The 144,179-nt window shown below is 43.5% G+C and overlaps 2 protein-coding genes and 1 non-coding gene across 16 annotated transcripts in view; 1 reads left to right on the forward strand and 2 right to left on the reverse strand.

Moving 5' to 3' along the window:
* The first annotated feature begins 4,261 nt into the window (after positions 1-4,261).
* LOC133513829 (calmin-like) lies at positions 4,262-111,450 on the forward strand. Of its 11 annotated transcripts, none has more exons than XM_061844959.1 (12): positions 4,262-4,676; positions 36,551-36,612; positions 45,956-46,051; positions 46,147-46,230; positions 47,890-47,982; positions 52,958-53,148; positions 53,227-53,420; positions 71,930-72,012; positions 72,128-72,755; positions 73,932-74,149; positions 80,743-80,909; positions 108,114-111,450. In XM_061844959.1, the coding sequence occupies exons 1-12, from the start codon at positions 4,592-4,594 to the stop codon at positions 108,235-108,237; spliced, it is 2,025 nt and encodes a 674-aa protein (XP_061700943.1). In that variant the 5' UTR covers positions 4,262-4,591; the 3' UTR covers positions 108,238-111,450. The 11 variants fall into 11 exon arrangements, with proteins under 11 accessions (XP_061700943.1, XP_061700936.1, XP_061700934.1 ...); XM_061844953.1 differs by adding an exon at positions 21,146-21,257 and having other exon boundaries at positions 4,648-4,676; positions 72,128-74,149; XM_061844952.1 differs by lacking the exon at positions 108,114-111,450 and adding an exon at positions 98,164-98,550 and having other exon boundaries at positions 72,128-74,149.
* A 15,566-nt stretch (positions 111,451-127,016) lies between these two features.
* On the reverse strand, positions 127,017-127,089 carry trnas-gga (transfer RNA serine (anticodon GGA)). The gene has a single exon. It is a non-coding gene; the product is annotated as a tRNA-Ser (tRNA).
* Positions 127,090-132,766: 5,677 nt separating this feature from the next.
* LOC133512865 (uncharacterized) overlaps positions 132,767-144,179 on the reverse strand; it is a 22,638-nt gene continuing 11,225 nt past the window's right edge. The window contains exons 2-6 of one of the 4 annotated variants that reach the window (XR_009798318.1): positions 141,377-141,647; positions 138,388-138,539; positions 135,629-135,771; positions 134,144-135,271; positions 132,767-133,493 (exon numbers count right to left, since the gene is read on the reverse strand). Coding sequence is in view for 2 of the 4 variants with exons in the window: in XM_061842872.1 (XP_061698856.1) it covers positions 136,931-137,593; positions 138,388-138,465 (741 nt within the window). In the remaining 2 variants the exon portion in view is untranslated. Of the gene's footprint in view, positions 133,494-133,607; positions 135,272-135,628; positions 135,772-136,289; positions 137,594-138,387; positions 138,540-141,376; positions 141,648-142,463; positions 142,839-144,179 lie in introns of those variants that run through there. The other 3 variants (XR_009798319.1, XM_061842872.1, XM_061842871.1) reach the window with 3 other exon arrangements.

Consider the following 144,179-nt stretch of genomic DNA (forward strand, 5'->3'; position numbering starts at 1 on the left):
TTCTAACAGTTCTTCTCATTAGGTCGGGGGGAAGAAGCTTCAGCAGGGATACCCGGACTTCGCTTTTCCCGGCCACTTCTTCCAGCTCTTCCGGAGGGATCCCGGGGCATTCCCAGGCCAGCCGAGAGACATAGTCTCTCCAGCATGTCCTGGGTTGTCCCCGGGCTCTTTCCGGTGGGACATGCCCGGAACACCTCACCAGGGAGGCGTCTGGGAGTATTCCAGATTAGATGCCCCAGCCACCTCATCTGGCTCATCTCAACGCGGAGGAGCAGCGGCTCAACGCTGAGGCCCTCCCAGATGACCGAGCTTCTCACCCTATCTCTCAGGGAGAGCCCAGACACCCTGCGGAGGAAACTCATTTTGGCCACTTGTATCAGGGATCTTGTTCTTTCAGTCACGACAACAGCTCGTGCCCATCGGTGAGGGAAGGAACGTAGATCATGGTAAATTGAGAGATTCACCTTTCGACTGAGCTACCTCTTCACCACAACAGACCGATACAAAATCCGCATCGCTGCAGGCGCTGGACTTACCTGTCTGTCGATCTCCCGCTGTATTCTTCCCCAACTCGTGAACAAGACTCCAAGATACATGAACTCCTCCACTTGGGGTAGGATCTCATTCCCGACCCGGAGAGGGCATGCCACCCTTTTCCGACAGAGGACTCAGATTTGGAGGTGCTGATTCTCATCCCAGCCACTTCACCCTCGACTGCGACCCGTTCCAGTGAGAGTTGGAGATCATGGCTTGATGAAAAAAGGCCAGCCTTGGCGGAGTCCAGCTTTCACCGGAAACGAATCCGAATTATTGCCGGGAATGTGGACCAAAGTCTGACACTGGTTGTACAGGAACTGAATAACCTGTATCAGGGGGTTCAGTACCCCATACTCCCGAAGAACCCCACACAAGACTCCCCAAGGGACACGGTCGAACACCTTCTCCAAGTCCACAAAACACATGTAGACTGGTTGGGCAAACTCCTATGCACCCTCAAGGATCCTGCCGAGGGTGTATAGCTGTTCCACAACCAGGACAAAAACCACATTGCTCCACCTAAATCCAAGATTCGGTTTACCAACGGACCCTCCTCCCCAGCAGCCCTGAATAGACCTTACCAGGGAGGCTGAGATAATAAAGGAAAATAAATATTTTGGCATGATTATCTCGGCAAAACTCACCGAGGTAACCAATCTATGTCATGCACCATTTCTGGAAAAAAAAATATTTGCTTATTCAAGACACTGGAATAACTTGCCTATGTTAGTAACAATAAGAATTTAAATCTTCCTTTAAATCAATTAAATATTTACAATTATTTCTTTTAAGACCACAGTTAAATGGTTTAGCACTTTTAATTCAGCTGTAATATATTTATCTTAAAAAAATAAGTAAAATGGAATGTCTATCCATTCCTCAGAAAAGCAAAAAGGAGGGAGGCCTAAATGCTCGCAACTTTAAATTCTATTACAGTGAATACTCGGAAAATACTACCGTAAATAACATAACGCGCGCGGCCTGACCAGCAGACCCCACCCATGTTATTCTGTGTCAAACATCCTCTGTACACAGACATGTCCCCAGTAGTGACTGTTTTTTCTTCCTATTGAGCACTATTAACCCCCAATCATGGCTCCTAAGATTGCAGGTCGAAGTAGTAAGGGTGCTGGTGCTGAAGAAGGGAAAGTTGTGAGTAAAACTGTCGACTTTAAGAAAGAATTGATCGCCAAATACGAATCTGGTGTGCGTGTTTCTGAGCTATTGAAAGAGTATGCCGTGGTGAAATCGATGATAAGCACCATTCTGAAACACAAGGCCGCCCTTAAAGTAGGTGATGTTGCTAAAGGAGCAACCGTGTTGAGCAGCTAGAGGCCACAGATCTTGGAGGAAGTTGAAAAGTTGCTTGTAATTTTCATAAAATGGGGATTGTTTCAAATATTTCGTTAACTTGAGTTACAAGTTAATGTTTTTGTATGGTATTTTTTGTAAAAATAAAAAACAGGTTCTATCTCGTCCCTCCTTCTGTTTGCATGTTCTCTCCATGCCTGCATGGGTTTTCTCCGGGCACTCCAGTTTCCTCCCACATCCCAAAAACATGCAACATTAATTGGACACTCTAAATTGACCCGAAGTGTGATTGTGAGTGCAACTGTTGTCAGTTTCCATGTTCCCTGCGATTGGCTGGCAACCAGTTCAGGGTGTACCCTGCCTCCTGCCTGTTGACAGCTGGGATAGGCTCCAGCACTTCCATGACCCTTGTGAGGATAAGCAGCGAAGAAAATGGAAGGAATGGATGGAAATATGTAGAACATGAATTACAAATCATTGGATTCGGTTTTTATTTGTTTTAAACAACATCCCAACTTCATTGGAATTGTGTTTCTATTCTATTCTATTCTATTCTATTCTTTCACTTTTAGGGTTTGTGAAGGTGAGGAAGACAAGGCAAAATGTGGAGGACCCATGTGCAGCGAATCAGGGAGGCAAGGAAGGAGTGCAGGAGGTTAAAAAAAATTGATTCAAGGTAAACATTGCACATGGAAAAAACATGCAAACTCACTAAAGTAACAAGGAAACAACAGAACCTAAAACTCGAAACAAAACAAACAGGAGTGATGGCCAAATGATACAGAGGCTTTAGAGCTTGTGTCACCTTTCCTGAAGCGGAGTGATTTGAAACTCTGTATTGGAGATTGGTTCAAAACCCCAGTATCACATGATGTTTGAAGCTTCAGATGTCATCACTGTTTTGGTCCGTGCTTCCATCCTTCAAAATGTTTCAAAGCTTTTCATTGGTTCATTGGGTTTCAAAGCATTCTGAGCTAATGACAGATTTTACAGATTGAAGTGGTTTGGCGCCATACTTGCTGCATAACGTGTCATTGAGGAGGTACAGTTTTTGAAGGCATGAGTATTTTGGCAAGTCAACCATTCAAGTCGACAAATGACAAACCATTATCTTTCAAGGTTTTACTTCAAACACCACACACATGCATACAGAGAGAGAGAAAGAAAAAGAACATTTCTGAATTCACACGCAATGATAATTTGTAAAATATGAAGGATCTCTAATTCTAAATTTAATAAAGCTCAAAGCTTTAAAAAAACAAAAACACACCCTGAAACATTTGATGTATTTTGCATTTATTCTTTGGTTAATCTAGAAAGTGTGTTTTTTTAGTATCAAGGAGAGCATCTGCATATTTCATTGTAATGAAAATGTAATCAGTATTTGGTACAAGAGAACAAAACACTTGAATTATCATACTTTTCTGAACTTTTATTACCATCATCGGAAATGGTTCGAGTGCTTCACTTGTGTTCTGAGCGGTTCCATGGCTTCAGTTGTTCACTAGATGTAACCATCACCAAAAAACACCATACAATCAGTGATGTTAGGAGGGTGGAACATGACGGTGTGAGGCTGGTTTTCAGCAAATGCTACTGGAAAATATCACATTCCTAAAGGAAAAATGAATGGGGAAATCTACCAAGACATTGACAAAAATCAGCTGTTATCGAGGATGATGAAAATGAAACTAAGGAGGACATTTCATTGGGAAAATAATCCAAAACATATTTCAGAGGAAACTCTCAATTGGTTTCAAAGAAAAAAAATAAAACTGCTTGAATGGCCCAATCACCTGACTTGAATCCTATTGAAAATCTATGGAAAGAACTGAAACTCCAGATAAAGCAAGCCCATGGAATTGTCATTGTTTGAAGACTGCTTTGTGGAGGAATGGGCCAAAATCACAACAGCAATTCATGGGATTTATTGCAAATAAAGACTTTTGTATAAAGCATCAAATAAATGGCAGTTTGCTCAACTGCATCTTTGGAAATATATTTTATGAAAAAAATGGTGATGTGTTAAATATACTTTTTTCAGCCACTGTATGTGCATGTCTGTGTGTGTGTGTGTGTGTGTGTGGTGTGTGTGTGTGTGCGTGTGTGTGTGTGTAGAACGGAACATTTTTTTGTACTTACAGGTCATTTCCCAATTTTAGGTTTTCACTTTATTATTTGTGAAGAAGACATTTCTGGTTATTACCGTTTTTAGGTGACACATCCAACAGTCCGGTTGATGCAGTAATTTGCAATTAACATGTTATCAAAATGCAATAAAATTGTTTCGATGGCTTTGAAAATAAATAATAATAAAATAATTTTAATAATTTCCATTGTGAAGGCTTCAGCTTGCTTATTTTGCGTTTTGAGGGGGGCGGTCTCGGTTGGGAGGCGGGATCAGGTTTGAGCGAAATCCCGCCCTTCTCGGAAGTACCAACCAAGTGCTTTGGACTTCCTCTTCATACGCTCTCGTACCCACGGGTTGTATTCTTCTCCTCACAGACCTGAAACGAGTTCACTGTAAAGAAGCAGAAGGAAAGAAAAACACATTTTTCCATCTTTGGCACCATGTCTATTGACTGAGTTTCGCCATTTCAGTCTTTCGTTGACTGAATGCCTCTCTGTCGGATCACTGGACAATAGACAGTCTGTCTGCCCGCTGCAGAAAACAACTTCGCCTTCAGTGGGGCAACCTCCCGGTGTGTTCTTTTCTGGGTTTCAGAACTTTCCAGTGATCCTGATGGCTGCATACGAGTGGGACGACTGGTTCGAACGGGAGGAGTTCATTGGACAAATAAGCGACATGCGAGTGCAGAACCTCCAAGGTAGGCGCATCCCGCGGTTGCCAATAAAGCAGTTAGATAACCCGATCATTCGAAGCTGTAAACCTATGCTTTTTCCGTCTCCATATCCACAGTTGGCCAAATAAAACAAACTATTTAAACAAACGTTCCATATTTCGTCGTTTTAAATGTTCCAATACATTTGTTTTGTTCACTCCCTGACATGAAAACCTAGAAAGGTATTTGTATAAAGTATAAGCGGAACCGTTGACTACTGGGAAAAGCGTCTACCTCACAATTCTGTGGCATGGATTCAAATTCCCACCCTGTCTGTGTGGAGTTTGCATGCTCTTCCTGTACCTACGTGGGTTTTCTCCGTGCACTCCTCTTTCCCCCAAAACATGCATGGTAGATTAATTGGAAACTCAAAATTGTGGGTGTGAATGTAAGCGTGAATTGTTGTTTATGTTGTTGCGTCCAACCAGCTCAGTGTACCTCTCCTCCTGCCCAAAGATAGCTGGGCTAGGCTGCAGCAGTTCCGCGACCATTATAAGCATCTGAGATAAACGATGGATGTGTATGGGGAGGGACCTATCAGCTGTCTTCTCTGACCTCGATGACACACAAGATGGCATAATTGGAAACCTATCCATATGTAAGATTTGTGTTCAACTGAACAAGCCCCATATGTCACACTGAGTAGTATACATTTGTAATTAAATTAAACAAGATTACAGAAATGAATCATGCATACAATGTTCTGTCTTGAGTTCTTGAACAAAGATGAAACTGTGAAATAAAAGGTGGAGTTCAGAACCTTTATCTGATACTCATCTTTGATCTGAATGCAACTCTTTGGGAGGCACAAGCCAGTGCACACTGTAGACTGGTCCCAAACCCGGATAAACACAGAGGGGTGCGTCAAGAAGAGAATCTGCCTTAAAACGTTGCCAAACAGATATGACAATTCTCTCAAAGAATTCCATAGTGATCAGTTGTGGCCTGGTCCACTGGCGACATTAACCAACAGTGCGCCAGTGGAGATTCAGCTGTGGTGAGTCAAAATAGAAGGAGAAGTGGAGAGTGGGTTCTTTGCCAGAAAGAGAAGAGGAAAGCAGAGAGACTATAACTGAATGTGGAAACTTAGCTCCAAAGTTGGGTTACAAGATGGTAATGAGAAACTTCACTTCCGTTTCCAGGGGAGCAGATGGAAAAGAGAAAAGGAGTCAGGTTGATTTTAAAGGAAGTTACTTAAGAATGTCTTGGAGGTGAAAAGAGTATAAAATAGGGTAATGAGGCTGAAACATGAAATGGAGGGATTTATGTATAATGTGATGAATGGACCCGCACACAGGAAGTTTATGGGGCAATGTAGCTTGTTCTGCTTACACATGTAAAAAAAAAAACAATTATTCCTCTCTGCCTTGTGAGTGCCATCATATTGTTGCTCACATAAACACTAAAACGTGCTAGGATACATGCTAACAGTGTTGCCAGTGTGTTCAAGTGTACTTCATTAGACAAGTCATACAACAATTGTGCACATAAGGGATACTGTCCATTTTGGAGAAAATTAAGATTTTTAACAGCATTTTATCACTTCAAAAATATGGTACATATCATATCAAGGTATGTTAATCCTGCATCCATTATTTGCCGATTTTCGTGATTCGCGGGTGTGTAGGGAATGGAACCCCCGCATATAACGGGGGAACACTGTATATATAAACTATCCAGAACCTGTGTTGGCCTTGTTGAACTACGTCTGCTTTAATGAGTGGGCGACTGATTTATTGTGCAATATTCACATTTTTTTTCTTTTTATTCACAGACTTTTCCAGCTGCTTAAACAGGTATTGTCTTATGCCAGTCCTTGTCCTCGAAAGTGTTCATAGATTGTCTTTAGCCATCTGATGAGTGGCTGGGAGAGTTGTTATCCACACCATGAATCATGGAATGGCAGCTCTTGGTTTAAAACAATGGCCCAGAGGCTCTTGCGTAACAGGAAGAGTCAGAGAGTGGGAGTGCATTTCCCCTGCTTTATTGTGCAGTAGTCTCTTGGCTGAATGTTCCCACATCCAACACAACTCACTGTTTCTGTCCTACTCATGTACAGTATTGCACACCTACACACACACACACACACACACATACTTGCTCATTCGCACTCCCTGTTCCCCTCTTTCTTATTTCTTTTTGCCTCATTGTAGTTTGAGTCTTACCACAGACATCCACCCATCCATTTTCTGAGCCACTTATCTTCATGCGGGTCACCGGAGTGCTAGAGCCTTTCCCAGCTGTCATCAGGCAGGAGGCAGGGGACAGGCTAACCCTGAACTGGTTACCTGTTTTTTGGGCTGTGGAAGGAAACTGGAGTGCCTGGAGAAAACCCACGCAGGCACGGGGAGAACATGCGCATTCCACACAGGCGGGGACGGGATTTAAACCCTGGCCCTCAGAATTGTGAGGCCAACTCTCTACAGCTGCGTCACCGTTCCCCACTAAAGAGAAAAATGTTAATAGCACCTCTTGAGCTAGTTGTTATCTAGTCTGTTTCGTCTTAAGAAAGGCATCATCCCCAGTTGGTGGTGCAGCACTCTAAGGAAAACTATTTCTGAATCTCTCTTTGTCTGTATGGATATATGGTATACATTGCTGTGGGAGGTGGATTTCACCTTGAGGGACAACTTAAAATATAGCAAGTACATACAAATGAGTACATAATGCAGCCCTATGGGGGCACAATCCAGTACAATCTGTAGGCCGGTCCCAAGCCCGGATAAATGCAGAGGGTTGCGTCAGGAAGTTCATCCAGCGTAAAACTGTCCCAAACAAATATGAGCGTTCATCTAAAGAATACCATACCGGATCGGTCCGGGCCTGGGTTAACAACGCCCGCCCCCGGCACAGTTAACCTGCAGGGCGTCGGTGGAAATTCAGCTACTGTGGGTCGAAGACAAAGAAGAGGAGGAAAGCGGATTCATTGGCAGAAGAAGAAGAGGAGGAATGCATAAAACCTACAGCTGTATGAAGGGACTTTGAATGTTGGGACAATGATAGGAAAAGCTCAGTAGTTGCTTGACATGATGATTCAGGGAAAGTCTGATATATTGTGCATCCAAGAGAGCAGGTGGAAAGGTAGTAACGCCAAAAATTTAGGAGCCATGTTTGAATTATTTTACCATGGAGTATATGGGAAGAGAAAGGAGTGGAGGTTATATTAAAGGAAGAGCTGGCTAAGAATGTCTTGGAGGTGAAAAGAGTATTAGATCGAGTGATGAGGCTGAAATTTGAAATTGATGGTGTTATGTATCATGTGATTTGCGGCTATGGCCCACAGGTAGGATGTAACCTATGGTGGAAATTGAAATTCTGGAAGGAACTAGATGAAATAGTTCTGAGTATCCCAGACAGAGAGAATTGTGATTGGTGTAGACTGTAATGGACATGTTGGTGAAGGAAATAGGGGGGATGAAGAAGTGATTGCTAAGTACGGCATCCAGTAAAGGAACTCTGAGTGACAGATGATGGTGGACTTTGCAAAAAGGATGCAAATGGCAGGAGTGAACACTTTTTTTTTTCCAGAAGAGGCAGGAACATAGAGTGACCTACAAGAGCCGAGGTGGAAACATGGAGGTGGATTACCTTTTGTGCAGACGATGTAATCTGAAGGAGGTTACTGATTGTAAGGTAGCGGTAGCGTAAAGTGTAGCTCAACAGCATAGAATGCTGTAAAGAAAGATTAAGAAAACAAAGGTAGAACAGAGAACCTTGTGGTGGAAGCTGAGAAAGGAAGAATGTTGCGTGGCCTTTCGGAAAGAGGTGAGACAGGCTCTCGATTGACAGGAGGAGCTCCCGGAAGACTTGACAACCAATGCCAAGGTGATCAGAGAGACAGGCAGAAGAGTACTTTGTGTGTCTTCTGGTAGGAAAGGGCAGAAGGAGAATTGGTGGTGAAACCCCAAAATACAGGAAGTCATCCAAGGAAAGAGATGAGGGAAAAAGTGGGACAGTGAGGAGTGACGAAAGGAATACGTTGAGATGCGATGTAGGGCAATGGTAAAGGTGACGAAGGCTAAACAAAAGGCATTTGATGACATATATACAAGGTTGGACACGAAAGAAGGAGAAAAGGATCTTTACGGGTTTGCTAAATGGGAAGTACTGTATGAGCAGCAGGTAAGTGTGATTCAGGATAGAAATGGAAATGTGTTGACTGGTTCCAGTAGTGCGCAAAATCGATGGAAAGAGTACTTTGAGAAGTTGATGAATGAAAAAAATGAGAAGGGGAGACGTAGTAGCAAGTGTGGAGGACCAGGAAGTGGCAATGATTAGTCATGGAGGAGTTAGAAAGGCACTAAAGAGGATGAAAAATGGAAAGGCGGTCGGTCCTAATGACAATCCTGTGGAGGTATAGAACCAATTTGGAGAACTGGATGTGGAGTTTTTGACTAACTTATTCAAGAGAATACTGGCATGCAAGAAGATGCCTGAAGAATGGAGGAGAAATGGGCTAATTCTCATTTTTAAGAACAAAGGCCATGTGCAGAGCTGTTTGAACTGTAGAGGAATAAAGTTCATGAGCCAAATAATGAAGTTATGGCAAAGAGTAGTGGAGACTAGACACAGGACAGAAGTAAGTATCTGCGAGCAACAGTATGGTTTCATGCCCAGAAAAAGTACCACAGATGCATTATTTGCCATGAGGATAATGGTGGAAAAGTACAGAGAAGGTCAGCAGGAGTAACATTGTGTCTTTGTGGATCTAGAGAAACCCTATGACAGAATACCAAGAGAGGAACTGTGGTACTGCATGCGTAAGTCTGGTGTAGCGGAGAAATATGTCAGAATAGTACAGGCCATTTGCTGTGAGGATGATGGTGGAAAAGTACAGAGAAGGTCAGCAGGAGTAACGTGTCTTTGTGGATCTAGAGAAACCCTATGACAGAATACCAAGAGAGGAACTGTGGTACTGCATGCGTAAGTCTGGTGTGGCGGAGAAATATGTCAGAATAGTACAGGACATGTATGAGGGCAGCATAACAGTGGTGTGGTGTGCTGTAGGTGTGACAGAAGGATAGGCTGACAGATGAGGTTAGATTGGAATCCCATTGGACCATGATGTTCGCAGATGACATTGTGAAAGCAGGGATCAAGTGGAGGAACAATGACAAAGATGGAGGATCTTTTTCATTATTCCTTGCATTGTTTCTCAGACGAATAAAGACTAGTCAAAGTAAAACAGAATATATGTGCGTAAATGAGACGTAGAGGGGGAAGCGTGAGGCTCCAGGGATAAGAAATTGCGAGGGCGGACAACTTCATATACTTGGGGTCAACAATTCAGAGCAATAGTGAGTGTGATAAGAAAGTGAAGAAACTGGTCCAAGTAGGTTGGAACAGCTGGCGGAAGGTGTCTGGTGTCTTATTTCACATAAGAGTTTCTGCTCGGATGGAGGGCAAAGTGTATAAAACAGTGGTTAGGCTGGCCATGATGTACGGATTAGAGACGGTGGCACGAAAGAGACAACAGGAAGCAGAACTTGAGGTGGCAGAAATGAAGATGGTGATGTTCTCGCAAGGAGTGACCAGGTTGCCTAAGATTAAAATTGAGCTCTTTAGAATGACAGCCAAAGTTGGATGTTTTGGAGACAAGGTAAGAGAGAGCAGACATTTTGAGATTTTAAGTGTGATATTTTTTCATTTTTTAATATGGGTTTCAAACTTTCATAACCTTTTTATCTTTCTTGTATGTTCAGAAGACCTTTTAGTGGGAAGCATGCTTAACTCAGAAAGAGGTCACCCATGATAATGAACTGATCAACAAAGAGTAATGAGAGAAAGCTGCTGCTCCTCTGTATTGAGAAGACCAAGATGAAGTGGCCCGGGCGTCTGTTTAGAATGTTCAAGGGACGAGGCCCTGGGAAAGATGTATAATGTTCTCTGAGGACAACCGCACATTGCAACGAGGCACAAGAGTAAGTGTGTGCTTTGTGGTGTGGTCCTAAACGTTTTCAAACATTCTATTGATTATATCACTCTTGTGGCCAGCCCTTTACAGTGAAGAAAATAAGTATTTGAACACCCTGGTATATTGCAAGTTCTCTAATGCAGCCCTATGGGGGCACAAACCAGTGCAATCTGTAGGCCGGTCCCAAGCCCGGATAAATGCAGAGGGTTGCGTCAGGAAGGGCATCCGGCGTAAAAACTGTGCCAAACAAATATGAGCGTTCATCTAAAGAATCCCATACCGGATCGGTCGTGGCCCGGGTTAACAACGCCCGCCCCCGGCACTGCTAACCTGCAGGGCGTCGGTGGAAATTCAGCTACTGTGGGTCGAAGACAAAGAAGAGGAGGAAACCGGATCCAGCGTCAGAAGAAAAAGAGGAATGCACAGAGCCTACAACTGAGTGTAGGGACTTTGAATGTTGGGACTATGACAGGAAAAGCTCAGGAGTTGGTTGACATGATGATTAGGAGAAAGGTTGATATTCTGTGCATCCAAGAGAGCAGGTGGAAAGGTAGTAAGGCTAGAAGTTTGGGAGCAGGGTTTAAATTATTCTACAACGGAGTAGATGGGAAGAGAAATGGAGTAGGGGTTATTTTAAAGGAAGAGCTGGCTAAGAATGTCTTGGAGGTGAAAAGAGTATCAGATCGAGTGATGAGACTAAAATTTGAAATTGAGGGTGTTATGTATAATGTGGTTAGCGGCTATGCACCACAGGTAGGATGTGACCTAGAGTTGAAAGAGAAATTCTGGAAGGAACTAGATGAAGTAGTTCTGAGCATCCCAGACAGCGAGAGAGTTGTGATTGGTGCAGATTGTAATGGACATATTGGTAAAGGAAACAGGGGCGATGAAGAAGTGATGGGTAAGTACGGCATCAAGGAAAGGAACTTTGAAGGGCAGATGGTGGTGGACTTTGCAAAAAGGATGGAGATGGCTGTAGTGAACACTTATTTCCAAAAGAGGGAGGAACATATAGTGACCTACAAGAGCGGCGGTAGAACCACGCAGGTAGATTATATTTTGTGCAGACGATGTAATCTGAAGGAGGTTACTGACTGTAAAGTCGTGGTAGGGGAGAGTGTAGCTCGACAGCATAGGATGGTAGTATGCAGGATGATTCTGGTGGTGGGTAGGAAGATTAAGAAGACCAAGGTAGAACAGAGAACCATGTGGTGGAAGCTGAGAAAGGAAGAATGTTGTGCGGCCTTCCGGAAAGAGGTGAGACAGGCTCTCGATGGACAACCGAAGCTCCCGGAAGACTGGACGACGACAGCCAAGGTGATCAGAGAGACAGGCAGGAGAGTACTTGGTGTGTCATCTGGTAGGAAAGGGGAGAAGGAGACTTGGTGGTGGAACCCCATAATACAGGGAGTCATACAAGGAAAGAGATTAGCGAAGAAGAAATGAGATACTGAGAGGACTGAGGAGAGGTGAAAGGAGTACATCGAGATGCGACATTGGGCAAAGGTAGAGGTGGCAAAGGCTAAACAAGAGGCATATGAAGACATGTACACCAGGTTGGACACGAAAGAAGGAGAAAAGGATCTCTACAGGTTGGCAAGACAGAGGGATAGAGATGGGAAGGATGTGCAGAAAGTTAGGGTGATTAAGGATAGAGATGGAAATGTGTTGACTGGTGCCGGTAGTGTGCTAAATAGATGGAAAGAATACTTTGAGAAGTTGATGAATGAAGAAAATGAGAGAGAAGGAAGAGTTGAAGAGGCAAGAGTGGAGGACCAGGAAGTGGAAATGATTACTAAGGGGGAAGTCAGAAAGGCATTACAAAGGATGAAAAATGGGAAGGCAGTTGGTCCTGATGACATACCGGTAGAGGTATGGAAGCAATTTGGAGAGATGGCTGTGGAGTTTTTGACCAACTTATTCAACAGAATACTAGCGGGCGAAAAGATGCCTGAAGAATGGAGGAAAAGTGTTCTAGTTCCCATTTTTAAGAACAAAGGGGATGTTCAGAGCTGTGGGAACTATAGAGGAATAATGTTGATGAGCCACACAACGAAGTTATGGGAAAGAGTAGTGGAGGCTAGACTCAGCAACAGTATGGTTTCATGCCTAGAAAGAGTACCACAGATGCATTATTTGCCTTGAGGATGCTCGTTGAAAAGTACAGAGAAGGTCAGAAGGAGCTACATTGTGTCTTTGTGGATCTAGAGAAAGCCTATGACAGAGTACCAAGAGAGGAACTGTGGTACTGCATGCGTAAGTCTGGTGTGGCAGAGAAGTATGTTAAAATAGTACAGGACATGTATGATGGCAGCAGAACAATGGTGAGGTGTGCCTTAGGTGTGACAGAGGAATTAAGGTGGAGGTGGGACTGCATCAGGGATCAGCTCTGAGCCCCTTTCTGTTTGCAGTGGTAATGGATAGGCTGACAGATGAGGTTAGACTGGAATCCCCTTGGACCATGATGTTCGTAGATGATATTGTCATATGCAGTGAAAGCAGGGAGCATGCAGAGGAACAATTGGAAAGATGGAGACATGCACTGGAAAGGAGAGGAATGAAGATTAGCCGAAGTAAAACAGAATATATGTGCGTGAATGAGAAAAGTAGAGGGGGAAGAGTGAGGCTACAGGGAGAAGAGATAGCGAGGGTGGATGACTTCAAATACTTGGGGTCAACAATACAGAGCAATGGAGAGTGTGGTCAGGAAGTGAAGAAACGGGTCCAAGCAGGTTGGAACAGCTGGCGAAAGGTGTCTGGTGTGTTATGTGACAGAAGAGTGTCTGCTAGGATGAAGGGCAAAGTTTACAAAACAGTGGTGAGGCCGGCCATGATGTACGGATGAGAGACAGTGGCACTGAAGAAACAACAGGAATCTGAACTGGAGGTGGCAGAAATGAAGATGTTGAGGTTCTCGCTCGGAGTGACCAGGTTGGATAGGATTAGAAATGAGCTCATTAGAGGGACAGCCAAAGCTGGATGTTTTGGAGACAAGATTCGAGAGAGCAGACTTCGATGGTTTGGACATGTTCAGAGGCGAGAGAGTGAGTATATTGGTAGAAGGATGCTGAGGATGGAGCTCCCAGGCAAAAGAGCGAGAGGAAGACCAAAGAGAAGGTTTATGGATGTGGTGAGGGAAGACATGAGGGCAGTTGGGGTTAGAGAGGAAGATGCAGGAGATAGGCTAAGATGGCAAAAGATGACACGCTGTGGCGACCCCTAACGGGACAAGCCGAAAGGAAAAGAAGAAGGTATATTGCAAGTTCTCTCACTTAGAAATCATGAAGGGGTCTGAAATTTTCATCGTAGGTGCATCTCCACTGTGAGAGAGATAATCTAAAAAGAAAAATCCAGAAATCACAATGTATGATTTTTTTTTTTTTTTTTTTTACTATTTGTGTGATAAAGCTGTGCAAATAAGTATTTGAACACCTGAGAAAACCAATGTTGTTTGGTACAGTAGCCTTTGTTTGCAATTACAGAGGTCAAACGTTTCCTGTAGTTATTCACCAGTTTTGCACACACTGCAGGAGGGATTTTGGTCCACTCTTCAACACAGATCTTCTCTAGGTCAGACATGTTTCTGGGCTGTCACTGAGAAACACGGCGTTTCAGCTCCCTCCAAAGATTTTGTATTGGGTTTAGGTCACGAGACTGGCAAGGTCAGGCCAGAACCTTTATATACTTCTTACAGAGCCACTCCTTGGTTTTCCTGGCTGTGTGCTTCGAGTCATAGTCATGTTGAAAGACCCAGCAATGACCAATCTTCAAAGCTCTGACTCAGGGAAAGAGGATTTTCACCAAAATCTCACTACACATGGTCGCGGTCATCCTCTCCTTAATACAGTGCACTCGTCCTGTCCCATGTGCAGAAAAACACCCCCAAAGCATGATGCTACCACCCCCATGCTTCACAGTAGGGTTGGTGTTCTTGCGATGGAACTCATCATTCGTCTTCCTCCAAACATGGTGAGAGGAAATCTGACGAAAAAGTTCCATTTTTGTCTCATCTGCCCACATAGCTCTCTCCCATGACTCCTCTGTACCATCCAAATGGTCTTTAGTAAACTTAAGACGGGCCTTAACATGTGCTGGTTTAAGCTGGGGAACCTTCCGTGCCATGCATGACGTCCTCGTGTATTACCAACAGTCACCTTGGGAACGGTGGTCGCAGCTCTTTTCAGGTCATTGACTAAGTGCTGTTGTGTAGTCCTGGGCTGATTCCTCACCTTTCTCAGGATCATTGAGATCCCACGAGGTGATATCTTGAATGGGGCTCCACTCCAATTGATATTGAACGTCATTTTGAGCTTTTTCCATTTTGTAATGATTGGAACAACAGTGGACCTTTTTTCACCAAGGTACTTGGCAATTTCTCAGTAGCGCTTTCCATTCGTGTGGAGTTGTACAATTTTGTCTCTGCAGTCTTTGGACAGCTCTTTGGTCTGGGCCGTGTTCCAAGTGAGTCTTACTGATTGTATGGGGTGGACAGTTGTCTTTATGCAGCTAACGACCGCACACAAGTACATCTGATTCAGGATAATACATGGAGTGGAGGTGGACTTTTAAAGGTGGAATAACAGGTCTTTGAGGGTCAGAATTCTAGCTGATAGACAGGTGTTCAAATACTGATTTGCAGGTGTATCACACACATAAATCGTTAAAAAAATCATACATTGCGATTTCTGCATTTTTCTTTTTAGATTATCTCTCTCACAGTGGACATGCACCTATGATGAAAATTTCAGACCCCTCCATGATGTCGAAATGTGTGAGAACTTGCAATATAGCTGGGTGTTCAAACTTATTTTTTTCACTGTTTGTGTGTGTATCCAGCTGTCAACGGGCACGAGGCATGGTACACCCTGAACTGGTTGCCAGCAAATCGCAGGCCACATAGAGACTGCACTCACAGTCACACCTAGGGGCAATTTAGAGTGTCCAATTAATGTTGCATGATTTTGGAATGTAGGAGTAAACCGGCGTGCCCGGAGGAAACCCGTGCATGCATGGGGAGAAGATGCAAACTCCACACAGGGAGTGCGAGGTTTGAAGCCGGGTCCTCAGAACTGTGAGGCCAATGCTTTCCGGCTTTGCCGCCGTGTACTTACAAACGTCTCTCATCACACCTCCTCGTATAAAACGCGTCCTCGAAAAAATATTGTGTCAGGTCACAAAGGAAAATTCAGGATACATAAGGAAAAAATAGGCACTAGCTTTGCAGCTCCCAGATTCCACCGGATTAACATCCTGTATCTGTGTTTGTTTGGCATGATAGAGCTTCTCTCCAACTGGCTATCGCTGTAGCGTCTTCTTGTATTGGTGAACAACAGATGTGCAGATGGTGTAGAGTTGTAGTAATTGGCCCAGCAGAATCCATCCATTATCTACTGCTTTTCCGGGTCGGGTCGCGGGGGAAGTAGCTTCAGCAGGGATACCCAGACTTTTCTTTCCCCATCCATTTCTTCCAGCTCTTCCAGAGGGATCCCGACGCGTTCCCAAGCCAGCCAAGAGACATCGTCTCTCCACCGTGTCTGGGGTCGTCCTCGGGGTCTCTTTTCAGTGGGACATGCCCAGAACACATCACCAGGGAGGTGTCCAGGACGCATCCGAATCAGATGCCCCAGCCACCTCATCTGGCTCCTCTGAATGCGGAGAAGTAGCAGCTCGACACTGAGCCCCTCCCGCATGACCGAGCTTCCCACCCTATCTCTCAGGGAGAGCCGGGACACTCTGTGGAGGAAACTCATTTTGGCCGCTTGTATCCGAGATCTTGTTCTTTCGGTCACAACCCACAGCTCATGCCCATAGGTGAGGGTAGGAACGTAGATCGACTGGTAAATTGAGAGCTTCACTTTTCGACTTAGCTCCTTCTTCTCCACAACGGACCGATACAAAGTCTGCATCACCGCAGACGCTGTACCGATCGATCTGCCGATCTCCCGCTCCATTCTTTCCTCACTCGTGAACAAGACCCCGAGGTACTTGAACTCCTCCATTTGGGGAAGGATCTCATCCCCGACATGGAGAGGGCATGCCACCCTTTTCCAACTGAGGACCATTGACTCGGATTTGGACGTCCTGATTCTCATAATAAACAGCACAGCTTTGATACATTTCCCACCTAAAACAAAAATGACAACACAAGTGTCTAGTTAAACAATAACAATAAAATAACATTTTTATTGCAGTACATAAAGTCACAAAGCAAACATATGGTCTTCTCGTGTAGTACCAAATGCCCGTGTTGCGTTGTGACAAATTTTTTTTCACTTGCATTTCACCTGTGTAGCGCCCCCTTATGACAAAAGGAACTTTTGCTTGCGAGGAGAACGCGGGATGTGTCTCTCACCATCTCCAGCCAGTTTTCGAAGCCTCATTTTGATTTCCTGAGAGCGGTCCGAAATATAACAAACACGAGATAAATGAAGCAACCGTGAGTCGATAAACAAACAACCGTAAGCAAACAAAGGCAACAGGAGTCAATAGAAGCATACTAAGCACTACAAAAGAGCATTCAAAGCAAAACAGTAGAGCAAATATGAGAACTTTATGTACAATTAATCCATTTAATCCAACACCAAATACAAGGACATAACGCTGTTAACACAATTCCTAAACTCGACAGCTCATACCATATTTTTGCACGCTTTGAAAGGTTTCAAATCAACCTTTGCCTCGTCCTCGAGTGATTGAATGACTCATTGCAACTTCAGGTTGATGTTTACCTAATCTTTCTTTGTGGCGTGCCGCTGATTCATTCACACCATCATGGCGCCACAAAAGCGTAACTTCTGTCTTTGAATCATATCTGAAAGTTTTACTTTTTTGCCAATCCATCAGCTCCTTCCATTCCTCTTCCTCCTCATTGTGACTAGGCTAATTTTTAAATTTTTTTTGCAATCCACTGTCCGCAAAACAAATCCAGCTGCATTTTCAAGCAATCCTATATTTTTGCATATTTCTCTTCATCTTTGGTGTTTCGGCAGCAGCTTTAAAATCAAGCACAAGCGCTTCGGATGCATTTTGGACTAGAGAGGATATGCACAAAGAGTCAACATCCGTGCAAAATACCGAATAAGAAGGGAGGGAGAAAGGGGAATGCTGGGTGGAGCTTCGATGATGCAGCCACTCAGCTCCAAAAGGTGAATCTGGCTTTTTTTTAAAAAAATTTTTGGAGCTTCTTAAAGTGATATAGTACGTACTGTGAGACGACCAGTTTTTTTTTTCTTTGGGGGTGTGATGAAATATACAATGCACAGAATCCGCGATAGGTGATCCTCGAAGTCAAGAGGGATTACTATATGCCACACCCTGATAGCCAGGCTCTGGAAAAAAAATTGCCTAATCGAAACCGGTCCACGGTGCGCAAAAAAAGGTTGGCGACCACTGCCCTACAATACTTGGAGGTAATTTAAGATTCTTAAACTTGGTCTTGAATAGTGTGATGGTTTAGTACAAGCCACGCCATCTGCACATTTGCTTCTTGTTGTAGAACATCAATGGCCTTTGCAACTGGGCTCAAGCTCTTTGCGTATTCTGTGAGAAATGCAATCTTGGGAGGACTGAACGTGAGAAACATACACAAACACAAAACCATTAGTCATTAAGCAGTCAAACATAATTACATGATGAAATAACCACATCACCAAAAACGATCCAAGACAGGTAGTTAAGCAAAGCAATTTTTTTTTTTGTATAGTGCATTTCATACACAAGGTAAGTCAACGTGCTTTGCATGACTAAAAGTATCTGAAAACAAAGAGAAAACATTTCAAATGGGATAAAAATAATAAAAATGACTATATATATATATTACAATAAAGAATTAAAACCACGTACATTACAAGTAATTTCATTAAAAAGTGGAAATACTAGCATGAGAAAAAAGAAGTTTTCATCCTGGATTTCAAAACATTCACACTTGTGGCTGACCTCACCTGTTGGCAACTTGTTCCATTTGAGTGTAGCATGATAGCTAAATGCTGATTCACCATGTTTGCTTTGGACTCTGCACTCCACTATTTGACCAGTCAGTCGATCTCAGAGCTCTACTGGGTTTGTATTCTGTAAGAATTTTTTTATATGTATTCAGGACCTAAACCATTTTGTGATTTATAAACCAGTAGCAGAACTTTAAAATCCAATTTAAAGCTGACTGGAAGCCAGTGTAAGGACTTTAGGATTAGAGTTATATGCTCCCACCGCTTTGTTTTGTTCAGAACGCGAGCTGCAATATTTTGAATGAGCTGAAGATGTTTAATACTCTTTTTGAGGAGTCCAGTCAGAGGACCGTTACAGTAGTCAAGTCTACTTGAGATAAAAGCATGATGAGCTTTTCCTTGTCTGCTTGACACATACAAACCTTCACTCTAGATATGTTCTTCAGATTGTAAAAGGCAGTTTTTGTGATTGATTGGTATGACTGTTGAAAGTCAGGTTGGAATCAATCAGAACACCAAGGTTTCAGACTTGCTTTTTAAAGACAGAGAGTCCAGGTGTTTACTAAGAGCAATTCCCTTCTTTTTTGCCAAAAACAATTGTCTCCAGTTTATTTACCATAATTTCCCGACTATAATGCGTCCTGAAGCATAATGCGCAACCCCAAAATTGACCTAAAAAAATCAGGAAAACCCTTCTACCAATTTACAATGCCCATCACCAATTTGCTGCTACCCTTATGCTCAAAAAATTGGGAATTATCTGTATTTATATTTTGCTAAGGTTGTACTCATATTGTTTTTCTAAAAACTGTCTGTACAACAATCATTAATAATAATCATTGTGCAGGTGCTGATGTAGCCACAATATAATCTCGGGACAGGCCACAGGACACGGTTGTCCTGGTCCCTATAATCAGAACAGAATCCCTCAACCATGGTGGCATAAAATTTTATTAATACTGTTGATAACTCATATTACAGTCTTAAATATTTAACCCAATTTGACTTGAAAAATTTTTGCATTAAATATTTGTGAGTAAAACATTTGTGCGTACTGCAGTTTATCCTCTACATGACACATCCTTGGCCAAGACTTCAAAAGCAACATCTGGTTCATCTCCAATCTGAAACATATGCACCATAGCTACCTTTGGTGACTGGTGCCTCCTGAATTCAGGAACAGTGATCCTATTTTACTCCCATAGCATGTCATCCTCTGTGCCATCCATGGCTTTTGTAGGGAAACATTTTTTGAATCCCAAGAGTTTTAGTTCTGGAGCGCAGCCTTTTGCCCACCTGACACCATAGCTTTCCTATGGCGTCAGGTGGCTTTCAAAACAACGTGAGCTCGAACTACATAGAAACAAGGGTAATGGGCATATTTAAAAAAAACAAAAAAAACGACCATTTCAATTGCGTGCACGTTCCTGTTTTTTTTTTTTTTTTTTTTTTTTTTTTTTTTTTTAATGTGCCCATGACGCTCGTATTACGTAGTTTGATCCAGTGTTTTTATACCCACCTGAAGCCATTGAGGGGAGCTATTGTTGTTTCGGACTACGGGGCCACTTGCGGGTTGGTGGCGTCATCGGCACGAGTGATGACATTTCATTTTAAAGCAGCTGTACATCTAGCCGTTGTAGTCGACATTTTTTGTCTTGGTTTAAGTTAAAACAAACTCACGGGCACTTGTTTCTGATCTTTGGTGCAGTGGCAACAAACATGCTATGCTAACGAGTGTATACCATAAGTTCTTGTGTATAATGTGCCCCCCCAACGTTGACCTAAAATAAATAGCCAGGAAAATCCTTCTACTGATGTACAATGCGCACCACCAATTTCCTGGTATCCATCTGATCAAAATATTTGGAATTATCTGTATTTCTGTTTTGTTAGGATTTTACTTTTATTGTGTATATTTGTACTGTTTTTCAAAAAAGTCTCTACAACAACAATCCCTCAAGCAACTAAAATAAGTGCTCAATAATGGCATAACATTTTATTAATAGTGTTGATAACTTGTATTCCATCCATCCATTTTCTTCACCGCTGATCCTCACGAGGGTCGCAGGCCGTGCTGGAGCATATCCCAGCTGTCAACGGGCAGGAGGTGGGGTACACCCTGAACTGGTTGCCATCTAATCGCAGGGCACATAGAGACAAACAACCGCACCCACAATCAGACCTAGGGGCAATTTAGAGTGTCCAATTAATGTTGCATGTGTTTGGAATGTGGGAGGAAACCGGTGTGCCAGGAGGAAACCCATGCAGGCACGGGGAGAGCATGCAAACTCCACACAGGTGGGTCTGGGATTGAACCCAGGACCTCAGAACTGTGAGGCTAATGCTTTACCAGCTGACCCACCGTACCGCTGATAACATGTATTATAGTCTAAAAATAAATGAGAAATTTAACACTGTTTAACTTGAACATTGTGGAGAAACGTTTTTTTGTTTTCAATATTTGTGTATGAAACGTTTGTTTACAGTGCACTTTATTCGCTACATCACACATCCTTGGCCAAACCTTCAAAAGAAGCATCTGATTCATGCCCAATCTGAAAAAGATCCATATTGGCTACCTTTACCTTACCTTACAGATCTGTGGAACTGATCATTGATGACTTGGTCCAGCTCCGGTGACTCCTCCATTGCATCATGAACAGTGATCCCATCTTCCTTACACAGCATATCATTCTCTGTGAGCATTTGGTAGGAAACAGTTTTTGATTCCTAAGAGTCTTAGTTCCTTTTATTCCTCATTATTATATTATATATATTTTATGTCCTCACACACCTGGGAAGTCATCACATATTATTTTCCTCTTGCCCTCCATTTGGCTACAGTCTGTAACAGTTGTTCTGTGGCATCAGGTCACTATCAAAGCAAGAGCTCAAACTACATCTAAACCAGTGGTTCTTAACCTTATTGGAGCTTCCAAACCCCACCAGTTTCAATTGCACATTCACCGATCAATACTTTAGTGTAAAATAAAATTAGATTTTTTTTTTCAAATTCAAGGCATATACTTTTTCTACTGGTGCTCAAAATGAACCGTACATGAACTCACACAACAAATTACATAACTGCAAATCAGTGTGATCTCTGGTGTTGCCTTTGAGAGACCACTTCACATATGCATGACTTCACCTTGGCAAGTGCTACTCATTTTCACAGCAAACTCTTTTCCTTTTCTGTGTTTTTACATTCAGCATTCTTGAAAAAGATAGCTCGCAAAGATATGTTGTAACGAATGGTATTTTAAAAAAAAAACAAAAAAAACCAGGGCTTTCTTGGCAATAACTGGATACTTTTCCATTTGTTGACCCTAAAACGTTGAGAGCGTTGTTGTTCTCAAGAGTTGCTGTTGAACCTGGCTGAATTTCAATGATTTTGTCGAGGTATTCATCATTGACTTCTCCTGTCTCAACATCAAACATGAACGGCTGTCTCACCCATGCTGGATATGAGTTTTGTACAGGGAAGTATCTGCGAGAGACTTGACTTTGTAAGATCATCCAAGTGCGTGGCAATTGCTTGTTTCAGTTCCATGGGTACAGAAATGTCACAGATTCCAGTCACATCTTCAATCTTACGTACACAATTGTCAAGAAGGGGAAAGTTTGCAAAGTTTTTGTTCTCTGTTCATCGTTTCCATAAATGTAGATTTTTATTTATTTATTTATTTATTTATTTTAAAAGCCTTCAAGTTGTCTTTGAAAAGCTGTTGGGTTTTCTTCTGCTTCCATGATATTGACTCCACCCCCCTGCATCTGCTGATTAGGTACTTAAGAGCTGCAAATATATCAACCATGTACGCTAAAATGAGAATGAACCAAGATTTTTTTTAAGCAATTTGCATGACAATGTTGGTGCTTTTCCCCCCCAAAAAATGCTAATTCTACACACTAGGCAAAACCACGATTTAGCACCTGTCCCTGGGATTACCACTGAACTGAATGGTACATTAGTGCTTCCAACCTAATTGCCATTTCTTTACACAGCTCACTTAAGATTCTGTGCCTCAGAGCACTATTTTGCACATAGTTCACACATTCCACTACAGTTTTTAATACTTCTATCATTTTGAGGGGGCAAGGTTTTTGTTGCCAATGCATGTCTGTGTAGAATACAATGAGTAACAATGATGTGTGGTGCATCGGCTTTTACTAGCGCACCAAAACCCGAGTTTCTTCCCAGCATGACTTGAGCTCTGTCCATACAACCTGCAGAAACTACAGTATATCCCACGAAAGATTTGTTCTCTCTGAAGAAGTCATCCACAAGCTTCTTCATATCAGCTGCCTTAGTTGTTGTTGTAAGAGGCTTACAAAATAAAATGTCTTCTTTTTATCATGTCGTCTTTCATTTACCGCACAAAAAAGCAAGATGGGGTACATTAATAACGTCTGTGGTCTTGTTGAGTTGAAGGCTTAATATTCAAATCAGAAATCAATCAAATCAAATCAGATCTGGTTTTACAAGTGTTTCACCACTTACTTCATATCATGTTGTGAGGATCGGTTTGTTAATTGGTACAAATCTAAAAGCAGGTAGAGTGGCCTTATCATCGAATCTGGCTCTCTTCACCTTGAATCCAGCAAGCATTGTGTTCATATATGCCCATCTAGATGCAGCTTTTCAAAGTATTCCTTTAGTTTTTCCAGTGCGAGGCTAGAGTTGCTGAACTTGGCATTGCAAATCATGCAGACAGGACCATGACCACGGTCGGGAAATGCAGGGGAGGCTCCTTGGCGGCGGGAGCAATAATGGTACGAAGCACCTGTTTGCTGCTCAGAAGCTTCATTTCATTTAATTTCTAATGCAAATTATTTTATTTAGACGAAAATGTTCAACTGTTCCATAAAATGCATATTCTGGTTGATGTTTTTACCAAAAAAATATAAGTGTTTATGAATTAAAGTCCGCAAACTTTGTTTCTCTTATCTGCAAAACAACTCATTTAGTGGGCGATGTCATAATCTGGGATGGGCTGTTTTGGAACGACAATAAGATGAGTCTTTTGTATTCACGCTGAAGAAAAACCCATTCGTTTCGAGAATTTCTCAGTGATTGTAAGCTGAAACCAATCCGTAAAAATGGTGAAGACGTGTGTGGTTCAGTTCTGTGGCGATTCGAATGATACTGGTCATAGTTTACATTATTTTCCCAAAGACCCAAGCCTCAGAAGACAGTGGGTCAGGTTTGTGCAAAGAAAGAGAGCTAGTTTATCCAAACCTGGTCAACAGTCTACCATATGCAGTGAGCATTTTACCCTAGACTCTTTTACTGGCGGACTCATGCCTGAGATGGGTTTTAAATATAAAAAAACTGCTAAAACCCGGAGCGATGCCTACGATACAGCCAGTTCAGACACCAGAACAGATCACTGTTGCTCAGGGGACAAAATGCGAACTTGGATCGGGCGCTGAACCTGGACACGCTTCGACAAGCTCAACCGCGCAGAGTAGGTATGTATTTTTTTTCCCCTGAAAACGTTGAACACCGTTACATGGTTTACAAGCACAAAGTTTTGGTGCAATAATAAGGATTTTACACGCAAAGTAGTTGTCGGTAACCAAGCCTAAATACACTGCATTTTCAAAACAAGACCGAAAACTTCGTATATACATTCAGGATGTCGAACCCTTTACTGTTTATCAGTTTATGACTAAACCAAACAAGGAGCTCACAAACACTTACCAGTCAATATTTCCAACACGAGGAATATCCTCCACGATGGGTCTGACTGCTTGTGTCGGCTTCTTCATCAACAGCTACTTCATCTGAATTTGAACGTGTGTGCTGTCTAACTGGCTCAAATTGATTGACATTTAACGCTTTCAAAAAGCTTGTATTCCTCCACGTCTTCGTGGGGCCCTTCAGAATAATGTTCATCATTCGAATTATCGGAAAATTCATTGGCGTTCTTACACTGTATTCCTATGAGATCCATGTTGTCACAACGTTCTACGTCATGCCCCTGATTGGCATTTTCCACGACGTTTCCTACCTTTTTCAGTGCATACAGCAATGTGGAATCATTTGTTGCAGATAATCAAAAAATAAAAACGTTCCTTCATAACGTTTTAAGATTCGTATTCAGGATAAAAACTGTATAATATGAGCAAAAAGGTGCATTGGGGTCTTAACATAGACTTTTAACAACATACTAAATTTCATGCTTTGGATGTCAGTGGCACTTTAAAAACTCCACGAAAAACGGACACAGTAAAACTGTCCCAGCAAAAAAGGAGACAGATCCTCCATTCTGCTTGACCAAATAGGTGAACGGGACAAAAAAAAAAAAACATAAATATGAAAATTTATTTGGTATCCTCATACATACACTCGCCTGTTCTGCATGATTCCTCTCCTCTCCCTGTACTTTCCTACATTTACATTCCATTTTTTTCAAAAATTTGGGTCCTTTGAAGATTTTTAAGTTTTTTTAAAATTTATTTATTTTTTTTAAGCATTTGACTTGTATTCAACAAATGCAACCCAATGGGAAAAGAATACCATACCGGATTGGTCGTGACCTGGGTTAACAATGGTTGCCCCTGGCACAGTGAAAGGTCTAATCCAGAGGAAATGTATTTTATTTGTCTATCATACAAATGTAGCTAACATTTCATTAAATATTTAAAAAATTCTCAACACAATAGAAATGAAATAAATTAGCGTCAAAGTCAGTCAAGATTTTGTTAGAAATGTCACTTAGATTCGGCAAATTCCATAACTCCCTGTAATGTGACGTCACGTCAAGGCAATATTTAGCCAGAGAATGAAAAAGCTAGCAAAGATGGTGAGGAAGTGTGTTGTATATGGCTGTTCTGCGTCAAATGCTGACTGAGTCAGCGTAAATGAATGGCCGAAAGATGAACAGAGACAGGTTATAGACCAGGTTTGTGAAGACAAAGCGGGCTTATAGGACTTACAAATCAAAGTGGACAGTAAAATGTTCCAAGCATTTCATGGAAGACTGCTTTGAAAACCCGGTACAGTGTTCACTTGGCTTCGGTAGCAAGTAAGTACATACATGTTTAATATTGACAAGTATCGACCTCATTTTAAATGTAAGTACAATACCGATACAGATATATGTCAGAGAATATCCGAACCCACCTGATGTTTAGGAGGTGATGAAATTTGGACACTGTACAAAGTTAGTGTACTTTTGACACTAAGGTCTTCCTGAAATCCAACTACGGCACTGTGTGCTTTCAAGTGTTCGGTGCATTATTTAAAATAAGAGTTAAATACATCAAAATAATGTGAAGAATGCCCTATAAACGTGATCTTTCAACAGAGAACAATTCCAAAGGATTCGATTTTTGTTTTACGCCGACTTAATCGCTAGTACAACAACAACAAATGACTCACTGTTGTGTGCAAGCAGCATCAGATGTTTAATCATGTTTGAATTAGATTTTGTCAACAAGGTGTACGTTGATTTCTTGATTTCTGTGTTTTGGGTATGAAGTTCCAAGTCAACTTCGTCAGGTCTCGCCGAATCCTGTCCTTGTGTTGCATTCGTCAACACAGGTTCGAACATATATGGTTGGATTAGACCTGCATGGGAGGGTTTTCGAACATGGGAAGAATAAGAAAATTCCTCCTCTTCAGTTCCTACCTCTTCCACAGCGCATTCCATTAAAACTTCATCACTGCTGTCTATCTCCTCGAGATCCCACCTGCAGCGTGTATGATTGTCTGTGTAGGAAGCCATTGTGTTTACTGGGGTTGTCTTGGCGTGATGTCTCACGGCAGCAGCAACAGAGCCTCGGTTTGAAACAGACATCGGACGCATTTGGATTCCAAAGAAAATGTGCAAGTTGGCGTAAATTTATTTCATTTCTTTTGTGTTGAGAATTTTTAAAATACATTTTAATTAAAAATTTGTTACATTTGTGTGATGTATAAATAAAATATAGGTCTTCTGGATTAGACCTTTTAACCTGCAGGGCGTCAGTGGAAATTCAGCTACTGTGGGTCAAAGACAAAGAAGAAGAGGAAAGCAGATTCGTTGGCAGAAGAAGAAGAGGAATGGACAGAGCCCACAACTGAGTGTTGGGACTTTGAATGTTGGGACTATGACAGAAAAAGCTCAGGAGTTGGTTGACATGATGATTAGGAGAAATGTTGATATATTGTATAGAGCAGGTGGAAAGGTAGTAAGGCTAGAGGTTTAGGGGCAGGGTTTAAATTATTTTGCCATGGAGTAGATGGTAACAGAAATGGAGTGGGGGATATTTTAAAGGAAGAGCTGGCGAAGAATGTCTTGGAGGTGAAAAGAGTATCAGATCAAATGATCAGCCTGAAATTTGAAATTGAGTGTATTATGTATAATGTAATTAGCGGCTATGCTCCACAGCTAGGGTGTGACCTAGAGTTGAAAGAGAAATTCTGGAAGGAAGTAGATGAAGTCGTTCTGAGCATCCCAGACAGAAAGAGAGTTGTGATTGGTGCGAATTGTAATGGACATGTTGGTGAAGGAAACGGGCAGTAATGGGTAAGTATGGCATACAGGGAAAGGAATTTTGAGGGACAGATAGTGGTGGATTTTGAAAAAGGATGGAAATGGCAATAGTGAACACTTTTTCCAGAAGAGCCAGGAACATAGAGTGACCACAACAGCGGAGATAGAAGCACGCAGATGTATTATATTTTGTGCAGATGATGTAATCTAAAGAAGGTTACTGACTGTAAGGTAGCGGAGAGTATATCTCAACAGCATAGAGTGGTGGTGTAGGGGACTACTCTGGTGGTGGTTAGGGAGATAAAGGTAGAGCAGAGAACCATGTGGTGGAAGCTGAAAAAGGAAGAATTTTGTGTGGCCTTTCGGAGGTGGACAGGAGGAGCTCCCAGAAGTCTGGACTACTATAGCCAAGGTGATCAGAGAGACAAGCAGAAGAGTATTTGGTGTTTCTCCTGGTAGGCAAGGGGAGGAGGAGACTTAGTGGCGGAACCCCAAAATACAGGAAGTCATACAAGGAAAGAGGTTAGTGAAAAAGAAGTGGGACACTGAGAGGATGGAAGAAGTTGATGAATGAAGAAAAAGAGAAGGAAGAGTAGATGAGGCCAAGTGTGAAGGACCAGGAAGTGGCCATCATTAAGAAGGGGGAAGTTAGAAAGCCACTTAAAGAGGATGAAAATGGAAAGGCAGTTGGTCTTGATGACATACCTTTGGAGGTATGGAAGCAATGGACCTTTCCGACTGCCGATCTTAAGCCCCGCACCCTTAGCTACAATCACCATGGCCCACAAGCTTTTTTGCTCACATCCAAAATGGCAACTGAACATAACAGGTTTGAAGTCGATTCTCTATCACGTATTCCAACTAATATTGGTGTACTTTTTTTGCCAAATGCATCAGACTTGTCCAAGGGAGTTCGACAGAGAGTTCTCAATTATTTCACACAAGGATATGTACACAGAATTAAGATTTTGGACTGAGCAGGACGTAATGTCAGAGTTACAGTGAAATGTTGGAAATCGATACAAAAAAGTTTGATGCCTCACAAATTTCATATTGAAATCCAACAGGATAAAATAGTGGAATCGTACTGCACATGTAAAGCAGCGTGAGTACTTTTTACTTGGAAAGATCATGAGTAATATCATTGTAGTCTTTATAAGTGAGTTAGGTTCGATTTTCTAAAAGTACATTTAAACAGTGGTGATTAACTCAGTCAGTACCATAGACACCAGATGAAAAAGTTTGACTTGCATCGTAATGGGTGGATCCGTGCAGGGTGCCTAAGCCACGCTTACTCAGATACTATTGTTAGGCACCCCAAGCTACCGATCAAAATTGTGAACGCAGCGCGGACAAAGCATGTTATGAGCGATTCATTAGAGCGAATTCCCGATAGTATTTCTGTTTCCTTTGTGCCCATGGTATCAGAAATATCGGCAAAGAGTGTACAGAAAGGCCTGAATTAATTTCAACAGGGATATATTCATAATGTCAAGGTTTCCCCACTGGGAACAGCAGTTAAAATTTCTGCAATGTGCTGGCCGGTTGGTATGTGTTGCTGTGCTCCCATATTATTGATTTGATTAAATCTCTACAAGGGCTCAAACTCCATAACTCTTCTCACGTGCCGTGTCAGCAAAGCTGCACGTCTCTGCCACAGCAGTGGAATAAACCAAGAGGGTCCAAAATCAAACCCGTGCGGATAAGTGTAGTAGTTGTCGCTCAACCAACAGAAAGCAGGAAAAGAAAAACAATTCTGTCAGACGGACATGAACTACATGTTAAAATAATGAAATAAATAAAGAATAATGTTAAAAATAATGGGATGGTCTTTGTCAATTTGTAGTGCAAGCCCCTTGTCACATTCCAGGAGATGGTCATCATCATTGTACTTTATAGCTGTTACACCAACTAATTGAGTAACTTACCTTGGAACAGACGGCTTTGTGCTGATTTATCTTCGATATGTTCAGCTGGTCGTGAGGTCAACCACAAGCCTTAATCCACCGTTTGCATTTATATAAATTACACTTCAAGGTGGGACAGCGCACCAGATAGTCTCCCAGTAATCTCTCTGGATAGCGCTCATCTTCATTACACTTTCCCCAGCCACATCGAAGCACCATAGTTCTGAATTGGATATAAGCAGGACTATACACTCGTAATTCAGATGTTTAAAGTAAGCACACGCTCTTAGTTTGGGAGTACAAGATCCTGGCTGTGGATAGCATGGGTGGAGTTCAGAAAATGACGCTCACTGATTGGTCAAAAGGGAGCCGTCAATCATTCTCACGGATCCATTGATCGAACCCAGTCTTAAGTCTGATGTGATAGAAATGGGCAAATTGACATTTCTCTTGCATGACATTGCACATTACGTATCACTAATCCAAATTTTGGCATAAAACACACTTCATTCAGTAAGTCACTGATACACTAACAAAATAAAAGTTGTTCTGTCATGTATAGCACTGATAATAATTAAATCAAACTCAGAAGATACTTCTCCCTCACCTACCTTCAAACATACAGCCTTGTGTTTGTTGATATTGTTCACATTTAGTTGTACATGCGGTCTTCCGCAAGCCTTGTTCCATCGTCATCAACTGGGTTTAGGCTTTGGAAAATGAATCAACCAGGCCCCTTGTAACCGAGCAGGATATCTTTCACCAGAATTGCACATTCCCCAAGTTCACCTGAGGACAATTTTCTTCGTAACATTAACCTTTCCAAGTGTACGCTACAGACAACCAGTATTGCTTCTGGGACAACATGGCAGCAGGGTCACGTCAAGCCAGGGATTAAGACAATGCGGCTATCTGATTAGCTTTTATTGTATGAGTGATTGACACGGAAAGGCCCATTTGGAGAAGTGGCTATGTAGTTTTTGACCAATTTTTTCAACAGAATACGAGCGGGCGAGAAGATGCCTGAAGAATGGAGGAAATGTGTGCTAGTTCCCATTTTTAAGAAAAAAAAAGGCAATGTGCATAGCTGTGGAAATTATAGAGGAATAAAGTTTATGAGCCACACAATGAAGTTATGGGAAAGAGTAGTGGAGGCTAGACTCAGGACATAAGTATCTGTGAGCAACAGTATGGTTTCATGCCTAGAAAAAGTACCACAGACACATTGTAGGCCTTGAAGATGCTAGTGGAAAAGTACAGAGACGGTCAGGATGATCTACATTGTGTCTTTGTGGATCTAGAGAAAGCCTGTAACAGAATACCAAGAGAGGAACTGTGGTACTGCATGCGTAAATCCGGTGTTTCAGAGAAATGTGTCAGAATAGTACAGGACATGTATGAGGGCAGCAGGAAAGTGGTGAGGTGTGCCGTATGTGTGACAGAAGAATTTAAGGTGGAGGTGGGACTGCATCAGGAATCAGCCCTTAGCCCCTTACTCTTTGCTGCGCTAATGGATAGGCTGACTGATTAGGCTGGACTGGAATCCCCTTGGACCAAGATGTTCGCAGATGACATTGTGATCAGCAGTGAAAGCAGGGATCAAGTGGAGGAACAATGAGAAAGATGGAGAATCTTGCTCATTGTTCCTTGCATTGTTTCTCATGCACTGGAAAGGAGAGGAAGGAAGATTAGCCGAAGTAAAACAGAATATATGTACGTGAATGAGAAAGGTGGAGGGGGAAGAGTGAGGCTCCAGGAAAAAGAGATAGCAAGGGTGGACGACTTCAAATACTTGGGGTCAACAATCCAGAGCAACGGTAATGAAGAGTCTGGTAAGGAAGTGAAGAAATATCAAGCAGGTTGGAACAGCTGGCGGAAGGTGTCTGATGTGTTATATGACAGAAGAGTCTCTGCTAGGATGAAGGGAAGAGTTTATAAAACAGTGGTGAGGCTGGCCATGATGTTTGGATTAGAGATGGTGGCACTGAAGAGACAACAGGGAGCGGACCCAGAGGTGTCAGAAATGAGGATGTTGAGGTTCTTGCTTGGAGTGAGGAGATTGGATGGGATTAGAAATTAGCTCATTGGAGGGACAGCCAAGTTTCGAGAGAGCAGACTTCAATGGTTTGGTTATGTCCAGAGGGGAGAGAGTGAGTATGTTGGTAGAAGGGTGCTGAGGATGGAGCTGCCAGGCAATAGAGCGAGCGGAAGACCAAAGAGAAGGTTGATGGATGTTGTGAGGTAAACCACGAGGGCAATTGATGTTAGAGAGGAAGATGCAGGAGATAGGCTTAGATAGAAAAAAATGACACACTGCAGCGACACCCCCCCCCCCCCAATGGGACAAGCTGAAAGGAAAAGAAGACTTGTATTCAACATGAAAGAATCAAATACAACAGTTTTTCTCTCTTTATTCAGATTGATTTTAAGAGTAGCATCTTGAAATAACACACTGCCAGGTTGAGAGACAGGCTTTCCCAGATATTCATGGTTACATGCATGTCTGATGTCGAGTTACATTTCAGCGCCGCCTCCCTTAGCTACAGTTGCCATGCCCCATAATCTTCCAAAATGGAGACTGAACATAAATAGGTTTGAACTTTGTCCTCTATTGCATATTCCTTATAATAATGAGGTATGTTTTTTGCCAAATGTATCAGACCTGTCCAAGAGAGTTCTACAAAGAGGTCTCAACTATTTCACGAAAGTGTCACGTCCCATCGGAAACGAGAGTAGGACCCGAATGCAGGAAGTCGGAAGACGCAAGGTAGTTCAAGAAGAGACACGTTTATTATATGCCGAGGTCGGGGATCGAGCAGGCAGTCCGGTGCAGCAGCGGTAGTTGGGACGTCGGGCGAAGAGAGCAGATGAGCGGACAGGCAGGAGTTGGTACACAGGGAAACAATCAAAGCAGGCAGAAGTAACGAAGGAGTCAGGCTTACAAGGTTGGTCGGAGAACGGACGAAGGTCGGTACACACAGGTTCAATCAGGGATACCGGAGCACACGAACGGGACATGAAGATCAGACGAACTGGCGCCGGCCAGTTGTCATCGCGGTCATATAAATCCACAGCATAATCAGACTCCATGAGGCGCCGGTGTGCACCTTCCAATCAGCGCACCTGCGCGCACAGCTCGTGCTGGAGCGGGAGGATCATGACAGAAAGGATATGTACACAGAATTAAGATTTTGGATGGCGCAGGACGCAATGTCAGAGTTACAGCGAAACGTTGGCTATTGATGCAAAAAAAGTTTGACGCCTCACAAACTTCATATTGAAATCTAACAGGATAAAATAGTTAAATCGTATGGCGCATGTAAAGAAGGGTGAGTACTTTCTACTTGGAAAGATCACGAGTAATATCATTGTAGCCTTCATAAGTGAATGCGTGTATTAATTTGACTTGGCTCGTCATGGAACCCAGTGCTATGTCTTAAAAGTCCGATGTGACACAAATGGTCAAATTGACATTTCTCTTGCGTGACATCGCACATTTACGTATGACTAATCCAAATTTTGGCATTAAACATTACACACGTCATTCAGCAAGTCAGTGATACACTAACAAAGTAAAAGTTGTTCTCCTGTCATGTATAAAGCACTGATAATAATTCAATTAAACTCAGCGAAGATACTTCTCCCTCACTTACCTTTTAACATACAGCTTTGTGTTTGTTGATATTTTTTACACTTGAGTTGTATGTGACGTCTTCCGCAAGCTTTAATCCATCAGAGACACTTCGCCATCTGCTTTTTAGGCTTTGGAAAATTAATCAACCGGGCCCCTTGTAACCTAGCAGATTATCTTTCGTCAGAATTGCATGTTCCCCAAGCGCATCTGAGGACCATTTTCGTGCTAATATTAACTTATCAAAATGCACGCTACTGACAGTGTTGTTTGTGGGACATGGCTGCGGGAGGTTGCAGGACAAGCCAGGGGTTAAGACAATGCGGCTATCTGATTGGGTGCTATTGTACAAGTGATTGACATGTCAAAGGTCCATTGAAAAATATTTTGTAAAAAAATAAATAAATAAAATTACCTGCATACCCTAGTGCTGTGAAATGTAGAAAATCGGAACCACAACATTTTTTTCTTCAGGCCTAATTACTTGAGGCATGCACACAGAAACAACGAGAACGTTTGAGAAAGAAGGACAGAAGAATGATGAAAGTTGTGCAAAAAAATGAAAAAGAGGGAAAGAGAAGACCAAAAAGGTACAAAAACGCATACAGTTGAAAAAATATAGAAAAGTGGAAAAAAGAAAGCATGAGAAAAAGTAATCGGCCCCCCTCGGGATCCCTCCGGAAGAGTTGGATGAAGTGGCTGGGGAAAAGGAAGTCTTGGTATCCCTGTTCAAGCTACTGCCCATGCAATCCGACCCGGAAATGCCGTAAAAAATGGATGGGTTGAAATAAAATAGTAAAAAGCAGGAAGTTCAGACATTTATTTTGAAATTGTTGGAAAATTGGGAAATGTGACTTGTTCACAGATCAGATCGAAGGAGTGGAACACGTAGAAGTTGGAATAGTGAGAATCTGTTAAGAAAAAAAGGAAATTATAAAGGAATGTGTAAAAGGCAGCGGATTGTATTTCAATGGAGGGAGATGGAGCTTCTGCAATTGGCTGGCAACCAGTTAAGGGTGCACCCTTCCTCCTGCTTGTTGACAGCTGAGATAGGCTCCAGCACTCCCGCCACCCTTGTGAGGATAAGTGGCTCAGAAAATGGATGGATGGATGGATAAACATGGAACTTTTTATGTTTAGGTTACTTTACAACCACATGAGGGCACCAGAGACTGAAATAATTGTCAGGCCTGAGTGAGGCACTGAATTGAAATAAAAAAAGATATGGCTAAAAAGCAGATTTGGCATCTTCAAAAGGGCGTAGAGCATTTTCTGTTGATTATAGTGAAAAGGTTGATTACAAAATTGGATGAGCCCCTACCTGGCCAGTTTGATAACTCTACTTGTAACGAAACAAAAGTACTGCACCGAGTAGTACAGTTGTAACGATGTAATAAAGGGATGTAAAAGTCGCAGCGCACTGTGTGTTGGGGTTAGGGTACGTGTGTTCCGAGTTTTTTGTATGTCCGGGAGTGATACAGTTAGCGAGTTTGGTAGCTCTCAGTGAAACGTGCAACAAATGAGAGACTGATACTCTCATGTCAGTTTTTTTTGTGTTGTCAGAGAAAATTTAAGGAAAAGTTTGAAGGTCCACCCCCATCTTATAGTTTGTCGTATCAAAAAGATTTTCAGTACTTTTAAGGTCACATCTAGAGATGGCATGTTTGAAGTGAATCCAACCAAAGCTGTAGAAGCACCATGTAAAAATGTATACTCCCCCAAAAAGCAAAAATTTGCCACTCTTTTCATTCAAAAGGTCATAGCTCACTTCCTGTAGGATCTAAGTCGGGCACAATGTCTTTCTCTTGTGTCTTGATGTCCTCTATCAGCATGTACAGTTTCAGTGGTTATCACAACCTGGTGTTGAACACTCTAAAGACTGTAGAGATGATTGTGGACTTCAAGAGGCATCCTTCACCACAGCTGCTCCTGACGCTGTCTAACTGTCTTGTGTCAACTACTGAGACCTTCAAGTTCTTGGGAATTAAAGTCTCAGTGGACTTGAAGTGGGGGACGAACTTCAACTTCATCCTCAAAAAAGCCCCACAATGGATATACTTCTTGCAGCTTCTGAGGTAGCACGGCCTGTCACAAGAGCTGCTGAAACAGTTCTCCACAGCAGTTATCCAGTCAGTACTGTGTACCGACATCACAGTCTGGTTTGGGGCCGCCACAATAAAGGACAAACTCAACTGTAACGGACAATCATAACCGCTGAACGGATTGTCGGCACCACGCTACCCACTATCAAGGACTTATACGCAACGTGAACTTGGTCCAGGTTGGGCAGGATCCTTTCAGACCCTCCACATCCCGGCCACCAGCTCCTTCCATCGGGAAAGCACTACAGATCAATTAAAGTCAAAAGTAGCAGGGATTTGAACAGTTTTTCCCCCTGGCAAGTAAGTCAATAATTTCTTGATCAGTAAACCTGTTTGTGACATGTTAGGACACTCACTCACATCCTGCTGGTCCAATCAGTATTGGTTAAAAAAAAAAATATATATATATATATATATGTATGTACTGTACATACTTTTTTTATATATTTTTTTTGTAGACCATACGATTTGTCACCTTAAACTGCTCCCTTTGCACAATTGGCATTGTTTAACACACTTATCTATATAGATTTTACATCTTGTACGTCTTATAAGAAATAGTTCCTATAAAAAGAAATGTATCTTGTTCTCTGTTCTTGTTGCTATGCTGTTTCTTTTCTTTGTTCTGAATGTCGTAACCAGGGAAGCACTGACTGCCAGAGAAATATTCCTTTTGTGTTTTTACACACTTGGCCATAAAGCTAATTCTGATTGTCAAGATATCCTCCGTTGTGCCTTTTTGATCAGTTTTGTGTTGAGTGCACCAAATGTCAACGTTGAAGGGTGCCCTCATCATCAGGTCGAGATATCCAAAATCCTTGAGCAAATTTTAATGTCCCCTGTTTCGAGATGAGACACAGCAAGTTTGAAACGAATCCAACCAAAGCTGTAGGAGTTCGCAAAAGTATGAAAAAATGGAAATTTAGCACATTTTCCTTCAAAAGGTTATAGGTCACTTTTTGTCAGAGCTACAATATCACATGCGCTGACTTTTTATTCATTTTCTTTATTTTTATTTGAGAGGCCCTGTAGCTCAGTGGTTAGATCACTGGTTTGATAAACCAGGGGTTGTGGGTTCGTATCCCACTGGGGCCTCCACTCCCTGAGAAGGGTTGCATCAGGAAGGGCATCCGGCGTAAAAATTGTGCCGAACATATATGTGCGTTCATCTGAGATGACACGCTGTGGCGACCCCGAAAGGGACAAGCCGAAAGAAACCTACTTATTTTTTTTTTATTTGAGGCTAGGTGCACTCAATATGCATCCAAAATGTCAGACCTGTAGCGCACAGGATTGTTAATTTCCTCTTTGCCTGTTCTCAATGGTCCTGTGGAGTCATTTTTGGGGAAAATGGACACAAAAACTTGAAAATGTGAAGTTTTTTCACCGGGCCCTACATGTGTGCCAAATTTAGTGAGTTTTTGTGCATGTTTTAAGGGCCTCAAAAATGGCTTTATTTTAATTTATTCCTGAAATATCAGATTGTGTCGACTCATGGGTCAGAAACTTTTCAAAATGAATTTTAACTTGGGTGTATGTATGTATATATATATATATATATATATATATATATATATATATATATATATATTATATATATATATATCTATGTTCACATAGATATGTATATATATATATATATATGTATATATATATCTATGTTCACATAGATATGTATATATATATATGTGTGCAGTTTTCCACATCAATGTAAATGTAAGAGGAATGACTACAGTAGTGTAAGGAAAATTGTGTGCGATTCATGCTTGTCCTTTTTGCCGTTTGCTTGGTAATAATTTGGCTCTTTCTCTTTTTGAGTCCTTTAGTCCTTGTGAATCAGTCTGGTGTTCACTGAATTGTGTATGTTTATCTTTTTTTGCAGTTCAGAGAGAAGTGGTTCAGAAGCGGACCTTTACTCGATGGATGAATCTACACTTAAAAAAGGTTTGTTCATGTGTTGGCAACAATATAAATAAAAATTCCTGGGAAAAAAACATTTATATAAATATATCCCACATTTTTCAAAGTTAATGGGAACCAGAACCCACCACGAAATGTGAAAACCGGGAAGTAGGACTTCACCCAGCCCCCCACACACCACAGGAATTTTCACATTTGTGTATCTGGGTACTAAAATGATTAAGATATGTAAACAGTCATGATACGTTACATATTTGAGACTAAGATTATGACAGTTCACGTATTTACTTACATCTTTAATTGTAAAACTATTGTTAAACTTTCCTGCAACAGCCCCCCCCAACGTGGTTGGGAAATGCAGGGGAGACGGCTTGGTGGCGGGAACAATAATGGTATGAAGCACCGGTTTGCTGCTCAGAAAGCTTTATTAATTACATCCTTTAAAGTGTATGGTATGTCCAATTTCTAACGCAAATTACCTTATTTAGAGGAAACTGTTCAACAATAATAAAATATTTGTGCTTATGAATTAAAGTCTGCAAACTTTTACCTAGTTTCCCTTACCTGCAAAGCAACTCATTTCGTATGGCTGACCTCTGGCGTCACTACAGGTAAACATCCTGTTGCAGGACTAGCATTAGCCTGGAGCCTTTCGTATTTACGCCGAAGAAAAACCCATTTGATTCGAGAATTCCTCAGTGTAGGAATAATTGCGATCATAATTATCATACATTTGCTTCCAATAAAGAAATGCTTTGTTCTGCCCTAGATAACGTGGCAGCCTCCTAGGAGGAGATAGCAAGAACAAAAACATCTAATCATCAGAACTGTTAGAACTGCTGCCTGTTAAAGAAATGATGACCACACATGTATGCATCAATCTTCTACACATGCACACGCACATGAACAAACATGTACACCTTGTTTCAAACTGTTTTGCTTGTCGTCTCCTTTTTGTAACATCCATGTAAATAAGGCGCGTCTTAAAACTAAATAAATAGAGGTGCTGAGGAGAGGATAATCAGAGAGTGCAGAGGTGAATTGTACGAGACAGTTCCTCTCCTCTCTCCTCCCGAGACTTGAACTGGTGTCTTTGCTTCCTTTGTTGTCCTGTTTAATGAATGTCTGATTGGTGAATCTGACACTCAGTGATTACCAGCTAAAACCAATCTGTAAAAATTGGGTGTGTGGATCGGTTTTGTAGTAATTTAAATTATTCTGGTCACAGTTTGCATTATTTTCCCAAAGACCCAAACCTCAGAAGACAGTGGGGTAAGCTTTGTGCAAACGAAGATGCCTGTTTTTTCCAAACCCGGTCAGCACTCTGTCATTTGCAGTGAACATTTCACCCTAGACTCTTTTTCTTGTGTACTCTTGTCTGAGATGGGTTTCAAATGTAAAAAAAATATTAAAACCTGGATCAGTGCCGACCATTCAGCCAGTTCCAACACCTGAACAGATCGCTGTTGCTAAAGGCACAAAACGCAAACTTGGATTGGCTGCTGAACCTGGACATGCTTCGACAAGCTCAGGCCCCCACAGAAAGTAGCAAAACTGCGAAGAGCTTTTTTTAAAAAGACAAGTTGCAGAGGTATGTTTTGTTTTTTTTCCTAAAAACTTTGAACACTGTTTACATGGTTGAATGATAGAAGTACATGTCGTTGTTGGTGAAAAATATTTTACTACCGCAAATAGATCATTCGCAACTAGAAAAATATTGTGTACAAATGGCGGCACAGTGGAGCAGTGTTGCCCTGACAGTGCTGAAGACCAGTGTTCAATCCCAGCCCTCCCTGTGTGGAGTTTCCATGTTCTCCCCGTGCCTGCATGGGTTTTCTCCGGGCACTCCGGTTTCCTCCCACTTCCCAACAATATGCAACATTAATTGGAGACTCTAAGTTGCCCCTAGATGTGATTGTGAGTGAACTCCACCAACTAGCCTTTCAGGATACCTGTCGTCACTATTATAAAGTCCGTGACTACACCTCTTAACCATATCTATTGCTAAAGAACCCAAATACGCGATAAAACGCCAACAGAAGCTAATCTGGACCATCCAGCCAGCGTTGTCTGAGATTTGAGTCCGAGATTATGCAGATCTCTGGCCTCTGATTGGTCAGTGACGCGGATTGCGCAACATCCACGGAGGGGTCAATTCCCCAACACCATTTCAGAAGCTCTCTATAAGCAGTATGTTGCATTAACCTGAAAATAAGAAAATATACTTAATGACAAATTACCAGAATGGGACTTTGGTTGAACAAGCACTGATTGGAAAAATTCTGCTTTCAGTTGGAAAAATAATCTATCCATCCATTTTCTTAGCTGCTTATCCGCACGAGGGTCGCGGGAGTGCTGGAGCCTATACCAGCTATCATTGGGCAGGAGGCGGTGTACACCTTGAAGTGGTTTCCAGGCAATCGCAGGGCACATAGAGACAGACAACAATCGCGCTCACAATTACACATAAGAGCAATTTAGAGTGTCAGGTTTAAAAAGCTTGACTCTCTATTAAAAGAAGGCGAACAGACAAGGCTTCAAGTTTTACTTGCTGCAAGGGGAGCGACAGGACTTTTCCCTGCTTCCAACCAACTCCAACTTGTGTCCCCTTGTAGGTTCTTTTTATTCAGTGAATCACATGATGAGTGTGAGTGTGTGTGACTCTTTGATTGTTTACATCTGTTAGATTGATTACATCAAGTTAGATTGATTACATCTGTTTCCAAGACAGTGAATTCAAAGGTACAAGCTTGGTGGTGATGTGTAACTAACTACAGTATGAACAAAATAAGAACATATGGATGATTATTTTAACATTTCCCTCCTGTTTATCATTTCGGAAATACGAGTGGGGACATCAGAAGGCTGTTGCATTTTCAGAAAGCTCATCATTTATACTCGAGTGGACAAAGGGGCATCAGAGGCTTGCTTTTGGCTGTAGCTGTATATAATCACGGTCTACTTGTTGTAGAAGGGCATAGTTCACAAAAACATTTGACCTTGCTCGAACCATCATAGATTTCAAACGTGCGATTATATACATTGTGAAAAGGCACAACAAACCTAGAACAGGAGTTACGGATACTAGGAACTTCATCATAACATACCAAGGTCCAGAGGTGAACGAGGACGAATACTAATAATAATAAATAAACAGTGGGTGAACATCGTTGCTCATTTCTGAACCCATCAAGTGCGGGTACAGAGCAGCCCAAGCAAGTCAGGTGTAGGTGTTCTTGGTACTGGAGTCGGGAAACATGTAGGAGAAAGGGAACGGTTGATGTCGAAGTAAGGACACAGCCTCCACTGACAGTGGAAGCCGTGACTAGAGATGTAACTCTCGCTGGTGATTGGGACAATCATGTAGTCTTTGGCGCCCCATGGCATATAAGGGCAAACACAGAAGAGATTCTTCAGCTCTGCTGGTGACACTGCAGACTCCTTGACCGTTTAAAGTCAGGCCATTGTCCTGCACTCCATCGCTTTTATTTTTCCAAACAACAGTCTTTACATCTTCATCACCATGCAAGTCAGGTTGCACACCCTCTCCAGGTCTTGGCAGATGTGCGTGAATAGGTGCAGTCATCTCAGCAACATCTCGTGTTCACGTCTGGCCAGGGTGTCCTCCTCGTCCTTCTTAGGCATGAGCAGCAGTTGGTTGAAGTTAGCTTTGAGCTTCAGCTTCTAGTACTGGTACATGAAGTCAACTGTCTTGGGTGTCATCTTGAGGTGACAGCACACTTCCTCGGCATCCACAAACTGAAGACCTCCTCCATCTCTTGCAATTTCATCTTGCGGACATTGTCACACTTTTCCTGTGGGTCACATTTACAAACAAGACACAAGGACGACTGCAACAACAAGGGGGACGACGAGGGGAAAGGGATGAGGCCGAGAGCGGCCATGTCCTCTTTATTGTCCCCTCCAACCTTTCCTCTCAATTTGCCCTTCTTGCTCCCGACGCTTTCCTCATTTTCAACTTCAGTGGCGGAGTCCCGCTCCACAGAGTCACTGCCTTTAAGGCCCCACTGTGCTTGGGCCAGTAGTACTTGACCTTGACTTTGTCGTTCTGAGTGATGATGGTCTCTCCAGGTCCAGAGTGGAGGCTGTTGCTGGGAATGGGCGACACGTTGGTGACGTGCTCCATCTTCTCCAGGTTCCCATTGCTCATCTTAGGGATCCACAAGGCACAACCGACATGGACACACTTTGTTCCACTGCGGGCAGGCTTCATAGCATCGCCCGTTTTCAGGCACAACTGGCACTTTGGCAGGATACCTGGTGGATGCAGATATTGCACTTGTTGCAAAACACCATCTCGTTGTCGTCCTCTCCGTTGGGGAACTGGCACGTCACACACCACCTTCTCGTTGTACTCGATACCAAGGCCCTACTGTGTCTCAGTAGTGTGTGTCATGTTGTTATGACAACGGTGCTCAGCACTCCATGGCGAATTCATACAGTGGCAGAAGGGAAAACCTTGCAAACTCCCCGTTGAATACCTGCAGCCAGGTGACGTCTTCCTCATTGAGGTTGTAGTGACACATGCCCTTCGCCAAAGTCCTGATGTCCACATAACTGACGACCAGGGTGGCAGATGTGCGGATCAGCTTCTTGGGCCTGATGAACATGACATCCTTGCTTTTGTCAGTTAGCACCCGGGCCAAGGGCTCCGCGATGGACTGCGGGCTAATGGCACGTGGAAACCTTTTGTTTCGCTTCTGCTTCTATGGAACGGCCAGGACGTAGTAATCCTCTGCGTTGAGCTGGTACGAGTCATGCACCTTCATGGTGGTGATCAGGTCCGTCCTGAAGACCTCAGATGGTTTCTCTCTGCATCCTCTCCTGGCCTGGCACGAATCCTGGGGCCAGCAGATGGAATTTCTGGCATTGTCGGACTCGTCGCTGCTTCAGACTTCTTTTCATAGCGGGGCATCTGAGTAGTTCCAGCTTCACCACACTTGTTGATCTGTCATTGGTTGTCCACGGAGAGACACCATATTCACATAAGGGTACCAGGCGTTGGCGTCCATTGGAGAGGCGGGATTGTCCTTGCTCCATGATGATTCATGTCCATAGATCCAGTGACAAACACGTACAGTCCCAGACTGGCCAGTGTAGAGGAGCCATGGTCCGATCAGCACGAAAGCCAGCAGTCCCAATAGTGCCTCTCCTTTACCTAACATGCTCAACCGCGGATCATCTGAATTCTTCACCGGTTTGAGACCAGGGCAACGTATTGCTACCCCACCCTTTGTAGCTGGACTTCCACCGCTACTTGTCGTTGAATGAAAAGGGAGCCACAGGCTTCCAGTGGGACATTCTGCTATCTTTATCACCGTGGGAGTGGACCATCCCAGCGAGGTGAGGACCAACACTTCCTCTTGATGACTTTTCTCAGGACCCAATCACCAATGGACACCAACACCACCTGTAAAGAAGGCAGAGTAGGAGACAGATCATTTGCTTCTTTTACAGTTTTATTTAGCAGCATCTCTTTCACCCAATCACTTAAAGTATTTTCTTCTGACTGTTGCACTGGCCGCTCTACCATGGGCAGTCTAATCTAATCTAATGTAATCTAATCTAATCTACTAGATACTATTTCAAATGGGAACAGTCCTTTATCTGTTGGTTATTTTCTTATACAGTTTTACTAAATGTAGTTTTCCTTAATCAAGACTTCACTGTCCCATTGCTTCGTTCCATTAATTCTGCACAATGATTTTTTTTTAAGTTATTTCTAGATTTGCAGATACTTGGCTGATTTTTTTTTTTTTTCATTAACAAAATGTGGCACATTGTTGCCATACAATTTTTCTGGGATGCCATGAGAAGGAATCATATATTTACACAAGAACTTTGCCACAGAAATAGCATCAGCACTTGTACATGGAAAAATCTCACCCCATTTAGATAAGGGCCAGATCAATACTAAACATCATTTGTAATGCTGTTTAACTAAAAAAAAACAATGTGTAAAAACTGGAAAGGCTAACTACCTTGGGAAAACTGCCCTCTCTTAGGTCTGCAGGTCCCTTGAGTATTGTGCCTGTAGCAATTAAGACATGATCTACAAAATTTTTTAGAGTAAGAATTGAATCCAAAGGTCCGAAAATGTCTGTATAATATCTACCATTACCATCCCTCCTGTTGAGACATGGCAAGGCCCGTGACTCAAAATTGTCAGTTTCATACTCAAGGGACCTGCAGACCTAAGAGAGGGCAGTTTCCTCAAGGCAGTCAGCCTTTCCAGTTTTTACACATTAATTTTTTTTTTTAGTTAAACAGCATTACAAATGTTGTTTAGTATTGATCTGGCCCTTATCTAAATGGGGTGAGATTTTTCCATGTACAAGTGCTGATCCTATTTCTGTGGCAAACTTCTTGTGTAAATATATTATTCCTTCTCATGGCATCCCAGAAAAATTGTATGCCAACAATGTGCCACATTTTGTTATTGAAAAAAAAAAATCAGTCAAGTATCTGCAAATCTAGAAATAACTTAAAAAAAAAAAATCATTGTGCAGAATTAGTGGAACGAAGCAATGGGACAGTGAAGTCTTGATTAAGGGAAACTACATTTAGTAAAACTGTATATGAAAATAACCCCAACAGATAAAGGACTTTTCCCATTTGAAATAGTATCTAGTAGATTAGATTAGATTAGATTAGATTAGATTAGATTAGATTAGACTGCCCGTGGTAGAGCGGCCAGTGCAACAGTCAGAAGAAAATACTTTAAGTGATTGGGTGAAAGAGATGCTGCTAAATAAAACTGTAAAAGAAGCAAATGATCTGTTGTTTGCATAGGTATGCAGCAGCATTTACATGCACACCTGTGGATATCCTCGTCTTTTTCTTTCGGCTTGTCCCGTTAGGGGTCGCCACACTGTGTAATTTTTTCCATTTAAGCCTATCTCGTGCATCCTCCTCTCTAACTTCCACTGTCCTCATGTCCTCCCTCACAATATCCATCAACCTTTTCTTTGGATCCTCTCGCTCTTTTGCCTGGTAGCTCCACCCTCAGCATCCTTCTACCAATATACTTACTCTCTCGCCTCTGGACATGTCCAAACCATCGAAGTCTGCTCTCTCTCACCTTGTCTCCAAACATCCAACTTTATAATAAATAAAAATCTGTTCATATTCACAAACTTCTACAGCTCAAACACCCATATCAGTCCAGCAAACAGAACCGTCCATCCCTTTTACATTTGTGTTTTAAGCATTTTGTGCCCAATCAAAACAAAAGACACTGGTTTACAGCTTTCAGGATAAAGTTTGGCGGTTTTGCTCATGACATCCTGGGAGATTTGTGACTGCATTGGGGTTTGGACGGGTACTGTCTAGTTATGGCGTCAGTTTAGCACATGAAATGATAATTAGGGTGAAGCAAGTTATGACCAGCTATTGCTCTCAAATTAACTTGACAACATTTTAAACAGATTTCGTCCATTAAAATCCTTATTTGTGAAAATACACCAAGTTAGACTATGGACTCCTTTTTCATCATCTGTGTGTTTTGGTGCAATAATAAATGAGCCTTTTAGACACAAATTAGTGGCGCATATCGTACTACAGATAGTTTCTCATTCAAGCACAGGCAGATCCATCGCACTGTTCAATGAACGGCCGGGTCGTCGCATATCTACAGTGCCTTGTGAAAGTATTCGTCCTCCTTGAACTTTTCAATCTCCACATCTCAGGCTTCAAACATAGAGATGTAACATTTTTTTTTTTTTTTGCCAAGAATCAAGAAGTGGGACACAATTGTGAAGTGGAACAAAATGTATTGGATATTTTATACTTTTTTAACAAATAAAAAACTGAAAAGTTGGGTGTGCAATATTATTCGGCCCCTTTACTTTCAGTGCAGCAAACTCATTCCAGAAGTTCAGTGAGGATCTCTGAATGATCCAATATTGAGGCGTGGCCAGAGGAACTGTAAAATACGTGTGAGTCGATATTAATAATTTATCGTGTCCAACCTCAAAGATTATTAAAATCAAATTACTTTCTAAATGATATAATGTTTATGTAGAATATACATGGTCATGGATAAAGCGGAAGAAAATGGATTGAGGGATGCTTACTTATTTATTTTCCAAAATAAATGTTTTGGCTTCAAACAGGTTTTGATCTTTGGTTTTATTCTAGAATACAGTAGTGTGCTATTTTTATTGCATGACGATTTCAACATTGAACAATAGAAATGTGAGAAATTGTTAATTTCTGTCTGAGAAAAATTTATTGAATGTGTGGTTAGGGGTTAGGCTAAAACCGTTAAAACATTTAAGAAACGAAAAAAAAAATAGCGTAAACGAAAAAAGCATACAGTGTACTGAAAATGAATAACAAAACAACAACCTGTGAATGAAAAAAAAACCATGCCTTGTAAGTGAAAAAAAGCATCCTGTAAATGAAAATAAACTATCAAGGGCCAAACAGGGGAGAGGACCCAAATGCAAGACTCATGACAAATTTTTGTGCGATCAGAGGATTTTAATGGCAGGCAAAAGGTCGGTACACAGGCGATCAGTCCAAAAGACAACCATATCCAAAACGTGAGGCAAAAGGCAAGGTCCTTTCGGTAAGTCAAAAACGTGGAACAAGGAGTGCGGGTACGTAACATCGAGGAACAACAAACTAGCAATGAATGACATGGTTGGAAAACTCCCATACATCCTTGAGGATCCTGCGCAGGGTGTAGAGCTGGTCCACTGTTCCATGGCCAGGACGAAAACTACATTGCTCCTCCTGAATGTCAGATTCGACTTCTTGACGGACCCTCCTCTCCAGCACCCCTGAATAGACTGAATAGCTGAGGAGTGTGGTCCCCCTATAGTTGGAACACAGCCTCCAGTCCCCCCCAGAGGCACAACAAAGGGTGTGAATACTCATGGCTATGTGATATTTCAGCTTTTCGCTTTTCATAAATCAGCATTAATAACAATTCGGTTGTTTTCCTGTCAATATAAGTTGCTGTGTTCACAATGATGACAAAATGAGCTCAAAGGATTTCAGCAAATGGCTGAAATATAACAATGAAAATTTTAAGGGGTTCTGAATACTTTGCATAATCATTGTACATTGAATCCAGCAGCACCCCTAGTGTTTGAAACATAAATACTTACAACCACTGTCCAGAAGCTCTTATAATTCGGAAAATGTGTCTAATGGATTGGCATACCACCTACCACCCACCTTTATGCGGTCATTGAATCTAGTTGTGCCTATTGGGGTTACTGCATATCATCATATACTGCTGTCAGATTTACAGTTACAGTTAAACTTTTTAGTATTCTTTGCCTCCCGCCTGTGCTAATTGCATTTTCAACTCTTTTCTGTTTTCTTCCATGCTCAGTGTAATCCGCCCATTGAAGTCCAAGATCTTTTCCAAGATATCCAGGATGGACGTATCCTCATGGCTCTTCTGGAGGAGCTTTCAGGATGCAAGCTGGTCAGACTCTTACTCTTTATTTGTACATAAATGTCAATGAATATTGAAAGATAATACTTGCTTTGTTGGTGTCACTGTTTCACACGATGGTCCAGCTTCATGGGTTGAAGAAGTCATCCCATCGAATCTTCAGACTTAACAATATTGCCAAAGTCTTGTCTTTCCTTGAGGAGAGAAATGTGAGTGCCAGAATTATGTTATCCCAAAAATGTGAGAATGCTCCTTTTTTCATTGCTGAGTTTAGTGCTACACAAAATTGTAAAAACATGCAATGTGAGTTGATTTTGCATTAGCGATATTATTGCAATATTTGACATGAAGACATCAAGAAACTTTTATCTCATGAAATAAATACTTTTTTTATGCAGCAAATTTAGCAATGCATTTGTATTCGCCCCAATTTCAGACGAGTTTTAAATTTTAGGCACAAGTTGTTTTTTTATTTTTCTCCTTGTTTATTTCCTCTCCTCCCACATCTGCAATTTTTACTGTTTCTGCTGCTGCTGAGATTGTGACTATGCACCCTTGGGTCCGCTCTGGCCAACAGAAAAAAAGACTACATAGGGGGGTGAATGGCAGCATTTAAGGTCATGTCTGATTGGTCAAACTCAGATAAACATCACATGTGTGCAACAAAGTACACAAAACAGTATTCAAGGGCTGCATGTAAGTAAGTTTCTTTCGGCTTGTCCCTTTCGGGGTCGCCACAGCGTGTCATCTCAGATGAACGCACATATATGTTTGGCACAATTTTTACGCCGGATGCCCTTCCTGACGCAACCCTTCTCAGGGAGTGGAGGCCCCAGTGGGATATGAACCCACAACCCCTGGTGTACCAAACCAGTGCATGATGATGGCCAAAACAATCAGGACTATTTTGATCAATAGGCCTCACGGTAGAATACTGGTTACCACTTTTGCCTCACATTTCTTAGGATCTGAATTCAAATGCGGCCTTGCCTGTGTGAAGTTTGCATGTTCTCCCCATCCCTGCATGGGTTTTTCTCCAGGTACTATGGTTTCCTCCCACATACAAACATGCATTGTAAGACTTTTTGTAGGTTTAAATCAGGGTGCATGTCGCCTCTCACCCAGAGCCAGGTGGTATATATTTGGACATTCCTACGATCCATGTAAGGATAAGCGGTTCCGAAGTTAAAGATTTTAATCAATATTATGATCACTATATTAATATTTTGATCTCAACTGCAGACTGGCCTGACCGCAGACACTGTTCATACAATGTATTTAATGCCACTTTAGAGATTTCATCTTCAGTTGGGTTTTTTTGTTTGTTTTTTTTCAAATGGTTTAACAGATTGTTACCTTGCAGGGCAACTGTGTTGTACTGAACTACACTTTTGACATGGTGTCTTGTTTAAAATCTCTTTCCTTGAATAAAAATATGTCCAGAAAATAAATATCGATCCGTATCTGAGGTGCTGGCTCCAATCTTTGCTGTACTTGCTTCTCTAGAATGACAGAAAGGTTCACACTATCCGGTGCGGAGTCCTGGGCCCCGCTCCCTTGTAATGTGAACTTAATGAAGCGTTCGCCCCCTGATACAGCAGATTCTGGATTTTAAATGTGTAAAAAAAAAAAAAAAAAACGCAGACTATCGGTCTCATTTAATTGTGAAGCCAAAATCTTGATCACGACTAAAATGTTTAGTTGTGCAGCCCTAGCCAATACATATTAATTTATTCCACGTTTGTGCAAAGTGCATTTCACATGTGCCATTATTTAAAAAATTTTATCATTTTGATACATTTTGATATATTATCAGTATCTGAAGTATTTATGCGTGGAAAATAATGTGTGCATACTCTGCTCAATAGGTAAAGCTTATCAGTATTGATGCTGCTGATGTTGTGGATGGAAACTCATCCATCATCCTAGGACTTATTTGGAACATCATTCTCTTCTTCCAGGTTAATAATCTTTCTTTCGTCTTCCTGTTTAAAAACCTCTTTCATCTGTGCTGACTGTTTCCATCTGTCCTTTATCATAAATGCTGTTGCTCTCAGAATGAGATCAACCATGACAAGAAAGTCTCACAGCCTGTGCAATTCCATTCAAAAAAAGAAAAGGAAAAAAAGGCCCTGGAAATATAGAGCTTGTGCACGTGACATCACCATTTTTCACGGCGCCATATTGCTCCTCAAACAGAGCTGCTCGACATTGTGGGAGACTTTGAACTGGAGCAGAAGATTCACAATGCCCGAGACCTATTGTGCTGCTGGCTGTCACAGCAGACGAGACACATCTTGAGAGATCATTCTATAGAAAACCAGCTGAAAAGACCAGAAAAGATTTATGTGTTTCGGCAATGAAACGTAATGGATAGTGCCCAACCAAATACACACGCCTGTGTAGCGATCACTTAATTTCAGTTAATAATTATTCTTCTCAATCTCAAATAACCAAGAATTATTTATGATGCCAAATTGACTCATTTGAGATCAATGCTATCAAAAAAAAAAAAAAAAAAAAAAAAACATCTGTCGCAGAGAGGTTTACGGAGGGTAACGTGTGGCCGCAATACACTTTCGTCTACGGAGAAGATGAGTTCCTGTCCTAATTTTTTTTCCCCAGGAGGAAAACCAGGGGTCATTTATTTAAATATTGGTATTTGTATTGAAAAAAGGAAAAGTGTATAGAGATCATGCACGTGATGGATGGTGCCCAACGAAATGCACACGCCTGTGTAGCAATCATTTCAGGTAGGAATTATTCTTTGCAATCTCAATTTGTCAAATATTTATAACGCCAAATTGACTCATTTGAGAACAATGCGTATTGGGAAAAAAATGTCTGTCTCAGAGAGGTTTAAGGAGGTAAGCGTGTGGCAGCAATACTCTTCTGTGTATGGAGGCTGAATTTTTTTTCCTTTCATAGTTAATGAATACTAGTTTGTGTAAAACCACGGGTTGTTTATTTAAATATTGGTATTTGTATCGAAAAAATATGACTGGGTCCGTCACTATTTGGGATTTAGTCCTGATTTAAAACAGATCCAGCAACGAAGTATTTGTATGCGTTTTATATGCTGTCGAACTTTTCTGTGTAAATCTCAACGTCTTATTCACCAGTTGCATGTGTATATCCAGTTGTCCAAGACAAGCGGAAGCGAATTAACAGTCCAATTTCTTATCGGTGAAAACATCAACTTCGGCATTAAATATGGGTACTCTATACCAAATGTCTCTAATTTTTTCCACATAACTACATTTATTAAAACCTTCTAAATGTTTAACTGTATCGGAAAAAAACTCCGGATGTCGAGCTATAAGACATTTTTGTTTTGTCTCAACAGAATTAACTGTCAACAATGCTTTGTTAGACCAGCAATATGGCACGAGCTCTATGTATGTCTTCTTTCGGCTTGTCCCTTTCGGGGTCGCCACAGCGTATCATCTCAGATGAACGCACATATATGTCTGGCACAATTTTTATGCCGGATGCCCTTCCTGACGCAACCCTTCTCAGGGAGTGAAGGCCCCAGTGGGATACGAACCCACAACCCCTGGTTTACCAAACCAGTGCTCTAACCACTGAGCTACGGGGCCTCCAGTCGTGGGCCGCAACAAATTCTGAAAATGCAATTGAATAAGAGCAGGAGAAGCTTGAGCTCAACTCTTTTGCACTTTCAACACTGGGTGGAGCCAGTCATGGAAAATGTGCTTCTTTACGAAAAAAAATTATGGTAAACAACGAAAAACTTTTACCGTTAGTCAGTAGAAATTGCAACAGCAGTAAAGAAATGCAAAATAAGTGTGTGGCTAAAGAGGTTGCATATCGTACTGGGTATAGGGCCCTCTACCTTCGCACTAGAAACCTGCTGACAAAAGAAATTAACATTGCAAAGAGGAACTATGCAGCTAAACGGGAAAAACATCTTGGCCCTAATGACGCCAAATGAGTCTGGCACGGATTACAATCTCCCACTCATTACAAGCGATGGACCCCCCCCAGTAGAAAACAAGAGTGGTTTAGCTGACGATCTCAATAGCTTTTACAGTAATCCCTAATTTTTTTGCAGTTAATTGGAAATAGAACCACCCTCTAAAAGCGAAAAACCGTGAAGTAGTGGGGGATATATGTCTGTGTAGGTAAAATATATAAAGTTTTTGTACTTTGCATATTTGAGACAAAAAGAGGTATTTAGTATCAAGAATTCATGAACAGTAATCCTATTCTGCTCCCACAGCATGTCATCCTCTGTGCCATCCATGGTGTTTGTGGTGAAACATTTTTTTGAATGCCAAGAGTTTGGTTCCGTAGCGCAGCCTCTCGCCCAAGTGACCTCAAACTACGTAGAAACGAGGGTAATGGGCAAATTTAAAATAAAAAGTGACCATTTCAATTGTGTGCGCTCTCCTGTTTTTTTTTTTTTTTTATATTTATACAATTTGAGCTCACGTTGTTTTAATGCCCACCTGAAGCCACTGAGGCGAGCTATCGTTGTTTCGATGTGGCCAACACAACTTGACGATGAACACTCTCAAGACTGTAGACATGATTATGGACTTCAGGAGGCAACCTTCACCAGAGCTGCCCCTGACCCTGTCCAACTGTCTTGCTTCAACCGTCGAGACCTTCATGTTCTTGGGAATTACAGTCTCACGGGACCTGAAGTAGAAGACGAAGATCAACTCCATCCTCAAAAAAGCCCAGCAAATGATGTACTTCTTGCGGCTTCTGAGGAATCACGGCCTGTCACAAGAGCTGCTGAGACAGTTCTACACAGCGGTCATCCAATCAGTACTGTGTACCTCCATCACAGTCTGGTTTGGGCCTGCCACAAAAAAGGACAAACTCTGACAGCAAAGGACAATCAAAACTGCTGAACAGTTTGTCGGCACCACCCTTCACACCCTTCAATCCTTGCATGCCAGTCAAGCTAGGTCCAGAGTGGGCAGGATACTTTCAGACCCTCCACGTCCTGGTCACCAGCTCTTCCAGCTCCTTCAAAACAAGTGTTTTGATCAGCGAAAAAGTGGAAAAAGTGAAACTTTTGGATATGATCACCTCCTTGTGGGGTCTCAATGATCCTTAGAGAGTTGAGGAATCAGCCCAGGACTACAAAACAGGACTTGGTCAATGACCTGAAAAGAGCTGGGACCACTGTTTCCAAGGTGACGGTTGGTCATACACTAAGATGTCATGGTTTGAAATCATGCATGGCATGGAAGGTTCCCCTGGTTAAACCAGGACATGTCAAGGCCAATCTTAAGTTTGCCAATGACCGTTTGGATGATACAGAGGAGCCATTGAAGAAGGTTTTGTGGTCAGATGAGACCAAACTGGAACATTTTGGTCATAATTCTACTAACCGTGTTTGGAGGAAGACAAAGGATGAGTTCCATCCCAAGAACACCATCCCTACTGTGAAGCCTGAGGGTGGTAGCATCATGCTTTGGGACTGTTTTTCTGCATTGGGACAGGACAACTGCACTGTATTAAGGAGAGGATGACCGTGGCCATGTATTGTGAGATTTTGGGGAACAACCTCTTTCCCCCAATCAGAGCATTGAAGATGGGTCATGGCTGGGTCTTTCAACATGACAATGACCCGAAGCACAGAGCCAGAAAAACCAAGGAGTGGCTCCGTAAGAAGCATATACACATGGCCTAGCCAATCTCCAGACCTAAACCCAATAGAAAATATTTGGAGGGAGCTCAAACTCCGTGTTTCTTTGCGACACCCCAGAAACCTGTCTGATCTAGAGATCTGTGTGGAGGAGTGGGCCAAAATCCCTCCTGTAGTGTGTGCCAACCTGGTGAACAACTCCAGAAAATGTTTGACCTCTGTAAATGCAAACAAAGGCTACTGTACCAAATATTAACATTGGTTTCCTCAGGTGTTCAAATACTTATTTGTAGCTGTATCACTCAAATAAATCGTTGAAAAAATCAAACATTGTGATTTCTGGATTTTTCTTCTTAGATTATCTCTGTCACAGTGGACATGCACCTACGATGATTTTTAAGTGGGAGAACTTGCAACATAGCAGGGTGTTCAAATACTCGTTTTTTTCACTGTACAATGGTATTTCACAATCAAGTCCAGTGAAGATTCTGTTTAGTTCATCCAGGTTTGCAGGTGTAACTAGTACACCGTCCATTGTCCCAGCCCAGATGGGCAGGTGTCACAGAATAGCATGAAAGAGAAATCTTTTCTGGGTGTGCCTCTTCAGGATTAATTAATTTATCGTTCAAAACTAGATGTCTGTGTCTCAGCTTTGATGGTCCTGGCTTGTAATTTATTTTGTGTCTATGTGTGAGGTTGAATCTCGCATCTCTGTTGTCATCTACTGAGGCAGGGGAGCAGTGATATTGATGCCACTTGGTCTAGAGCCGGGGTGCTCAATGTCGATCGCAAGGCAGTTTTCATCGATTGCTGGACAGCGTGCCAAAAAAAAAGAAGACATCAGCCACTGTTCCCTCTAAGTTGCGCACTGGTGATGTGGTCTCTTCGGACAGATATTCTGCTTTACCCGTAAATTGAAAGTATAGCATACAGCTATTCAGTTTGTGGCATTTTGCAATGTGGTTCAATAAGTGAGGAGTGACTGGTTGGTACATCCAATGGCACAATTCACATATGTCCTACAAAAAATGAAAAGGAGAAGCCACTGGTTTCATTTTGGCAGCACGCAGAACGTTCTCTAACGACGACCTGCTGCTCGGCCACACACTCTTTTTTTCCTAGTTTAACTTACAAGATAACGGAGTTTGTCAAGCAGTTTTCCATCTGTGGCTTCCATATTTTACCATTCTTCATCTACTTCCAATACAATATGAGTCTGATTGCTTTTCTACCATTCATCTCAAATCCCTTGCGAAGCCATCAATTAAAAGCCAATCAAACTAATTATCATATCACTGTCTGTGTCATGACAGATTAAGGAGTTGACTAGTAATTTACGGAGCCAGTTTTCCTCTACCTCCAGTTTTTCATCCATACCGACCAGCACTCACCGATCCAACTGCAACACGTCAATGGCTGTAGGGCAGATGGTGACCACAACCACAGAAGAACACAGCAGGCAGTTTAAAAAATTGCTGCAGTGGGCACAAAAGCAAACCCGCAGGTGAGTGTGAGCTTTTTTTTTTATTTTCTCATTCTCTGCAACATTAAATTTGTGGCTGTTACCACTTCTGTTCCTAAGGTACGGTATTGCAATTCAAGACTTTGGAAAGAGTTGGACAAGTGGTCTTGGTTTCCTTGCCATCATCAAATCCATTGACTCCAGCTTAGTAGACATGAGGAAGGCCTTAATGAGAAATGCCAGAGAAAATCTTGAGGATGCATTTAGGATTGCCCACTACAGCTTGGGTATCCCATGCCTTCTGGAGCCGAAAGGTGAGGTAATTTTCTGTAATTTTACTTGTAATCTAACATACCATCAAATTAAAATACAATACCACTGTGATAAGGTGTTGGAAAAACTGAATTTCTTTATTTTGCAGATTCTATTTTCTCTCGATATAGTTTCTAATTTACCAAACATGATTTTCTTAGGTCAAATACTGTATATTGATATATATTGAGGATAAGCAGCCTGGAAAACTGATGGATTGATGGTTGCAATACAATGTGCCATGCAATGCGATCTTTGTTTGACTCTATGTATGCCATGATTTATTGAGCTTGAGTGACGGCTTCCGCCCACAGTCCCTGCAGCGCTGTATTCGTGATCCTGCCCACATTTCCAAAGAGCCACTCAGCACAAATGTCAATCATGCCACCACCAGCTGACAAACAAGGCAAAAAATAGGGCTTTCAAAATTTCATCAGAATCAGCTTTATTGGCCAAGTGTGTAACAACGCACCAGGAATTTGTCTCTGGCAGTCGGTGCCGCCCTGATTCGATAATCAGAACAAAAAACAAAGTAACAAGAACAAAGAACAAGAGACATTCAGTTAATAGGAATGATTTCTTTTAAGAATCACAGATGTGGAAGATGCATTCTTCTTCATTTAGAACAGTTAAGCGTGCATCACCGCCCCACATTATGTTAAGCTTGTAAAGAGTGCTCTTACCCGTTTGTGGTTCCCGTGATGGACCGGCGCAATGCCAATTGTGCAAAGGGAGCAGTTTGAAGTGACGAGTTGAGCGATAGTCTACAGAATATATTACTAATACTAATACTGATTGGACCAGCAGGATTTGAGGGTGTGTCCCAACAACACACAACAATGGCACAAGGTAAAAAATAGTAGGTTTGATGATCAAGAATTTAATGACTTAATTGCCAGAGGGAAAAAACTGTTTGAATGCCTGCTAGTTTTGACTTGCATTGATCGGTAGCGCCTATCCGACGAAAGGAGCTGGAACGTGGACAGATGATTTGGGTTTGTATTTTTGAAAGACCATTCTGTGTGCAGTTTATTTTGTGAGAATGTTACGTTGTGATCACCAAATGTTTCGTGGTATTTTAAAATAAAGCATGAGAAGACTTTCAGAGACAAAGCACATAGAGCAGAGTCAATTGAACGTGTTGTGTCCAGGTATGGTAAACAAGCTACTTCCCTTGAAATTTTTACCACTATTGTAATTCACAGGATAGAAGAAAGCATCGCACATTGTATTGGAAACCATGGAAAGTCAGATGTGTTTCATGTAGATAAGTTGCAAGTGTATTTTGTGTCATAATTTAACTTTGCATTTGGGCTGAATGGAACACTAGCTGAGAAGAAAATTGCAAACAAGAACTCCAGGTCACAAAGGCTGCCGATGCCTGATCAAGATTGTATTTGGAAAATAATCAGCCGCTGCATTTGACAGGGCAGAAATTGAACTTTAAGCGGAACATGTCCAATGTGCTGAAGCCACAATGATTTGGATTTGCCTGATTGAATGCAGAATTTTAGTCCCAAACTGTAATTGTGAATATCAGCGGCAATGTTCCATCTAAGATGCGCATGTGCACAATTGCGCACTGCTAATATGGTCTCTGTGCACAGACATTCTGCATTGCACCCCAAAAAATGAAAATCCAACCCAGATTTTAAGTATAACCTACAACTATTCAGTTTGTACCATTTTGTCAATCGCGATGTGATTCAATGAGTAAGAGGTTGCTAGCTGCAACATCCATCCAATTCACATACGTACTAACACAGCAGGTCAACGCTGTTGACTATGATAGTGTCCCGATGCATCCGGGATGTTGTACTTTCGGTCACGACGCACAGCTCATACCACTTCAGTGACCTCAACCCCAGAAATAGAAGAGCCCGTCTCAGAGCACCTAGACTCAGCTTCCTCGTGGGAGGGCGTGTTGGTGGATTTGAGGAGGTCTTCGAAGTATTCTCCCCACCGACTCACAACACCCCGACTTGAGGTCAACAGCGCCCCGTCTCCACTAAAGACAGTGTTGACAGTGCACTGCTTCCCCGTCCTGAGACGACAGACGGTGGACCAGAATTTCCTCAAAGCCGTCATGAACTCATTTTCCATGGCCTCACCGAACTCCTCCCATGCCCAGATTTTTGCCACAGCAACCACCGAAGCTGCCTTCCGCTTGGCCAGCCACTACCTATCACCTGACTCGGCAGTCCCACAGGCCAGAAATGCCTGATAGGACTCCTTCTTGAGCTTGACAGCATCCCTCACTGTTGGTGTCCACCAACGTGTTCATGGGTTTCTGCCACGACAGGCACCGACCACCTTACGGCCACAGCTCCAGTCGGCCGCCTCAGTAACTGGACGGGAGCAAAGTTATTTCGGAGGTGGGAGTTAAAATTCCTTCTGGTAGGAGAATCCGTTAGCCGTTCCCAGCAGACCCTCACAATACGTTTGGGCCTGCCACAATGGACTGGCATCTTCACCCAACCATTGGAGCCAACTCACCACCAGGTGGTAATCAGTTGACAGCTCCGCCCCTCTCTGAGTATCCAAGATATGCGGTCACAAGTCTGATGACATGACCACAAAGTCAATCATCGAACTGCGATCTAGGGTGTCCTGGTGCCAGTTGGACATGTGAACACCCTTCTGCCTGAACATTTTGTTTATTATGCACAATCCGCGATGAGCACAGAAGTCCAGTAAAAGAACACCATATGAGTGCTGATCGGAGGGGCCGTTCTTTCCAATCGCGTCCTTCCATGTCTCACTGTCATTGCCCACGTGGGCATTGAAGTCCCCAAGCAGAATGATGGAATCACCAGAGGGGGCGGTTTCCAGCACTCCTTCTAAGGAAAAGGGTGGGTACTCTGAACTGCTATTTGGTGCATAAGCACAAACAACAGTCAGGACCCATTGCCCTACCTGCAGTTGGAGGGAGGCTACCCTCTCATCCACCGGGGTAAACCCCAACATACAAGCCCCGAGCCGGGGCTCAATAAGTATACCCACACCTGCTCGGCGTCTCTCCCTGAGGGCAACTCCAGAGTTGAACTGAGTCCAACCCCTCTCAAAAGGAGTGGTGCCAGAGCCCAAGCGATGCATCGAGGTGAGTCCAACTATATCTAGTCAGACATTTTCGGGCTACTTCCCTGCCAAAGAGGTGGGATTCCATGTCCCTAGAGCTAGTTTCTCTTGCCAGGGATCGGATCACCAAGGTCCCCACCCTTGGCCACCGCCCAACTCACTTCGCACCCCACCCCTCTGGCCCCTCTCACAGGTGGTGAGCCCATGGGAGGAGGACCCATTTTACCCTTTCGGGCTGTGCTCGGCCGAGCCTATTGGGTGCAGGCCAGGCCACCAGGCGCTCGCCTTTGAGCCCCACCTTCAGGCCTCGCTCCAAAGGGGGGGCTCGGTGGCCCACGTCCGGGCAAAGGAAGTTACGCCTTTGAATTTGTTTATTCAATCAATCAAATAGTGCAGGAAGAGACGGTGTATAATGTTAAGAGGCCACATTGGCACACCCTCATCAAGAATGAAAGCACAGACAAAAATACAAAAAGCTAGCTCTGTATTTTAAATACAGTAACTCTTTCTCGTGGTTAATGGCAGAGACTAATAAAGGCCCGCTTTGATCAAAAAATGATTTATTGCCTATGACGTCATATTTGTCTTTGATCAAAAAATTATTTGACATATCCATTTCCTGTCAAAATGATGGTTGTCTATGACATATCCGGCTCTTATAAAAATTATTGTCTATGAGGTCATCCCTTGTCACGCAGCCGGCGCACGTGTTTGTCGACATCACTTGTAGGGACACATGCCAACTGAGTTCGCCTCCGTTAACAAAGAGTAGCATCGTCTGAGAACAAAATGGGTTCACATCCGTTGAAAACAAGGTGAGCTTATGTTTCCTGGCATTGTTGGGGTGTGAGATCATGTTCGGGGGTGTCTGTAGTAACAAAGGGAAACGATGGTTTATCATCTCGTCAAGAAAAAAACAACAGTGGTCCAACAGTTTTATCCTCATAGGGGCAGATCATCATGGTATTCCTTCCGTCAAAAAGGTCTTATCAAAACAGATGCGAAGGTGGCAATTCTCTGAATCATAAATATGTCAAGTGCGCTGACAATATTTAAAAATATATGTTTTAAAACCTCATTTGGGCAATAAAAAACAGCATTGTGGCTAAGGGTACTTTTCTCATGGGTGCTATTAACACCAGCATTGTACCCCCAACAAGACCACCTTCTATAAGCTCTTATCAAAACACATATCCAACTGTGAAAGTGTGTGTGCCTGTGTTTTACTACAATTACTATATGATACTTGCCAACAGCGAAAATATGTCCATTAGTAACAGGTTTAGAATTAATTTCCAACTCGTCTAACAACATTATCCTTTAAAAAGAAATGGCTTCCAAATTATGTGATTTGAAAAGAATAATGCAAGTACCAGGATGCTGGAGTGTATGTCGCTGTTTTGCAACTCCCACAAATACCATGGACTACCCTCCTCCGAGCCAATTTATTGTTCTTTTCAATGCAGGGATAAAAAAAAATAATAATAATGCTGACATAATAGTTGAAGAATTGCACTGTCATGCCAATTAAAGTGGAGCAACACAGCAGGTAAGAAACCACTTACATGCGTAGTTTACTGCCATGTTGTAGTGATAAGATAAGCAAATTAAAAGGTGAATGACTTTGTAAAAGCATGCCCATGACCCTGCTTATTACACACTAAGCCAATGAGCTTCTTATCAACAATACTTTTATACACTTGTAATTATAGTTTATATTTTTAATAACCATAAATTTCAGTCATTATGATGCACCTACTACATTGTTAAGCTTTGGCCCTTATTATTTAAGTGGCAACACACGATCATATAGCTGAAATATTCCAGTCTGCCACAAACAGTCAATCCAATATTAGTCATGGAATTTTGAATTGAGTAGCTGGAAAGTCATTGAAAATTCATGGAATTTTGATTCTCTGGAAGTGTAAGAACCCTGTATTCGCTCTCCTGTTTTGCTTTGAATGCTGTTTTGCAGTGCTTAATGTGCTTCTATTGACTTGCGTTGGCTTTATTTGCTTACGGTAGTTTCTTTATCGACTTACAGTTGCTCTATTTATCACGTGTTTGAGTTTGTTACATTTCGGACCGCTCTAAGGAAATAAAAAAAAGAGGATTCGTGGAGATTTGGTTAAAACTGGGTGGAGATTGTGAGAGAGACACGTCCCGCGTTCTCCTCGGGAGGAAAAGTTCCTCTTCTCAGGAGGGGGCGCCACACCAGTGAAATGGAAGTGATGCAACAGTGCCAACACAATAACGTGCCACGGGCATTCGGTGCTACACGAGAAGACCATGCGGTTGCTTTGTGACTTTCTGTACTGCAATAAAAAATGTTATGTTATGGTTTAACAAGACACTTGTAGTGTTGTAAATTTTGTCTCAAGTGGGCAATGTATAAAAGCTGTGCTGTTGATTAACATTCTGGTATCCACACGGCAGCCCCAGCAGAACGGAAGTGATGTCAAAACAAGGCATTGCGGGCATTCGATGCTATACAAGAAGACGTGTTTGGTATGTGACTTTCTGTACTGCAATAAAAACGTTATTTTATTGTTTAACTAGAAACGTGTCATTTTTATCTTAAGTGGGAAAAGTATAAATGCTGTACTGTTGATTGAACATTCTGGCACCCACATGGCAGCTTCAGCAGAAGTCTGAGTGTTGAATGGCAAATATACAGTGATATAATACAGGAAGTGTTTTAAAATGTATAATTATATTATACATTTATAATACTGTATATATTATATTTATAAGGTTTTATCATTAAAGATTTGACTTAATACCTATTTTTGTCTCATCTGCAAAGTACAAAAACTGTTTACATATTTTAAACATTCTGGTACCGACATAAACATACATCCCCGCTACTTTGCGGATTTTCACTTTTTGCGGGTGGTTTTGGTAACAATTAACCGAAAAACAAGAACGATGAATGCACCTCATTTTGGCATCGACATTTGGCTACTGTGTAGCAACCCTTCACTGCAAGAGGACAGCCTGGAGAGTGTTCTGTGGAAATGTCCTGCATGAGAATCTCTACAAGTGCTCAGACTACCTATAATGATACTATTATTATAAATTCTAGTTCTGAGAAGTCTGACTGCAATGAAGAGGCTACCCTAGCTCTCCTTACCCAACAGCTGATGACTGATGAGAGTACTCAGGTTTTCCTTAACCCGTTTGTTGACGGCGCTGAGGAGGCGACTCAAGACTTTCCTAACCCTAGCTGTGACTTTCCTAACCCTGGTTGTTGATGTTAGCGAGCAGACTACTTAGGATTTCCTTGCCCCAACTCCAACCATGGGAGAGCTGACCTCTCCTTAGATGACTGTTGATGAGCCGACCGAATCTTATGTCTTCATCAACTGACTGTGACAAGGAGGTGACTGAAGTCTACCTTACCCCTCCTAAAGATCAAGGTATGCAGTCTTCACTGGTTCGATCTTCACCATTGCTTACTTCTTCATGGGGTGATGATGAAGGCCCAGAGCAACTCAGTTGGTTCAAAACAATATAGTTATCTATGTCTAGCTGTGTACACATGGAGCCAGTAAAACAACATCACATGAGGAACTGCGGAACCGGGATAACTGTTAAATCTGAAGGTAGAACTTTTAGAAGTAATATTCGGTACATATGCAAAACAAAACTGCCAACCCAACCCTCATCGTTCTGTTTACAGACACCGTAAGACACTGACAGACCGATTGATTTGTCTTACAAACTATCGAATTTCCAAACTCTTAGAATCAAAAGTACAACCCTCTATCCTTTCCCAGACCCTTATGCTTATCAAGTCTAAGAAAAATGCTTTCACACATTATTAACCACCTATTACTACACAATATTTATCCAATGATTTTATACACTTGAATCTTACTCTTTTTATATAGAATGATTTGTTAAGCTCTTTCAAGATTGTTTTATGATGTTTGTGTCACCTGAATGTTCAATAAAACAGGTTGAAGATGCATCTGTGTCATAATAAACACTTGGACACAATTTACTACAACATCGTATCTGATCATGAGTGAGAAGAGGTGAATGAAGAAGATAAAGATTGTGTTGACCGTCTCCACACATCTGTGCAGGAAAAAATGGGGAGAAAAGTAAATGGCGATAAAATCAGCTCAGATCAAAGCCTTTATATCAGAACAGGACGCTTACACCCTGCATAAACCCGCTAGAATTAATTTCCCCATAAACAGCGTTTGTACCGAGAGCGCTGCATGAGTTTCAAGCAGATGTATGCAATATAAAGGCCTTGGGGGAGTACAATGATGGATTTAAATCTTAGCTAACGGTCATAGATGTGTTTCCTAAAATGGCTTTTGTATGCGTGTTGAAGGACAAGACGACTCTTGAGGTAGTCAAAACTTTCGAAGTTATCCTACCCATTAGCGGTAAGCCCAAAAATTTACAAACCAATGCTGGAAAAGGGTTCTTTAATCAAATACTCTACTGGCCAACTGTGTAAAAACACACAAGGAATCTTTCTCTGGCAGTCGATGCTGCCCTGGTATGACATACAGAACAAAGAACAACAAAGCAACAAGATCAAAGAACAAGAGACATTTTTATTTATAGGAACTATTCCTTATAAGAGTCGTGCAAGATGCAAAATCTTCATTTAGAACAGGTAACATATGTGTCAACGTCCCACATTGTGTAAAGCTTGTACAGAGTCTCTTTTCCCATCGCGGTTCCCGTAATAGACCAGTGCAATGACAGTTGTGCAAAGGGAGCAGGTTAAAGTGACGACTCGTGTGATAGTCTACAAAATATATTACTAATACTAATATGGATTGAACCAGCAGGATCAGAGTCAGTGTCCCAACAATGGCACAGGGCAGAAAATGGTAAATTTGCTGATTTATTTAATGACTTCATTGCCAGAGGGAAAAAACAGTTCGAATGCCTGCTAGTTTTGACTTGCATTTAACTGTAGCCCTTTCCCGACAGAAGGAGCTGAAAGGGCTGGTGGCCAGGATGTGGAGGATCCAAATGGATCCTGCCTGCTCTGGACCTAGTTCGTGTAAGTCCCAAATAGTGGGTAGAGTGGAGCCGATAATCCATACAGCTATTTTTAGCGTCCGTTGAGTATGAGTTTGTGCTTTTTCGTGGCTTTGATGGAGGTACACAGTTCTGTTTAGATGACCCCTGTGTAGAACTGTCTTCGCAGCTCATATGACAAACCATACTTCCCCAGGAGCCACAAGAAGTACATCCTTTGTTGGGCTTTTTTGAGGATGGAGTTGATGTTCGTCCACCACTTAAGGTCCTTTGAGACTCTTAATTCTCAAAAACTTGAAGGTCTCGACAGTTGCCACAAGACAGTTGGACTGCGTCAGGGGCACCTGTTGTGAAGGATGCTTCCTGAAGTCCACAATCATCTCTACAGTTTTTAGCGTGTTGAACACCAGGTTGTGTTACCCACACCAAAGCTCTAGTCTCGCCACTTCCTGTCGATATGCAGAGTCATCAGTCTTTGATTGTACCGATGTCCGTGGTGTCATCTGCGAACTTCAGGATTTTGACAGTCAGATGCCACGATTTCAGAGTTTTACGAAAAAACACTATCCATTTTGCTACGCCCCACAACTTCAGAAAGTGAAGATATCAAAAAGACCGTGCATTTCTTGTGGAGAAGATTTTCAAAAGACATAGCATCAGAGGTCAAAGACAATTTCTTATACAGTGGTATCTCCAGTTACGAAATTAATCTGTTCTGGATGTCGTGTCATAATGTGAAACTTTCATAAATAGAAATGCATTTTACATGTAAATAGCCTTAATCTGTTACAAGACCCCTGTTCACCATTGTACCATCATGATGGCAAATCAAATTGAATTACGTTCACGATTAACAGATGGAAGTCTCAACGCTTGCATGAAGCTCAGTCTAACGACGTATGAAACAGACGATAAAGCAACCAGCAAAACCATGCAGCACCGGAAGTACTATTGTACGAAAAGTGTTGGTTTCTACATGAATGCGCAAATACACACGTACTTACTGTATTCCTGTTTTGAGATTACATTTTAAAATATTTGGCTTTTATGGCTCTCTCAGTCAAAAAGGTTCCCGACCCCTGTCATAAACCATCCATAATTTTGACAAGAGCTGGATATGTCAGAAGTTAATTTTTGATCAAAGCCAAAGACGACATCTTCTTTTCCTTTCAGCTTGTCCTGTGACGGGTCGCCACAGTGTGTCTTTTTTTAGGGTTAGGGTGAGGGTTAGGGTTAGGGTCATCTCATTTCTAACCTTATCCAACCTGCTCACCCCGAGAGAGAACCCCAACATTATAATTTTCTGCCACCTCCAGCTTTGCTTCCTGTCTTCTCTTCAGTGCCACCCTCTCGAATCCGTACATCAAGGCTGACCTCTTCTGTCACATAACACACCAGACACCCTTCACCAGCTGTTCCAATCTGCTTGGACCCATTTCTTCACTTCTTTACCACACTCACCATTGCTCTGGATTGTTGAAGTTTTGAAAATTTTGACCTGCTTCTTTTCCTATCGGCTTGTCCCGTGAGGGGTCGCCACAGTATGTCATCTTTTTCCAGCTAAGATTATCTCCTGCTTCTTCCACTCGAACACCAACTGTCCTCATGTCTTCACTCACAACATCCATTAACCTTCTCTTTGGTCTTCCTCTTGCTCTTTTGCCTGGCAGCTCCATCCTCGGCACCCTTCTTCCAATATACTCACTCTCTCATCTCTGGACATGTCCAAACCATCGAAGTCTGCTTTCTCGAACCTTGTCTCCATAACATCCAACTTTGGCTGTCTCAAAGATGAGCTCATTTCTAATCCTATCCAACCTGCTTACTCCGAGCTAGAACCTCAACATCTTCATTTCTGCCACCTCCAGTTCTGCTACCTGTTGTCTCTGCAGTTCCACCATCTCTAATCCATACATAACGGCCAGCCTCACCACTGTTTTATAAAGTTTGCCCTTCATCCTAGCAGAGACTCTTCTGTCACATAACACACCAGACACCTTCAGCCAGCTGTTTCTTTCCTGCAACAGTTGCCTGACCGTGATCGGGAAATGCAGGGGAGATGCCTTGGTGGCGTGAACAATAAAGTATGAAGCACCGGTTTGCTGCTCAAAAGGTTTTATTAGATCCTTCAAGCATTCAGCATTGTGTCTTCTCTTAAAACACCACTCCTGCCCTGTTGCCCTCGCTAAACTTGAAAACAGTACTCACTAGCAACTGCTCGCGTATCCCTTCTCATTCTCACTGCTTTACACACATGGCGCAGTCCCATCTCTCTCTTTCACTGGTTTTAAACAATCCAAAAATTAAATGCAATTCTCGAGGCGCAGTCTGCCTTCCGTTAGGTCAAAAAGGGCCAGCCTCGTTCTATGAAACAGATAAAAGGATAAAGTTCTTTTTGTCCTTTTCTCTCTCTCTCTCTCTCTCTCTCGCTCGCTCGCATGCACACACACACGATGGCAGAGAGAGAAGTTCACTCATCTGCATTATTGCCACATCTTCTTTTTCCTTCAGATTGTCCCGTGAGGGGTCACCACAGCACCTCATCTTTTTTTCTATCTAAGCCTACCTCCTGCATCTTCCTCTAACACCAACTGCTCTTATGTCTTCCCTCACAACATCAATAAACCTTCTCTATGGTCTTCCTCTCACTCTTTTGCCTGGCAGCTACATCCTCAGCAACCTACCAATATTTCTCACTCTCTCGCCTCTGGACATGTCCAAACCATCGAAGTCTACATCCAGCTTTGGCTGTCCCTGTAATTAGCACATTTCTGATCCTATCCAACCTGCTCATTCCTAGAGAGAACTTCAACATCTTCATTTCTGCCATCTCCAGCTTTGCTTCCTGTTGTCTCTAAAGTGGCACCATCTCTCATCCGTACATCATAGCTGGCCTCACAACTGATTTATAAACTTTGCCCTTCATTCTACCAGAAACTCTTCTGTCACATAATACACCAGACACGTTCCGCTAGCTGTTCCTATCTGCTTGGACCCCTTTCTTCACTTACTGACCACACTCACCATTGCTCTGGATTGTTGACCCCCAGGTATTTGAAGTAATCCACCCTGGCTATCCCTTCTAGTTGGAGCCTCACTCCTCCTCCTCCACCGCTCTAGTTCATGCACATATATTTTTTTACTTCGGCTAATCTTCATTCCTATCCTTTTCAGTGCATCCCTCCATCTTTCTCATTGTTCCTCCACCTCCTCCCTGCTTTCACTGCAGATCACAATGTCATCTGCAAACCTAATGGTCCAAGGGGATTCCAGTCTAACCTCATCTGTCACCCTATCCATTACCACAGCAAACAGGAAGTGGCTCAGAGCTGATCTCAGATGGAGTCCCACCTCTACCTTAAATTCATCCTCTTCAGTGCCTTTCTAACTTCCCCCTTTCTGATCATTGCTACTTCTTGGTCCTTCACACCTGCCTCGTCTACTCTTCCTTCTCTCTCATTTTCTACATTCATCAACTTCTCAAAGTATTCTTTCCATCTATTCAGCATACATTTCCATCTAATCCTTAGTCACACTTACCTGCTGCACATCCTTCCAATCTCCATCCCTCTGTCTGACCAACCTGTAGAGATCCGTTTTTTCCTTCTTTCGTGTCCAACCTGGCGTACATGTCGTCATATGCCTCTTGATTAGCCTTCGCTACCTCTACCTTTGCCCTACGTCACATCTCAGTGCATTTCATTCACCTCTTCTCAGTCCTCTGTGTCCCACTTCTTCAACATTCATCCTTTCACAGCTTCCACCACATGGTTCTCAGCTCTACCTTTGTCTTCTTAATCTTCCTACCCACCAACAGAGTTATCTTACACACCACCATTCTATGGTGTTGAGCTACACTCTCTCCTACCACTACTTTACTGTCAGGAACCTCCTTCAGTTTACATCGTCTGCACATAATATAATCCACCTGTGTGCTTCTACCTCCGCTCCGTTCCCACCTCTTCTCAAAGTGTTCACTTCTGCCGTTTCCATCCTTTTTGCCTGTTTCATTCACCCACATGTCCATTGAAATCTGCACCAATCACAACTCTCTCTCTCTCTCTCTCAGATGCTCAGGACTACTTCGTCTAGTTCCTTCCAGAATTTCTCATTCAACTCTGTCACATCCAACCTGTGGGGCATAGCCACTAATCACATTATATATAACACCCCCAATTTCATGTTTCAGCCTCATCAGTCGATCTGATACTCTTTTCACCTGGTTGGTGATGGTTGGGCTCCTCCACGGCTCACCTTTGTCACTGATTTTGTTCATAACTTTAATGGAGAAAATTTCTAGGAGCAGGCAAGGTGTAGAAGGGGTCCAGTTTTGCGGCCTCAGAATTGCATCTCTCCTTTTTGGAGATCATGTGGTTCTGTTGTCTTCATCAAACCATGATCTCTACCTCTCACTGGAGCAGTTCACAGCCGAGTATAAATTGGCTCGGTTTAAAATTAGCACCTCCAAATTTGAGATCATGGTCCTCAGTCAGAACAGGATAGCATAACCTCTCCGGGTCCAGGATAAGATCCTGCCCAACAAGAGGAGCTTAAGTATGGAAGGGAAGAATGGAGTGGGAGCTCAACAGGCAGATTTGTGCAATATCTGCAGCGATGCAGACAACGCTTTTCTGTGTCGGGTCGCAGGCGTAGTAGCTTCATCAGGGAAATCCAGACGTTCCTTTCCACAGCCACTCAATCCAGTTCTTCTGGAGGGATCACGAGGTGTCCCCAGGCCAGGAAGGAGACATAATCTCTCCAACGTGTCCTGGGTTGTCCCCGGGGTCTCTTTCCGGTGGGAATTTTCCAGAACACCTCACCCACGAGGCGTCCAGGAGGCATACGAATCAGATGCCTCAGTCACCTCATCTGGCTCCTCTCAATGCGGAGGAGCAGCGGCTTGACACTGAGACCCTCCTGGATGACCGAACTTCTCATTTATCTCTAAGGGAGAGCCCGGACACCCTGCAGAGGAAACTCATTTTGGCCGCTTGTATCCGGGATTCTGTTTTTTCAGTCACGACACACAGCTCGTGACCATAGGTGAAGGTAGGAACTTATTGACTGGTGAATTGAAAGCTTCGCCTTTCGACTTAACTCCCTCTTTACCACAACGGATCAATAACAAGTACACATCTGTGGATGGTGGACCAGAATTTTCTCAAAGCCATCTTGAAGTCATTCTCCATGACCTCACTGAACTCCTCCCATGCTGCAGAACAGCATCAACTAGGACTCAATGTCCCCTGCTTTCCCCAGAACACGAGCAAAGTTCTTTCAGCGACTACCGAAGCTGAATTCTCCTTGGCCAGCCAGTACTTCTCAGCTGAACCAGGAGTTCCACAGCCCAGACAGCATGAAACCAAATAAATTCATGTGCCACTTAAACATTACATACACCCCAAGCATGCTGATAAGCCGCTGGATTTTTTTGTTTTTTTTTTGTTTGGGATAACGTGCCGAATATTGCCGACAATTATTCCACTTTGTGAATGTTCCTTCAGTAAACCAGCGAGCACTATTAGCATCGTACAAGGTAGCATACCAAAATTTCTCAGTTCAAAAAGACCTACACTATAGTAGATTTATTCATTTTTGCTGAGTAAGTTGAAGTGTTTTATATATAGCATTCCTGAGTTAATGTTGCTTAACTGAATTTGAAGTTATTGATTTTATTTAATTTTATTTTTCACTATCAAATGGTGCAATAAGTCAGTCAAAAATGTTTAGTTTAAACAAGGATTTTTTTTCATTTTAGAAAAATTGATGCGCTTAATATCTTTTCCGTCAAAGTCTAAAAACAATGTTAAAGAAGTTTCTATATGTTTTAAGTTAAACTATTAATTTCCAGTTTAGTTTTGGTTTTCTTTCATGTTAATTAGGATACAATGTTATGCAGAGCTGTACATATAAAATCTTTATAGACAAATTATATTTATAGTTGCAGGGGGGCCGAATTGTTTTCCTCTTGCTATTGGGGCGTGACAGAAAATAACTGAGAAGAACTCCTCTACACAAATGGCTGCACCTCAAGGCACTCAGGTGTCAAACTCCTGAAGTTCACAGATGACACCACAGCCATCAGCCTCATCAAAGACAGCGACAAATCTGCATATTGACAGGTAGTGGCGAGACTGGAGCTTTGGAAAGCCTAACACAGAGTGGCGTTGAACACGCTAAAGACTGTAGGAATGATTGTGGACTTCAGGAGGCATCCTTCACCAGAGCTCCCCTGACACTGTCCAGCTGTCTTGTGTCAACCTCCAAGTTTTTGGTCTCAACTTTCTTGGTCACGTCTCCCAAGACCTGAAGTGGGAGACGAACATCAAATCCATCCTCAGAATAAGCCTGAAAAGGATGTACTCCTTGCGGCTCCTGAGGAAGCACGGCCTGTCACGAGAGCTGCTGAGACAATTCTACACAGTGGTCATCAAATTAGTTCTGTCTACCTCCATCACAGTTTGGTTTGGGGCTGCCACAAAAAAGGAAAAGCTCTGACTGTCATGGATAATAAATACCACTCAACGGATTGTCAGCACCACCTTACCCAATCTTGAAGACTTGCACACCACTCAAACTAGGACCAAAACTGGCAGCATCCTTTCGGACCATCCAGCTCCTTCCGTCAAAACTAGCAGGCATTCAAATAAGTTTTTCCCTCTTCTAACTAAGGCATTATGTTTTTGATCAGTGAACCTACTATTTTTCTGCATTGCACTGTTGTTGGGACACACTCTCACATCCTACTGGTCCAATCAGTATTAGTACTCTTAACTGCTTCAAATGCTAGAAGATTCTGCATCTTACATAACTGTGACTCTTATTTCCCATTAATTGAATGTCTATTGTTCTTCGTTCTTGTTTTTTTGTTGTTCTTCTCAGTACTCAACATGAATGTCATAACAGGGTGGCACTGACTGCCGGAGACAGATTCCTTGTGTGTTGCTACATATTTGGCCATTAAAGCTGATTCTGATTCACTTCACTTACACTTCATCAGTTCATTCCGTGTGTGTGCGCACACGTTTGTGTAGTGTGTGAACATATATGTACACACACACACAGTGGAGACGGAAAATCTGCAGACCCACTTAAATGTATCCATTTTATTGCAGGCATTTTGTTGAAATCCTTTATCTTTTTCATTAATGTCCACACAAAAATTCAAACTGCCAGGGAAACAATGGGATTGTTTACATTTTTGCTAATTTATGAAAAAAATAACTGAAATATCATGCGGCCATAAGTTCAGTGTTACCTCTACTTACGAATGTCTCTACCAACGAAAAATTCAGGTTACAAAAAGCCTCCAGAAAAATTTTGTCTCTTGTTACAAAAGAAATTCAGGATATGGAAGGAAAAAAATGGTGCTGAATTCCACCAAACGTAAGCATCTTGTACTCTATCTTGGTTTGAAAGTCGTGCGGTAGAGCAGCTCTGGAATTTTGTAATTTTTTGTGGAATTAAGTTGAATGCGTGCCTCCTCCTCTGTTCCCCACGATGCCTTATCACTCACCATTCTCTATCCATCGTAGCTCGACGCCAAAGGTAAATGAACATATTTTTTTCTTATTCTTACATTATATACACTTTGAATGCTTATTTTTAAGGTAAATGAACATAATTTTGTATTATTATTTACATTATGGACACTTGGAATGTTTATTTCTGGCGACGGTGGGGGGTCAGGGGGGGTTGGAACAGAGGGTATTTACATGTAAAAAGCGTTTCTACTTACGAAAAATTACAATTACCAAACGACTTCCAGAACAGATTAATTTCGTAAGTAGAGATATCACTGTATTCAGACTGTGACACACATATTTAACTCCAATTCTGTCTGTCCATTTCTTCTGATCATCCTTGCGATTGTTCTACACTTAATTGGAGTCTGGGTGTGTACAACACTGGTTGGACTTAATTAGGAAAGGCACATACCTGTCTATATAAACCCTTATAGCTCACCGTGCATGTCAGTGCAAATGAAAATCATGAGGTCAAAGTAACTTCCTGAAGAGTTTATAAACAGAATTGAGGCAAGGCACAGGTCTTGCCAAAGTTAAAAAAAAAAAAAACTGCCTCACTCAAGGGACATAAGAGCAAATTCTTGTCCATAGTCCTTAAATGGAAGCTTTTTGGCTTAAGAACCCTTCCTAGAGTTGGCTGTCCTTCCAAACTCAGCAATCGGGGGAGGTAAAGAAGATCCCAAAGATCACTGTGGCTGAGCTTCAGAGATTCAGTTGGGAGATGGGAGACAGCTATGAATATCAACCATCAATGCTGCCCTCCACCAGTTGAGGTTTTATGGCCGATTGGCTCAACAGCCTATCCTCAGTGCAAGACACATGAAAGCCCGCATGGAGTTTTCTTTAAAAAAAAAAAAATAATAAACACCTGAAGGACTCCAAGGTGATGAGAAAAAAGATTCTTTGGTCTGATGAGCTCAAGATGGAAATTTTTGGCATTTCTTCTAAGTGGTATTTGTGGCGAAAAACAGGAACAGCTCATCATCTATTCAATGCAGTCCGAACAGTGAAGCATGGTGGTGGCAGCAGCATGCTGTCCCCTTGTATTTTGTGGTTGAAATCGAAGGAAAAATGAATTCAGCCAAGTACAGGCATATCGGACAAAAACTTTCTTCAGAGTGCTCAGAACATTGGACTGGGCCAAAGGTTCACCTTCCAACAACCTGAAGCACACAGCTAAAATAATGGAGTGCCTTCAGAAGTCTGTGACTGTTCTTGAATAGCCCAACCTGATTCCTAACTTAAACCACATTGAGCATCTCTGGAGAGACCTGAAAATGGAATGTCGACCAACATTCACCATCCAACCTGACAGAACTGAAGAGGATCTGCAAGGAGGAATTTCCTATGATCCCCGAATCCAGGTGTGAGAAAACCTTTGCATCATTCCCTGAAAGACCATTAGCTCAAAAGGGTACTTCTATTCAATACTGTACAATGAGTCTGATTACTGATGGCTATGTAATATTGTTTTGTTTTTCTTTTGTGTGTGTGAATGTTTTCAAATCCAGGTTAAAAACTTTTTTTTCTCATGGATTTTAGAGTACTTCCACTTTTCAATGATATTTCTTTGACTTTTTTTAATTGTACTTTTTATTTTCAAATCTTTTTTTCTTTGTATTGGAATAATTTTAATCATGTGAAGCAACCTTGTATATGAATTGCAGTTTCCAAATAAATTTGCTTTGCTTTTAATTAATCTGCAAAAATATTCAACTTTTTTTCTGTCAAAATGGAGTGCCAAGGGTACATTAATGAGGAAAAAAAATTGTTGACTTTGGCAACTGGCTGCAAAAGATTGGCTGGCACCCATTTCAGGGTGTATCCCGCCTCCTGCTCAATGACAGCTGGGATAGGCTCCAGGACTCCTTCAACCCTCGCGAGGATAAGAAAATGAGTGGATGGATGGGTGGATGGCTACAATAGAACAAAGTGGGGAAAAAAAATTCAGGCTTGAATACTTCCTGTTTCCACTGTGTGTGCATGTGTGTGTGTTTGTGTTAGGTGTGGGACATAATTTTAAAACTCTAATTAATCTGAGGCTGTGTAATTATTCTCAAATCACATTTTAGTTGTATAATATTTGGCCTTTTTTTTAAACGAAATAGGGGAAAAACATGTGTTGGTGGTAACTGGTGCTTGGGAGATTAATTTTTGTTTCAGGCTTCGTCCAGGTACGGTGTAGTTTTATTTACCAGATAGAGTTAAATCTAATTAATATGGACTGGATGAAGTCGCCAGGAAGGAAGCCCGCGTTGCTTCCGGTTTGACGTAAATGATGAAGATTAATTGCTGATCAGTCTCATAAACCTAAAAAGGGTTGTTACATTAAATCAATTTACAGTACGTTCTCCATTACGGTCACACGTCGATTGCCCTTACTCAAACGCAAAAACGACGATGCACATAGAGAAATTTATTGTTTTAATGGAAACTAACAGGTGAATCCACATGATGTACAACAGAACTGAAGACAGATTAACCTTGGTTTCGTAAGATGAGTTGTGGGGAAACAATTGGGGGAGGTACTCAGTGAACGTGGGGTGGCCGGCTGTGTAGTAGGATTCACTGCTCTGGTTAGTTTAACCCCAATATACATCAATCTGTCCTTTTAGTCGGACGTAAGGCTCCAGTTCCAAGCATTGACCAAGGTCGAGGAATGCAGGTTGAGCATCAGAGTTCAGGCAGAGGGAAACAGCGGCTCTTAGAAGGGTCATAGCGGGCACGTGGTGGCCGTTTGTATAATGATAATGCATAAGATAATATAAGTATAAGATAATGCAGCAAAATCGAAAGCTTGAAATCATTTTTATATTTTTGTAATGATTAATCATGCATAACTGACATTCTTTGTATTATAGTAACTCTGGTAAATGCCTTGTCTTCTACCCCAGATGTGACTATCAGTGCACCAGACGAACATTCCATCATGACATATGTAGCACAGTTCCTTGAGCACTTCCCTGCCATAGAGGAGGTAAAAAAAAAGTCTTAACATGCATGTCTGTTGTATTTCTTTCATCACGTGGTGCTGAAAACTAATTCGATGAGTGCCGTACTGATTTTTTTTTTTTTTTTTTTTACTTCCTTAGCAAAAAGAGCGTTATCCACTAATCAAAAGGAGTATCTCTATGGGACGACTCTGTAACCTTGACACCCAACATTTAGGAAATAGTGTTCATAGCAGCAGAGTGAGAGAGCGGCGCATCATGTTCCAGATGGACTGTGCACAACCTCCGCCCCAAATCTTATTTTCTTGTGTGTCAGAGAACAGAGGGTGCCTTCCACTGTCCATTCAACCAGCAATGTCTCGCATATGGTTTAGTGAAGACCTTTTACCTCATTCCACCAGGTTGGAAGACAATTTAAGGAGTGCAGAAGAAAATGCTAAGGAATCTACAGAAGAAATCACAACCAACTTAACCAGTAACTCTCTTCAATTAACACATAGTAACTCTTTATTTGACTCTATGTTGCCCAAGTTAGTGAAAACTGAGTCTGTCATGGGTGATTCTGCTATTAGCTTTCCAGATTCCTGGGTGGAGAGTAAGGATGGAGTTGTTCCAGTAAAATGCTGTGAGAGTCAAAGTGATTCCGCAACACATTGTGAGATGGACTGTGCAACCCATGTGGATATTACTTGTTCTGATGGAGTACCCGTCCCAGTTAAACATGAAGTACCAGATGGCCAGTCAGTTTCTGAGTCATATACTGTTGAAGGTATTTTTTCACTAAACTGCAGGGATGATATACAGGTGAAAGTCCAAGAAAAACAAAAAGAACAAAGGGAGTTGGGTTACAAGGGAGTTGAAGAAAAGAAAGAGGTAGATTTCAAGAACCGGACCGAATACATTTTACCAACACAGTTGAGAAAACTTTCATTGGAAAATATACATGAGAACAAAGATTTTATGTTTCGACAGATACATGCAAATTATTCTCTTAAAGATGAAGGACTTTCCAAGGGGGAACCTCCAGTTAGAAGAAGGTCATCATTTGGCGCTCAAGAGAGTGATGATAACCAATTTCATGCATGTCCAAAAACTAAAAAGCAACTCTCTTCTCAGCAAGAACTTTCAGAGGTGTTAAGTGTTCCATCAACTTCGAATGAAGAACAGAAATGTTTGAAGCAAGATATGGACCCTTTGGGGAATTCACAGGTGGATGAAAAAATAACTGATTCTCAAGATGTCAAGGGACTTGAATTGGAAAATGAATGTTACAAAACAGATTGTAGATACAAACAAATGAGTGCAAATTCTATTGTGAATTATGAAGTATTCCTTATGGCCCACAATGACAAATGTGTGTCCGATGCAGATGACTATCAATTGGAAAGTGATAATACGAACCAAGACAAGTGCTTTATCAAAACTGAACTGGAACCATATTACGACAAACAAATTCAGCAGCAGGATAGTGTTACATCAAGATCATATAATCAGGGTTTCTTTAAGCAATCTGATTCAGAAGTTAATGAAGGACAGTTTGATTGTCAGAAAAGTCTCATGAGGGTAAATATTGATAATGTATTTCAGGTGGAAAATGAATGGGAGAAATCAGTATGTTCATTGCAGGATAGAAAACAGTCAGTAGAAAACTTTTTACCTCTTGAGGTGATTTCAGAAAACCAAAAGGAAGTGATTGGTTACTCAGATCTACAAGCAAAGCTGAGCACAGAGAACCAATATGGAGAACTAAAAATAAGTTCAAACTATAACGCAGAAACTTATTCTGTGAATACAGATAACATGTCTCCAACTACCCAAAAAGCTGGACACCTAGTTGCCTCACAAAACACTTTTGATTCAGATAATACTCAGCCCCAAGGTAATAATGGTGACTTATGTTATGAACCACCTGGTTCATCCATGAAAATGAATGCTTTTTCCACAGACTTCAGCCAAGCTAGTGACTTTGTCGAGCCTATGGATTTGTTTTGTCCATACAAAGGGGAAGCCCTGTTTCCAGAGCCACATGATAAAATGCAAAGCTGCCCATCTGTTTTGAGTGTAACTGCCCTTGAGCAAGCTCCAGCTTCCGAGACTGTACCTGAAGATCAACCACTTTATCTGATGGATGAAGACTTTGTGAAGTTTTTAAAAGACGACAAGGTATGTAGAACTCCCATATATTATGAAATTTACATGATTTCACACGAAAAATCAAGCCATGGTAATAGACATACTGTATGTGCATTCTCAGTTAACTGATAATCTTCTTTTCCTTTCGACTTGTCCCATTAGGGGTCGCCACATTGTGCCATCTTTTTCCATCTAAGCCTATCTCCTCCATCTTCCTCTCTGGCACCAACTGCCCTCATGTCTTCCCCCACAACGTCCATCAAACTTTTCTTACTCTTTTGCTTGGCATCTCCATCCTCAGGACTCTTCTACCAATATACTCACTCTATCGCCTCTGGCCATCTCCAATCATCGAAGTCTGCTCTCTCAGTCCTTGTCGAAAAAACATCCAACTTTGCCCGTTCCTCTAATGAGCTCTTTTCTAATCTTATCCATCCTAGTCACTCCATGAGAGAACCTCAATATCTTCATTTCTGCCATCTCCAGCTCTGCTTCCTGTTGTCTCTTCAGTGCCAACACCTCTAATCCGAACATCATGGCCAGCCTCACCACTGTTTTATAAAGTTTGCCCTTCATTCTAGCAGAGACATTTCTGTCACATAACACACCAGACACCTTCCACCAGCTGTTCCAACCTGCTTGGACCCGTTTCTTTACTTCCTTACCACACTCATCATTGCTCTGGATTGTTGACGCCAGATATTTGAAGTCATCCACCCTTGATCTCTTCTCCCTGGAATTTCACTCTTCCCCCTCCATTACTCTCATTCACGCACATATATTCTGTTTTACTTTGGCTAATCATCATTCTTCTCCTTTCCAGTGCATGTCTTCATCTTTCTCATTGTTCCTCCACCAGCTCCCTGCTTTCACTGCATATCACAATATCAACTGTGAACACCATGGTCCAAGGGGATTCCAGGCTAACCTCATCTGTCAGCCATTACCACTGCAAACAAGAAGGGGTTCAGAGCTGATCCCTGATGCAATCCCACCTCCACCTTAAATTCTTCTGTCAGACCTACGGCACACCTCACCACTGTTCTGCTGCCCTTATACAAGTCCTGTACTGTTCTAACATATTTCTTAGCCACACCAGACTTACGCATGCAGTACCACAGTTCCTCTCTTGGTACTCTGTCATAGGCTTTCTCTCGATCCACAAAGACACAATGTAGCTCCTTCTGACTTTCTCTGTACTTTTCCACAAGCATCCTCAAGGCAAATAATGCATCTGTGGTACTCTTTGTAGGCGCGAAACCATACTGTTGCTCACAGATAAATACTTCTGTCCTGAGTCTAGCCTCCACGATGCTTTCCCACAACTTCATTCTGTGGCTCATCAACTTTATTCCTCTATAGTTCCCACAGCTCTGCAAATCCCCATTGTTTCTAAAAATGGGGACTACCACACTTCTCCTCCATTCTTCAGGCATCTTCTCGATCGCTAGTCTTCTGTTGAATAAATTGGTCAAAAACTCCACAGCCACTTCTCTAAATTGCTTTCATACTTCCACCGGTATGTCATCTGGAACAACTGCCTTTCTATTTCTCATCCTCTTTAGTGTCTTTCTAACTTCCCCCTGATTAATCATTGTCACTTCCCGGTCCACCAGCAAGTCTCCTTTTCCTCTTTCCTACCAGAAGACACACCAAGTACTCTCCTCCCTGTCTCTCTGATTACCTTGGCTTTAGTAGTCTAGTCTTCCGGGAGCTCCTCCTGTCCATCGAGAGCCTGTCTCACTTCTTTCTTAAAAGCCGCACAACATTTCTGCCCTGGGGTGGTTCAAAGAGGGTGCCCCCCCTTTGGGCACGAAGACACTGTTAAATGGTGACCTCTGGTTACGTCTACCAGTGTAAATACAGGGCAATCATAATATTTTGAAAACTTCAAATATGAGTCTAAACAACCAAAATAAGACTGAGTGAAATTTATATTGAATAAGTTTCTGCACTTAGAAGTTATACTTCAGAAATAAGTGAACAAGTAATTTGTTTATATATATATATATATATATATGTATATATATATATATGTATATATATATATATATATATATATATATATATATATATATATATATATATATATATATGAGAGAGAGTGAGAGATCATGAAATATAAAAGTGAGCGATAAAATGCGTGATCTCCAGGGCCAGTGCTACAGATAGGCCTAATTGTATTAACAGTTGTCAATGATATAATATTTGAGAAATTTACGTCCAATTTACCATTGTGTTTCCTGGTTTGGATATGTTTCTGGATATTTTTTGCTCCTATCGGAACACAGGGTGCATTTTGTTGGGAACGTCCACTTTTGGATGTGTTCAGTTCGACATGTTGATACCGTGTTTTGTTCCTATCTGCACAGTTACACTTTTTTAAAAGCCATGCCCGTCTGAAACTGTTTTTTACCCCGTGGTTTTTATCAATTTCACAATCTTCATCTTTTTGCTCCAAGACTTTCCCCCCACTGGAAAACGTGTAGACTGCTCGATAACATATGCGTACGTATGTCTATAAATTATATCTATGCCGTAGTAAACAGAATGCTTTGCTAACAAATGTTAACATCAGTGTTAAAATACCGTCAAAATACTGCCGGAAATCTGAATTTTGTCGTTACAGATAACAATGCTGTAAACAGATACCAATGCCGTTTTCCGCTATTGCAGCTATGACTAATTTCACGACGACCGTTGCCGATAGATGCTGACGGCTGGTCTTGATCACAGCCTCTCCCCGCATCGAGCCGTACCCCCCCCCCCACACACACACACACACACACTCTCCAATTTTCTCAATGAATCTACACATTTCACAACGATGACATATCTACTCCATGGTAAAATAATGTAAACCCTACCCCTAAACTTCTAGACTTTGTACGTTTCCACCTGCTGTCATTATCATGACCAGAACACGAGGCTGAACCTAAAATGCATGACTCACAAGAGCAGGTACAGTTCGAGAAGCGTCTTTGTTCAGTCGAAGCCCGAAACATAGGTAGGCAGTCCAAAGAAGCAGCAGTACAAAATCAGCAGGCGAGAAGGCAGGATTGTTAACGAGGCAGGGTTCAGGAGTGGGCCAATGAAGAACGTCTTCAACCTTGCTGGGATCCATTCGTACCTTTCTCTCTGGCAAGACAAAGCCTAAGAATGACACGGAGGGTTGGTGGAACTGACACTTTTCAACCTGGACATACAGGTCGTGGCACAATAACTGATGTAGCACCGCACGAACATGGCTGACATGGGATTTTTCATCTGGGGAAAGAATCATGATGTCTAACCCTACACAAAAACATATATGTTGCATTTTGTGTGAAACAACATTGACAAAATTCTGAAACACAGCTGGTCCGTTTGTGAGTCCAAACGGCATAACCAAATATTCATAATGCCCAGTGGGCATGTTGAAACCCATTTTCCACTTATCCCCCTCTCTTATCCACATCACGTGGTACACATTTCTCAAATGCAGCTTGGTGGAAACCTTTGCCCCCTTCAGACGTTTAAAGTCTGTAGCAATGAAGGGGAGAGGGTACCTGTTCTTTATCATGATGTCATTCAGTCCATGGTAGTCGATGCAGGGCCACAGGGTCTTGTCCTTCTTTTCTCCGAAAAAGAAGCCTGTCCCGGCCGGTGACGATGAGGGCCGGATCAGTCCTGCAGCCAGCGACTCCTCCACGTATGTTTTAATGGCTTGATGCTCCGGACCTGAAGGAGAATTATAGTCTCCCGCGAGGGGGTGAGGAGCCTGGCAGCAGGTCAATGGCCCAGCCGTAAGGCCTGTGAGGAGGAAGCGACTTGGCCTTACACTTGGAAAACACTTCCTTAAGATCATTGTAATAGGGAGGAACTAGAGAAAGGGCTGCCTCTTCCTGCAGGGTCCACCCATCACGGCATCCGTGCCGTCCTTCCTCTGGGGTGAGAGGCAGGTGAAGGTGCATTTCAACCCCCAAGACTTGTCCGGTAGACAAGTCATATGAGGGTTATGCAGCCTCAGCCATGGACCCCGCAAGATAATGTCGCTGTTCTGGGTATAAATTCTGAATGCCAATCCGGAAACCTCAGGGAGAGCATCTGAGTGCGGTGGGTTATTTTGCATAGGAATTTGCCGCAAATGCAATATGGGGGTGTTGTACTTTGAAGATCCCTAGAACCATACTGCTAATGAAACGAGAATTAATTAGGTTGGCGTCTGAGCACTGAATTGATTAAATCCGTCACAGTGCGAGGAGACCGCCTGAACTTAAGGTTACACAAAGGACCGCTCAGGTGGGACAGTCTGAGACGGGGTTGAGACTCAGCGTCATGGACACTCTGATTGTGGGTCCCGCTGGCTTGACCCGGCAGTGAGCCACGGTGGCACCCAACCAGCCGCAGTAGAAACAGCGTCCATTCCGTGCGCGTCATTGAAGTTCTTCGGGTGACAGGTGTGGATGGTCCAGTTGCATGGGCTCCTCCGCATTGGCAGGCGCCGTTACAGAGCAGTGGATTCCCTGAGGCACAGCCGGGAGTTCGTCCGCCGGGCATTGTCGCATTCCTGATTCACAGGCTTCCTGTCAATTTTCAGAGCAAGTGATACGAGGGAGTCAAGGTCTGTTGGCAAGTCTATCAGAATTAATTGATCCTTTATGGTGGGTGACAGCCCCTGGACAAAAGCATCTAGGAGCGCCCTGACGTTCCACTGGATCTCGGCTGCCAGAATCCGTAACTCGATGGCGTAGTCGGATACTCTGGCCCTGGTGTAGCGTGATTAACGAATTTGCCACTTCGCGTTCAGGGGTCGCAGGTTGGAAAACCTCCACTAAGGGCGTAGTGAAGGACGCCCACGTCCGGAACATGTCTGTGTCTTGGCTCCATTCCGCGGTCGCCCATGCTTCCACCCTTCACGTCAAGTGGGAGATCACAAACACAATCTTGGCCTGGTCGGTGGGGAAGGCAGCAGCCTGTAATTTGACATGCAGTTTTCATTGAGTGATGAAAGGCTGGATATTGTGTGAGTCTCCTGAAAACCGGTGAGCAGACAACCCAATGCACATCAGGAACCGGCGAGGGGGCTGGCTTGGGTTTACGGAAGGCTGCCGCAGCAGCTGTCTGATCCAGACTGGCGCCGGCTCCACTGGAAGTGGATGTGGGCAAAAATTCAAGCCACGCCATTACCTACAGCAGCAGGCGTGCAATCATCTGGAAGACTCCTACGTGTTCGGCGAGACGCCGACCTTGAGGCTGGAAGCCGTTGCGCACTGGATCAGAGTCGGCTGGGTCCATGTCTCACCAGATCGTTCTGTCGTGACCAAAACGTGAGACTGAACCCAAAATGCATGACTCACCAGAATAGGTACAGTTCGGGTAGCGTATTTATTCAGTCCAAGGTCGAAACACCGGCAGGCAGTCCAAAAAAGCAGCAGTACAAAATCAGCAGGTGTGGAGGCAAGGTCATTAACGAGGCAGGGTTCAGTACACAGAGTAGCAAGGACATAGGCAAAGGGCTACGGTTATGTGACACAGTAGTACAATGATCTGGCGAGGACCAGACCGCACGTGTGACAATATATACATGGACCCTAATCACTAAAACAAGACACATGTTACCGCATGTGCTCAGCGGAGCAGTTGCGCACAACAACGGGAACAGACAAACCCATGACACTCCTGGATGCACAATATATCAACCTTTCTCCTAATCATGTCAACCAACTCCTGAGCTTTTCTTCACTCACTCAATCTGATACTCTTTTCACATCCGAGACATTCTTAGCCAGCTCTTCTTTTAAAATAACCCCTACTCCATTTCTCTTCCTATCTACTCCATGGTAAAATAATTTAAAACCCTGCACCTAAGCTTCTAGCCGTACTCCCTTCCCACTTGCTCTATTGGATGCACAATATAGCAACCTTTCTCCTAATCATCATGTAAACAACTCCCGAGATTTTCCTGTCATAGTCCCAACATTCAAAGTCCCTTCACTAAATTGTAGGCTCTGTGCATTCCTCTTCTACTTCTGCTGATAAATCCGCTTCCCTCCACTTCTTTGTCTTCGACCCACAGTAGCTAAATTTCTACCGACACCATGCAGGTTAACGGTGTCAGGGGCAGGCGTTGTTAACCTCGGCCACGGCCGATCTGGTATGGGAGTGTTTTGATTAACGCTTATATTTGTTTGGCAAATTTTTAAGCCGGATGCCCTCCTTGACACAACCCTTTGCATTTATCCAGGCTTGGGACCGTCCTACAGATTTCACTGGCTTGTGCCCTCAAAGGGCTGCATTTACTATAATTATAGACTCAAATTTGCCCATAGGTGTGACTGTAGTGTGAATGTATGTTTTACGGTTATGTGCCCTGCGATTGGTGGGCGACGAGTTCATTGTGTACCCTGCCTCCCTCCCAGAGTCAACTGGAACAGGTTTCAGAACGCCCACGACCGTAGTGAGTATAAGTGGTTAACCCTAATGGAAAATGTATGGATAGATTTCAAATCGTCAATAATTCTTTGAAAATGTGACTTTAAACGTCGCTGTTTCAACATGCAAACATTTACCCATATGGGCTGTCACTACATTGCTCCTGTTTTCTCAGACCTTAACCCCTCTTTTTGTGTTGTTCTCATTAGGTGATGACTGACATCAAATATAAGACTTTCAGCACATCTGAACCAAAAAAACAGTGCCAAGGGCATGTAGGGCAAATCAAAGGATTCATAGGAAGTGTTTTTCCACCTGACTGCAGTGGTCTCAGTGAGACTCAGCAAGATCGCCAGGGTTCTTCAGAGACTATGAGGTAGGATTTCCATTCCTAGATTCTTGGTAGAGTTACAAAGTTAGTTCATCAGGGGTAATCAAGTGTTATAGCAATGACGTTTTTTATTTTATTACGTTCTTTATTTATTTTACTTGGCTCTCTTGGCAACCAATGATCAATGAGCAATCCTGTGATATTCCTTTAAATCTACTCGGCAAATGCAGTATGTAGATGCAGATGTAGCTGTAAATGAAGACTGACCTTGTGGGAATCTAGAGAGGGTATCATAAAGAATTCTGATGGGAATTATAGACTTTGGTATCTTTGAATATACAACTAATATTGTATCTTGTTCATGTTTCATTTCATAATAAAATGATACATTTTATTTGAATAAAAATTTTCGAAAAGGATTTCGTTCCCATTTCTACTTAAGTTTCAATGTATTTGCATATTTCACACTTCACAAGTAAAAAGTATTGACAAGTGGACAATGTTGATGATTTTGTAGTGAAAGCAGGGAGAAGGCGGAGGAACAATTAGAAAGATGGAGGCACGCATTGGAAAGGAGAGGAATGAAGATCATCCGAAGTAAAACAGAATATGTGTATGAATGTGAGGCGGGGGGGGAGTGAAGCTTCAGGGAGAAGAGATAGCGAGGGTGGATGACTTCAAATACTGGGGGTCAACAATACAGAGCAATTGGGAGTTTGGTAAAGAAGTGAAGAAACGGGTCCAAGCGGGGTGGAACTGTTGGCGGAAGGTGTTTGGTGTTCTGTGCGACAGAAGAGTCTCTGCTAGGATGAAGGGCAAAGTTTATAAAACAGTGGTCAAGCCGGATGATGATGATGATGTAAGGATTAGAGACGGTGGCACTGAAGAAACAACAGGAAGCAGAACTTTAGGTAGCAGAAATGAAGATGCTGAGGTTCTCGCTTGGAGTGAAAGGTTGGATAGGATTAGAAACGAGCTCATTAGAGGGACAACTAAAGTTGGATGTTTTGGAGACAAGGTTAGAGAGAGCAGACGAGAGAGTGAGTATATTGGTAGAAGGGTGCTGAGGATGGAGCTGCCAGGCAAAAGAGCGAGAGGAAGATCAAAGAAAAGGTTGATGGATGTTCTGAGGGAGGACATGAGGACAGTGGGTGTTAAAGAAGAAGATGCACGAGATAGGCTTAGATGGAAAAAGATGACACGCTGTGGCGACCCCTAACAAGACAAGCTGAAAGGAACATACAGAATTGGAACTTTGTTCATGTTGTGATAGTGAGCAACCCTGTAATTATTTTTCCATGTTACCAACAGAGGCCGTCAATCAATACTACAAACAATGATGTTTTTTTTAACTAAAGCCACTCTCACACAACGTTTGACTAATTAGTACATCAAAGGCGTAACTGTAAAGCCAGCATTTATTCTCCTGTATGTCAGACATAATGGAAATGTGACGCTGAATCCAAAATGCACATTCCCATTGCCCCGAGTGAACCTATGCTTGAAATCAGTTTTTACACCTAGTTGCACCATAAAATACTTAGCTCTCTAAGTACCGCCTTAATGACCAATTTTATTATATCTCAAATATATTCCTAAAAAGTATGTTTGAATATAGGAAAAGCAAACTAATATAACAACTAAATTAAAATATATTGCTCATAATGATGAAATAAAAATGTTTCTTATATTTTGAAAAACTATTTATTCGGGATTAACTGCATATCTATCTACTGTACATGAAAGTTAAATAAAACTGAAATTCCAAAATGTGCCACAATCGAAAAGTAAAACAGTTGAACTGTACATGATTGGATGAAAGTACTGCAAGGATCATCAGTACCCCACTTTCCATCCTCGGTGACTTGCAAGCAATCTGAACTACGACAAGAGCAGACAAAATACTCTGACCCTCCACATCTTGGCCACCAACTCTCAAAACTAGGAGGCATTCCAACAGCTTCTTCCCCCTTGCAATTAACTTCTTAAACAACTAACTTAAAATTCAACTGCAATATGCAGCCATTTTTTTGTCTTGAGTTTGTCACCAAATTTTGCCATCTAATTATTTATATCATAAATTAATCATCCACTCACTGTTGTAGTCTCACCACGCTGCACCATCTGCACATCTGTTCTTGACCAATACTAGCGTCTCGCACCTGAGTATCACCTGCTCCACTTGCACAGCAACGTGCTTGACTGGCAAATATCTGCAACACCTGCACAATCAGAATCTGAATCAGCTTTATAGGCCAAGTGTGTAACAACACACAAGGAATTTGTCTCCGGTAGTCGTGCCGCCCTGGTACGACATTCAGAACATAGAACAAACAAATTCACATGAACAAGGAACAAGGGACATTCAGTTACAGATGTGCAAGATGCAGTCTTCTTCATTTAGAACATTTAAGTGTGCGTCAACACCCCACATTATGTTGAGCTAATACAGAGTGCCCTTACCCAATCCCAGTTTCCGTTATGAACGAGTACAATGACAAGTGTGCAAAGGGAGCAGTTTAAAGTGACGAGTCGTGCGATACGCTACAGAATATATTACGAATACTCATACTGTTTCACCAGAGAGATATAAGTGTGTCTTACCAATAGCACAAGGTAAAAATAGTTGTTTGCTGATCAATAATTTAATGACTTAATTGCCAGAGAGAAAAAATTGTTTGAATGCCTGATAGTTTTGACTTGCATTGATCGTTAGCGCCTACCCAAAGGAAGGAGCTGGAAGAGCAGGTGGCCAGTGTGATGGAGGTACACAGTACTGATTGAATGACCGCTGTGTATAATAACTGTCTCAGCAGCTCTTGTGACAAGCCGTGCTTCCTCAGAAGCTGGAAAAAGTACATCCATCCAGGGTCCTTGTACGCAATCTCGGTGAACAAGGGGGCACTGGCCAACTCAGACCATATTAAGAGCATCTTATGTATGTTGTTAGGGAACAGGTCGGAGAAAATCTAATCTACAAGGTAGGTCCAGAGACAGGGTCGACTAGTTCGCACACTTCACAGAAACCTCCTACTACAAGTGAACAACTTACCTGTAGAGCCCCTCCCAAATCCAACCTCCACAACAACTGGGTCACAGAGAAGACAGAGGGAAAAACACAGATACTCAGAGGAAGATGAGGGGGTACACCATTAGTGGTTGCGGACACCAGCAAGAAATCTCACACTGAAAGTGCCCATTGTTCCTGCAGTCCATAATATGGAAGAGCAGAGTAAGACCGACCAGAGAGACACAATTCACAAAGTACCTGAACAAGGATAAGGAAGTGCAGGACACGAAGAGCAGGGGATCCCCATCAAGGATGAACCGCATGTGGAGGAGTCAGGAACTACAGCGGCACAGGAGGAACAACACACTGTTCAGGTAGACGCCCAGGTCCCTACTCAGCAACCTTAGGATGTTTCCTTGAGACGATCTACCAGAGAAAGATGGCCCGATTATGTTCTGACCTATCCCTCTCTAGGCCAGCCCACCTATCAGCCACGTCCTACTATGAGTGCAGTTAGGATCCAACCCTGTACTCACCTACTCCCCTATACCTCAGGTCTCCACCCTTTTCAAATCCCAAACCCACATCCATACCTACCAGTAATCTTTTTTTTTCTTTCGGCTTGTCCCGTTAGGGGTTGGCACAGCCTGTCATCTCAGATGAACGCATATTTGCTTGGCACAGTTTTACACCGGATGTCCTTTCTTACGGAAGCCCTCTACAATTTAGCTGGGGAGAGAAGTTTACAGCACCTGGTATTGCCACGCAGTCTCCCATTCAAGTACTAATCAGGGTCAAATCCGCTTAGCTTCCGAGATCTAATGAGATTGGGGGTTCTCAGGGTAGCATGGCCGTAAACCCATACCTACCAGTCATGAACCCATTTTATTAATAGAGAAGCGAGAAAGAACGAGGGATAGACAGCATAATCTCCCGAAGGAACTTTATCAATCTCTCACACTAGACACCCCAATTAACACGCAGACTCTACACACATTGCACATTCTGTAGTTTAGGTATAAGAAAAGCAATAGGTTTAATTGAGTCTTTTGATAGGTTTTGAAAGAAGATAGGTACTGTTCATAAGGTTCTCATTAGTTTGGGCCAGGAGCCACATGTTTGTTCAGAAGAATGTGATATACACAAATGTGAAGGTAACGGGTTTCAAATTAATGCGTTGGTTTCCAATCAGATTGAGTTAACAACGACTGTTTTGGGGGGGTCAAAAGTTGACCGGGATTGTTCCATGGCAATGCATAAACGGGGCTGGAATCTTCCTTCTTACTCCAGAATATGCTTACCGGTGAAGAAGTAACGACTGGCTCTCTCCTTCTCATCGTGCACTTCTGTTTTTCAGGTGTGGTATTTGTGTGAAACACTGTCCAAAACTGTTATACTTGAATGATGTGTTTGTGTACTGTATTTATGAATGGCCGATATAGACCGAGGAGCGGACATTTCACAGCAACTGTGCTCATATGGATGGAGTGAATGTGTGTGGTGACGTGACGCGTTAATGACTTTTTGTTCTGTGTTAAGTTTATAGTATAACGTTGAGTGCTCAGCAAGAGTTAATGACTGTAAATAGTAATAATAAAAGTAACTCTCCAGGTAAGGCAGAGGAATCCAATGTACAATTGAGATGTCTTTGAAAGAGAGAACTTTCACTTTGTGACAACATAGCTTTGGCCAGCGACGTGAGTCATTCTTTGAAGTCCTTGATTGTGTATCATGAGTGGATATTTACATATATGGGTGTAAGCCTTGACTGTAAAGCACAATTGTTAGAGAAGGGAAGTTTATTTTAAAAAGAACATAATGACTGTAATATGATGTTTTGTTTGAAATTGTACAAAAGTACTTGTAATAAAGAACATGCTTTCCGGGGAAGAGGTAGCAACTGGCTCGCTCCTTCTTATCGTCGAACTCTACTTTCCAGGGTTCCAAGAGGAGAGGTAGGAGAGGTCACTTCAAAGCAATAAATAATATTCAACTTTGTGATGCTGGCCTCAAAACCTGAGGCCCGTAACACACTTGTGAGCATGAGTGAGATTTACAGGTCTTTAAAATTATGGCTTTTACCACTCTGCTTGAACCAGCCAGCAAGTAGCTACAAGCTACTTTCCCTTGTTGAACCTCCACTGTTAAAGGAGCTGAAATGAGCATCATTATTACTTAGCTGAGCAGAGACAATTATAGTTTGCCCAAAGATAAAAGTTCACCTGGAGCAGTGGTCCCCAATCACTGGCATGTGGAACAGTACCAGGCCACGGACCATGTAGTACTGGGAAGCACAAAGAAAAATAAATCAAAGATTCTTAGAAGAGCACAAAACGGTGCACCCTGACTACTTGTCCATTCGGGACACTTTCTACCTCCATCAAGCCAGCTAGTGTTATTGTGGTTCAGAGTTTCAAATCGAATGCCAAAGGTGAATGGCTCGACCAAAAAAAAAAATTGCATATGTACAGTGTGGCATTGCCCGTTTGTGGCTTTAGATTACAGGTTGTGGCGACAAGGTGGCACATTAGACATGGGGCCTGACAATGTGGGGCACCTTTTGTGTCCCCTGAGCTCCAGCATCTGCAAATTTTGTTGTGTTTTTTGTCCAATAAAGTATACTTAAACACGCTGATTATGCTGTGAGCTTGCATGCTAGCACGCATATTAGCATATATGGAAGCTATCACACATGGCATTCATGAGGCAGTGAAAAACAATTGCATTTCACATCTGTAAGCAGAAGCTGACATTAACCTTCAAAGTGCCTGTGGAGGCAGGTCATTGGAGACAATGTTGTTCACATTCATGGTGTCACATTGAAACTAAGATTATCAGCCACAGAAAACAAAATAGCATACCGAACAAATAATAAAACAGATAAATGTATGAAAAAAAATAATTGACACAAAACTTTCACTTCAAACGCAATTGACGTCCACCATGCTTTGCGGCACAAAGGTGCCACAAAGGATGCTTAGAGCGCTGCAAAGCATGCTGGAAGGATGTAAATTGCGTTTAAAGTATATGTTTTTGTCAATTATTTCTTGAGTCATTCTTTTGTTAATTAATTTTATTTACTCTGTTGGCTGTTTGTGATCATTTTAGTTTCAATGTGACATTAATCCCTTGTTTTTCGCGATTAATTGAGAACAGAACCACCCACGAAAAGTCAAAAAATGCAAAGTCGGGGGGACACGTATGTTTATGTGGGTACCAGAACATTTAAATTATGGAAACAGTATTTGCACTTTGCATATTTGAGACAAACAGAAGTATTTAGTTAAGTCTTTAATTATAAAATTTTAAATATAGTATACAGGGTTCCCTCACTACTTTGCGCTACACTTTTTGGGGGCTTCAGTGCGTCGTGTGTTTTTATTAATCAAAGAAAAAAAATACAGCCAGATTGGCATATTGCGGGAAGACGTTGATACAAGGCACGAGTGGCTTTATCCCGTAAGCTGATTGGTTGCACATCATTGAAGCCTCTCAGCATCTTCCCTTGTCCTACTCATTTCCTTGTTTTGCGTGTTGTCTAGTCCAGGCGCTTGACCGTCTCGCATATGTACTGTATCTTAGTGTTGTGTTCGTGAGAACTTTTTTTTCCCAAGTGTTAGGTTTAAACTCAGTCGCTGGATGAATTATGCAAATGAAGGGACAAGAGAGGTCTTTAATTTGGCTCTAGCAGAGAAACGGGTTTGATTGACCAGCTGCAACACCCACACCCGTTCTGAGTCAGTTTCACCAGTGTCCCCCTTTTTATTTGTTTCTCAAAACAAAAAGGTCACAAGATTATAAAGCAAATTAAGGAACAGATGACATTACCAACACAAAAACAAATACTAAGATAAACATAAGAATGGTGAATTCCAATACAGAGGTGAATACTAAGATAAACATAAGAATGGTGAATGCCAATACAGGGGTGAATACTAAAGAAACATTTATAACAATGGTGTTGAGGAGTATCTGCTCAGCAAGGGGATGCATCACTCCTCAAGGCGTCACTGGGTGTCAAGCCAACTAACAGGAAGAGCGCCTGCCCCCCTCCAGACCTGCAGGGGGCAGAGAAACCTCAATCACACAACTCTTCAAACTTCCTGTCAGAGGTGAGGGGCGGCCATATTGCTCACAGACAGCATATGAGCTTGTGTGGAACAAAGAAAGCCGACCTGCAAAATGAATAAATCACTAACAAACAACTGAAGCAACCAAGAAGCAGCTACAAAACCCAATGGCACCCCTCAGTTTCCAGTCAGACGCAACTGGTAGGGAAAGGACTTGGATGCTAATTGGTCATTTTTTTTTTTTTTTTTTCATTTCAGCTTGTGTTCGTCTAACTTCTGAATTAAAGTATTCATGGAGACAAAGTGGATGCTTTTGTTTTGTTTATTCAATCAGTTATGGTGCTTATTTACTTTTTACTTTGTTACTTTTGAATACTTAAATGTATGTCATTAATTTACTTAAAATGTGATTAGTAAGGTTAAAGTAATCATTTGATGACCTATTTATTTAAACTAAAAATAATGCAATGTGTTTCTTTGTTCAAGTTTCTCAACCTAATCAACCTAATTACCCCCCAACCACCCTCTAACCACCTTAACCATCAATAAACTGTGAAAAGAGGAATATTTGAGTTGTTCATGTGTTTGAAGTCCAAAGCCCTTTTGAAGTTGGGGCAAAGAACTGAGGGAGTTAAATACAACTTGAGAGTTCAAAACCAGCTTGGCAGCAAAGACAAAGGATTAACGGGCGCAAGTCAACACATGTGTTTCTTTGTTCAAGTTTTTCAACCTATTCAACCTCTAATCACCCCCCAACCACCCTCTAACCACCTTAACCATCAATAAACTGTGAAAAGAGGAAGATTTGAGTTGTTCATGTGTTTGAAGACCAAGGCCCTTTTGAAGTTGGGGCAAAGAACTGAGGGAGTTAAATACAACTTGAGAGTTGAAAACCAGCGTGGCAGCAAAGACAAAGGATTAACGGCCTCAAGTCAACACAGTCAACGTAAAGAACAATTGCAAGTATGGTGGAAGAAGCCACAGGTAAAGCAATCAAGCTGCTGAAGCAATAGAGGACCTCAGCAAAGAGTGCTTTCACCAAGTAGGCCAACTACCTGTGCAGAGCTGTTGGACACCTGGCAAAGTCAGAGTTGCAGAAGGAATTCACACCACCACCAATGGTCACACCAATGACAGCTATGAACTCGGCCTACAAGCTGAACTGGGAGGGGATGAGGAAGATGAAGAAATGCCATTGGATAAGCAGCAACTGGTGGACCTGGCGAAGACCATAGCAGACTGCAACACCAAGCTGGTCGAAGTGAAGCGGACAGTGCAGTCCAACCTCTGGTCCGGGTATGGGGAAGATGAGCTGATGTTCGCAATTAAAGAGGCAGAATCAGCTTGTGAAGGGGCCCATGCAATTCCTGTGTCTGTGGTGAAGATGCCTATGAACATCAAGTGGGTGGTGCAAAGAAACTCATCAATGATGTGATGGCAAGCTTCACTGAATGGGAAGAATTGATCCCGGGAGCAGAAAAATCCCTTCTGGATGGTCGAGTGACGGGCTTAAGAAAACTGAAGAACAGCCTCAAAGCCAAAAAGTCAGAATTCCTAGTGGTTCAAAGTACTGCAGAGGAGGAAATGAGAGGAAGAGCTCTTCAGATACAGCCTGCAGCCCAGCAGGCTGTTCTTAAAATTAAACCTACCAGCCTACCCAGATTCTACGGCTCCAAAAGAGACTTCCATCGATGGAAAAGGGATTGGGAAAGTCTTCAGAAACAAGGTTAGCCAACTGGCTCAGCAGAAGCCAAAAAGATCCAGCTCCTCGACAGTGTTGATGAGGAGATCTGCAGAGACCGAAGACTGTCCACCGACAAGACCGCGGAGGACATGTTCAAGGTGCTGGAAAACAGATTTGGACACAAATCAACCATAGCCCTGGGGATCATTGAGGACCTGGGGAAAATCCCCCCTCTGAAGTCATACCAGCCCAGGAAAATGATTGAAATGACCCAATCAGTTGAAAAGGCCCTTAATGACCTCACACAGCTCTGAAATACTGGAGCCATCAAGAATCCGCTTGTAATCAAATCAATAGAGAGCAAACTGCCTGATACAATGATGGTCAATCGTCTTCATGGTCAATCCGGCAAATGCAGTCACACCAGACAACCACTTTGATAGCCTCCTAAACTACCTGAAAAATCAAGAAGAGGTCTTGGAGAGGCTTGAGCAGCTTTGAGTTTGTGAGAAGCTGTACAAAAAGTTAGCTGACTCCAAGAAATACACCTCAACCAGGTCCACAAGTAAAGGGGGATGCATCGTCTGTGGAGATGACTGGCACAAAGAAAAACATTTCTTCTGCAAAAAGTTTAAAGAACTGAAGCCATAAGACAAGTTGAGTGCTGTGGAAAGACTTGGATCCTGCACAAAGTGCCTAGAGTGTCATGAAGAAGAGAGTGAATGCAAAGACACTTACCTGTGTAGGAAACAGAACTGCAGGAGAGACTATCACTTCTTCCTGTGCCGGAAAGGAGACCCTAAAAATGTTGAGACAGCCACAACATCAAAGCCAAACCTGAGGAGGCACAAACTGACAGAAGAACAACAGCAATTTGTGTCTGAACTGTCCCTCGGCATGGCAGAAAAATTCAAGAGCCTTTCAGCAAGATCACTCTGCACTGACAAGCCTGCAGGGATGGACCAGAGTGCATGTAAAGAACTCCCAGTGATCCTTATGCTCCTTGAAGTCACAACCAATGCAGGTCAGAAGATTGGAATGCTGATTGAGTGAGCATCTGACACAAATTACATTACTCACAGCGCTGCCCGGAGACTCAACCTCAGACGTGAAAAAATAGATTTAGTTGTCCATGGCGTTGGAGGAATGGCCCTGAAAGTAAAGACAAAAAGATAACACCTCAGAGTGAGGGTCTAGACACGCGCAGAAACCGAAAGAGCCCATGAACATGTCTGTTATGGCTTGGAGGAAATAGCCAAAGTACAGAGAACAGCCAAACCTAAAGAACTGAAGAGGTTATTTCCAGATGCCAGCTCAGAAGACCTGCACAGACCAAATCGAACTCCTCATCAGTCATCGGGAAGGACAGCTTGTACCGCAGAGGGTAAGGGGGTTGGAGACTTCGTCTTATGGGACAGCCCACTGGTGAAGACAGTTGGTGGAACTCACCCAGACCTCTTTGAGAAAGTGGATTTGGCAGCTCACACATCCAAAACGCACTTTGCACGGTCCATGAGAGCCACAGTTGTGAAATATCAAGAACTCAGTGTTATAGAGGGATTCAAAGCTGAAACGAAAAGCACTGTTGAAGATAAAGAATTTCTCAACTGGTGGAAATCGGACAGGATTGGAGTAGTTTGCGAACCAAAGTGTGGAGGATGCAGATGTGGCAACTGCCAGCCAGGAAGCAAGGAGATGACACTGAGTGAGGAAAGAGCTGGAAATCATCAGGAAAGGCCTCACCTATGTCAACACTGATGATCACATTGGTGAGCCACACTGGGACTCAAAATACCATGGAATGAAGATAGATTTGGAGTAGAAGCCACTTTTCTGAGTACAGAAAAGCAACGCAAGAAAGAACCAAAGTGGAAGGTGGCATATTCAGCTCAAGTCCATGAGATGGTGGAAAGAGGAGCAGCAAGGAAGCTCACCAAAGAAATGATGGCAGACTGGAAGGGACCAGTATGGTATGTTAGCCACTTGGTGGGGCCATACCCGCACTCTGTCACTACACCTGTGCGTCTGGTCTGGAACATCAGCCAGAAGTTCAAGGGACTCAGCATGAACGATCTCCTGTTGAAAGGGCCTGACATCCTCAATCCAATTCGTGCAGTGCTACTCGGGTTCAGAAGAGGTGTATACGCAGCACTTGGTGACATCAAAAAGATCTACAATTCAGTGTGGCTGGAAGACCTGGAAAAGCATCTTCACATATTTCTTTGGAGAGACACCGAAGACAGTGAACTTGAAGAGTATGTCATCACCCGAGTCAACATTGGGGACCGACCAGAAGGATGGATTGGACAGCTGGCCATGAGAGAGACTGCAAAGCTACCCATGTTTACTTACCTGGAGGAGGAGTGTAGGATCCTGGAGGAAGATTCTTATGTGTATGATGTGCTTACATCCCACAACGACTTGGAAAAGCTGGATGAAGAAACCAGAAGAGTCGAAGGGATCCTAAAGGCAGGCGAATTCTTCCTTAAGCCCTGCGTCCGGTCAGGCCAAAGTGGGAAGGATATGCCCACACCAGGACCATCAATAAGTAAAGTACTTATTCTACCAAATCAAAGGAGAGAAGAAGATGACAAAGCCCTGGGAGTCGGCTACCTTGTCGAAAATGACAAACTACCCAATGCCCTCAGTCAACCTCTCAGAGAGGAGGAAGAAAATGAGAGTGGGTCAAAACCTCCTGGAAGAAGAGGTGAGAGAAAAAACTCCCAAGCCACTGACTAGAAGACAACTGCTAAGCCAAGTAGCTAGCATCGATGACCCAATAGGTCTTGTCACTCCTGCTCAACAGAAGGGTGGCATTCTAGTCAGGAGAGCTTTCCAAGATGCTGGAACCAGCACAACCCAAAACACGTGGGACAAGCCATTATCAGAAAAGTTGAGCGTAGAAGCAAGCCAGTTATTTGAAGAATATGTCCGCCTCAGCTAAATTACCTTCCAAAGAAGCCTCACACCATGGAACTAGACCCGAAAACCGTGGGGAGTGGCATTCTCTGATGGGAACGACCAGAGCTACGGAGCCGTGGTGTACCTGAGATGGGAGACTGCAAAGGGCGTTGAAGTCAGACTCGTCGAGTCCAAGGCAAAGCTCACACCACTCGACCAGAAGGGAGAAGCAGTCAAAACTGAAATATGTGATGCTGTCTATGCAGTTCACCTCAGAAGAATTGGAGAAATTGAGAAGACCACATCCACTGGTGACTGGTGGTAAATCCAGGGGGACATTAATTTTGCAGACTTTATGACAAGAGTATGGGGGCTAGTCTTCTGCTGCATGGCATCCCGAGCTCTACACTCAGATGTCGTAAGTGACCACTTGTCTGAAGGTTTCCTGTTGGCCTACAAGAGATTCACAGCATTGAGAGGACATCCAAAGAAAATCTGGTCAGGCCCAGGAAAAAACTTTGTGGGTGCCAGACCTGCCCTCAAAGAACTGTCTGCCTTTCTGAAGAAGCTGGAAACATCCAAAGTTGAGAATGGAGTTTCCAAGCATGGAACAGAATGGCACTGGAAACTTCACCCTGCTGATTCCCCTCACAGGAATGGAGCTGCAGAGGCCACTGTACGCACAGTGAAACGCACTCTGCACAACCTGGGAGGAGACGGGCGCTTCACATGGAGTGAGTTCCAAGCCTTCCTCTGCATGACTGCTAACCTGGCCACCGAGAGACCCATGGATGCCAGAACTCAAATCCGGGAGGACTGTATAGACTACATCAGCCCAAACTCTCTTCTGTAGAAGAACAGGACTCAGGGGAGATCTGGGAAGCTTTGACTTTCAAGGATACCCATACAAGAGGCTAAGAGCCATTCAAACTGAAGTTGACCGCTTCTGGAGAAGGGGAGTCAATTGACGGGCCCTAATGTATTCATCAGAAGTAAGTGGCACATAACAAACAAAAATTTGGCTGGCCGACCAAAATGTTTTGAGGGGTCAGTATAAACTTGGCCGAGTCGTCAGTGTCAAGCCTGACAAAAAGGGTGTCCTCAGAGATGTACATATCAAGACCTTCCCCAGCCACCCCTCTACTGTCAAATCTGATCAAAGAGGGTCAGCAAAGAAATCCCCCCACCCCCAAAAAAATCTCGACAATTCTGCACAGAGATGTACAAAGCATCAATTTTCTAATCCCTGTAGAAGAACAAAAGTAATCATCAACCATCAACAAAGAAAAGGACAATTAGCATCCAGGACTCATGTGACCTCTGGGTTCAAGAACCGAGATGTCAAGTGGGACGTGTCAAGTCAACTCACAGGAAGAGGAACTGTCCCCCTCCAGACCTGCAGGGGGCAGAGAAACCTCAATCACACAACTCTTCAAACTTCCTGTCAGAGGTGAGGGGCAGCCATATTGCTCACAGACAGCATATGAGCTTGTGTGGAACAAAGAAAGCCTACCAGCAAAAGGAATAAATCACTAACGAACAACTGAAGCAACCAAGAAGCAACTACAAAACCCAATGGCACCCCCTCAGTTTCCGGTCAGACACAACTGGTAGGGAGAGGACTTGGATGCTAATTGGTCAATTTGTTTCATTTCAGCTCCAAGCTATGTTCTTTGTGTTCGTCTAACTTCTGAATTAAAGTATTCATGGAGACAAAGTGGATGCTTTTGTTTGGTTTATTTTATCAGTTATGGTGCTTATTTACTTTTTACTTTGTTACTTTTGAATGCTTAAATGTATGTCATTAATTTACTTAAAATGTGATTCTTCTTCTTCTTTTCCTTTCGGCTTATCCCGTTAGGTCGATTGTGGCACATTTTGGAATTTCAGTTTTATTTAACTTTCATGTACAGTAGATAGATATGCAGTTAATCCCGAATAAATAGTTTTTCAAAATATAAGAAACATTTTTATTTCATCATTATGAGCAATATATTTTAATTTAGTTGTTATATTAGTTTGCTTTTCCTATATTCAAACATACTTTTTAGGAATATATTTGAGATATAATAAAATTGGTCATTAAGGCGGTACTTAGAGAGCTAAGTATTTTATGGTGCAACTAGGTGTAAAAACTGATTTCAAGCATAGGTTCACTCGGGGCAATGGGAATGTGCATTTTGGATTCAGCGTCACATTTCCATTATGTCTGACATACAGGAGAATAAATGCTGGCTTTACAGTTACGCCTTTGATGTACTAATTAGTCAAACGTTGTGTGAGAGTGGCTTTAGTTAAAAAAAACATCATTGTTTGTAGTATTGATTGACGGCCTCTGTTGGTAACATGGAAAAATAATTACAGGGTTGCTCACTATCACAACATGAACAAAGTTCCAATTCTGTATGTTCCTTTCAGCTTGTCTTGTTAGGGGTCGCCACAGCGTGTCATCTTTTTCCATCTTAGCCTATCTCCTGCATCTTCCTCTCTAACCCCAACTGCCCTTATGTCTTCCCTCACCACGTCCATAAACCTTCTCTTTGGTCTTCCTCTCGCTCTTTTGCCTGGGAGCTCCATCCTCAGCATCCTTCTACCAATATACTCACTCTCTCGCCTCTGAACATGTCCAAACCATCGAAGTCTGCTCTCTCGAATCTTGTCTCCAAAACATCCAACTTTGGCTATCCCTCTAATGAGCTCATTTCTAATCCTATCCAACCTGGTCACTCCGAGCGAGAACCTCAACATCTTCATTTCTGCCACCTCCAGTTCTGCTTCCTGTTGTTTCTTCAGTGCCACCGTCTCTAATCCGTACATCATGGCCGGCCTCACCACTGTTTTGTAAACTTTGCCCTTCATCCTAGCAGACACTCTTCTGTCACATAACACACCAGACACCTTTCGCCAGCTGTTCCAACCTGCTTGGACCCGTTTCTTCACTCACTCTTACCACACTCACCATTGCTCTGGATTGTTATCCCTAAATATTTGAAGTTGTCCACCCTCGCCATCTCTTCTCCCTGTAGCCTCACTCTTCCCCCTCCACTTTTCTCATTCACGCACATATATTCTGTTTTACTTCGGCTAATCTTCATTCCTCTCCTTTCCAGTGCATGTCTCCATCTTTCTAATTGTTCCTCTGCATGCTCCCTGCTTTCACTGCATATGACAATATCATCTGCGAACATCATGGTCCAAGGGGATTCCAGTCTAACCTCATCTGTCAGCCTATCCATTACCACTGCAAACAGGAAGGGGCTCAGAGCTGATCCCTGATGCAGTCCCACCTCCACCTTAAATTCCTCTGTCACACCTAAGGCACACCTCACCATTGTTCTGCTGCCATCATACATGTCCTGTACTATTTTAACATACTTCTCTGCCACACCAGACTTACGCATGCAGTACCACAGTTCCTCTCTTGGTACTCTGTCATAGGCTTTCTCTAGATCCACAAAGACACAATGTAGCTCCTTCTGACCTTCTCTGTACTTTTCCACGAGCATCCTCAAGGCAAATAATGCATCTGTGGTACTCTTTCTAGGCATGAAACCATACTGTTGCTCGCAGATACTTACTTCTGTCCTGAGTCTAGCCTCCACTACTCTTTCCCATAACTTCATTGTGTGGCTCATCAACTTTATTCCTCTATAGTTCCCACAGCTCTGAACATCCCCTTTGTTCTTAAAAATGGGAACTAGAACACTTTTCCTCCATTCTTCAGGCATCTTTTCGCCCGCTAGTATTCTGTTGAATAAGTTGGTCAAAAACTCCACAGCCATCTCTCCAAATTGCTTCCATACCTCTACCGGTATGTCATCAGGACCAACTGCCTTCCCATTTTTCATCCTTTGTAATGCCTTTCTGACTTCCCCCTTAGTAATCATTTCCACTTCCTGGTCCTTCACTCTTGCCTCTTCAACTCTTCCTTCTCTCTCATTTTCTTCATTCATCAACTTCTCAAAGTATTCTTTCCATCTATTTAGCACACTACCGGCACCAGTCAACACATTTCCATCTCTATCCTTAATCACCCTAACCTTCTGCACATCCTTCCCATCTCTATCCCTCTGTCTGGCCAACCTGTAGAGATCCTTTTCTCCTTCTTTCGTGTCCAACCTGGTGTACATGTCTTCATATGCCTCTTGTTTAGCCTTTGCCACCTCTACCTTTGCCCTACGTCGCATCTCGATGTACTCCTTTCGCCTCTCCTCAGTCCTCTCAGTATCCCACTTCTTCTTCGCTAATCTCTTTCCTTGTATGACTCCCTGTATTATGGGGTTCCACCACCAAGTCTCCTTATCCCCTTTCCTACCAGATGACACACCAAGTACTCTCCTGCCTGTCTCTCTGATCACCTTGGCTGTCGTCGTCCAGTCTTCCGGGAGCTTCGGTTGTCCATCGAGAGCCTGTCTCACCTCTTTCCGGAAGGCCGCACAACATTCTTCCTTCTCAGCTTCCACCACATGGTTCTCTGCTCTACCGTTGTCTTCTTAATCTTCCTACCCACCACCAGAATCATCCTACATACTACCATCCTATGCTGTCGAGCTACACTCTCCCCTACCACTACTTTACAGTCAGTAACCTCCTTCAGATTACATCGTCTGCACAAAATATAATCTACCTGCGTGGTTCTACCGCCGCTCTTGTAGGTCACTATATGTTCCTCCCTCTTTTGGAAATAAGTGTTCACTACAGCCATCTCCATCCTTTTTGCAAAGTCCACCACCATCTGCCCTTCAAAGTTCCTTTCCTGGATGCCGTACTTACCCATCACTTCTTCATCGCCCCTGTTTCCTTTACCAATATGTCCATTACAATCTGCACCAATCACAACTCTCTCGCTGTCTGGGATGCTCAGAACTACTTCATCTAGTTCCTTCCAGAATTTCTCTTTCAACTCTAGGTCACATTCTACCTGTGGTGCATACCCGCTAACCACATTATACATAACACCCTCAATTTCAAATTTTAGTCTCATCACTCGATCTGATACTCTTTTCACCTCCAAGACATTCTTAGCCAGCTCTTCCTTTAAAATAACCCCTACTCCATTTCTCTTCCCATCTACTCCGTGGTAGAATAATTTAAACCCTGCTCCCAAACTTCTAGCCTTACTACCTTTCCACCTGCTCTCTTGGATGCACAGAATATCAACCTTTCTCCTAATCATCATGTCAACCAACTCCTGAGCTTTTCCTGTCATAGTCCCAACATTCAAAGTCCCTAGACTCAGTTGTAGGCTCTGTGCATTCCTTTTTTTCTTCTGACGCTGGATCCGGTTTCCTCCTCTTCTTTGTCTTCGACCCACAGTAGCTGAATTTCCACCGACGCCCTGCAAGTTAGCAGTGCCGGGGGCGGGCGTTGTTAACCCGGGCCACGACCGATCCGGTATGGGATTCTTTAGATGAACGCTCATATTTGTTTGGCACAGTTTTTACGCCGGATGCCCTTCCTGACGCAACCCTCTGCATTTATCCCGGCTTGGGACCGGCCTACAGATTGCACTGGTTTGTGCCCCCATAGGGCTGCATTTACTTAAAATGTGATTAGTAAGGTTAAAGGTAATGCTTTGATTAACTATTTATTTAAAAAATAATGCAATGTGTTCAATGTGCTTCTTTGTTCAAGGTTTTCAACCTAATCAACCTCTAATCACCCTCCAACCGCCCTCTGACCACCTTAACCATCAGTAAACTGTGAAAAGAGGAAGATTTGAGTTGTTGATGTGTTTGAAGACCAAGGCCCTTTTCAAGTTGGGGAAGAACTGAAGGAGTTAAAGACAACTTGACACTGGGTTATACTTCGGGTCATACAGCCGCTCGGAAGGAGAATGATTCGGGCAAGGATGATCTAAACAAATGCATGATAAAATAATAAATCTAACATTAAGCAATAACATTTTTTGATTATTTAGTTACAATACCACCACAGTGTTGTGCCCCAGCGGAATTTTCCTCCGCAGCGCCCAAGAGGTGGTGACTCCACATGCACGTTTATCCTTATAGGGATCTAGTGGAAGGAATGGGCTCCTATTTGGGAGCACTTTTACCCTGTTTGTGATCCATCAGCAAGAATCAACCACTTTGTGCAGCAAAAGGCACAGACACTGTGGTCGCTACTGGCATGTCCTCCCAGGCTCTGAACGAGGCACTTTACTCCTTGTTGGACCCTTCATAGTGATCTGCCCCCTCGAGGACAAGGCTTTTTGACCAGTGAAGGCTGGTTGGAAATATAAAAAAAATAGCACCTCAGAAATGTGCCTCTGTATGGTGGCGCTCGTCATTATCATCAGTGAGGTGAGGTGGGTGCAAGTTTTTAACATGGAAGAAACGGGCCTTTTTTGAAACGGGATGCCTACAAGTCCTTCTTCATGGACCGTGTTGAAGATTATCATGTGACAATGCTGCACGTGAGTGAACTTAAAGCCTCTGTGAGCCTATCCTCCGCCGTGTGTGTGTTTCTGCATGCACACGTGTGTGTGTGTGTGTGAGAGGGAGAGGGAGAGAGAGAGACAGGACTGTGCCAGTGTGTGGAGCACTGAGTGAGAAGGAATCAAAACGAAGCGCGAGCAGTTGCTTGTGTGTACAGTTAAGTTTTGCAAGGGCAACCGGGGAGGAGTGGCGTTTAAGAGAGGACGCGTTGATGCTGAGCGCTTAAAGGATCTAATAAAGCCTTCTGAGCAGCAAACCGGTGCTCCGTACCATTATTATTCCCGTCACCAAGGTGTCTCCCATGTGTTTCCAACCACAGTCAGGCAAGTGTTGCAGGAAAGTTTAACAAAGATTTTATAATTCAAGATTTAAGTAAATATGTGTACTGTTGTAATCTTAGTCTCAAATACGTAAAGTATAAATACCCTTTTTTATATTTTCATTTATCATTCTTGTACCCGCACTTCTTCTTCTTCTTTTCCTTTCGGCTTGTCCCGTTAGGGGTCGCCACAGCGTGTCATCTTTTGCCATCTTAGCCTATCTCCTGCATCTTCCTCTCTAACCCCAACTGCCCTCATGTCTTCCCTCACCACATCCATAAACCTTCTCTTTGGTCTTCCTCTCGCTCTTTTGCCTGGGAGCTCCATCCTCAGCATCCTTCTACCAATATACTCACTCTCACGCCTCTGAACATGTCCAAACCATCGAAGTCTGCTCTCTCGAATCTTGTCTCAAAACATCCAGCTTTGGCTGTCCCTCTAATGAGCTCATTTCTAATCCTATCCAACCTGGTCACTCCGAGCGAGAACCTCAACATCTTCATTTCTGCCACCTCCAGTTCAGCTTCCTGTTGTTTCTTCAGTGCCACTGTCTCTAATCCGTACATCATGGCCGGCCTCACCACTGTTTTGTAAACTTTGCCCTTCATCCTAGCAGACACTCTTCTGTCACATAACACACCAGACACCTTTCGCCAGCTGTTCCAACCTGCTTGGACCCGTTTCTTCACTTCCTGACCACACTCTCCATTGCTCTGTATTGTTGACCCCAAGTATTTGAAGTCGTCGACCCTCGCTATCTCTTCTCCCTGTAGCCTCACTCTTCCCCCTCCACTTTTCTCATTCACGCACATATATTCTGTTTTACTTCGGCTAATCTTTTTCCTCTCCTTTCCAGTGCATGTCTCCATCTTTCCAATTGTTCCTCTGCATGCTCCCTGCTTTCACTGCATATGACAATATCATCTGCGAACATCATGGTCCAAGGGGATTCCAGTCTAACCTCATCTGTCAGCCTATCCATTACCACTGCAAACAGGAAGGGGCTCAGAGCTGATCCCTGATGCAGTCCCACCTCCACCTTAAATTCCTCTGTCACACCGAAGGCACACCTCACCATTGTTCTGCTGCCATCATACATGTCCTGTACTATTTTAACATACATTCTCTGCCACACCAGACTTACGCATGCAGTACCACAGTTCCTCTCTTGGTACTCTGTCATAGGCTTTCTCTAGATCCACAAAGACGCAATGTAGCTCCTTCTGACCTTCTCTGTACTTTTCCACGAGCATCCTCAAGGCAAATAATGCATCTGTGGTACTCTTTCTAGGCATGAAACCATACTGTTGCTCGCAGATACTTACTTCTGTCCTGAGTCTAGCCTCCACTACTCTTTCCCATAACTTCATTGTGTGGCTCATCAACTTTATTCCTCGAAAGTTCCCACAGCTCTGAACATCCCCTTTGTCCTTAAAAATGGGAACTAGAACACTTTTCCTCCATTCTTCAGGCATCTTTTCGCCCGCTAGTATTCTGTTGAATAAGTTGGTCAAAAACTCCACAGCCATCTCTCCAAATTGCTTCCATACCTCTACCGGTATGTCATCAGGACCAACTGCCTTTCCAGTTTTCATCCTTTGTAGTGCCTTTCTGACTTCCCCCTTAGTAATCATTTCCACTTCCTGGTCCTTCACTCTTGCCTCTTCAACTCTTCCTTCTCTCTCATTTTCTTCATTCATCAACTTCTCAAAGTATTCTTTCCATCTATTTAGTACACTACCGGCACCAGTCAACACATTTCCATCTCTATCCTTAATCACCCTGACCTGCTGCACATCCTTCCCATCTCTATCCCTCTGTCTGGCCAACCTGTAGAGATCCTTTTCTCCTTCTTTCGTGTCCAACCTGGTGTACATGTCTTCATATGCCTCTTGTTTAGCCTTTGCCACCTCTACCTTTGCCCTACGTCGCATCTCGATGTACTCCTTTCGCCTCTCCTCAGTCCTCTCAGTATCCCACTTCTTCTTCGCTAATCTCTTTCCTTGTATGACTCCCTGTATTTTGGGGTTCCACCACCAAGTCTCCTTCTCCCCTTTCCTACCAGATGACACACCAAGTACTCTCCTGCCTGTCTCTCTGATCACCTTGGCTGTCGTCGTCCAGTCTTCCGGGAGCTTCGGTTGTCCATCGAGAGCCTGTCTCACCTCTTTCCGGAAGGCTGCACAACATTCTTCCTTTTTCAGCTTCCACCACATGGTTCTCTGCTCTACCTTTGTCTTCTTAATCTTCCTACCCACCACCAGAATCATCCTACATACTACCATCCTATGCTGTCGAGCTACACTCTCCCCTACCACTACTTTACAGTCAGTAACCTCCTTCAGATTACATCGTCTGCACAAAATATAATCTACCTGCGTGGTTCTACCTCCGCTCTTGTAGGTCACTATATGTTCCTCCCTCTTCTGGAAATAAGTGTTCACTACAGCCATCTCCATCCTTTTTGCAAAGTCCACCACCATCTGCCCTTCAAAGTTCCTTTCCTGGATGCCGTACTTACCCATCACTTCTTCATCGCCCCTGTTCCTTTACCAATATGTCCATTACAATCTGCACCAATCACAACTCTCTCGCTGTCTGGGATGCTCAGAACTACTTCATCTAGTTCCTTCCAGAATTTCTCTTTCAACTCTAGGTCACATCCTACCTGTGGTGCATAGCCGCTAACCACATTATACATAACACCCTCAATTTCAAATTTTAGTCTCATCACTCGATCTGATACTCTTTTCACCTCCAAGACATTCTTAGCCAGCTCTTCCTTTAAAATAACCCCTACTCCATTTCTCTTCCCATCTACTCCGTGGTAGAATAATTTAAACCCTGCTCCCAAACTTCTAGCCTTACTACCTTTCCACCTGCTCTCTTGGATGCACAGAATATCAACCTTTCTCCTAATCATCATGTCAACCAACTCCTGTGCTTTTCCTGTCATAGTCCCAACATTCAAAGTCCCTACACTCAGTTGTAGGCTCTGTGCATTCCTCTTTTTCTTCTGACGCTGGATCCGGTTTCCTCCTCTTCTTTGTCTTCGACCCACAGTAGCTGAATTTCCACCGACGCCCTGCAGGTTAGCAGTGCCGGGGGCGGGCGTTGTTAACCCGGGCCACGACCGATCCGGTATGGGATTCTTTAGATGAACGCTCATATTTGTTTGGCACAGTTTTTACGCCGGATGCCCTTCCTGACGCAACCCTCTGCATTTATCCGGGCTTGGGACCGGCCTACAGATTGCACTGGTTTGTGCCCCCATAGGGCTGCATTATTCTTGTACCCGCAGTCACAAACATGAAAATTCCTAGGGCATGGGGGGAATCCTACTTTGGGGTTTTTCACATTTCGCGGTGGGTTCTGGTCCCCATTAACCATGAAAAAGATGACACGCTGTGGCGACCCCTAACGAGACAAGCTGAAGGGAACAGACAGAATTGGAACTTTGTTCATGTTGTGACAGTGAGCAACCCTGTAATTATTTTTCCATCACCCACCCAAAGCGAGGAACCCGGCTGAGCATTTCAGGAGGTCAGCCAGGACGTCAAGCACCAGGGACGCCACGGGGTGACTCAGGCGGACGCCCTCCAGGGGGGTCCCAAAGGCACAGCAGGAGCCAGACAGGAGTGTGTGACAGCTCAGCCCCCCTTAGTCATGATCGAGAGCCGGTGGCTGCCGATGAAGACAGAGAGCCACTGAGGCATGGGTGAGAGGTCGCTGTGGATTGGGTGCCGCTAAGACATGGGTGAGAGGTGGCTGAGGATCAGTCGCCGCTGAAGAAGGACCGGGAGGCTGCCGTGGATGAGTCTCCGATGAGACGTGGATGTAAAGCAGCCGCGTGGATAGGTCGCCGCCGGGGCATGGTCGTGAGGGGACCGTGGATGGGTCGCCACCGGGATGTGGTCATGAGGTGGCCGAGGATCGGTCACAACTGGGACATGGTCATCAGGCAGCTGTGGATCGGCCACCTCTAGGGCATGGTCATGAGACTGCTATGGATCATTCGCTGCCGAGGCGTGGTCATCAGGCAGCGGGGGATTGGTCGCCGCCGAAGCGAGAGGCAGGCAACCAACGATCGTGGTCGTGAGGTGGCCGTGGATCGGTCACTGCTGATGCGTGGTCGTGAGGTACCAAAACGTGGACGCAACCCTCAAAGACCTGTTAGTCCGCATTTAAAAGTCCAAGTTCTCCCACCATGGAGGGGTCTGAAATTTTCATCATAGGTGGATGTCCACTGTGGGAGAGATAATCGAAAAAGAAAAATCCAGAAATCATAATGTATGATTTTTTTTTTTTTTTTTTTTAACGATTTGTGTGATACAACTCCAGATACTGTATATATCTATATCAGTATTGTACTTCCATTTAAAACGAGGTAGATACTTGTCAATACTAAACAATTGATCACGTATGTACTTACTTGCTACCGAAGCCAAGTGAACGCTGTACCCAGTTTTCAAAGCAGTCCTCTGTGAAATGCTTGGAACATATTACTGTCCACTTTGATTTGTAACTTCAATGTGCCCTCTTTGTCTTCACAAACCTGGTCCATAACCTGCCTATCCGTTCATGTTTTGGCCATTCATGTAAGATGACTCCGTCAGCGTTTGACGCAGAACAGCCATATGCAACACACTTCCTCATCATCATTGCTAGCTTTTTCACTTTCTGGCTAAATGTTGTCTTGCTGAGACGTCACATTCCAGGGAGTTGCGGAACTTGTCGAATGTAAGTGACATTTCGAACAAAATCTTGAGACTGACTTTGACGCTAATTTATTTCATTTGTTTAATTTTTTTTTTTAAATTTTAATGAAATTTCAGCTACATTTGTATGATAGACAAATAAAATACATTTCCTCTGGATTAGACCTTTAAAGTCCATCTGACATTACAAGCATGATTTTTTGTATGTTTTTAATTTTTTTTAAAAAGGCAGCCAGAATGTGAAAGACCAGAAGGCCCCTCTGTTTTTTCACCACACAACATGATTTTGACGTATTGTGGCTTTTTGTACCTCCCGCCATGAAAATCCTCATGATGGATTTGTTTTGGAGAAGAAGCAGGAAGTAACGTTATTTGCAGACGCCCACTCAGGCGGGTTCGTGTGTTGATACCAGTTTTACCTGCAACAAGGTAGCTCTTTGTTCCTTTCTTTGTGTTCGCCAAAATGCCGGCTGGTTGTATTCCTGGATATTTCTTGACCACTTGGGAGGATGGATTCACTCTTCACAATTTTCCAAAATACCAGGTTCATCATGAAAAATGGATTGCGCAGGTGCAAAGGACAAGAGCTTTGTGTGTTCCAAATGGTAGGTGTGTGTATAGAGCTATTAAAAAAAATTGTTTTGGGGGGGCTCCGTAATCCTTCTTTCAGTGAGTGACAACAACGCTCGCGGCTGGGCCGGGGTGGCTCATTAAATGACCTAATCTTCCAGATTCGCCATTGTAACCCTATTTTGTTTGATTCTGTCATCTTAAATCTTGTGTTATCTTCAATCTCGTGTGTGAATAAATTGTCTTAACGCAATCCAACTACTTCGTGATATTTTGGTGGTTTGACCAAGGGGATTTCATTATTCTAAATTTACACGTAACAAAATTGTGGGCTCGTCCGGGATCAAATTCATTCGACATTTGAGACATTTTTTTTTTAACTTTTTCTAATTTTCTGCATATCTGCAACTCAACTGTGAAGCCAGCAAAAGGGTGTTTAAACTTAAGGATTTTCTTGAATCCCCTACCCCTGAAGCAGTCAGGGCCTTGTGCAAATCAAATCTTTTGCAAATTTCTATTCATTTCAAACTTGATGCCAAACCTGCTACGAGAAAATTCCAAATTTTGAAAATTGTTCTGAATCAGGTGGCACGGTGGCTCAGCTGTAAAGCTTTGGTCTCCGAGTTCTGAGGAGCCGGTTTCAATCCTGGCCCCGCCTGTGTGGAGTTTGCATGTTCTCCCCATGCCTGCATGGGTTTTTTCCAGGCACTCCGATTTCCTCCCACATCCCAATACAATGCAACATTAATTGGGCACTCTAAATTGTCCCTAGGTCTGATTGTGAATGCGGCTGTTTGTCTCGATGTGCCCTGCGATTGGCTGGCAACCATTTCAGGGAGTACCCTGGCTCCTGCCCGTTGAGTGGTGGGATAGGCTCCAGCATTCCTGCAACCCTCGTGAGAATAAGCGGCTAAGAAAGTTAATGGATGGATGGATGGAGGTTCTGAATTCTTTCATAGATGAAGTTTTTGAACCTGTTGTTTTGGCCATGGAAAAAGAGGAACCTTCAGACATTTTTGAGCTAAAGAAATTGGAATTTACAAGTAAAAACAATAGAACTTAGAAAATTAGAAGTTGAAGTTGGAAAAAGAAAAATTCTAAATTGAGGCTCAGAAAGAGATTGAACTTAAACTTGAAAGATTTTGAGGGTTTGAGACAGTTAGTTTCGATTGAGGATTTTAAGCAGTGTGTTCATTCAGATCTTATTTAGATGAACAGAAGGTTAATTGATGTATCAGTGTTGGCAAATGATTATTTTTTGACTCCCAGCATTTCCAATTTTTCTCGCCAAAAGGACTTTTTATCATGTCAGACAACTTGTCATGCAGGGTCAGGTAGGGCAAGGCAGGTTCAAATTCTTCTGACAGAAGCAGTCACATTCTCAGTTTAACCCCAAGTCTTCTCGTGACTCTTGTGACTCTGCTCCTGTTTGTGCTTATTGTAAGAAGCCTGGTCTCTTGATTTCTGCTTGCCAAAAGCTCAAGTACAAAAATCAGTCCACTGGTTCCCCAAACGCTTTTGTATCTATAGCACCTAAGCCTTTTTTTTCCAGGTGGTTGCGAGGAGAGTTTTATTTATATTGATATTGATTTGATATTGTAATCTTAAATCTTGTGTTAACTTAATGTACGTCTTGCATGTGATTAAACTGTCTTAACCCAATACAACTACTTTGTTATATTTTGCTGGTTTAACCAAGGGGATTTACGTCCATCTGTTCATCCATCCATCCATCTTCTTAGCTGCCTATTCCTCACTTGGAGAATCTTCTGCTGGAGGTGCTGATCATGTAAATGAGGCTTTTATCTTTGAGAAAACATGGTGATGGGGAGTTGTTTCCTTTTGCTTCAAAATTCCCCTCTAAAATAACCCCGTCAACATAATTGCTAAACTTGAGAGCTTGTACCATATTGGTGTCAATCTCTTGTGCAAATTCTTCCTCCACATAACAACGAGCAGCATCATTGTCAGCGGAGGAAGCCTCACCATACAGAAGCAAGCTTCTGAGGTCGTAACAGTTTAGAAATTTTTCAAACCAACCTTTAATTGCCAAAAAGCGTCGCCCTCGAAGGGGGTGAATCACTCCTTGCAGCTTGAGGTTCGTCAGCACTTTCTTCAGCCTCTTCATCATCATCATAGGGCTGTTTTTCTGTAATCCGCTATCCACAAAACTAACAGAGCTTCCATTCGAACAATCCCATTATTTTGCAGTCATCACACCTTTCGCCTCCTTCTTAAAAGTTCTAGAAGGGGTTTTATGGATTTTATGTAGCAACATGGATTCATTCGTGCCAAAATGGCCACATAATGGCCACAAAAGCGTATCTTCTGCCATCTTGACCATATCCAAATGTTTTACTTTTTCACTGATCGTCATCATCATCCTCTTCCTTTTGGGTGCTTCGGCGGAAGCTTTCACATTAGCACAGCGCTTCGGTGGCATTGTGAACGGGAGAGGTTTTTACGCTGATGGTCAACAGGGTACAAAATGGCGGAAAAGAAGGACAAGGGACAGGGGGGAATGGAAGTTGCTGGGTGACGCTTCGATGATGTTCAATTACCTCACGAGATAAATCCACACATGCGCTCGCTCACTGGTCAATGTCGCGCCGGGGACCAATCACACGCCTTGTATCAATATGTCTTCCTGCAATACAGTAGTCACTCTCGACTTTGCAGATCACTTATTGTGGATTCAGTGCATCGAGGATTTCTGATTTCCCCCCCCCCCCCATAGAAAAAGCCGGATGCCTACATACTAATGGACCAATGAAGCAAAAAATAATAATAATAAAAAATCAAAACAAAACAAAAAACAGCAGCATACATTAGTGGAGTACTATAGCAGGGAACAAAAAAAGTTTACCCCGACTTCGCAGTTTTTCACTTTTTGCAGGTCTTGTACCAATTGACCGCGAAAAATGAGGAATTACTGTATGCCAATTGGCTGTTTATTTTTGGGGGGTGGGGTGAGAAAAAATGTGAAGCGCTGAAGCCTTAAAAAATGAAGCACAAAGTAGTGAGGGAACCTTGTATACTTGACTGTATCTTTGCTAGTTGGAGCAGAACAGTTGGAACTTTTTCGACAGACATACAGAGAGAGAGAGAGAGCATTTAAAGTCACAACATGCAAATTGTACTACTGTGTATTCATACCTTTACTGTGATTACACTTCATAAATCTAGTTGTTTACTTTTTCTATTTTTTATGACTATATTGTGCAGTATACAGCAGTTTTCTTGATTTAAAATGTAGATTTTTTGGGGGGGGGTCGTGGATTAATGGCATTTTTATTTATTTTAAAAGAGGAAAAATAGTGCTGAGATAAACCATGGTGACAGAATGAATTAAACTTGTATCTCAAGGCACCACTGTACAGAATACAAAAATCTAAAGTTTTCACTGGATTCACCAAACCAGTTACAGCATATTTCAGAATCATATATGGAGCAAATTCTCTTTTGAACACCTGGTAATAAATTTGTGTTTGCAAACTGCACAACTTTCTATTGTTTTTTTGTTTGGTGTGTTTTCCTAGGTGGCGTGAGAGCTGGGAGCCTTATCTGCTGCTTGTACTGTGGCTGCTACTCTACTGCTTGTGGTTGTTGCCACAAATGGAGCTGAAGACTTTGCCCAATCTGCTCTTCAACATCAACTATTAAAGATATGCATCCAAATGAACACATATGCAAACACAGTCGTACACACACACACACACACAGTTTTAGCAGTTTTTACAAAAGTACAACCCCAATTCCAATTAACTTGGAACATTGTATTAAACAAAAAGAGAGAACCATGATTTACAAATCATGTTCAACCTGTCCATCCATCCATTTTCTGAGCTGCTTATCCTCACAAGGGTCACGGGAGTGCTGCAGCTTATCCCAGCTATCATTGGGCAGGAGGCAGGGTACACCCTGAAATGGTTGCCAGCCAATTGCAGGGCACATAGAGACAGGCAACAGTCGCACTCACAATCAGCAATTTAGAGTCTCCAATTTATTAATCTGATTAATGTTGCATGTTTTTGGGATGTGGGAGGAAACCAGAGTGCCCAGAAAAAACCCATGCAGGCATGCGGAGAACATGCAAACTCCACACAGGCGGGGCCAGGATTGAACCCAGCTCCTCAGAACTCGGAGACCAAAGCTTTACAGCTGAGCCACCATACCACAACATGTTCAACCTATATTTAATTGATTTCAGTACAAAGACAAGATATTTAATGTTCTTCTTATTGCTCTTTGCAAATTTTCATCCATCCTTTTTCTGAGCTGCTTACCGTCAGAAGGGGTCATGGGAATACTGGAGCCTATCCCAGCTATCATCGGGCAGGAGGCAGGGTACTCTAAACTGGTTGCCAGGCAATTGCAGGGCACATGGAGACAGACAACAGTTGCACTCAACATCACACCTAGGGGCAATTTAGAGTCTCCCATTAATGCATGTGTTTTGGGATGTGGGAGGAAACCCACACAGGGGGGGATGGGATTTGAACCCCGTTCCTCAGAACTGTGAGGCCAACACGCTACAGCTGTGCCACCGTGGCACTTGTTTTTACTTATCAGGTTTAATTGTGCCTTCATAGATGGATAGTTACCCATGCCATTGGCACTAACAACATTGGACTCACGGGTGAAGAGAGGGGCGAAGGGGTCAACTGATCACCACCTGGTGGTGAGTTAGCTCCAATGGTGGAGGAAGATTCCGGTCCAGCATGGCAGGCCCAAACGTATTGTGAGGGTCTGCTGGTCATGTCTAAAAGATTACCCTCTCAGAAGGACTTTCAACTCCCACCTCCGAAAGAGCTTTGCTTTTGTTCCAGGGGAGGCCGAAGACATTCAGTCCGAGTGCAGGATGTTCTGCGCCTCAATTGCTGAGGTGCCTGACCGGATCTGTTGGAAATTGGAGACCATGGCCCTCAGTCGGAAACAGTTGGTGTGCCGTCTCTGAGTCAGGGATGAAATTCTGCCTAAAGTGGAGTTCAGGTATCTTGGGGTCTTGTGAGGGAAGAATGGAGTGACAGATTGACAGGCGGATCGGTGCAGCATCTGCTGTGATGTGGATTAGTCTGTTGTGGTAAAGAGGGAGCCAAGTAGAAAGGCGAAGGTCTCAATTTACCAGTCGATCTACGTTCCTACTTTCACCTCTGGTCACGAGCTGTAGGTCGTGTTCGAAAGAACAAGATCCTGGATACAAGCGGACAAAATTATGCTAACCATGTTTCCTTTGCAGGGTGTCCGGGCTCCCGTTTGGAGATAAGGGGGGGAAGCTCGGTCATCTGGCAGGAGATCAGTGTTGAGCCACTGGTCCTCTGCATTGAGAGGAGCCAGATGAGATGGCTGGGGCATCTGATTTGGATGCCTCCCGGACCCCTTCCTGGTGAGGTGTTCCGGGCATGTCCGAGACACCGGGGATGTCCTAGGACACACTGTTTCACGGCTGGCCTTGGAACGCCTCAGGATCCCTCCTGAAGAGCTGCATGAAGTGGCTGGGGAAAGGGAAGTCTCGGCCTCTCTGCTAAAGCTATGGCCACCACAACCTGACCCGGACAAGTAGTAAAAGATGGATAGATGGATGTAAAATGGCATAGAATAAACTATTTTTCAGTTATCATTGCAAATGTTGTTGCACAATAACTCCAGTTTTGAGTCTTGGTGCCACTAGATTAATCGCATTTCCATAAAAAATGAACATTAGGACAGCTGTCACCATTCTTCAAGTCCTGGTGGTATGTAGTATGACTTTGTAATGTTAAATAAAGTATAAACAGTTACAGGGTCAAATTCTAGTACTTTCAGAGCATGCGGGGATTTCCTGCCAATTTTACCACCTATTTTACAAGAACAACTGTCAGTTTTGTTGTATGAAAATGTTTCCTCTTGTGATGTTTATTTTGATTAAACAAATATAAAGTCAAGACCAAAATGTACAAAAGCTCGTTTATTTTATGTATTTGATTTTAATGAGCATTTGGCAGTGTCAGTGGTGGCCTTAATGGGGCCCTGTGGCGCCCCATATTCAGAGCTTGGTCCTGAGTGGTGGGGAAAGTGAATGTTTAATGATATCCTTGCTCTGTGCAGATTTCCGCACCAAAATCAGCCAAGCATGTGTTGTATTTTTATTGGCTATTACTATTACTATTTTACTATTAAAAGAACTTGGCAATTTATTTTTTTTTTTAATGTCAAATTGTGTACTGAGTAGTATAATAGGACATTAGAGTCTCTGTCACTGCCATGGCAAATCCAAACCACAATTGGCCAATGATAATTTGACCTTTTGTGCTAGCTTTGGTATTTATATGAAGTTGTGTGTGATATGTGATAAAGTCTACTACACACTTAAATGATCAGTCAAAAATGAGTTTTTGTTTTTCTTTTAATTTTATTTCAATTGGATCATTTTTGTTGTGACTGTTTTTTAAGCAAAAAAAAAGTGTGTGTTTTATTGTTTTGTGTTTATATATCCCACTATTGTTTTAGAGATATTTACAATGGTTCATTTGTGTGCTAAATTACACATCGGCAAAGATGGAAGTACTGTACTGTACGTTTTCACCAAATGATAAAAATACAGTAAATTAGACTTTGTTTTTCACAGTTATTTTATCTTTTGGTTAATCATCAACATTTAGGTTTAAGAGCTATTTTTGCATCATGTGTCTTTATACTATCAGTGTATTTGTAAGTTAAGTTGTTTGAAATAAAGATTACTTTTACCATGGACCCATACATATAAAAACCTTATGTTTCTGGGCAGCTTTTGTCTTCTCCTTTGGCTATCCTGCCAGAAGACACACGTCTCGTGTGCGCAGATGCCTAGATAAGACCCGGACGTCTGTATTGCACATTCCTTTGTAATAAATCCATTTGCTGTTAACTTTTACGAATCATTGGTCATATCTTCCTCGATTCGTTAACACGCGTAGAGTCCAAACTCGCAAATCCCTACAATTTGGTGACCCCGACCGTAAGTCGAGGGAGGTAGACGAGCGTTGGCCATCGACAGGTGAGATAAAGAGAGACATATGAGAAACACAGGAGTGTTATACGGACAAGTCGAGGGTGGTCATCTGTACTGCTGACTTCTCCAGGTCGCGGCCAAATTCAAAGGTAAGCAGAAGCCTGTTTACTGCATTCTGCATATTGAACTGCCTAAATTTGAGAAGTCATTGGTATCAGATTGTTCACGTCTCATATGAGTTATTGAGAATAAGAGATAAAGAGAATAACAGATAAAGAGAAGATGTATAGCCCGTCGTGGCTGACGTTTATTGTAGACGTACAATTGCACTGTGAGGTTCACCTGTTATACCTAACAGGGATGGGATCCCTTAAAAACAGAGGGTTTGCCGTCGGTTTGATCCTGGGACGTCGCAAGGGGCGTATGAAAAAAACGAATAGTATAGGCTAATTTGTTGTGCGATAGGAATTCGGTTGGGTTTAGTCAAAGAAGAATGACCACTAAATTAAAGAAATAATTATGTGCTGAATATAATCCAACTAAAGATGAAATATACATTGAAATTGAGCAGCAAATGATGCTTAATGTTGACAAAAAGAAACAAGATTTTAAAAAGCGCACATTAAAATAATGGCAAAACCACAACTTGGGTAAAATTCCCGATTCAGACAAACTGACAAAGTGACAGGACATGTTAAACGACCCACTTGAGCACTTGACTACTAAACTTTCCACTGAATCAACTGGACATCACCCTGGACAGTCTGGCTATGTTCAGGACTGGGATCCTGGCAGGTCTCCCTGAACCAGTACACACCACTCTTAAAGCTGACCCTAACCTCCGGTCCAGAGATGACAGCTGCTAACCAGGGGATGGAGGACACTCTCACTGGCCTGTGGAATTCTGGAGTCCTGGAAACATCCACCTCCTCGTGGTGTACACCACTCCGGCCAGTTTTAAAAGCAGACGGTAACACTTATCGTATGGCACATGATTTGATAGCCGTTAATGATGTATCAACCACACCATTGTGACCTCAACCAGACCTCCACAGAATGTTGTCTACCATCACACCTGGTTTGAAATACTTCATAGCAATTAATTTGGCAAATGCATTCTTCTGTGTCCCACTCGCACTTGAGCGTAGACAGTTGTTTGCATTCAAATATCAGGGACGCAATTTGCAATACACCAGGTTGCCACAAGGCTTCAAAAATTCACCTGGAGTTTTTGATCAATGTTTGAAATCATTGCTGCAGGATCTAGAACTCCCAGATGGATGTAAACTCCTGATGTATGTTGATCTCGTGTTGGCAGCCCCAACAGCAGAGTTGTTTGTCTCTAATAAACTTGTTTTACTTCGTTTGCATGAGCTGGGATTCAAAGCTTCCAGAAAGAAACGTCAGTGTTGTTGCAAATCGGTGACCTTGGGCAGAGTGGTGTCCTCTGAAGGATCCGCTATGTCCTCGTAACAGTTCTTCTATTCTACAGATTCTCTTTATCCACGTGCTGTCCAACGTCTCTGTCCAACCTCTGACAAACGCCAGGGTTCTGTTCACTTATGGTTGCTGTTACCGTAAGCCGAATGGCTCTTTGGCTGCGGTGGCTGCCTTAGTGGAGAAGCAGCCCTCAGGTGAATTTTTAACTGTTTCCCCTTCCGTAGTAACATCTGGTCCCTCAGCCCAGGCAGCGGAAGTGCTCGCACTCTGCCTCGCACTGGAACTAGCGGTCAGACAATCTGTCACCGTCTATTCTATTTATTTATTTATATCTATTTACGCTGTGTCGGCTGCTGTGTTGGACTTGTCTACCTGGAAACAGAATTATTTTAAAACAGCTAAAGGTACTCCTATTGCACATTTGACACTGATCCAACGATTAGATAAAGCCCTGGCCAAAATTTCGGCGGTGGCTATCGTCAAGGTCCCTGACCACGCCAAATCCACTTCAACCACAGCCCTCGGCAATAATGCTGGCGACTTGGCTGCCAAGCAGGCTGCGGGCAATGTTTTACAGATGCTTCTCCAATTATCCGACAAATCCTCTCCTGACCTGCCCAAACCTCTGTCTCTTAGTGAATTGGTTAAAATACAGCACAACACCTCTCCTGAACAAAAGATATTCTGATTGAAACCCACTTATTGCTCATATTGGCCCCAGAGCCATGTTAACCAAACTTTACATGTGGTGGCATCCTAAAATATCTAACTTGTGTCATGCCCACTGTTGTGACTGTAATATTTGCCAGGTACACAATGTTCTAAGTTTGCAGCTGGGCTTGCCAAAGTTATTCAGAAAATTGCACAAACGGTAATGTCATATCCCCCTGTGGTCCTTACTGACCAGTCGGTGACGCCCTACTGGTCATGGATTTCACAGACATGATTACTCCTATTCAAGGTAAGCACTACCTTCTTGTTCTTGTTGACACCTTTTCCGGATGGCCTGAAGGCAACCTCTGCGCTTGCGAAGACACCATGTCGGTAATGAAAGCTTTGGTGAACCACTGGATTCCAACGTACGGTTTCCCTGCTCTCATCCGCTCGAACAACGGTGCACATTTCACATCTACACACCTAGCTACTGTAGAAAGGTGGTTGGGGTTAGCGCAGTAAACAATAATTAGTTACTAATGGCAGAACAAGCAGCTAATAAAACCCCGAGTGACTGTGTTGTATGCATGGACATAGACCTTTGTTATGTGTTCTTTCCTCTTCTGTAAACTCCACCTGTGTTCTAGATCTTCTGAAAAATTATGGGCCGACTAAAAATTAATGCAAAATTTGGGATACTGCCCAACACAAGCCCAAAAGAATAAACCTGTGTTTTATCGTGCTGTGGCACGTCAAAACTTCACCTGTATTTTCCTTCAAGATAATGGTGCCCCAATTGACAATATGTGTGATGATCAGTGTGCAGAGACCCAGGAAACACCTTTCGTCCAACCTGTCGGGCGTACTGATGTGTGGTGGTGGTGCAGAGGGAACCGTATCTTCAACCGCCTCTTGTGCAACAGTACGGGCAGATGTGCACGAGTAACTTTATTTTTCCCTATTTCCGTTGTTCCGATCACGCTAGATGATCTGGCGGTTGCTCCTGAACACTTCAAGGAAGCTCTTGGCCTACACTGTTCACGTAGGTCCAAACCTACCTGGCTCGGTGCTGACGACCCCACCTAAATTGACGCTTTTGGCGTCCCCGTGATGTCCCAGATGAGTATAAACTGACTGATCAGGTAGTTGCCGGTTTTGAAAATACATATGTAATTTCCACTCTTTTCCCCGTTACTCCTAACGAAAATGAACGTATCAATTACATACATTATAATGTGCAACGTTTGTGCAATTTCATCCTTGAAGGACTTGAAGCTGTACATGAGCAACTTAAGGCTACATCTATTATGACTTTCCAAAATAGAATCGCATTAGCTGGACTGTTGGCCGAGAAAGGAGGTGTTTGCCGAATAACACGCGACCTGGCAGACGCCTCACTAAGGCCGTTGATGGACAAAGATGTGTTGTGGAGCCGTTGGTTGTCCTTGATCTTTGTACGCAGAAAAGCTGCTGCACCATCCTCCTCTCTCAGGCGTTGCCGTGGAGACGAATGACACCAGATAAGGGTGAAAAGTTACCATCCAGGACCAGACTGCGGGGGGGGGGGATTGGGGTTCATTTTACCATGGACCCATACATATAAAAACCTTGTGTTACTGGGCAGCTTTTGTCTTCTTCTTTGGCTATCCTGCCAGAAGACACACGTCTCATGTGCGGCAGAGACCTAGATAAGTATTGCACATTCCTTTGTAATAAATACATTTGCTGTGAACTTTTTCTAATCATTGGTCATATCTTCCTCGATTCGTGAACACGCGTCTTGGCCATATTACAAGTTTGAGTCTTACTGATTGTATGTGGTGGACAGGCGTCTATATTGTTGGAATTATATTTCTAAATCATCATAAACTTAAGTTAGTAATCTGACTCAAATTTGTGACCTTACCCAACTGCCACTCATCCAACAATATGCGCGCTCTTTCTGCAATAGAAAGGTATCAGGAAGCCGGCATTTTCACACGCGAGTGGATTTATTCCTTCTCGGGTCCCTCTCATTACAACCCTGTACGTCTCTGTTCCCTCAGCTGATGTACTCTACCTCCGAGTTTCCCAGAACAATTTTAAAGTCCAATCTACTGATTCACTATTGGTTCTGTGTCTCCTTCAGGTATCCTTGGCGCTCTCTCATTGGTCTCCTTTGGTCCGCCGGATGTTGGCCCGACTCATCCCCTCCAGAATCGCATGCTGGTTCCTCCTGGTGGTGGTTTCCTGACAGTAGTTTTTCCACCAACTGCCTCTGAGTCCTCTCGTCTCCGCATCCTCCTTGCAGTTAGCACCGTCTGTTCTAAAACATTACATTCTTGCACCACATACCCTGTTTCGTTCCACCAGTCACACGCTCAGCACTTTACAGTCTCACACTTTCATACACAGGGTGTAGCAACATCTAATTAACTACTTTAAGCTCAAACTCTTATATTCCTTTAATATGCAGCTAACGACCTCACACAGGTGCATCTGATTCAGGATAACACATGGAGTGAAGGTGGATTTTTAAAGGCGGACTAACAGGTCTTTGGCGGTCAGAATTCTCGCTGATAGGTGTTCATATACTTATTTGCAGCTGTATCACGCAAATAAATTGTTAAAAAAATCATACAATGTGATTTCTGGATTTTTCTTTTGAGATTATCTCTCTTACAGTGGACAAGCACTTTTATTTTCTAGCTGCCTGCCTAAAACTAACTCTTAGAATAGCTCGGCTGTGCTCTTCTCTCCAATGTGAGGCCGCAAGAAGTTTTTTAACTCTCATATACTCAACTCATCTTTAAAAATCAACATGTTCTTAAAATGACCTGGCTGGAGAACCCACATTACTCCTTGAATTATTTCACATTCTGTGTGTTGTTCTTTTAACCCTTCATCTATCTGCTTGCTGAGCTGTCCCCAATATAACTTCCATGGACTTTGACCTTCCTCCTATTAAATAGTGCTAATTCCCTGATTCACCAGCCACTCCCTTCTAAAAATCTGCGAATGTCCTGCTGCTGAATGAGTCGAGTGAGCTACTGGGGTATGGACAGATGAATTGGAGTTACTGCACACACTGGTCGGTGCACATGTCAGGATGCTATGGTCAGCATTAGAATGCATTCCCAGGGAGAACTGTATTGTGCTGCGTATCAGTACCGGGTGTGACGCTAACTGTCAAACTTGGCTGTGCATAAGTAACCAAATCTGCCCCTCCCTCGACAGTTTCAAGGGTGTTGAAGTTGGATTTGTTGAAGTCATCAATCAAATCCTTTAAACTGAGCAACATGGACATCCCTTCATCTTTTGGCTCAAGTAAGGATGTAGAAGACCTGAGAACAAGCATAGTTAAAACATGAATCTTCATCACTAGAACCTTGCAGTGAAGCTGAGACAACTTTTGCTAATTTGAAGATCTGATCATCAGAAAAGTTCAACAGACCCTTCTTGATACTCCAGACCAGTTCTTTTCTTGCACTGGTCATCATGGTTCACCTTGGCTGGGCTTGTGATATTAAGGTTGGAGATGGATGTGATGCTCTTACGACGGTGGGCCGCCCGCTGCACCTGGCTCCAGGTCCTGGACACCTGGACTCAAACTGCTGGAAACGCTGACGCTCCCACTTCCGCTGTAGGCATACGTTCTGGATTGGCGTGACCCTTCTTTTTTGATAGCGTTGCAGATGGTCCACAGGTTCGATGATCACTGGACTGATTGTTGACGATGGGTTGTCAACGTCAATCCCGGACGAGCACCCAAGAAATTGTTACAGGGCTCCAAACGAAAGCCTGTCGCACAGCTTAGATTGTTCACTGCCACAACCAATCTCCCTTTAAAAAACTGCAACAGTGACGGAGGCTTGATGTTGACGTGAACTTCAATGCGACGACTTTATTAAACATATCCTCGAAATGCAATGCTATTAATAATTTGGACTATTGTGCTAATTTATACAAAAGTATAATATGTACAGGAAGTTTCCATTTCACAGCTTTCAGAAGCAATTTTACAAGCAACACAAACATTTTCCTCACATTTGAAAATCTCACTTTTACCTTTACTCACATTATATATAACTAACTAACAAATATAATGTGGAGACTGCTCGCCCCACCGCTACTACTGCCTAAACATGACTGCTTTCCACATTGCGTTCCTACATATTGCGCGCTCAACACGGTATGTAGGAAGGAGAGACGGAGACATGTTTGTAGTTTAATAAACGGTGGCTAATCTTGACGCATGATTCCTTCTTTACTTGCACCAAAAAAGGTGGAAACAAAAGTAATGCGTGATGCAGGTGGTTTGTTCAAAGAAAACGGTTTACTTTGTGGTGTTTACATAATTCACCCGCGGGACCTCGAGTTGGGGTGCGGGGTTCCGCACGGACTGTTTTTGTTGTTGCGCTTCCGGAGGAAAGGTTAACAGAGTTCCCGCCGTTATGCGAGTAGTGTTTGGATGTCGAACAATAAAGCAAGTTCTGTTCCTGTGTCCGACACTCCGCCTCCGACTCCTTTTCTCCGGCGCTACACTGGTGACCCCGACATCAGTCCCGGCGTTTTCGAGGCTGAAACGAACATGGCAACCGCCATCCTCAAATTGCCGGAGTTTTGGGAGACGTCCGCGGCAGCGTGGTTCGCACAGACTGAGGCTCAGTTCGCCCTCCGCGGGATCTCAGATGATTCCACGCGTTACTACCACGTTGTCTCAGCACTCGGGAGCTCAACGGCGGCCAGAGCAGTGAACTTCATCACCTCTCCCCCGGCCCGAGATAAGTATGCTGGGATCAAGGCTCACCTTCTCAAGGTTTTTGAGCTTTCACGGCCGGAACGTGCCCGACGTCTGTTGGCTATTAATGGACTGGGGGACAGCAAACCTTCCGAACTTATGGAAATGATGCTAAACCTGCTGGGCACGGAAGAGCCCAATTTCATTTTCATGGAACTGTTTCTCAGGCAAATGCCACCGCATGTTCAGACGGCGCTCGCGAACAGTACTGTCACTGAGCCCCGGGCCCTGGCCGAGGAGGCCGACCGTTTCTTCCTGGCAACCCAGCGCTTCTCCCCTGAGACGCTGGCCGCGACGCGCAGTTACTCACCTTCGGGCGCGGGGGTGGCATCCAGCAGGGGCCCCTTCGGCACCGACGGCCGTGCTGGCACAGGCTTGTGCTACTTCCATGCCTGTTTCGGTGCGAAAGCGAAGAGGTGCCGGGCCCCTTGCAACTACGACGCGTCGGGAAACGCCAAAGCCCACACTTCGCAGCGGCCGTGAGCGTGGGCGTGAAGAGCCGGCTGCTGTTCATCAAGGACAACCTTTCCGGGCGCAAATTCCTTTGTGACACCGGCGCCCAGAGGAGCGTCCTGATGGCCACTGCGGAGGACGCTGCTGGCGGGACTCATGGGCCACCCCTACTGTCCGCTAATGGCTCCCCTATCCGCTCTTATGGCATGAGGACTGTGGACTTGTGTTTCGGGAGTCACCGCTTCAAATGGGACTTTGTCACTGCGGATGTCTCATTCCCTCTCCTCGGCGCTGATTTTTTTTGTGCCCACGGGCTGCTGGTGGATGTTAAGAGGGGCCGTCTGGTGGATGCACTGACTTTTTCCACGGTCGCCTGCGTCCGCAATGAGGCGACTTATGGTGGTCTCTCCAGTTCGCTATCGGACGGCACCAAGTACCAACTCCTCCTTGGTGAGTTCCCTGCCTTGACACGGCCCACTTTCTCCTCTGCCACGACTAAACATGGGGTCGAGCACCACATTGAGACCAAGGGCCCCCCGATCCACGCGAGGGCCCGACGGCTTGATCCCGAGAAGCTAGCAGTCGCTAAGTCCGAGTTTGCCAACATGGAGCGTCTGGGCATCGTCCGCCGCTCGGATAGCCCGTGGGCCTCGCCACTATACATCGTCCCTAAACCGAGTGGTGGGTGGCGACCGTGTGGTGACTACCGCCGCCTTAACGACGCCACTACGCCCGACCGCTACCCTGTTCCACACATTCAGGACTTCTCAGCCCACCTGGCAGGCAAAATCTTGTTCTCCAAGGTCGACCTGGTGCGCGGGTATCACCAGGTTCCCGTGCACGCCTCAGACGTTCCCAAGACATCTGTAATCACTCCGTTTGGACTGTTCGAGTTTCTGAGGATGCCGTTTGGTCTTAAAAACGCGGCACAATCTTTCCAGCGTTGAATGGATTCTGTGCTCAGGGACTTGCCATTTGTGTTCGTCTATTTGGATGACATCCTCGTCGCCAGCTCCTTGGAGGATGAACATCTGATGCACCTCCGCGACCTCTTCGCAAGACTTGAGCAGCATGGCCTGATCATCAACCCGGCGAAGTGTGTTTTCGGGGTGCCCTCTATCCAGTTCCTCGGGCACCTCATAGACAAGAACGGCGCCGCCCCCTTTCCGGCAAAGGTGGAGGCCGTCTCCGCTTTTCCCCGACCTCGCTCGGCTCGGGGCCTCCGGGAGTTCCTGGGGATGGTGACTTTCTACCACCGGTTCATCCGCCGGGCGGCCCACATCATGCGCCCGCTCTATGAGGCTCTTAAAGACAAGGCCCCCAACCGGGACGTTGAATGGACGGCCGAGAGGATGGAAGCCTTTGAGGCTACGAAGGCCGCACTGAGTCGTGCCGCTATGCTGGCTCACCCGACCCACGGGGCCCCTGTCGCTCTCACTACCGATGCATCGGACTACGCTGTTGGAGCCGTATTCGAACAGTGGGTCGGCAGCGCCTGGCAATCGCTTGCCTTTTTCAGCCGTCAGCTGGTCCCCAGGGAGCCCAAATACAGCACGTTCGATAGAGAGCTCCTCGGCCTCTGGCTGGCGATCCGCCACTTCCGCTCCCTATTGGAAGGCCGTGAGTTCACGGCATATGTGGAACATAAACCCCTCACTTTCACCATGTCCAAGGTGGCCGAGCCGTGGTCCGCCCGCCAGCAACGCCAACTGTCGTCCATCTCTGAGTACACTACGGACATCCAACACATCGCCGGCAAATCCAATGTGGTCGCGGACTGCCTCTCCAGGGCGATCGTCGGCACTGTGCATCTGGGTCTCGACTACTCCCGCATGAGCGCAGACCAGGCCTCGGACCACGGGGTGCAGGCCCTCAAGACTTCTGACACAGGTTTGCGCCTGGAGGAAGTCGCGGTTGGTGACTCGGGCGTCAGGTTGCTGTGCGACCTCTCGGCTGACCAGCCTCGGCCGCTGGTCCCTGCAAACTGGCAAAGAGCTGTTTTCGAGGCGGTCCACAACCTCTCCCACCCCGGAAGGAAACCGTCCGTGAGGCTGGTGGCCCAGAAGTTCGTGTGGCGCGGTCTCAAGAAAGATGTGCAGGCCTGGGTCGACTCGTGCGTGGCCTGTCAGTGGGCTAAGGTGCATCGCCACACAAAAGCCCCCTTGGAGCCCTTCGCTGTCCCCGAGAGGAGGTTTGACCACGTCAACGTCGACTTGGTAGGTCCACTTCCTTCCTCGCACGGATTCACCTACTTGCTCACCATGGTGGACAGGACGACCCGCTGGCCCGAAGCCGTTCCCCTCTCCTCGACAACGTCGTCAGACGTGGCCCGGGCGTTCATCGGCACGTGGGTTGCACGCTTCGGGACACCGTGCGACCTTTCTTCAGATCGTGGCCCTCAGTTTACCTCTGAACTCTGGAACGCAGTCGCTGAGAGTTTGGGGGTCAAGCTGCACCGCACTACCGCCTATCACCCCCGGCGAACGGTCTTTGCGAGCGGTTCCACCGCTCCATGAAAGCAGCCCTGCGTGCCGGCTTGACGGACGGCAACTGGTTGGGTAAGCTCCCGTGGGTCATGCTCGGCCTCAGGTGCGCCCCCAAGGAGGACCTGTTGTCCTCATCCGCCGAACTCGTCTACGGCCAGCCACTGCGGGTCCCCGGCGAATTCATCCCGGACGCCAGAGCGCCCTGGTCCGCAGCCAGGCATAGGTCCTCCCTGGTGGAGGCCGCAAAAGGGTTCGCGCCGGTTCCCACGTCGCAACATGGCACCCCAGCTGCCCGGCTGCCCCGTCACCTGCGCTCTGCGGATTTTGTGTTTGTTCGTCATGACGCCCACCGTGGACCTCTCCGCCCCCCATACGACGGGCCGTTCAGGGTCCTGGAGCACGGGGATAAGAGCCTGCTCGTGGACATTGGCAGCAGACCCGAGACTGTTTCCGTGGACAGGGTCAAACCCGCGCACCTGGACATTGCCCAGCCTTTGGGGTTGGCCCTCCCCCCGCGCCGGGGTCGTCCCCCTTTGCCCTGTGCCCCTGCGCCCGCCGGGGTACCCTTGACCCCGCCTGAGCCCTTGTCCCGTGACTCAATGGACAGTGCGGCCCCGCCCCCCTCGGCCCCTACAGTGCACACCCCTGCCGGGGTCGGGTCATCATCCCTCCACGGCACAAGGATTTTGACTATGGGTGAATTCTGGGGGGGCTTGTGTGGTGTTTACATAATTCACCCGCGGGACCTCGAGTTGGGGTGCGGGGTTCCGCACGGACTATTTTTGTTGTTGCGCTTCCGGAGGAAAGGTTAACAGAGTTCCCGCCGTTATGCGAGTAGTGTTTGGATGTCGAACAATAAAGCAAGTTCTGTTCCTGTGTCCGACACTCCGCCTCCGACTCCTTTTCTCCGGCGCTACAACTTGACCTCCAACATCAAAAATAAAGTAAATAAAAGTGTTTCCTCAACGAATGGGCACAGCATATCCAGGTCAACGAACAAAAATAAAAAGAAAATGATGAGGATTGCGGATGATAATGGATGTTAATGATGATGATGGTGGTCAAAAAACTATTACTACTACACCGTCTGTATTCCACTGTCCATCTTTTTTCGTCTTACCTTTGTTCTTCTTCCGGTTCATTACGTCATCACAACGTATCAACTATGTAGCAAATCTCAAATCCTAATTCTAACTATCACAGAATGCAATATATTCATCATCCACAGCATACATATAATAAACAATTCATGAATACACAAAATCACATAATTAAAATTTAGCTGAAATAATTTCACAAATTATTCTGACTGAAAATATTTGAAGAACAAAAATTATATTTAGGCTCTTACAATGTAGTTGATGTGAACTTCAATGTGACTATGACACAGAGGTGCTTTTCTCACCACCGACACCACCCAGTCCTCCACACTGCCCCTTCCTGCCCCGGAGGTGCACGACAACCACTTCACAGCCCATGTGGAAAAAGCAAATACGACCACCTCTCTGAACAATAATCAACGAAAAACAGTGATCATAACATCCATCCATCCATTTTCTTAGTCGCTTATACTCACAAGGGTCACGGGAGTGCTGGAGCCTATACTAGCTGTCAATGGGCAGGAGGCAGTCCAATTAATGTCTCATGTTTTTGGGATGTGGGAGGAAACCAGAGTGCCCAGATAAAACCCATGCAGGCATGGGGAGAGCATGAAAACTCCACACAGCCAGGTCCGGGATTGAACCCGGGACCTCAGACCTGTGAGGCCAATGCTTTCCAGGTGATCCATCGTGCCACGCTGATAATAACATCAACAACAACAAATTAAATACCCTTCTTGTGCACACTAGGGTTTCACAGAAATACTCTCAAAAGCATAGGAAAAAAGATAACTTTTCAAACTGGTTTTAAAAACATTCACACTTGGGCAGGATCTCACCTCTGTTGGCAACTTATTCCATTTGTTTCACCATGTTTGCCTTGGACTCTGTGCCCCACTATTTGACCTGTTGATCTCAAAGCGCGACTGGGTTTGATTTTTGTTTGCGTTTCTTAAATGCATTCAGGACCTAAACCATTTTGTGATTTATAAGCAAAGCAAACCAAATTTATTTGTTTAGCACATTTCATACACAAGGTAACTCAATGTGCTTTAAATGATTAAAGGCATTTTAAAACAAAGAGATTAAACATTTAAAATGGCATAAAAACAATAAAAATGACAAACTGGATTTAAAAACATTCACACTACGGGCTCCCCTCACCTCTATTGGCATCCTATTCCATTTGTGTGCAGCATAATAGCTAAATGCTGCTTCACCATGTTTGCTTTGGACTCTGCGCTCCACTATTTGACCTAAGTCAGTCGATCTCAGAGCTCTACTGGGTTAGTATTCCATAAGTATTTCTTTCATGTATTCAGGACCTAAATCATTTTGTGATTTATAGACTAGTAGCAGAACTTTAAAATCTATTCTCAAGATGACTGGAAGCCAGTGCAAGGACTTTAGGATTGGAGTTATATGCTCTGACCGCTTTGTTTTGGTCAGAACGCGAGCTGCAGCATTCTGAATGAGCTGCAGCTGTTTCATACTCTTTTTTGGGAGTCCAGACAGAAGACCATTACAGTAGTCAAGTCTACATGAGAAAAAAGCATGGATGAGCTTTTCCTGGTATGCTTGACACATACAAGATTTCACTCTAGATATGTTCCATTTTTCCTTTCTCAGCTTCCACCACATGGTTCTCTGCTTAACCTTTGTCTTCTTAATCTTCCTACCCACCACCAGAGTCATCCTACACACCACCAACCTATGCTGTCGAGCTCCACTCTCCCTACCACTCCCTTACAGTCAGTAACCTTCAGATTACATCGTCTGCACAAAATATAATCCAACTGCGGGCTTCTACCTCTGCTCTTGTAGGTCACTATATGTTCCTGCCTCTTCTGGAAAAAGGTGTTCACTACTGCCATTTCCTTCCTTTTTGCAAACTCCACCCCCATCTGTCCCCCAATGTTCTTTTCCTGGATACTGTACTTACCCATCACTTCTTCATCGCCTCTGTTTGCTTCATCAACATGTCCATTACAATCTGTGCCAATCACAACTCTTTTTGTGTCTGGGATGTTCTGAACTACTTCATCTAGTTCCTTCCAGAATTTCTCTTTCAACTCTCGGTCATGCCAACCTGTGGGGCACACCCGCTAATCACATTACACATCACACCCTCAATTTCAAGTTTCAGCCTCATCACTTGATGTGATACTCTTTTCACCTCCAGCACATTCTTAGCCAGCTCTTCCTTTAAAATAACCCCAGCTCCATTTCTCTTCCCAACTACTCCATGGTAAATAATTCAAACCGTGCTCTTAAATTTCTAGCCTTACTACCTTTCCACCCGCTCTCTTGAATGCAGAATGCATCAACATTTCCCCTAATCATTGTGTAAAGCAACTCCTGAGCTTTTCCTGTTATAGTCCCAACATTCAAAGTCTCATGCTCCTGGCATCCTCCCCAGGCTAGCTGTGGTCAGCAGATTAGTCGACACACACCTGCACCCTGTTTCGGCTGATTACACCCAGTACTTATAGGGCACGGGGGACAACTAGTCCTCCGCCAGATCGTTGATTCCCATGCCTCGTTCCCGCACTCCGGTATACCTGACCTACCGTGTACCGACCCTCGCCTGTTCCCTGACCATCCTAGTAAGCCTGCCACTTCTGATACTGGTGCTTTTCCTGACTGACTCGCTGATCATTGACCACGGACCGAATAAAGGCTTTCTGTACTCTACTCTGCTTGCCTCTGGAGTCGTGCATTTGGGTCCGCCCTCAAGCCCCGGTCATGACACAAAGTCCCTACACTCAATTGTCGGCTCTGTGCATACCTCTTCTTCTTCTGCCGACAAATACGCTTTCCTCTTCTTCTTTGTCTTCGACCCACAGTAGCTGAATTTCAACTGACGCCCTGCAGGTTAACTTTGCCGTGGGTGGGTGTTGTTAACCCAGGCCATGACCGATCTGGTAGGGTATTCTTTAGATGAACGCTCATATTTGTTTGGCACAGTTTTACACCAGATGCCCTTCCTGACGCAACCCTCTGCATTTATCCGGGCTTGGGACCGGCCTACAGATTGTACCAGCTTGTTCCCCCATTGGGCTGCATTGGGCCCCTGGTATATGTTTTTATTTTATTGGAATGTTAATATTAAGTTAAGTTAATATTAAGTTATTAAGTTACACCGCCCCCCTCCACTCTTGAAGGGGTACACTCATAATTACAAACAGAACTCACCTGTAACTTTATATCTGGAGGCATGACTGACCAGACCCGTACAGTTTTCAAATGAGAGTGACTGGCGTAGTGGGTCGTAACAAACCAACCAAATCCATCTATGCTCAAAGTGGTGAGGTGGGTCTAAAAAGCCAGGTGACTCTAAAGAAGATTCTCATTGCGATACAAACGAAGAAATGCAAAAGCCGGCAGCGTAAGTACAGGCCCTGAACACAGATGGTACAATCAATGAAACAGTCAAGGCTGCAGCCCAATACACAGGTACAGAACCTCCAGCCACTATCATGTTACTGTACAAATCTTCTTCTTCTTCTTCTTTTCCTTTCGGCTTGTCCCGTTAGGGGTCGCCACAGCGTGTCATCTTTTGCCATCTTAGCCTATCTCCTGCATCTTCCTCTCTAACCCCAACTGCCCTCATGTCTTCCCTCACCACATCCATAAACCTTCTCTTTGGTCTTCCTCTCGCTCTTTTGCCTGGGAGCTCCATCCTCAGCATCCTTCTACCAATATACTCACTCTCTCGCCTCTGAACATGTCCAAACCATCGAAGTCTGCTCTCTCGAATCTTGTCTCCAAAACATCCAGCTTTGGCTGTCCCTCTAATGAGCTCATTTCTAATCCTATCCAACCTGGTCACTCCGAGCGAGAACCTCAACATCTTCATTTCTGCCACCTCCAGTTCAGCTTCCTGTTGTTTCTTCAGTGCCACTGTCTCTAATCCGTACATCATGGCCGGCCTCACCACTGTTTTGTAAACTTTGCCCTTCATCCTAGTACAAATGTCAGTTCAAAACCATCTCTACCAAAAAGAGGGAACAACACGGCTGTCCTGCCTTCACCGAACAAAGGCTGCCAAACTGTCAAAATTGCTTCACAGGGATAACGGTCAGTCGGTTGTCAAAAAAGACGTAAGCTGGCGGGAAACTCGCCCTGGTCACAGTTGTCAGATGACCTGTGACCGGCCACTTGCCCCAGTCCCAACCAATTGTAGATAAAATTGAAAACCTGTCATGGAGTCATTCTACCATTCTAGCTGGTTCAATAGCATATAACACACCCCCAGCTGAGAGAGTGGCACATTTAATTGGGAAAAGCTGTCTGCTAATATGTATTATGAATGGTTATGTTGTCACTGGTATATTTGACACAGGGGCCTAAGTTAGCCTGATCAATCGGACCTGGAAGTACAAATACATACCACATCTGGAAGCTCGTCTGTTGAGTGAGCTGATGGAGGAATGCGATCTCAAGGTGTTGGCAGCTGTGTGTGTGTTTCTTTCGGCTTGTCCCTTTCGGGGTCACCACAGCTTGCCACAATGCTTACATCAGATGCCCTCCCTGACGTAACCCTTCTCAGGGAGTGGAGGCCCCAGTGGGATATGAACCCACAACCTCAAGTTTTCCAAACCAGTGCTCTAACCACTGAGCTACGGGGCCTCTCAAGGTGTTGGCAGCTAATGGAGGTATAATTTAAATGACAGATAGGTTATGTTACGTGGGAATTTAGAATAAATTCCCTTGGTCAAACCGGCAAAATATAACAATGCACCTGTATCGCGTTTAAGAAAATCACACACACAATACAATCCAACACAAAACTATAAAATAGAAGTACAAAGACAGTTTAGTACCATGTAACACGAGCCAACTAGCTAACTAGACGTATAGTCACCAAACTCGAACAACTTGTCCAATAGCAGTAGGATGAATAAAATCTCAGTTGCTGTCCGATGACATAATCCTTCTCTCAGAACGTAACAAATGATACGCGTCATAATAACTTCACAAAGTACGTAAGTCAGGGGTGCTAAATGTGTCGATGTGCACAGGCCAGCATTGTTGTTGTTCGCCAGCATTGTTGTTCGCCGACATTGTTGTTCACCGGCGTTGTTGCTGTCCGCTGGCATTGTTGTTGTTTGTTGCCGTTGTTATTTGTTTGCTGGCGTTAACCCCGACCCGGAGGTGAGCGGGTGGGGAGGAGAAAGGAGCCCCCCTCCCCTACCGGCGTCTGGGCACCGCTGACGTACTTAATTGACCCGGCATAGGTCCTCCTGAGTACGCTACATACACAAGATTTGGAAAAGAGTAAGGAAATTGAACCTGTCAATTTGACTGAGGCCTGTCATTTTGAATATTTCATCGGGTTCCTCGTCCGTCTGTCGGGGAATCTGTTAGTTAGAAGTGATCCACTTATCATCTTAATATGGCTCAAAACAATGGGGTAATATGGCCCTTCACTTCACTTCGATTCTGAGATGTTCTCTTCTTTGAAAACGACGGTCATGTGGAGTGCTGGAGCATATCCCAGCTGTCAACGAGCAGGAGGTGGGGTACACCCTGAATTGGTTGCCAGCCAATCGCAGGGCACATAGAGACAAACAGCCACACACACAATCACACCGAGGGGCAATTCAGACTATCCAATTAATGTTGCATTTTTTTTTAGATGTGAGAGGAAACCAGAGTGCCAGGAGAAAACCCACGCAGGGATGGGTAGAACATGCAAACTCCACACAGGCGGGGCTGGGATCACACATGGGACCTCAGAACTTTGAGGCCAACGCTTTACCAGCTGATCCACAGTGCCCCCACATAAAGATATACAATTAAAATTTTTTGTCAAGAATCAACAACAAGTGGGACACAATCGTGAAGTGGGATGAAATTTATTGGATATTTTATACTTTTTTAACAAATAGAAAACTGCAAAGTGGGGCGTGTAATATTATTCAGCCCCTTTACTGTCAGTGCAGCAGAGAGCATCATGAAGACCAAGGAACATACCGGGCAGGTCTGAGATACTGTTGTGGAGAAGTTTAAAGCCGGATTTGGATACAAAAAGATTTCCCAAACTTTAAACATCTCAAGGAGCACTGTGCAAGCAATCATAATGAAATGGAAGGCGTATCAGATCACTGCAAATCTACCAAGACCCAGCTGTCCGTCTAAACTTTAACCTCAAACAAGCAGAAGAATGATCAGAGATGCCGCCAAAAGGCCCATGATCACTCTGGATGAACTGCAGAGCTCTACAGCTGAGGTGGGAGAGTCTGTCCATAGGACAACAATCAGCTGGACACTGCACAAATCTGGCCTTTATGGAAGAGTGACAAGAAGAAAACCATTTCTCAAACAGATCCATAATATCTCGTTTAAAGTTTGCCACAAGCCACCTGGGAGACACACCAAACTTGTGGAAGATGGTGCTCTGGTCAGATGAAACCAAAATCAAACTTTTTGCCCACAATGCAAAACGATATGTTTGGTCTAAAAGCAACACAGCTCATGACCCTTATAAGAATAATTGTGATCATAATTATCATACATCTGCTTCCAATAAAGAAATGCTTTTCTCTGCTCTAGATAAAGTGGCAGCCTCCTAGCAGGAGATAACAAGAACAAAAACATCTAATCACCAGAACTGTTAGAACTGCTGCCTGTTAAAGAAATGATGACCACACATGTATTCAGCAATCTTCCACACATGCACACGCACATGAACAAACATGTACACTTTGTTTGCAACTGTTTTGCTTGTCGTCTCCTTTTTGTAACATCCAGTTTTGATTACTGATTATATGGGGTGGACATGTGTCTTTATGCATCTGATTCAGGATAATACATGGAGTGGAGGTGGAATTTTAAAGGTGCACTAACATGTCTTTGACGGTCAGAATTCTAGCTGATAGGTGTTCAGATACTTATTTGCAGCTGTATCACACAAATAAATCGTTAAAAATCATACATTGTGATATCTGGATTTTTCTTTTTAGATTATCTTACAGTAGACATGCACCTATGATGAAAATTTCAAACCCCTCCATGATTTCTACGTCTGAGAACTTGCAATATATTTTCTTCACTGTATATGTTAGTAAAGGTGAAAGTGAAAGTTTCAAATATGATGAAAATGTGTTGCTTGTGAAAGCTGTGAAATAAAAGCTTCCTGTCCATATTATAGTTTTGTATAAATTAGCACAACAATGCAAATTATTAACAGCATTGCATTTGGAGGATATGTTTAATAAAGTCATTGTTCCATTGAACTTCATGTCAACAACATTTTTCTGTCTCTCCTTCCTACAACTGTTGCAGTGTTTTAAAGAGAGATTGGCAGCGGCAGTGAACAATCTAAGGTGTCATATTGGCTTTCGTTTGGAGGCCTGTAGCATTTCTAATTTTAATATTTTTTGCACTGTACTGTTTTTAATTGCACTTTTATTTTTAATGTATATATTTTGTTGTCATTTTTGTTTTTTTCCCTGTTTTCAATGTTAGTCATATAAAGCACATTGAGTTACCTTGTGTATGTAATGGGCTTTAAAAATAAATTTGCGCTGCTTTGCTTTGTTCCATTATCGCAACAAATTTGCTAAAATTCTCTACTCCAAGATGGAGGAGTGGAGGTTTGTGGACTTCACTGCAAATGGGCCTCCACTGTCGGGCAAACAGGAGGACACCTCAAAACATCTTTCGCCCACCTTCATTGGGATGTGACCACTTTTTTATTGCCTCCTTCATTTCCGGGTCATGTGACAGTACGCCAGAAAGGGTTGACCGTCCAGGCCGGGGAACTTAATCATTGGAATGGAAGTTTGGATCCCTCTTGGCCTTCTGTCTGGTAACTGCTGATGATGGCGGACCTGGGACCCATTTTTCCTGTCCCATGACAGGAGGTGGCAAGCTGCTAGCAGGAGCCATCTGAACATGCTAAGAGCAGGAGGGAGCAGCAGTAGCTTGTGTGTCGAGGGAAGGGAGCGGAGCGTTTGGAAGCGCCGGTTCTGCATGCGGAGGAGGGGGCCACTGGTCATCGTCATTGCCGCTTAGTTTCTCAGGTTGCTGGTTGACTTGTGGAGGATATGGGGGTACCCAGTCACTGGTGTCATCCCGACATATTCCACCAAGGAACCTCGGAGTGTCATAGGAGGAGATACAGAGTCTGCAGTTGCTGCACTCCTTTTTTCACTTTTCCCTTATCTAAATTATTTTGACTTATCTCTTGCTTATTAGCTTATGTGAACCATATTTGCAGACATTCAAAATTTTTCTCAATGTCTTCTAAATCCTGAATTTTAATTGTTTTGTTCTTCTTGAAGCTACTTTTTTTCCTCCTCCAACCTGTGTGACCTTGGGGAACATTTTTTTTTGCCGTACTAGAATAAAGTGTAATTGCTCATCCATTACAGTAATTGGCAGTGGCGTTCTCATTGTCAGAGTGTGTGCAGGGACAGAGCAGGTGACTTGAAGTACAGTCAGCGAACCCCAAAGAGACAACATGGAAAAAAAAATGGTAACAGGGATGAACAGAAAGGTGAAGAGATGAAGACCAGAAAAAAGAAAGTCACCCAAAAGCCAAGACAAGGAAAGTGTATGCAGGAAAGACTGGTGTGTTTACTGTCTAAAAATGTTGGCAGAGGACAGCATGAAGCCAAATAAATTAATCACTTAAAGACGTTACACCCCAGTCATGCTGATAAACCGACGGATTTTCTTCAATGAAAGTGTGACGAATATTGCCGACAATCATCCACTTTGTGAAAGCTACTTCAGTTAACTGTTAGCATCATACAAGGTAGCGTATCAAACTGCTCAGTGCAAAAAAATCCCACACCATAGCAGATTTATTAATTTTTGTCTTTTATGTACTGTGCTCCCGAGTTAATGTTGCTGAACTGAATTTGAGGTTATTGATTTTAATTAGATTTTTCACTCTCAATTTGTGCAATAAGTTATTCAAAAATGTTTAGTTTAAACAAGGATTTTTTTAATAAAGGAAAATTGATGCGCTTTGACGTTATTTGTTGTAAGTTGAACAATATTCACGTTTTTTTTTTGTTTTGTTTGTAAATAAGTGTACAATGTTCTGCAGAGCTGTACATATAATTTTATAGACAGATTATAATATTTATAGTCAAAAGGAAGAGTGGGGGGGGGTGCGATTTGTTTTCTTTTTGCAATGGGGGTGGGGGCGTGACGGAAAATAATTGAGAAGCACTGCTTTAGCTGAACCTTCAATAAAAGTGAGAGGCAGTACTTCATGACTAGACGTGAACTATTGGCAGTCATTTTGCCCACAAGGCATTTCTGATACCACCTGTGTACTGCCTTTCACAATTCGGACAGCCCACGCTGCACTACAGTGGTTGATGTATTTTAGGGAACTGAAGGACAGTTAGCACGGTGGATAGAGGACTTCAATGTCGTTCATTGGGCCGGGTCTCAACATATCAATGCCGATGCCCTTTCTCAGAGATAGTGTGCTCTAGATCATTGTGGCTACTGTGATTGGTGAGACGCAAGGGAAATGGAGATCTGTGAAGGTGAGACTACTGGTGGGCCATCATGCTACACATTAGAGGCACTGAATGCTTCTCAGTGGGCAGCCAAGCAAGAGGATGACAGTGATCCCTGCCCAGTGTGTCAGTGGGTTTTGAGTGGTAGGCCATCTTAGGAGAGTGTAATGAGACTGTTTAAGGTCACAAAATGCCCAGAACTCTATGCCCTACCAGACCAAGAGGGGAAGACAGTGGTGGATGTGCTGCTGGAGGTGATTTGTGGATTGTTTGGGACTGCAGACATCCTGCACAATGATCAGGACAGGAATTTTGAGTCCAAGGTTTTCCCTCCTTGTGTGAATGGCTGGACATACAAAAGATGCGCACCACGCCCGAGGTCCTCAATGATGGTTTAGTTGAGTGGTTAACTGCACCATGCAGCAGCAGTTCGATATTCTCACTGTTAAACACTTGTGTGACTGAGACAGGCACATCCCACAGAAGTTATGGGTCTTCCAATCTGGTGTCCAGAGTTCTACAAGCTGCACTCTTGCTCTGGTGATGTTGGTCCGGCAGATTCGAACACCGGTGGAGCTGGCATTTGGAAGACCACCGGACAGCCCTGAGGACCAGGGTTAAAGTATGGTTAAAAACTACAGGACCAACTTGAGGCTGTTCGGCCGAGAACTGGCAAAGGATGGTCTGACACAAAAGGTAAAGATAATGATACACAAAGTCATCATGTGAATATGTGTGCAGGTTACTGGTAGCAGTGATTTATTTTTTTCCTTTCAGATTGCCTTTCCAACAAGAGCGCATTTCCAGCACAAGAAGCTGCGGCTTGTTACAAGATCGCAAGGGCACGTATTCATATAGAACGTGCAAACGAAACAATAATTTTGAGATACAAGGCCACATATCTGCCCTATAGAGACAAATTTCTACCAAAATCTTTCAATTATGTTCAACTCCAGTAAACATATAAGCACCATTGTTGAAATATCAGAAGCTGGAGGAATGTAAACAAATGTACATGTAGTTAAGTATTAAAAGAGCTATGTTCATTACAGAAGTTGAATCCGTGTTCCAATGTATGTACAATGAGCAGTAAAAAGTTTTCTTTAAACATACAATAACTTATTAGTGACCTTTGTACACAAATTAAAATTCTGAAAAGGCATAAAAGGTAACACAAAATATTGTGAATACCTTTTAACTTTGTGACCACCATTCACAACTGTGGCTGTGAAAATATCTTCATGGTCTTACAAAGTTGATCCCGATCTACGGCAGTGGTGCTGTACATGACAAAACCATAGTATCCGATCGGATAGACTATTGATGGTTATTCTGGAGTTCAAGTTAAAAATTTTGAAAAATAAGATTCCACGAGGATACCCAGGTTGGGGAGCCAAGCTCTATCTACAGGTATTCTGACGACGGCAGAGTCTTCCGGTGTCCATCCCACAAAGTCACAGCATATTGTCCCTGTTAGGTTCATCTGACCCTGTATTTGATGATAGTATGCATGACTTTTCTTGAGGATGAGGTTGTCATTTTTATCTTCTGAAATTACACCAGAAGAGAACAAATGTCAATGTTAAAGTAGCATTGAATAGCATATTTATGACAGTTTAACTACAAACAAGGTTTAAAGGGTCTTTCCCAAATCCATTATTTTCATCTATGCCTTTCAATATATACTTTTCATTGACGTCACGCCGACGACGTTTTTTTGTTTACAACGCCATTTTGGACGGCAAGATCGTGACTACATATCATGGCTCGGAAGTGAGAAGTGTATACTGTAATGTTTTGGCTATGGTTATCGTTTGATCTTTTAGCTTGAAAGTCCTTTGACAAATGAACACTGTAACCAGAGGTGATTGAGGCAATTGTGCTGGACTGAGGTATACACACGTGAAAATCGAGAGCAACTATTGTCTCATTATTAGATTCAACTATAGTACTTCTCGTATATAGAAAGTGTGGAGCAACGTAAGTGGGGCGCGACGAGACAGGACGATAAGTGAGCTAGAGAGGATGGCGGGGTGAAGTGAATAAATACCACCCACGTTAAAAAGTACAGTTAGACACATCTACATTATTCAATAACATGACAGCAAGACCATAACATGGTGTCAGAGTGATGATAGGATAACTACACTCACGTAAAAGAAAAAAAAAAAAGACTCGGGGAAAAAAAACGAACTCACGGGAAAAAGAAAATGAAGACAACGATGAGGCGTTCGGTGTTCCAACTCATCCAATTTACCAGATCCGTGGTGGAGATTCAAGCAACACGCTGAACTCATGTTCACAGGACCGCTTAAAAACAGAGCTGAAGAGGAAAAGTAGTTTCCTCCTGCTGTGGATCGGCGAAAAAAGGACGGGATGTCAGTAATACGTGAACACTGACCAGAGATAACTTGCTAAAACCAGTGGGCGTCGTAAACAAAAGTCATGTGACTCATGACGTCACGTGAAAAGTATCTATTTGGACATTTGATGTCGGTCAATTGAGGCACTCAGTCCTAGGCCTCTGGTGTTTGCCAGAACATCTTACCTCTTGATGGCGGGTAGAAGGAGAATGCCATCTGAAGACGACCCACGGACCCCTGACACATGAAACCAGATACCTGAATACTGGAACTTGATGTTTTTGATGGACACAAACAAATATTGTGTTGATTGTTGTAGATAGTGTTGGAGGACACTTTTTCCTCCACGTGTTCGTTACATTTCGGGTAGTGAGTTGTTTGTTATCCAAATACAGGCTTCAAAGCTTTTACTTCCATAATATTCCGGGCACAAATGAGTTACAGACAAACTTAAACCATTCTTATACTATCAGAAGGGACCACATCACAAAAGTATGAAAGGAAAATAAAGGGCATCACAAGAGAACCGCATTATAAAATAAAGAGCATCACAAAAGATCCGCATCATAATGAGTAAACCAGTTATAGCTGGTTATAACCGGTACATTCCTACGTCCTGGTCTCCAGTAAACAGTTCAGCAAGGTTCAGTGAAGGTTAACTGGTGAGTTGGCATGCTTCAAACATCTGGTTACAATACAGTGTTTAACTGAGGGTATGAAGGACTTATACAGTCATGACTAAATATGAGCAGAAGAAACACTTCAATCTTTTGTTGACCAAGTCCTCATTGATTATACTCTGAAAACAGGACACGCCCCGACGGCCTCTGCCTTGCATTCGCAAGTGTTCCGTGCAGCCATTTTGAAGGGCGTTAATGTGGTCATGACTGACCAGTAGCTCCTCAACTGTGGCAGTTGGAGCCTTAACATCCGTTGGTTCTGGATCAAGTATCCACTTCAGACCTGTAAATGAAAAAAATATATATACAAGTATGATATTATCAAAACTCTACATGGACTTGTCGGTAAATCTTACAGCTGCCTAAATTTTTTAGTTACATTTCTATTGCCAGATATATTAAATTAAATACGTGGACTAGTAATCTGTAATCAGTAATCTGCAGAATTTGGGATAGTTCATTATGCAGAAAGGCACGATCTGTGTCATCAACTTGTCTCCTCAGTACATGATTTATATTGTGTTAAAATATATACACCAACAAAGACTTAAATAACATTCAAATGTGCACATAATATGCAACATGTATCAATCAAGATCATTCTAAATTTTTCAAAATTTTTCTCTGAGTAATTTGTTACCTTGGTACCTGTAGTTAGGCATGTTGAGTGGGAACAAGTCTTTCTTCCTTGACTTTGGATGCTTTAGCCATGCACATTTGTCATGCACATTTGCCATGCTCTGTCACGACCCATCGGTATGGAGGCGCGGCTCCCAGACGTGCCTAAACAAAAGAAACACACACATAAAAATTAACATGTCCAGGGGTGGGTGGAAGGGAGTCCGGGGAGGGCACCCCCCCCAAAACTAGTCTGTCTGGTGGCCGTCCAGGCCACCAAAAGCGAGCGGCTGGACATATCAGGAGGACGACCCTGACGATAAGCACCAAGATCCCCACGGGGGGATTTGGGTGGACATCCTCGAGGAGGAACCCAATGGCGAAGCAGGAACCAGACAAAAGCATGCAACTGCTCCGGACGAAGGCCTCTCCAAACGCGGCCGCGAGATGACCGGGTATCGGTCGCCGCTGAGGCTCGGTAGGAAGGTGGCCGGTGGCTGGTCGCCAACGAGGCTCCATCATGAGGCGGCCGGGGATCAGTCCCTGCCGAGCCTAGGTCATGAAGCGGTTGGGAATCATGAGGAGTGAGGAGGACGACGGAGAGAATGACCAAAGCCATGACCTCTATGATCAAAATCATAGAAATCCCGATGCTCTTCCAGTTCCGGGGTGGCCCATCTGAACTCCCCAGCTCTTGTCGCCGCCGAGAACAGGGGTGTGGGATGGCTGCGGGCCGGTTGCCGCTGGTACTGGAACGAAGGGGACTGTGACACAACTGCCGTCTGCTGGACAGGGCCGTGAGGATGCCGATGAGTTGTCACCACCTCCTGGACCGGAACGTGAAGCGGCTGCGGAACCATTGCCACCTCCCGGACAGGAACGTAAGGCGGCTGTGGCGCCATCGCCACCACCTGGATAGGAACGTGGGATTCGGAGATTGGCTCCTGAAACCCCACAGGCGGCAGAATGCTGCGTTGTTGCTCTTTCAGTGTTTGCCTTGGCACTCCTCAACTGGGCGCTTGTTCATGAATGAGAGTCTGCTCCCTCAGACGGAGTCCAACTGGCTCATAGTCAGGGATCCCAGAGGAGAACTGGCGGACACTACAGGGCATGAATAGATCATTCTTGGCCACGGCACTGAGCGACGGGAATGATAAAGTCTTCCGCCTCTTAACTGGAGGAAAATAGTTCGCCTCGTCTTTATCTGAATTCACTCCAGCCTCTGTACTTCCCTCTGCAATTCGTTTCTGGGTCTTGTTCCCTCGGAACACGCACGTTGAAGGCGCTCTGGCAGGCTCATCCTCGATCGCCAATTCCACCCTTTTCAGACAACGGTTGCCCGGACGCTTGGGTGTGACGTGGCAGTGAATCTGTTGCCACCCGCGACATGAGCTCGGTCCGAAAAGGGGCCGAAAGATACCATGGCGTGAGCCTGGATCAGCAGCGGGTCTGTCGAAGCCGCGACGTGAGTGTGGCGAGGCGGTGGGTCGGTTTCCACTGCCACGTGAGCTCGGCTTGGTAGCGGATCAGTGGCTACCACAGCATGCACTTGCAGTGAATCTGTTGCCTCCGCGACGTGGAAATGGCGCAGCAGTGGATCCGTTGCCACAGCGACGTGAACCTTGCTCGGTAGCGGGTCCGTTGCTAGTGCAGCGTGAACGTGAGTCAGCAACGAGTCTGTTGAAACCGCGACGTGGGTGTGTCTCGGCTGGTTATCTAATCCTCGCCGAACCTGGGCTGTGAGGACCACCAGTTCGGCGCTCTGCCGCTCTATTTCCGCCCGCATTTTGCGATAGAAGACCTCGTGATTCTCGAGTTGCTGCACCTCGGGATTTGCGGACACCTCCTCCCTCTGAGCTGGAAGTTTCACCACCAGCTCCGGATCTGCTGGTTTGGCCGTTGCCGGTGAGGAGTGGATGGACGAGGACGGTGTCTTTGTAGCCGCGCAGCGGGAGGCACAAGGGAGCACCCGGCCTGGGCGTCTTCTCTGGCCGCCACGCGGAGGACCCCGGTAGATGGCCAAGCGGGTTCCCAAAAAAGGATTAAAGATAGGGAGAGGAAATTCTCAGTCATAATCTGAATCGTAGTCAGGCAGCCGGTCATATAAATCATGGTCTTCCTGAAAATCCGAAAAATCCAAAAGAATACGAGGTGGTGAGGGTTAGGGGTTAGGGTTAATCAACGAGGATGAGGCGCAGGTGTGCACCTCCTCATCAGCGCCGGTGTGCTGGGATACGCCCAGCCAGGGCTGGACCGGCAGAACCATGACATGCTTTTCCTTTTGTACCTGTTAGCATGTTTCAAATTACAAAAGTTTAGATATATATTACATGTGTTATCACATATGTAGAGACAAGTTTTTAATGAAAAATATTTATATATGTGGTGCAACTTTCTACGAGTAGCTAGTTACAGGTAATTTTTCAGTCATTGTTTTAGTTATGAAAAATCTCACCCATATAACAGAGCTGCTGCCACATGACAATGAATTCTACAAGACACATTTACAGAAGGTGGTTACGTTTGGATCCGTCACAAGATTGAGCAGAATCTTTTTTGTATCTCTATTGTATATTTATGAGGGAGATACACGAAGCCTGCTTAGAAGATAACCAGTAAGCTTCTCTGGAATGTGTGGGGGAAAGGGAGGATCCCCTTTTCCATGTGTATTATGTTTATAACGAAATGAACTGGCAAGCAAATCATCTTGTGTTTGGATTATTTTTTACACTATTTCAATATAGGGCAGGGTAGATAGGTAGATAGTCTTCAAATACTTACATATACAGAGCAATGGAGAGTGTGGTCAGGAAGTGAAGAAACGGGTCCAAGCGGGGTGGAACAGTGACAGAAGGGCATCCACCAGGATGAAGGGCAAAATTTAAAAAACAGTGGTGATGCTGGCCATGATGTACGGATTAAAGACGGTGGCCCTGAAGAAACAACAGGAAGCAGAACTTGAGAGTGCAGAAATGAAGATGTTGAGGTTCTCGCTTGGTGTGAACAGGTTCGATAGGATTAGAAATGAGCTCATTAGAGGGACAGCCAAAGTTGGATGTTTTGGAGACAAGGTGAGAGAGAGCAGACCAATGGTTTGGACATGTTCAGAGGCAAGAGAGTTTATATATTGGTAGAAGGGTGCTGAGGATGGAGCTGCCAGACAAAAGAGCAAGAGGAAGACCAAAGAAAAGGTTGATGGATGTTGTGAGGACATGAGGACAGTGGGTGTTAGAGAGGAGGATGCACGAGATAGGCTCGGATGGAAAAAGATGACACGCTGTAGCGGCCCCTAGGGATAAGCCAAAAGGAAAACAAGAAGAAGAGAGGTAGGTAGGTAGTTGGCTTCCGGTCCCCAAACTGGTGACAACTAATCAAGGAGGCTCTGACCTGCAAGACCATACGATAAATAAATCCTAATGAATTTAGACCGAATTGTGTGAATACTCGATGTGGGACACCCCTGGTGACGACTCCTGTGGACTATAACCATCATCTGTGTAATTTTAGTTCCCAAATTGGAGCCGTATTCGTTCGAGGTGAAGCTGCATGGCCTATCCTAGCCCAGTCTAACCTAGCTCGTTAACTTCAAGTAACATATGTAATCAAATATTTCCGGAGGAGGTAATCATCAAATGTTAATACTTAGACGACTGGCAAAATCTATGTTTACAACGAGGACCGTGAGTACATAGTAGGAAGTTGGGCAAATAGAAACGTCAACTTAAACTTAATGAGAGGCCCAGACGACCTTGGTTTAGCTGGCTAACTATGAGACGTGTTTGTGATCAAACCGTGCTGTTAAAGAAACATCGAACGTGAGTAACTTCATAACTTGTACAGCGAGGGTCGTGAGGACTGATAGGAAATTTAACAAGTATGATCTTAGTTCATCTTAGTCAACAAATTGGTGCCATATCATTCGTTTTGAAGCTGCTCGGCCCAAGTTAGCCTAGCTTAGCGCACTAACAACATTACCTACATTGAGTATACAACGAGGACCAAACATCGAAACTTGGACTCAGCCTTCAACGACTAGAGTGAGGGCCATTGTGTTTGAATCCCTCCCATCCACATATTCTTTAAATTGCCATATCCTTTATATTTTCGCACATGTAGCATCTGATTTGTGTACCGTATGTGATGGTTAGGTCGTGGACCGGGCTTCCTACGCCCGCCCCCGGAACTGTTAATCTGCAAAGCGTAGGTAGAAATTCAGATAATGTTGGTCGAAGACAAAAAAGAGGAGGAAAGCATCTTAATCAGAAGAAGAAGAGGATTGCACAAACCCAACAGCTGTGAATGTTGGGACTATGACAGGAAAAGCTCAGGAGTTTGTTGACATTATGATGAGGAGAAAGGTTGATATAATGTGCATCCAAGAGAGAAAGTGGAAAGGGAGTAAGGATCGAAGTTTAGGTCCGGGGTTTAAATTATTTTATCATGGAGTAGATGGGATGAGAAATCGAGTAGGGGTTATTGTAAAAAGAAGAGCTGGCTAAGAGTGTCTTGGAGCTGAAAAGAGTATCAGAACGAGTGATGAGGCTGAAATTTGAAATTGAGGGTATTGTGTACAATGTGATTAGCAGCTATGCCCCACGGGTAGGATGTGACCTCGAGTTGAAAGACAAATTCTGTAAGGAACTAGACGAAGTAGTCCTGAGCATCCCAGAGAGAGAGAGAGTTGTGATTGGTGCAGATTTCAATGGACATGTGGGTGAAGGAAACAGGGGCGATGAAGAAGTGATGGGTAAGTACGGCATTCAGCAAAGGAACTTTGAGGGGTATAGGGTGGTGGACTTCGCAAAAAGGATGGAATAGGCAGTGGTGAACACTTATTTCCAGTTGAGAAAGGTAGAATGTTGTGTGGCCTTTCGGAAAGAGGCTCTAGATCGGGGTGCTCAATGTGTCGACCGGTCGATAGCGAGGCAGGATTCTAGGTCGATCGCAGGACTTCATGCCCCCAAAAAAAGAAAAAAACGTCAGCCAATGTTCCCTCTTAACTGCGCGTGTGCACAATTGTGCACCACTGATGCAGTCTCTGCGTTGAGTGCAACCCCCCCCCAAAAAAAAAATCCAATGCAAATTGAAAGTATAACAAACAGCTATTCAGTTTGTGGCAGTTTGCAATATGATTAAATGAGTGAGGGATGACTGGTTGTTACATCCAATGGCACAATTCACATACGTACTGTAAAAAAAATGAAAAGAAGCTGCTGATGTTTACTTTCAAACAAGAAAGTTAAAAAAAGAAATGCTGTTGTTTTAAGATGCAATGACTGTTGGGAGTATGTGAATAATCGAAGAAAAAGTGGTTAAACTGGACAAGATTTTCTCTTTTGTAGTGGGAAAGGTCTGGTCTGAAGCCAGCCAAAGTAGAAAGTGGAAGATGAGATCGTGTGTAATTTTAAAATTAGAAATGAGGTCTTTAGAGGGACAGCTAAAGTTGGATGTTTTGGAGACAAGGTTAGAGAGACCAGACTTAGATGGTTTGGACATGTTCAGAGGCGAGAGAGTGAGTATATTGGTCTAAGGGTGCTGAGAATGGAGCTGCCAGGCATAAGAGCGAGAGGAAGACCAAAGTAAAGGTTGATGGATGTTGTGAGGGAGGAGGACAGTGGGTGTTAGAGAAGACGAAGCACGAGATAGGCTTAGACAGAAAAAGATGACATTCTGTGGCGACCTCTAACGCGACAACCCAAAAGAAAAAGAAGAAGAAATGGAATGATAATGGGCCCTAGTTCTGATGGCAGCCAGCCGAGGACTTACTTACCTTTACTTTGTACTATTTATCACGCTTTGATGCCTGAACAACGGCTGTCCTCTTCATATACGAGGCGAAGAAAATGATAACGAGCAACAGAATTCTCAGATTTTTGCTGTAGTTTAAGCCGATCAGCGGTGTGGTTAGCCCAGTACTGTCCGGAAATTGCCATTTCACCCGTGTTTTCAAGTCCACTGCTTGGTGATCCATGTTTGCCACCAGAAGTGGACCTTTCAAAATGGCGTCGGCGTGACATTTGCTCGCTCGGTCAGCCGCTGACCTAAAAAAAAAAACAAAAAAAAAAGACTGGATTGGTCATACATATCTACCGGTGGGTCAAATGGGTGAAGCCAGTTGGCCGCCATCTTGGTACACCCAAAACGTGTAGAGGACATGGTTTACAGGTTAGATTATGGCGGGTTTTTTCTCAATAAAGTTTCGCATGTAGAATTAAAACCGGTTGTTTTGTGAGCTTGACATTTTTTCAGTTGTGGTAACATGAAGGATTTTTAATTCGACTTGGTAAGACAAAAAAGGCTAAGCGCAAAGAAAACACATAACACCGTGACTACCAAGAATCCTTGCATATTACCTAGGGCCCGATTTTAGTGACATGTTCACGTTTCCCAAAATACGGTGTGAAGCACTATGTGAAATAAAAGCATTCCATCCAAGAGTGCGGACCAAATTTCTGAGAGACATACATTGATTAAGCCAGAGTGGTCCTAGGAACTGAACAAAGTAGACCAAATTTATGGAATTTTTGTATCTTGTAGAGCATCTCCTTTTTGGCTGAGAGATCCAGGTTTAAAACCTGGTTCAAGTTTGACACAAGACACAACAGCGGAAGCTGTCTGTCTCGCGTGGCACTCAGCAATAGGAGCGAGAGCAGCGACTGGTTGACCAATTGCTTGTAGGCCTATAATGTGACTGGGTCAGGGGGCTTGCTGGGTGCAGGGTTCATACTCAGTTGGACCCAAAAAATTTAAGGGCTTTTTAGGGTCATTCTTAGGAGCTGACACGAAAAATTTAGGGCTGACACGGAAAAAATTTAGGGCCATCGTGGGAAATCAAGAGTAAGGAAAAAAAGACTCACCCAATGGTGCCATCGGCTGTTCTTGGTTCATCAAAGGTTCCAGTACCTCAGTAACTGTGACAGTGATCACCTGTCACCCCTTGTGGTAGTTCTCATTGATATGACCATTGTCAACGTCTTCACATAACAGTGTACAGAAAAACTGATTCTAACTACAATTGCAACTATATACACAAATGTCTTCTACTGTTTGTCTGTCTCAGCACCCCTACTCTAGCTCCTTGAGCCTACCCAGTGCCTCCTCTATTTGCTGCTGCAGAGGTGCCAAAGAGGCTCTATTGTCCTTTGCTCTGCCTCTGAGTGGATTGGCCTTGGTGATAAACCTCAGCTTCCTCTTTTCTTCTGCCTGCTCACACAGCCTATCAGCCTTCTCAATAAGCGTAGATATGTCAGTCTCTATTCTGGCTTTTTTGGCTTTGCGGCAGTAGAGATGAAAAGTGGGCAGTGATGTCAAATGTAGCCAGGTACGAAGTCTTCCTTTCCCCACAGTGGTAGTTTTTAGCAATGTCACTGTCTGGGAACATGACTGCAAACACTTTCGAATTATTTTCACAAGATTTGTAACTGTAATGGCTGCAGATCACTTTTAAAGTCCACACAATCTCTGCCTTTAACGAGTCCGTCTTCGTGTATTGCACTACGTTCATAAACTCTGACTTTTGGCTGGTTGAAGTCGTTGGCTGGACAACTGTCGGTGCACATGCACTGCAAGTACCACTGCCTGAAGTTGATGCTTCACTATCTTGATATTTAAGAAACAGATTGATACCAACGGAAGATGAGAGCATCTTCGTCAAATCAGCGTGTCTCCTTTTTTTCCGGTGCGACTCTAGCGCTTTGACGCCCATCTTTCCTAGCTGGTAGCTCTGCTTGCACAGATGGCAGTAAAACATGTGCCGATATTTTGCATCTCAACGAACCCAACTTCCAAACTCCTTACTTTCAACCCAAGCATCTTGAAAAATGCACTTCGCCATGATACAAGTTGGATCGATGAAAGACGTAACGAAGACGAAGTGAAATGGCGACTCACAGAAACAAACAATGGAATATCGACGACAAGATGGCGACTCATTGTCAACACGGTGACTTTCGTTGACAATTTCCGGCTGTTTTTGACGTCAGATGGATCACTATTTTTTTTTTTAAATAAAAGATTTTTTTTTCCCCGGGAGAATTTTGGCGGTAGAGGTCCTCCCTTTGATTTTTTATAATTTAATGCCTTTTTAGGGGCTTGACCGGTTTTCGCGGATTTTAAGGACTTTTAGGAGCCCCTAAATGCACCTTCGAAAATTTAGGGGTTTTTAGGGACTTTTAGGGCCACGTGCGAACCCCGTGGGTGTCTTTGGCTCGTTTTCTCAGTGAGGGAGCACCAGATAAAGAGCAATGGAAATATGTCCTGCTACAAGGAGACACCATTGTCATTCTTCTTTCCTTTCGGCTTGTCCCATTAGGGGTCGCCACAGCATGTCATCTTCCATCTAAGCCTACCTTGTGCATCCTCCTCTCTAACACCCACTGTCCTAATGTCTTCCCTCACAACATCCATCAATCTTTTCTTTGGTCTTCCTCTCACTCTTTTGCCCGGCAGCTCCATCCTCAGCACCCTTCTACCAACATACTCACTCTTTTCCCTCTCAACATGTCCAAACCATCAAAGTGTGCTCTCTCTAACCTTGTCTCCAAAATATCCAACTTTGCCTTTCCCTATAATGA

Source organism: Syngnathoides biaculeatus, chromosome 15 (assembly GCF_019802595.1).
Source record: "Syngnathoides biaculeatus isolate LvHL_M chromosome 15, ASM1980259v1, whole genome shotgun sequence".
In the NCBI taxonomy this organism is placed as follows: Eukaryota; Metazoa; Chordata; class Actinopteri; order Syngnathiformes; family Syngnathidae; genus Syngnathoides; species Syngnathoides biaculeatus.

Bases quoted from the DNA above. Each gene is read 5' to 3' on its own strand.
- LOC133513829 (XM_061844948.1), top strand. From the start codon at position 4,592: ATGGCTGCATACGAGTGGGACGACTGGTTCGAACGGGAGGAGTTCATT. The intron at 46,052-46,146 runs GTCAGACTCTTA...ACGATGGTCCAG, and splicing joins AGCTTTCAGGATGCAAGCTG to CTTCATGGGTTGAAGAAGTC. The intron at 47,983-52,957 runs GTTAATAATCTT...GTGTCATGACAG, and splicing joins ACATCATTCTCTTCTTCCAG to ATTAAGGAGTTGACTAGTAA.